This window comes from Mobula hypostoma, chromosome 8 (assembly GCF_963921235.1).
Source record: "Mobula hypostoma chromosome 8, sMobHyp1.1, whole genome shotgun sequence".
Classification (NCBI taxonomy): Eukaryota; Metazoa; Chordata; class Chondrichthyes; order Myliobatiformes; family Myliobatidae; genus Mobula; species Mobula hypostoma.
In genome coordinates this window covers 100,426,802-100,557,981 of record NC_086104.1, presented here as the reverse complement: position 1 = coordinate 100,557,981, position 131,180 = coordinate 100,426,802, and the positions used below count along the sequence as shown (strand labels likewise).

Below are 131,180 nucleotides of genomic sequence, written 5' to 3'. Positions count from 1 at the left end.
GGAAAAACTCACACCATGCCCCAGAAGATATTAGGATAGGTAGTGAAAGGCTTCACCAAGCAATGTGAGAGATAACGAGAGGTACAGGAGCCTGACAACACATGCCTCAAGGTTCAACTATAGCTTCTTTCCCCACTGCCATCAGGATTGAGAACAACCTGGTAAAACCTAGTCATTATTCAAGACTATTTTCACCCTCTCTCTCTCAATCTTTCACCAATGTCCACCACCTCATTTTGTTGGTTTTTTTGCCCATGTCATTTAGTATAACTTGCTGATTCAAGTTCACGGTAACTTACAGTATGTTGGTCCTCATCTTCACTCTACCCACCCTGGACATTCTCTCTTCTCACCGCTCCAACTTTGTGAAGTTACAAAAGCCTGGAAGCATGTACCACCACCCTCAGGGACGGTTTCTACCTCACTGTTGGATTACTGAATGGTCTCCTCGTACAGTAACACTCTTGAGCTCATTTTCCTCGGCCTTCACCCTGCCTTGTGCAGCTGGATCCTGGACTTCCTGTCAGATCACCGGCAGGTGGCAAAAGTGGGCTCCCTCACCTCTGCCCCTCAGGGCTGTGTCCTAAGCCCCCTCTTTTTACTCTCTATATATCTATGACTGTGTTGCCACCCACAGCTCCAATCTGCAAATTAAATTTGCTGATGATACTACACTGATTGGCCTAATCCCAAATAATAATGAGGCAGCCTACAGGGAATAAGTCATCACCCTGACAGTGGCATCAAGAGAACAACCTCTCCCTCAATGTCGCAAAAACAAAGGAGCTAGTTGTGGACTACAGGAGGAATGGAGACAGGTTAATGCCTGTTGACAGCAGATCTGGGGTTGAGAGGGTAAACAGCTTGAAGTTCCTCGGCATTCACATCACTGAGGACATCACGTGGTCTGTACATACCGGCTGTGTGGTGAAAAAGGCACCTCTTTCATCTCAGAAGGTTGAGGAAATTTGGTAGGGATCCCCAAATCCTTTCTACAGGGGCACAATTGAGAGCATCCTGACTGGCTGCATCACTGCCTGGTATGGGAACTGTACTTCCCTTAATTGCAGGACTCGGCAGAGAGTGGTGCAGACAGCCCAGAGCATCTGTAGTTGTGAACTTCCCATGATTCAGGACATTTACAAAGACAGGTTGTAAAAAGGGCCCAAAGGATCATTGGGGACCTGAGTCACTCCAATCACAAACTGTTCCAGCTGCTACCATCTGTGAAACAGTACCGCAGCATAAAAGGGAGGACCAACAGGCTCCGGGACAGCTTCTTCCACCAGGCCATCAGACTGATGAACCCATGTTGATACAACTGTATTTTTTTGCGATATTGACTGTGCTGTTCTACATGCTTATTTATTACAAATTACTATAAATTACACATTTAGACGGAGACGTAACGTAAAGATTTTTGCTCCTCATGTATGCGAAGGATGTAAGTAATAAAGTCAATTTAATTCAATTGCAGACCATAAAACATAGGAGCAGAAATGGGCCATTTTGGTTCATTGAGTCTGCTCTGCCATTACATCATAGCTGATTTACTATCCCGCTCAATCCCATTTTCCTGCCTTCTCCCTATAACCTTTGACTTAGGCAGTGAGCACTATATGATTGAGTTCAACTTGAAATTTGGTAGGGAGAAAGTTAAATCTTATGTAGCAGTATTTCAGTGGAGTAAAGGAAATTACCATGGTATGAGAGAGGAGTTGGCCAAAGTAAATCGGACGGAGATGCTGGCGGGGATGACCGCAGAGCTGCAATGGTGTGAGTTTCTGGGGAAAATGAGGACAGATGTATTCCAAAAACGAAGGAAGTCAAAGCTAATGTATAAGCAAAAGAGAGGGCACACAACAAAGCAAAAATTAGCGGGAAGATAGGATTGGAAAGCTTTTAAAAGCCTGCAGAGAGCAACTAAAAGAATCATAAGGAGGGAAAAGATGAAAAATAGCTAGCAAACAATATCAAAGTGGATAGTAAAAGCTTCTTTGAGTATGAAAAAATAAAAGGGAGATGAAAGTGGATATAGGACCACTAGAAAATGAGGCAGGAGAAATAATAATGTGGGGGGGGGGCAGGAAAATGGCTGATGAACTAAATGAGTATTTTGCATCAGTCTTCAATGTGGAAGACACTACCAGTATGCTAGATGTTGAAGGGTGCAAGGGAAGAAAAGTGAGCACAGTTAGTATTACAAGGGAGAAGGTGCTCAAAAAACTGAAAGACCTATGGGTGCTTAAGTCACCCAGACCAGATGAACTGCACCCTTGGGTTCTGAAAGAGGTAGTGATAGAAATTATGGAGGCATTAGTAATGATCTTTCAAAATTCATTGGACTCTGGCATCGTGCCAGAGAACTGGAGAATTGCAAATATCACTCCACTCCTTAAGAAAGGAAGAAGGCAGCAGAAAAGAAATTATAGACCAGTTAGCCCAACCTCAGTGGTTGGGAAGATGTTGGGAGTCAATTGTTAAGGATGAGGCTGTGGAGTACTTGGTGACACAGGACAAGATAGGACAAAGTCAGCATGATTTCCTTAAGGGAAAATCTTGGAATTCTTTGAGGAGATTACAAGTAGGATAGATAAAGGGGATGTAGTGGATGTTGTACATTTGGACTTTCAGAAGGCCTTTGACAAGGTGCCACACCTTACCAAGTTAAGAGCCCATGATATCACAGGAAAGTTACTTGCATGGTTAGATTGGTAGGAGGAATACCAACATGATTGGTAAGAGGAAGCGAGTGGGAATAAAAGGATCCTTTTCTGTTTGGCTGCCAGTGACTGGTGGTGTTCTGTAGGGATCAGTGTAGGGATCGCTTCTTTTTATGCTGTATATTAATGATTTAAATGATGGAATAGATGGCTTTGTTGCAAAGTTTGCAGATGAAATGAAGATTGGTTGTGGGACAGCTAGTATTGAGGACTTGCAGAAGGACTTAGACAGATTAGGAGAATGGGCAAATGAAATACAATGTTTGAAAATGCATGGTCATGCACTGTTAGAAGAACTAAATGAACAGAACAAATCCAAGAATCTGAGTTGCAAAGAGACTTGGGAGTCCTTGTGCAGAAGAGCTGAATGGATAACTTGCATGTAGCCAGTGGTGAGGAAAGCAAATACAATGTTAGCACTCAGTAGGTCTTGAACACAAGAGCAGGGATGTGATGCTGAGGCTTTATAAGGCACTGATGAGGTCTCACCTTGAGTATTGTGAACAGTGCTGGGCTCCTCATCAAGAAATGATGTGCTGGCATTAGAGAGGGTTCAGAGGAGGTTCAGAAGGATGATTCCAGGAATGAGAGGGTTGTCATATGAGGAACATTTGATAGCTCTGGGGCTCTACTCACTGGAATTTAGAAGGGTGGGGTCAGGGGTAATTTCATTGAAACCTTTTGAATGTTGAAAGGCCAAAACAGAGTAGATGTGGAGAGGATGTTTCCCATGGTGGGGGAGTCTAGGACAAGAGGGCACAGCCTCAGGATAGAGGGGTGTCCATGTAAAACCAAGATGTGGAGAAATTTCTTTAGCCAGATCGTGGCAAGTTTGTGGAATTTATGACCACTGGCAGCTGTGGAAGCCAGGTTGTTGGGTGTATTTAAGGCAGAGCTTGATAGATTCTTGATTGGTCATGGCATCAAAGGTTATGGGGAGAAGGCCAGAGAGTGAGGCTGAGGAGGGTAAAAAGGGATCAGCCATGATTGAATGATGGAGCAGACCTGACGGGCCAAATGGCATAATTCTGCTCCTATGTCTTATGGATATCCTTATTTCCTGTTCTTGCACCTTATTGTCTACTTGTACGACACTTTCTCTGTAACTGTTGTGTTTTATTCTGCATCGTTTTACCCTGTACTTCCTCAATGTATTGTGTAATGAATCAAGCTGTGTGAACAGTATCACACACAAAATGCTGGACGAACTCAGCAAGTCAGACATCATCCATGAAAAGGAATAAACAGTCCACATTTCGGGCCAAGACTCTTCTGCAGAGTAAAAAGGTGTGGAAAGGGAGAGAGGATAAATGGAAGGTGACAGGTGAAGCCAGGTGGGTCGGAAAGGTCAAGTGCTGGAAAAGAAGGAATCTGATAGGAGAGGAGATTGGACCAGGGAAAGAGGAGGGGACCCAGGAGGAAGTGAGAAGAGGTAAAAGGCCAGAGTGCGGAACAGTGGTTGGGGAGGGGGGTAATTTTTTTTTACCGGAAGGAGAAATTATCGATATTCCATGCCATTAGGTTGGAGGCTACCCAATGGGAACATAAGGTATTGCTGCTCCACCCTGAGAGTGACCTCATCTTGACACAAGAGGAGACCATGGACTGACACACATCGGAACGGGAATCAGAATTAAAATGTCTGGCCAGTGGGAAGTTTCATTTGTGGCTGTTGGGCAGAGGTGCTCGACAAAGCGGTCCCCCAATTGATGAAGGGTGTCCCAGAGCAGAGGAGTAACAAACACAATAGACGACCCCAACCCATTTGTGTTGCCTCGCCTGGAGTGACTGTTTGAGGCTCCTGAATGCGGATGAGGGAGGAGGTGAATGGTCAACCTAGTCCACTTGAAGGGATAAGTACCAGGAGGGAGATTTGTGGGGAGGAGCGAATGAACAGGGGAATCACGGAGGGAGGGAGCGACATATCCCTGTGTAAAGCAAGACCAGAGTTCCAGCAGCACAGATATTTTAAAGAGTTAGAAGGTTGGATGACATTCCAGGGAGGAAAGGAGGTATCTGAAAACCACGATACAACTGTCAACTTAAAGCGTTGACCGAGATGTTGACAGTGTAAAGGATGGTCTTTGGGTACGCACTGTATTGATTACTGCTAAAATGGGTGGAGAAAATGGCAGATGGAATTTAATCCCGATAAATATGAGATGATGTGGATCTGTACTGTTGGAGTCTCGAAGAACGAGGGACGTTTTGATTGAAACATATGCAAAGGGGACCAGGCATGGGAGATATCGAGATGTTTCCATTAGTGGTATAGACTCAAGCAAAGGGATATTGTTTCAAGTTAAGGTGACAGTCATTCCGAACTGATGTGCCAAGAAATTTTCACTCAGAGGCTGAAGATTATCAGGAATTCTCTACCCCAAAGGTATAGGAGCAGAATCAAGCCATTTAGCCACCAAGTTTCCTCTGCCCTTCTATCAGGCCAGATTTATTTTTCCTCTCAATCCCATGCTCCTGTCTTCTCCCTGTAACCTGCTATTTTGGAGGAACAAAAACATGGCATATGGGGCAAGCACAGGAGTAGAGGCCAAGTGCCAATCTGGCCCCAAGTGCACAGAATGTTGGGGCTGGCTTGAGGGGTTGGGTGGCTTGTTCCTGCTATGATTGCACATCCTATGAAGAGGTAGTCAAAACTGAAGCACATGGATCGTGAGAAACTTTCTGCAGCTCAAGCAGATAGAGAACGTGCACTTAAGAAGGGATAGTTGATTTTAAACTATTTATAAAGTTTAAAGACACTTGTGTTTTAGCCTGCACTCTTAACCCCTTGAGTGCCAATCATTTGCGGGGCTGGGAAGAAAAGTACAAGATAGCTTTTTGTATTTGTAATCTCTCTGGAGTACAAAAAAACCTAGGCCCAATAAACAATTGTAATTCTAAATAATTCACGCATAATCCTACATGAATGTGATGTCCAAAACTCACGGCAAACCCATGGTTTAAAAACAGTGAGGTGAAACAAAATGGATTATATGGCACAAAATACTTTCTGCGACACATGGGAACTAAGAGGAACACCTTAATTGTCATCTGAGATTAAAAGTTCATGCATTTAACTATATCTAGCAATTAGCATGCAATACAGCTTCAGAAAGTGTTCTTCAGAGATCAAAGTTGGGTCAGTTTTAACTGGATGCTGGAAGATGCAGCATGAAATCTGATGGAAGGTGAGAAACCAGAACAGGTCAGAAGCCAACAGCTATTCTGCTAATGAAACTTGAATGTGGCATGAACAGCCATCGCTCTTTTCCCTGGAAACTCCAAACAACATGGCAATTTGCTCTAAATGCTTATCATTGGGAAACAATGCTCAACAAAATGTGGAAGCTGTGTAACCAACCAGTTTAAAAATAAGCTAAACTGTTCCATCCCACTTTCAAAGTTGTATTTATATTTACATATACATTTAAATAAGTGCTTTGATGCAGTAATTAATTGGTACAAAACAAGGTATTGCAAGGCATCACCTCATCATGGAAAGGAAGATTCTCCTATATTTTATTTATTTGCAGATATATTCTCTTCAACTATACATAACTCTTGAAATGCAACTAACTTTTTGACCTCACCCAACTAACTCTGATTACTCAACACTTCTCCAAACTCACTTCTAACTTGCCCACCTTAGGGAGGGTTTAAACTAATTTGGCAGGGGGATGGGAACCGGAATCATAGAGCAGAGGAAGGGGAAAACAGAAATAAATCTAAGATAGTGAGCAGTAAAGATGTCAGGAAAGACAGGCAGGTGATGGGGTAAATTTGTAGCCATTGGGATGAGTTGCAGTGCAATTAAAGCAAAAAGTACCAAATTCTCATCTTAAGGTGTTATACTTAAATGCACAGAGCATAAGGAATAAGGCGGATGATCTTGTTGTACAGCTACAGATTGGCAGGTATGATATTGTGGCCATCACTGAGACCTGGCTAAAGGATGCATGTCTCTGGGAGCTGAACGTCCAAGGATACACGGTGAATCGGAAGGATAGGAAGGTAGGCAGAGGGGGAGGCGTGGCTTTATTGGTAAGAAATGCTATTAAATCATTAGAAAGAGGTGACATAGGATCGGAAGGTGCAGAATCTTTATGGGTTGAGCTAAGAAATCGCAGGGGTAAAAGGACCCTGATGGCAGTTATATACAGGCCTCCAAACAGCTGCAGTGATATGGACTACAAATTACAACAGGAAATAGAAAAGGCTTGTCAGAAGGGCAGTATTATGATAATTGTGGGGGATTTTAACATGCAAGTGGATTGGGAAAATCAGGTCGGCACTGGACCTCAAGAGAGAGAATTTGTAGAATGTCTGCGAGATGGCTTTTTAGAACAGCTTGTTGTTGAACCCACTAAGGGATCGGCTGTACCGGATTGGGTATTGTGTAATGAACCAGAGGTGATTAGGGAGATTGAGGTGAAGGAACCCTTAGGAGACAGTGATCATAACATGATTGAGCTCATTGTGAAATTTGAAAAAGAGAAGCTGAAATCCGATGTGTCGGTATTTCAGTGGAGTAAGGGAAATTATAGTGGCATGAGAGAGGAACTGGCCAAAGTTGACTGGAAATAGACACTGGCAGGAAGGACGGCAGAGCAGCAGTGGCTGGAGTTTATGCGAGAAGTGAGGAAGGTGCAAGACAGGTATATTCCAAAAAAGAAGAAATTTTCAAATGGAAGAAGGATGCAACCGTGACTGACAAGAGAAGTCAATGCCAAAGTTAAAGCAAAGGAGAGGGCACACAAGGAAGCAAAAATTAGCGGGAAGACAGAGGACTGGGAAGTTTTTAAAAGCTTACAAAAGGAAACTAAGGTGGTCATTAAGAGGGAAAAGATAAACTACGAAAGGAAGCTAGCAAATAATATCAAAGAGGATACTAAAAGCTTTTTCAAGTATACAAAGAGGAAAAGACAGGTGAGAGTAGATATAGGACCAATAGAAAATGATGATGGAGAAATTGGAATGGGAGATAAGGAGATGGCGGAGGAACTGAACGAGTATTTTGCATCAGTCTTCACTGAGGAAGACATCAGCAGTATACCGGACACTTAAGGGTGGCAGGGAAGAGAAGTGTGTGCAGTCACAATTACGACAGAGAAAGTACTCAGGAAGCTGAATAGTCTAAAGATAGATAAATCTCCTGGACCAGATGGAATGCACCCTCGTGTTCTGAAGGAAGTAGCTGTGGAGATTGCGGAAGCATTAGCGATGATCTTTCAAAAGTCGATAGATTCTGGCATGGTTCCGGAGGACTGGAAGATTGCAAATGTCACTTCGCTATTTAAGAAGGGGGCAAGGAAGCAAAAAAGAAATTATAGATCTGTTAGCTGGACATCAGTGGTTGGGAAGTTGCTGGAGTCGATTGTCATGGATGAGGTTACGGAGTACCTGGAGGGATATGACAAGATAGGCAGAACTCGGCATGGTTTCCTTAAAGGAAAATCCTGCTTGACAAACCTATTACAATTTTTTGAGGAAATTACAAGTAGACTAGACAAGGGAGATGCAGTGGATGTTGTATATTTGGATTTTCAGAAGGCCTTTGACAGGGTGCCACACATGAGGCTACTTAACAAGATAAGAACCCATGGAATTACGGGAAAGTTACAAACGTGGATAGGGCGTTGGCTGATTGGCAGGAAACAAGAGTTTCAAAGGATCAAAGTTTCAAAGAAACAAAGGGATCCTATTCTGGTTGGTGTTCCACAGGGGTCTGTGTTGGAGCCGCTTCTTTTTACGTTGTACATCAACAATTTTGATTATGGAATAGATGGCTTTGTGGCTAAGTTTGTTGATGATATGAAGATAGGTGGAGGGGCCGGTAGTGCTGAGGAAACAGAGAGTCTGTAGAGAGACTCAGATAGATTGGAAGAATGGGCAAAGAAGTGGCAAATGAAATAAAATGTTGGAAAGTGTATGGTTATGCACTTGGCAGAAGAAATAAACGGGCAGACTATTATTTAAATGGGGAGAGAATTCAAAGTTCTGAGATGCAATGAGACTTGGGAGTCCTCGTACGGGATACCCTTAACGTTAACCTCCAGGTTGAGTCAGTAGTGAAGAAGGCGAATGCAATGTTGGCATTCATTTCTAGACGAATAGAGTATAGGAGCAGAGATGTGATGTTGAGGCTCTATAAGGCACTGGTGAGACCTCACTTGGAGTACTGTGGGCAGTTTTAGTCTCCTTATTTAAGAAAGGATGTGCTGATGTTGGAGAGGGTACAGAGAAGATTCACTAGAATGATTCTGGGAATGAGAGGGTTAACATATGAGGAACGTTTGTCTGCTCTTGGACTGTATTCCTTGGAGCTTAGAAGAATGAGGGGAGACCTCATAGAAACATTTCGAATGTTAAAGACATGGACAGAGTGGATGTGGCAAGGTTATTTCCCATGATGGGGGAGTCCAGTACAAGAGGGCATGACTTAAGGATTGAAGGGCGCCCATTCAGAACAGAAATGCGAAGTAATTTTTTTAGCCAGAGGGTGGTGAATCTATGGAATTTGTTGCCATGGGCAGCAGTGGAGGCCAAGTCATTGGGTGTATTTAAGGCAGAGATTGATAGGTATCTGAGTAGCCAGGGCATCAAAGGTTATGGTGAGAAGGCGGGGGAGTGGGACTAAATGGGAGAATAGATCAGCTCATGATAAAATGGCAGAGCAGACTTGATGGGCCGAATGGCCGACTTCTGCTCCTTTGTCTTATGGTCTTAATTTTTGATAAAGATAAAAAAAAGTTAAAATTCATGCCTGATTTTTCTTTGGAAATGAGATACAGAGAGATTGAAAGCGAAACTTGAAGATAGTATAAATGTAGAATGTGTAATAAACTAAAAGTCTTAGTTGTCAATTAATACCCAGCACTGACCATCAAAAACCCATACCCCACTCCATTACATTAATGTGAAGGTGATGCAAATGTGTGTCATAGTAGGGAAGCAGATACATTCAGTGGATTCTTTATTCTGATAGTTTATGTACCTAATGTGGCCACTGAGTGTATGTTCATGGTCTTCTGCTGCTGTTGCCTATCCATTTCAAGGTCCATTGCGCTGTGCGTTCAGAGATGCTCTTCCACACACCACTGTTATGTGGTTACTTGGGTTACTGTCACCTTCCTGTCAGCTTGAACCAGTTTGGCTGTTCTCTATCTCCCTCATTAAAGTGTTTTCACTGCAGCTCACTGGATGTTCTTTGTTAATTTTTTGTACCATTCCCTGTAAACTGTTAAGAAAATCCCAGGAGATCAGCAGTTGGAGATACTCAAACCACCCTGTTAAGCATCAATCATTCCACAAAGTCAATTGGATCACATTTCTTTCCCATTCTGATGTTTTATCTGAACAACTAAACCTCTTGACCAATACCTGCATGTTTTTCTGCAGTGAGATACTGTCACATGATTGGCTGATGAGATATTTATACTGATGAGCAAACGTACAAGTGTATCTAATGAAGTGGTCACTGAGTGCACAGTGGCCCACAGATCACTTACAATCATTGTTCTGTCCTGCGAAACATTATGCAATTAAAACTGAAAAAGTGACATTAATGTTCTAATGTCCCGGAATCCGCTGCTTGGATTTGCCGCACCTTTGAATTGCTCGATATGAAGATATTAGGAAGCGTACATTTCCCAACACTAGCATCCAAATCAGCTCAAAAAGAACTCAATAGATCAGCGTCCCAAGGTCCAAACCAATGTTACAATGTTTGAAGGAACTAAAACTGATCCCAACTTTTATTATTTTCCTCTTATAAAGGAAGGGACTTTAAGGAAAAGATTCACAGCGCATTCCACATCATCAGTCTCTGTGTGTTTTCCATTGATTCCATTGTATTTCCTTATTCTACTGTGAATGCCTGCAAGGAAACAAATGTCAAGGTGGTCCACTGTGACATACAGTACTGTGCAGAAGTCTTGGGCTAATGTAACTAAATTCTGTAACAGGAAGATGCTATCAAAAATAATGAAAAGTTACTAAAAAAAAACTAAAGTGCAGTAAACAGTAAAAATCTATTATTTGGTAGGACCACCCTTTGCCATTCTCTGAGTACACTGATGGCTGGTAGGTTGCTCCAAGCATCTTTGAGAACTTGCCCCAGTTCTTCCGCAAACTTCGGCTGTCTCACTTTCTTTTGCCTCTTCAGGTAATCCCAGACAGCCTTGATGGTGTTGAAATCAGGGCTTTGTGGAGGCCATACAATATGTTACAGAAACCTTGATCTTTTTGCTGAAGTTAGTTCTTTATAAACCTTGGGCACGTGTTTAGGGTAATTGTCCTGCTGCAGAATGAAGTTGGGACCAATCAGACACCTCCCTGATGGTGGATTTTGCACAATGGATGAGAATCCACTTTAATTTCCCAACATTGAAGATTCCGTTAATTCTGACCAGATCACCAATTCCATTTGTAGAATTGTAGCCCCAAACCCGCAGGGAACCTCTGCTGCACTTTACTATTGACTGCAGACACTCATCCATGTAGCACACTCTAACGGACAAACTGCATCCTGTTTGAGCCAAAATTTCATATTTTGACTCATCAGTGCACAGCACTTGCTGCCATCACTCAGCTCCCTAGTCTTTGTGCTTTGGTGAGAAGTTGAGTCTCTTGGCTTTGTTTCACTTTGGAGCAATAGCATTTTGGCAACAACTCTTCCATGAAGACCACATTTGACAAGACTTCTCCAGGCAGTAGAGGGATGTACATGGGTTCCAGTGATTTCTGTGAGTTCAGAGCTCACAGCAGAGCTGGACTTCTGATTTAGAAGGGCATCAATTTGACATATCTTCCATCTACTGCACTCCAATTCAGTGGCTGACCACTGTGTTTCTGGTCCTCAACCATGCTTATTTCTTTGTTTTTCTTCAGAAGACCTTGGACAGCACATCTTGAAACTCCTGTAGGCCACAAAATTTTTGCTTCGGACAGACCGTGCTGATTCAGGATGACCCCTTTGTGTCTTGTTGCAATGCTCATTCTTGACATGGTGTAAGAATTGACAATTTGAAGATTAAACTGTTATATCTTCTAGTTTGATTACCTTTTCCCAGTTTGATTCCTTCTGCACCCATTCTAGTTAATCAATTTAGTTCATTCAACTCAGGATGTAAGTGATCATTAGCATTCCGTTTGTTATCTTTGTTTAATCATGCACAGGGTTATATAACTACAAAGTAATCAAGTTTTTATTTGAAAAGTGGTCTATTACTTAATGTTGCTTTCTTTAATGAAATACAAAAAAATTCGCTCTTTTCTACCAACACCAATGCAGAAGAAAAAACATCTAAAACAAAATTTATATAAAAATCTAGAGTGCCTAATACTTTTGCACAGTACAGTGTATACTTAGATAATAATTTTACTTCCAATATTCAGAAATAGATAATACTTAAACAGTGCAAAGGTTCACTTACAATAATTTGAGAATGAAAAAAGATATGCACAATGTCAACCGATCTTTTCCACGGATGTTGCCCGACCTGCTGAGTTCCTCCAGCGTGTTGTGAGTGCTGCACATGTATTCTCTCTTCACACTTTAGTGCACCTATATCTTATGCTAATAAAGCTAATAGAACAAAATACCCCAATTTTTGTGGGGTAGATTGACTTATGATGATTTAACTTAACTCACTTCTCACCCTGTCTCTTGCAAAAATGCCATCCCCTTCTCGCAATTCCTCCGTCTCCGCCACATCTGCTCTCAGGATGAGGCTTTTCATTCCAGGACGAGAGAGATGTCCTCCTTTTTTTTAAAGAAAGGGGCTTTCCTTCCTCCACCATCAACTCTGCTCTCAAACGCACCTCCCCCATTTCACGCACATCTGCTCTCACTCCATCCTCCCGCCACCCCACTAGGAATAGGGTTCCCCTGGTCCTCACCTACCACCCCACCAGCCTCCGGGTCCAACATTATTATTCTCCGAAACTTCCGCCACCTCCAACAGGATCCCACCACTAAGCACATCTTTCCCTCCCCCCCCCCCCCGCTTTCCGCAGGGATCGCTCCCTACGCGACTCGCTTGTCCATTCGTCCCCCCCATCCCTCCCCACTGATCTCCCTCCTGGCACTTATCCGTGTAAGCGGAACAAATGCTACACATGCCCTGACACTTCCTCCCCTATCACCATTCATGGCCCTCAGACAGTCCTTCCAGGTGAGGCAACACTTCACCTGTGAGTCGTCTGGGGTGATATACTGCGTCCGGTGCTCCCAATGTGGCCTCCTATATATTGGCGGGACCCGACGCAGACTGGGAGACCGCTTTGCTGAACACCTACGCTCTGTCCGCCAGAGAAAGCAGGATCTCCCAGTGGCCACACATTTTAATTCCACATCCCAGTCCCATTCTGACATGTCTATCCACAGCCTCCTCTACTGTAAAGATGAAGCCACACTCAGGTTGGAGGAACAACACCTTATATTCCGTCTGGGTAGCCTCCAACCTGATGGCATGAACATTGACTTCCGCTAATGCCCCAGCTCCCCCTCCTATCCCATCCGTTATTTATTCATATACACACATTCTTTCTCTCACTCTCCTTTTTCTCCCTCTGACTACACCCCTTGCCCATCCTCCTGGTTTCCTTCCTGCCCGTCTTTCTCCCTGGACCTTCTGTCCCATGATCCTCTCATATCCCTTTTGCCAATCACCCGTCCAGCTCTTAGCTCCATCCCTCCCCCTCCTGTCTTCTCCTATCATTTTGGATCTCCCCCTCCCCCTTTCAAATCTCTTACTCTCTTTTCCTTCAGTTAGTCCTGACGAAGGGTCTTGGCCTGAAACGTCGACTATACCTCTTCGTAGAAATGTTGCCTGGCCTGCTGCGTTCACCAGCAACTTTGATGTGTGTTGCTTGAATTTCCAGCATCTGCAGAATTCCTGTTGTTTGCGCTAATAATCCACAGGTTCAATTTCAATTTAATTCACAGCATTAGGAACTTAAATTTAACCAATTAAGTCTTAGAATTTAAAGGCATAATGATACTGCTAAAGTGGTTCAGTAATGTCTTTTAGTGAAGTAAATCTGTTGGTCTTACCTGAAATATGGTTAATCTTGTCTCCGTACTAGATCCACAAAATGGTTGACTCTCGCCGGCCTCTGGATTTTGGAATGGGCAGCCTATCTCATTCACTTCTTGTGAATGAATCAAAGTAGCAATAAAATGAAAATTTATAAAAATAGCTGTTCCTCTCTGTGCCTTGGGCAGCAACCTTGATGTTTCTTTAGCATTCATCTATTTTGTTTTTAAAAACGAGGCCGAGTTACTAGCTCAATGCTCAACCCAGCACAGTGCACAAGGAGTCGGCCTGATTCAAACCCAGGACCACTCACCTTGAAGTCCGATGCAGGTGCCACTACACCTCCGGTTGGCGGTAAATGAATAACTTGAAATTTAATCTGGTAAGATGGTGGCACGTTCAGACGCAGCAGACTCTCAGTGGTCAACCAAAGGTGCCTTTTGTTATCTTTAAACGTCAGCTTTACAATCACAGGACAATACTGAACATTAAGAAATTCAAGTACTACACGTCTACCCCATCAGCAAGCTGCTCGTTGGCAGAGCTCCAGGAGCTGGACTTGGTGTGGACCATGTTCTTGCCTGCTACAGGAAGGCATTGGAGTTAATGCATGAAGGCAGCATGCAGTCTAACAGTCAGTGATTTGTCTTGGATGCTTCTCTTGTGATCTCAAGACCACAGCGTACATAGGTAATGTAAAATGCTGCAAGTCCTTTTCCCTTGTTTATTGGTGAGAAGATGGCAGGGGAGCTGTGTGGCCTCAATTGTGGTGAGGACTAAGCCTCAAGCCATGGGCTTGCCTGTTGCAGCATTCCAGGATGGGAGACACCGAGGCAGTGCAGCACACATTCATGCTGGGTTGAGGGTTGGTCCCTCCCAGTGTTCAACTGGTGGAATGACAAGCTGGATTGTGTGTTCATACATTTGTCTATGGACTGCTGATAACATTGATGCACCATCAGTTTATAGGACATGTCACTCAGGGACTTGGGCTACATGTTGTCTATGTTTACTCACTTTGTTAAATGTGCCTTGAGCTGTGTATGACTGTCGGCACTGTGTTGTGCACCTCGGCCCTGGAAGCACACTTTCATTTGGCTATATTCATGTATGGTTGAATGATAATTAAACTGCAAGTTGTTTAAAACAAAATGCACAAGATACTTGCTGCTGTGTTGGATTGCTCCACATATATAATTACTCAATTCTGCAGTTAAAATCTCATTAATCAGCCAACTACTTTGCAAAATGCATTGAATAGGGTTTACAGCCTGATCAATTTCTTGTTCCTCAAAGGAAAACCCTCCACCATGCTGAAAGGGGTACTGAAATATACTTTTTTTTAAAAAAGGTACCTTTTTCTAAACAGCCATAAAATTATTGTACCCTTTGGTCCTCAGTGCATTCAGAAACTAATCAAGTTAAATTTCTATAGTATAACACAAGTTACTGAATTTAAAAAAAGCAAGTTTATATTACAAACATGAAAGTACATCTCTGCTGCAAAGTAGTATAACATGGATTTTAAAACAATTTATAAGGTTCAAAGACACTTAGTGTTTCCGTCTGGACTCTTAACCCTTTGAGCACCAATTATTTGGAGAAAAGTAAAGGACAAGACAACCTTTTATATTTGCAGTCTCCCTGGGTGCCTAATAGCAGGCTCAATAAACTATTAAAAGTCCAAATAATTCATGCATAATCCAACATCAATGTGATTTCCAAAATCACTGCAAACCCATTATTTTAAATTCTGTGAGATGAAACAAACATTACACACCACAAAATTCTTATTGCCACAGACAGGAAGGGATAACACTACCTCAATAGGTATATGAAAAATACAAGTTTAGCAAAGAGAAAAGGTTTCTTGCCTATTTATGGAACCAAAAGAAATGGGGGAGATCTTAAATGTGTTTTTTGCGTCTGTATTTACTAAGGAAACTGGCATGGAGTCAATGGAAATAAGGCAAAAAAGTAATGAGGTCATGGAACCTATAAAGATTGAGGAGGAGGAGGTGCTTGCTATCTTGAAGCAAATCAGAGTAGATAAACCTCCAGGACCTGACAGGGTATTCCCTCAGACCTTGAAAGAGACTAGTGTTGAAATTGCAGGGGCCCTGGCAGATATATTTAAAATGTCGGTATCTACGGGTGAGGTTCTGGAGGATTGAAGGATAGCTCATGTTGTTCTGTTGTTTAAAAAAGGCTCTAAAAGTAATCCTGGAAATTATAGGCCGGGAAGTTTGACATCAGTAGTAGGTAACTTATTGGAAGGAGTACTGAGAGATAGGATCTACAAATATTTGGATGGACAGGGACTTATTAAGGAGAGTCAACATGGCTTTGTGCATGGTTGGTCATGTTTAACCAATCTATTAAGAGTTTTTCGAAGAGGTTACCAGGAGAGTGGATGAAGGGAAGGCAGTGAAGGGATGTTGTCTACATGGAAGGAGTAGTTCTTTCAAGCCAATTTCGCCACCCGAGGTGTTACCGGCAGGACCAACGGAGAGGTGTGGCTCACCGTGATGCAGAACCCGGAAGACACCACGGCTACATAGCAACCAAACTCATAGTAACCTTGGCGGCAGGAACCAAGTTTTTGCCTTAAGAGAGTCATAGTTACTCTACCTACCAGCCTTCTCCTTCCAACCCTCCCCCACCTTCTTTATAGGGCCTCTGCCCCTTCTCTTTTCAGTCCTGATGAAGGGTTCCGGCCCGAAACGTCGACCGATCTTTTCCACGGATGCTGCTTGATCTGCTGAGTTCCTCCAGCATGTTGTGAGTGCTGGGTCCATTGTTATTTGTCATCTATATCAATGATCTGGATGATAATGTAGTAAATTGGATCAGCAAATTTGGTGATGATACAAAGATTGGAGGTGTAGTGGACAGTGAGGAAGGTTTTCAAAGCTTGCAGAGGGATTTGGACCAGCTGGAAAAATGGGCTGAAAGATGGCAGATGGAGTTTAATACAGACAAGTGTGAGGTATTGCACTTTGGAAGGATAAACAAAGGTAGAACATACAAGGTAAATAGTGGGGCACTGAAGAGTGAAGAAAACAGAGGCATCTGGGAATACAGAAATAAAATTCCCTAAAAGTGGCGCCACAGGTAGATAGGGTCGTAAAGAGAGCTTTTGTTACATTGGCCTTTATAAATCAGAGTATTGAGTATAAGAGTTGGAATGTTATGGTGAGGTTGTATAAGGCATTGGTGAAGCCAAATTTGGAGTATTGTGTACAGTTTTGGTCACCAAATTACAGGAAGGATATTAATAAGGTTGAAAGAGTGCAGAGAAGGTTTACAAGGATGTTGCCGGGACTTGAGAAACTGAGTTACAGAGAAAGGTTGAATAGGTTAGGACTTTATTCCCTGGAGCATAGAAGAATGAGGGGAGATTTGATAGAGCTATATAAAATTATGATGGGTATAGATAAGAGTGAATGCAAGCAGGATTTTTCTACTGATGCTAGGGGAGAGAAAAAAAAAAGAGGACATGGGTTAAGGGGGAAAGTTTAAAGGGAACATGGGAGGGGGGATTCTTCACAGAGAGTGGTGGGAGTATGGAATGAGCTGCCAGATGAAGTGGTAAATGCGAGCTCACTTTTAACATTTAAGGAAAACTTGGACAGGTACATGGATGAGAGGTGTATGGAAGGATATGGTCCAGGTGCAGGTCAGTGGGACTAGGCAGAAAAATGGTTCAGCACAGCCAAGGGCCAAAAGGCCTGTTTCCATGCTGTAATGTTCTATGGTTTTCTGTTTCAAAGATAAATGGAGGTGAAATCAATGCAACTTATCAAGTGTTGGTGATGAGGGGGGCAAGGGAAAGGAAGTTGGTTGCATAGCATGAGAACTGGCACTTTAACTCTGTGTCTATACTATCATGTACCCACTTTTACAAAAGTACTGAGGAACATACAAGCTTCATTTGTGCATATGTAGGTTAAATTATCCAGTATGGCTCCAAATGGGGCATGAGTCTTACTAGCATAATTTCCAATAGGAATCTGAATGGAATTAAGATTTTTGTACAATTCAGCTCTACCTGTTCTTAAACAAGCTAAGTTGTAACTTTATACAATATGCTTAATCAACAAAAGTAGTAAAAGACAGACCACATGGTGATGGGGAAAAACAACTTCACGGCTATGAAACAGAGCCTCAAGCTGTATCCAAACTTAAGTGTCACTTGCTGATCAAGCACAAGATGATTAGCACAACCTATACCCATACAGCAGGTGATTCAGGTGTCCACATCCATGAAGAGGAAGGGCATGCAATTTATGATTGCCAGGTTCCACAAATGGAAGAGTGGTTTTTACATTCAGTGATCGTCTAGAAACTGGTTTGCTTCAACCCCACTCAATGGAATGATTCATTTAGTGTAGTCAACATCCCTGTGTAATACTAAGTTTTCAATGATTGGCTTTGACATATTAGCAAGCTGTTAATTGCCCTATTAGTTATCTGACTCAAACAGGGAACAGAGTTTAAATGTAAAAATCTATTTTCTCAAGGTTTGTTAACTGAAATCACATCTTCGGTGTTTGGACATCAAAGCTTTTGAACTGATTCCCCAAGAGCTCCACAGATGACAAAAGGATTTTTATCTTTTCTCCACCCCACCCCCTCACGTATGTCTATGCATGAACTGTGACAATTAGTGCAGATTCAAACCAAAACATGGACGGTTTTTCCAAGTTTTTAGTATTACAGCATGATTGAGCTTTCTACTATTCAACCATTTATTTACAAGAACTACATGACAGGAGCAATCGAGAAAAACATTCATGAATGAACTCAAAAGAGATAGCTTGCTGCACAATTCAGAAGGGTGAATAACAAAGGAATAGTCACACACTGCTTTTTTGGTACAATATATTTGCTTCAGTGAATGCTGCATTAAATGCAGTTTGGGCTTGGAACAATGTCACAATACAGTGGTTTGCCATTCTCCAAAAATTAGAGATCCAAATTATGCCCAGGCTCTCCTGACCCAGCCCAATATTTTTTTTTCTTTATAACAATTACCAATCTCAGTTCCCTTTATCTCAAAATTCCATTGTCTAAATGCAGAAAAGGTTGAAAAACATTTCACACTTATACCAAAACTATAACTAAAATGACAAAATGCAAGACAATCAGAAATGGTTACTGGCAAATTGGTTTTTGCAAGTGGAATTGACCCTTCATGATACTTGCAAACCAAAACAACCAATTGTGCTTATTATTAGCTCACTGTACACTATTTGGCTCAAAATATAAGACACAAAATACAAATCACCTCAACTTCCTTTGGCCAACAGACCTTACAGAAATACATGGCTAACAAATGTTTAATAAATGTGCCATGACAAAAGAACCATCAGAACTAGTACACAACCTCAGCCACACAACCCAAAGTAATACGTAATATGGAGTACATATCGGTATCAATGCTCAACTTTACAGACTTTACAGCTTTGAGGGAAAGGGGAGAAAGAGATTGGGAATATTGGGAAGGAAGGCTTCAATAAAGCGTTCAGTTTAAACAAAGGCAGCCCCGGTGTATCAGCTGAATCTTCTCAAGACTTGTAACTGACAATGAATTTTTCATTTCTGGATCAGGCATTCTAGACATTTTAAAGCAAAAATAGTACAACACCTGATTTTATGTTTGATGCAGAACAATTCATCCAAACTCGACTAACCACTCAAGTACACTAAACTGGTGAAGTAAAAAGATTAGATCATTTGCTGGTTTAATGGCCATCACATTCCCCACCTTCATGTGCACAAAAGCTATGCCATTTAACAAGTTCAACACTGAAAAATAGTGGGAACTTTCATAGACATGGCCTCTTAAATGCATTTGTAAGAACACTGTCGTTTAAAATCACCGAGCATTCTGGATCTTGAAAAACAAATTTGCAAAGATTATACAACAGAAGAAACATGCACATTATTGGCATATATAAAGCGATACAATGTATTGAAAAAGTTCACAATAACATAGCAAGTGATTCTTCACTTGGTGCAGACCTCGCACAGTCTCCTTCACAGTCTCCACATTCAGATTAAACAGCCTCTTTCCCCTCCCCCCACCATCCCAATCCCTACTTCCAGCCCACCTTTACCTCAGTACAGAGAAAAGCGCCTTTCCAATGTGGCGGCGCTCTGCAAGTCTTACTGCTAAATAAAATACGATAGTCACAGGGTGAAGCACAGATGGGACATAATACTGACAACAGAACTTTTCAGTAGTGGGATGTTCACCATCACCACACTACAACATGCAATTGAGCCTGTGGCTTCCTGTGATATCCCCTTCGTCCATTGAAGACCGGTGATGAAGTAGTTGTACCACACAATGAATCTGTAGCTATGAAGAGACTGTGACATCGGATAGGGAACCATTCCGATTATAGAAGAATTTGCTGAAGGCATCTTCGAGCAAGGTGGTTAACCGACTCTGATCAATCTATTCAAAAGATGGGAAGAAACAATCATGATCAACACAAAAATGCCATAAAATTAAAACAAAATTTTTGTATCTTATTTATTCAGAAATTTAGCACAGTAATAGCCAAACAAGCCTGTTCCACCAATTTTATCCATATGACCAATTAACTGATCAACTTGTTTGGATTTGGATGCAGTCACAGGGAGATTGTACATACTCCATAGAGACAGCAGTGGAACTGAACCCAGGTCGCTGGTGTTGCTAACTGCTACACTACCATGCTAACCCAGTATCTTAACTTACTTTCCTTTTTTAATTGCCTATTTAATGACTTGCATTAGAAAACAGCAATCCCAGTATAATTTCTGCCATATAATCTTGACTATCCCAGGATTTAAACACAGAGTGCACTATCCCGAAGTGGCAGAGAATAGACTTCAATCCCAATCTTGGTGCTGTCTGACTGGAGTTCACACATTTCCTCTTGTTTTCCTTGTGAGTGTGTGGGTTTCGTCTGTTTGCTCCAGTTCCCTCCCACATCCTAAAAGTGTGCAGATTAATCATTCACTTGAAAATGCCCCCATGTGCAGGCAAGTGGTAGAATGTGGGGGGGGGGGAGGAAGAGGAGCAGAAAAATGGGATCAGTGTTGGAGGATCCACTTCTCCTACTGTATCTCTCCAGTGCCATCTAGTTTCCCCTAAAAACTAAAAATTGCAACACAACTAAAATACTGAAATATTTATGCACATGCCCAAAAGTATGAACGATAATGGATTCAGGTTCGAAAAATGATTAGTATCAAACTTCAAAAAACTGTCAATTAACCATCTCAATGAAATTCAATAGTTAATATAAAGAACTTTCAAGAGAGGACAACAGAAAGATAATGCTGTGTAGACATTTCAAAATTTGAAAAACAAAATTAAGTCGCCTACCTCACTGATAAATCCCAATTGAACAAGTTCTGCTGCCAGTTCCTGGCAGCTCTCATCTATAAAGAAACATTAGCATCAGTATTACTGACCATACTTGGACATCCAGTATTCACATGTTTAGTAATTATAGCTAGCCTGCTCTTTTTGGAGCAACACACACAAAATGTTGGAGGAACTCAGCAGGCCAGGTAGCATCCATGGAAGAGTACAGTCGACGTTACGGGCCAAGACCCCCAGCATTTTGAGTGTGCTGCTTGAATTTTCAGTATCTGCAGATTTTCTCCTGTCTGCTCTTTTTGAATTCTGTTATTAAAGATTGTATTTCTAAACATAACTAATAGGTTTTATTTTCTTCATTCATGAAATATTTATAATTTGTTAAAAATAATCTTGACAGTTTTAAGTCCTTCAGGCAATTTACAGTGTTTCATCTTACAAGTTTTGAAATCCAGTTCTGACTACTTGAGCTCAGAGGCTGCACATTGTTTTTATTAGAATTGCCAGTCAGTTTTCATTGATGTCACTGATAATCTTGACTATTCCAGGATTTAAACGCGGAGTGCACTATCCCAGAACACAATGGTTTCCATAACTCTAAAGGGGAATAAACTACAAATCAATATTTGCCCTCACCACTAAATAAATTTCTTGAACTGGTTATTTAAATTTTGTAACATCAAATAGATCTTGGGCATCTTTGCAAAGAACCAAAATCTTCATTTGCACAAAGCAATGATCAGAATAATACATACTAGGCAACAAATCACAGCTGAGGTGTCGGTTTAGCTTGTCTTCCAGTTTCAAGAGTAGCGTTAACTGAAGGAAAAAACAATCACATCAGTGTAAATACCTCCTCTGATCCTTTTCCCTCCAAACTTATTTTCCTAACAATGCAGCTTCAAAAATTCATCACTTTTTCCATTGATACAAGTAGTTTTGATCCTGTGGTATTTTGAACTGATCAGTTTATTTGCAATTTTAAAACTATTAAATGCAACAAATTAAAATAAGGGATTACGGGCAAAAATCAGCAATAGTGACGCTCAATTTATGTTAACTGATATAACTTAGAACATTAAAAAAAATAGAATCTAATGGCAGGACCATCAGAATTGCCAGATAAGTCCTATGCACATCTGGATTGACATGGGTAGAATGGGGGTAGATTAGTGAAAGATTCTTGTCAGTCTATTAGAAAGCACAGAGAAATATTTGGCAAGGGCAAGTAAAGGGTCACCTCCAACAGATGTGCTAAGCACAAATGCTCTTGGGATATTCTTAATGGCCACATTTTTATTTCAAAAATAAATTTTGCTTCCCTGATACTTTGACACTACAGTTACTTTTACATGAAATACTTTTATGAGTTTAAATAATTTTAGAGTTGATAACTTCTAACTTTTAGATCAATCATTGTGGAAGATGGGGGCAGTTTTTCTAGGCAAAGGATTCTGATAGATATGAATCAGTATATTAGTATTATTCTATTAGAATTTTGAGGCTAGTGTGGATTAAGATAATCAGTAAATTGTGTATCAGTGGCTATATTCTGACAATGTGAACAGTGTCATACGTAGAAGACACTCAATTAATCATCACATAAAGTGAATATACAGAAAATAAATATTTGTTATGATAGATGCTTCTGTACTTATTTGACGCAACATGCTTATTAACACTTAAAAAAGCTTACATGATGTTTGGCTCCTTCATCAACTGGCTCAATATTGCATTGCATCTGAACAACCTGAAATCAAGTTTAAAAAAAAACAAGCTCAGAATCAGGTTTATCACTGACATATGTTGTGAAATTTGTTTCATGGCAGCTGTATATAAAGATTACTTTAAAATCACACAAGAAATAGCAAAGAGGACGAATTACAAGGTAGTGTCATGTACTATCCAGAAATCTGATGACAGAGCAGAAGAAGCTATACTTAAAACATTGAGTGTGGGTCTTTAGGCTTAATTAAACAAATAATTCTATTTATTATTTGAAACCATCATTGAAAAGCTCTCTCCTTCCCAATTCTGACAAAGGCACTCAAGAAGAAAGAAGCAGGAATAGGCCACCTGACCTACCATTTTGATAGACCAATGCAGGCTTCACATTCTCTATCACAGATCCTCTGTCCCAATGCCTTGAATTTTCAAATATTCAAAAGTTTTGAATATCTCTCATGATTTGGCCTTCACAACTTCCATGCGTGAAGAAATTCTACAATACCTCGACTATTGCCTTATCTTGAAACTATGCCACCCTGCTCCTCCATTTGAAATTCTCTGATAAAAACATCATCTAGCCTGGCAAGCCCCCTCAGGATTTTCTATGAGGACCCTGAAACTTTTTTCAACAGATCTGTCTGCCCTGCTAAGTTTCCAGCATTTTCTGATGTGAATATTAATGAATAGGAGTTGTTTGCCCATCTCTCTCAAAATTCAAATCCACCTTCCTTACTTTTTACAAACATGGCAACAAATGCACCCATTTTAATTCCACTTCCCATTTCGATATGTCTATCCATGGCCTCCTCCACTGTCATGATGAGGCTACACTCCGGTTGGAGGAACAACATCTTGTGTTCCATCTGGGTGGCCTTCAATCTGATGGCATGAACATTGATTTCTCGAGCTTCTGGTAATGCCCCCCACCTCCCCTCTCCATTTCCCATTCCCTTTTTTCTCTTTCTCTCTCATACCTTATCTCCTTGCCTGCCCATCGTCTCCCTCTGGTGCTCCTCTCTCCTTTTCTTTCTTCCATGGTTTTCTGTCTTTCACCAATCAGCTTCCCAGTTCTTTACTTCATCCCTCCCCCTTCAGGTTTCACCTATCACCTTGTGTTTCTCTCTCTCCCCCCCCCAACCAACCTTTTAAATATACTCATCAGCTTTTTCTCTCCAGTCCTGCAGAAGGGTCTCAGCCCAAAACGTTGACTGTACTCTTTTCCACAGATGCTGCCTTGCGTGCTGAGTGCCTCCAGCATTGTGTGTGTTGCTTTGATTGCCAGCATCTGCATATTTTCTATGGCTATGCACATGAATACAATTCTCAAAAGTTACCTCGAAGTGTACTGCATAGTGATAAGACTTGGTAAAAAATCTTCAGCAATTAGAAATAGACTAACTAGATTTATAGTGCTGCTTTGTCAGCGTTGCTTCAATATTTTGTTGATAACAATCTGTCACCATGGGGAAACAACTAAAAAATTCAAGTGGGTACATTGGGAATGAATAACAAATCTGACTTTATCAACATAGGAATCACATCCAAAATGAGCATAAGCAAAGTTTCTAAGGCTGCAATCTCAGATGGAAGGCAATTTGGTCAAAGACTGGAACCTTTAAGGGTGCATGTAATTTCTTACCTTCCTGGTCTCCAGTTCTGCAGGTTCAGGTGTAGGTGTTTTCACAGACGGTGGGATGATGGGTGACGTTACAGCCTCCTGCTGTGGCTGCTGAGGCATGGGCATCCCAAATGCAGTCAAAGGATAAATACCATTCCTTCAGGTTGAAGTTAAAGATCAAAGATCACTGATATAACACAGTATAGAAAACAAACTCCTTTCAGGTCATTCAACCTCATTTCTAAAATGAATAAACCTGAAATTTAATTTAAACTAAACTACAATAATTAAAATCAACCCTACTGGGAAATGCTTACCTCACATCCTCTAAAAATTTATCTAACTCCAGTGCAGGAAACTGGGAGAATCTGTGGGTGAGAAAAAAAAAAGGTGGTCCTAAGAAAACATGCAAAACATTGTTTAATTTGAAATAAATTCAAATGAAAAGTTTGAATTTCATGAATATATTAGGTGTCTAAAATATATTTTTAAAAATGGCTTGTTAACTCATGTTTATATTCATGAATGCTGCCTGACCTGCTGAGTTCCTCCAGCATTTTGTTGTGTATATATATCTTCATATACTACCTTGACATTAATTTTCAGTAATGTATCAGGAAATTAATAAACAATGAATCCCATCAATGAACTTGCATTTCATTGAGATGACTGCAGCCTGTCTGCAAATAAAGTGAAGGAATGGTACGACCAAAACTGAAGATAAAAACTTAATTGTAAAATGAAATCAAATACATCTATAAAGCATCAGTAATGATTGAAGATAAACCTGGATTGTACCCAGCATGTGTAGATATTACAACAGAACCTCACCCAGTTGAGACTGTACACATGGAGTCGGGGTACCAATGTAGATTGAGAGTTGGTCAATAGACAGAATACAGCAGGAACAAACTGGTGTGTGTTTGATTGGCAGGAAGTAACTGGAGGTACAGGTATATCAGATCAGTGCTGGTTCAACACAGACTCAAGATCAATAAGGAATGTTCCAATTTTGTGTGGCTGAATTCACAACAGAAATTATTGACAATCCATATCAATGATTTAGCTTCTGAATTGTGAACATGCTATGTTGGCGCTTGAATGTGTGACAACACTTGTAGGCTGCCCCCAGCTCATTCGTGGATGCATTCCACTGTACGTTGATAACATGTGATCATTTGAGATAATAGTATGGATAAAAAATTGGCTGACTGGCAGAAAGGAAAGAATGGAAACAAAGGGAACCTTTACTGCTTGACTGTTTGTAACTAGTAGCGCTCCAAACACATTCCAAAGACCTATAAATTAGTTGATCACTATGGGTGTCATTGGGCAGAGCAGGCTTGTTGAGTCTGAAGGGTCTGCAACCACACTGTCCCTAAATAAATTTATGCGTGGGAGGAAAGGAATTGTCAACATTCGAGGTTGAAACTCTGCACTGGAGCTTGCTGCTTGACCCAAAGTTCTCCTGCTGATTGTTAGCAGCAATATCAAAATAGCCTAGCTCTTTTCAGTAGGGATAAAAAATGTTGGTTGTACCTGCCTATTTGATCTGTACTCCTTTTGCATCATGGCGGAAAATCTCTGCTAGAACTGCATACCTGATCTATAAACCTTCTGCATCACAGTGGAAAAATCCTGTTAGAATTACAAACTTGATCTGTACTCCTTCTGCATCACAGTGGAAAATCTCTACTAGTACTACAAAACTGATCTATAATCCTTCTGCATCATGGCGGAAAACCTCTGCATCACAGTGGAAAATTCCTGTTAGAATTACAAACTTGATCTGTACTCCTTCTGCATCACAGTGGAAAATCTCTACTAGTACTACAAAACTGATCTATAATCCTTCTGCATCATGGCGGAAAACCTCTGCATCACAGTGGAAAATCTCTCTTAGAATTACAAACTTGATCTGTACTCCTGCATCACAATGGAAAATTTCTGCTCAAACTACATACCTGATCTGTACCCTTCTGCATCGCCGTGCAAAATCACTGTTAGAACTACATACCTGATCTGTACTCCTGCATCAGTGGAAAATTTCTGCTCAAACTACATACCCGATCTGTACCCTTCTGCATCGCAGTGGAAAAATCACTGTTCGAACTATATACAGGTCCACAATCCCTTATCCAAAATTCTGAAACCAAAAAGCTCCGAAAAATGAAGTTTCTTTTTGCCAACAGCTGACATCACTCAGGTGTGATGTGACAGCACTGGCAGAGGCCACTAGACATCAGTTGTGGCTCAGCACTCGTACTGGTTACACGTGCATTTACTGTTCGCTGATATTTTGTGTTCACTGTTGGCTTTGTGTTTAATTTCACTGTTAAAATTGTCAAAAAGAGCTGCAGATAACCCTATGGGTAACAATCAGAAAAAGAAAAGGAAGCGTCTATCATTATCAATAACGCAGAAAGTGGAGTTACTGCAGAAGCTTGATCGTGGTGTGTCTGTGCGGCATTTTACTGAAGAATATGGTATCGGAACTACCATTGTATATGATTTAAAGAAACAAAGACAAGTTACTGAAGTTTTAAAGTGACAGTGATGACCATAAACTAATGAAAAAAAGGAAAACAATGCAGAGGGCAAAAAATGAAGATCCTGACTGTGTTTTGATTGAGTGGATTAGACAACGAAGAAGTGAACGCATGCCACTGAATGGCATGTTGATCATGAAACAAACTGGAATATACCATGAAGAACTGAACATTGAAGGTGAGTGTCAATATTCAGAGGGTTGGCTGCAGAAATTTAAGAAGCGTCATGGAGTAAAATATCTGAAAATCTGTGGTGAAAAAGCTTCTGCTGATCATGAAGCAGCTGAAAATTACATTGACGAATTTGCCAAGATAATATCGATGAAAACCTTATCCCTGAAAAAATTTACAATGCTGATCAAGCAGCTTTGTACTAGCACTACGTTCCTAGAAAAACATTAACAACGGCTGATGAGAGAGCACCAACAGGTTTTAAAGATGCTAAGGACAGGTTAACTATTCTTGGGTGTGCCAATGCAGCAGGCACACACAAGGTGAAGTTGGCAGTGATTGGAAAAAGCCAACATCTGAGATGCCTGAAAGGTGTACGCAATTTACCTGTGCATTATTATGCAAACAAGAAAGCATGGGTAACCCGAGAAATGTTTCCTGACTGGTTCAATGACCACTTTGTACCAGTGGCACGAGCTCATTGCAGGCAAGCTGGACTGGAAGAAAACTGTAAAATTTTATTGTTCCTGGACAACTGCTCCGCACATCCCCCTGTCGAACATTAACAAATGTTTGGCACAGACTTTGGCCTGCAACGATGATTGATGTAAATGAACCTACAGATCAAGACTTTGAAGGAATTTGTGTCACTGAGAAGTGATGATATCAAACCTCGTAACTTACGCTAAAATGTTATCGAATGAAAGTGTAAATAAGTTAGAGGAAGCTGACATCAAAGAAATGCTGAACATTGACAATGATGCACCTGTTGTGCATTCCTTGAGTGATGGGGAAATTGCTGAAATGGTGTTTAATACAGATAAGTATGAAGATAGTAGTGATGATGATGATGACATAGTGAACACAGGTGAAAAATCCCTATAGATGATATGGTGAAAATGTGTGATCAGTTAATTGCTGGCCTTGAACAACGTGCATCTATCAGTGAGCAAGAGATTATGGCAGTTTACTCAGTTAAAGGGAGATTGCTCAGACATAAAACTATGTTAATGAGACATATGACACTTGAAGAAGTCTTTAAAAACACCGTCTGTTGTAGTGCTGCTTCGTAAGTTGAGAATCCTGTTCCTGGCCCATTGGGTACCTGTAGAGTACTTAGCTTTGTTTGCCACAAATGCAACTTAACTAGCTTAGTTTGAGCCTGTAAGTGTTCTAGAGTATTTACGTCATTAACCATGTGTTTGATTCAGTTCGTTTGAAACTATATATTTTTACGTTTTATTGAATGTTTAATAAAACTGTAATAGTATTTGTAGTCTTTATTTATCCCACTTAACTATATGTTTTGTGTTCACAGTTGACTTTGTGTTTAACTTCACTGCGAAAATGTCAAAAAGAGCGCGGTTCAGGAAAACCTGGAAGTTCTCTCTCCAGCACTCGTTGTTTGAGCATGCAGACTTTTTTTCTTGTCATTATTCCCTAAACAATACAGTATAACAACTATTTACATGGCATTTACATTGTGTCAGGTATTATAAGTAATCTAGAGATGATTTAAAGTATACTGGAGGATGTGTGTAGGTCCGGAGCGCTCCTGGGTCCTAAAGTCCACCCTCACCGAGACAGGTTAATTATCAATATAATTATCAATTTTCTAAAATCTGAAAAATTCTGAATTCCAAAATGCAATTGGCCCCAAGGATTTCGGATAAGGGATTGTGGACCTGTACCCGACCTGTACTCCTGTATCAAAGTGGAAAATTTCTGCTCGAACTACATACCCGATTTGTACCCTTCTGCATCATGGTGGAAAATCTCTGTTAGAACTACATACCTGATCTGTACCCCTTCTGCATCACGGTGGAAAATCTCAGCTAGGACTGCATTCATGTCCATGTTTTTTGTCATTTCTTCCAAAGCATTTTCAGGAATCATATCTACGAATGAGAAAACTGTATTAAAATCATATTCAGCCAAAGGACTGATATCCATTTCACTATAGCAAAGAAACTGTTCCAACTGTAAATTTAATTAAACAAAAGCAAACAGCTTTTCTTTATTTTAAAAAAGTCACAAGATATAAAGACAGTGTCATTCAAGTATAACTCCTTTCAGAAAGGTGACAAAATCAAGGAATACTTGAGGAATTGTGTGGCTCATGGGGCACCAGGACCCACACAGGGCAAAGTGGAAGCAGTACAGTTGGGGTAATCTACGTCTGAATATTTCTAGGATCAATGACACAGCTAGCTTCAAAACCAGGAAACTAAGCAAATGGGCCAAGGGACCAAGGTTGTGAAGGGAGTAGTGAAGAGTAGGATCAAAGACCAGCTGATTAATAGTTTACCACAGACTAGATGGTCTGAAGGGCCTGTTTCTGTGCTGCAATGTTCTATGATTCCAAATGTTAACTTAGGAAATAATAACCAGACTGAAAGGAAAGGAGAATGTAAGAACAATTAAATCGCTGATAAGGCTAGAGGCTACAGAAATGTGAAAAAAGGCAGTGTAACCACACACACACAAATAAAAGTGTGACCTGACAGCCATTACACAGATCAAGACATGAATATTGGTTGGGGGGGGGGCAGGGTAAGGTAAGGAAAAGGAAGCGAGAATGATGAAGGAATGCCTCAATTACTGATGGTCTAAGAACAAGAAGATTGTCTATGGTTAGGACACCAAGCTGAGGGAGTGGTTCAGATGACAATGAGAAACAAAAGCAATGAAGTCACTTATGGGACTAATAGCCTCCAACTATGCCCACAGGGAAGGGCAGAAGAGAAAATAAAGAAGGGTCAGGAAAATACGGTGTTGATCATGGGGATTTTAATCTACATATTGACCAGAAATAACAAATGAGCAAAAGTAGCCCAAGATATATCATATGTAAAAGAACTATTTTGGATAATATCAAACCAAAAATCTACTACCTAATTTGAGAACATCTGAGTCAATGCTTAAAAAGCGACCAAATCTAATAATCCCTTGAAGATCTGAGATTAACTGAGGTACCATAGAACAGTGTCTTCAGAATTTGAACCCATAAACTAATTGGGATCTGGCCATCAAATTGTTTACTTGACTCAGACGAACTTTTCTGTGAGCCACTGAACACTTCAATAATAACTCAAAACTCTAGAAAGACTCGTATGAAAAAACATCTGTTGAAAAAGAAAAATAATGTTTGTTTTAGCAACTTTTCACTTACGGTCATCACCTCAAATATTTTCCATTCAAACAGATGTTACTTAACTTTGAGTATTTCCGCTAGTTTTGTTTTCCAATCCAGATTTCACTATGAAGTCTTTGCAAACTCTTAAATATGTTTAGAAGAAACAAAAGCAGCAAGCTTATTTTACATTCATGACTTTCATGGATGTATAACGCAGAGATGAAAGTAAATGCACAAAAGGATGTACTGTGACTGTCTACTTCAGTATACAAAACAATCTCATATCCCCTATCAGCCACCAGTTCCCACTCTACACTTTCTCTTCACCTTTAATTTTAAACACTATCTATCTCCCCCCTCTCCTTCCAGTCCAGATTAAGGGTTACAACCCAAAACGTTAACAGTTCACTTCCCTCCACAGATGCTGTCTAACATGCTGAGTTATAAAAAAGTTAATTCAAGCAGAGAAGGAGTGGGTTTTGAAATCCCAGCAAATGCAAAGAGAATTAGCCAAATGAAGTTTGTAAATGTGGATATTGAGCAAGTAACAACTATCTCAATTCTTCTTTTTCAAGATATGACACACAAACCAAGCTCAATGAAAACAAAGAGGTTTACAGGCCCTAAGTTGTAAAGAAGTATTTTGAATTCTACTACAAATTAATGTTTCACAACAAAGTCAAGTCACATTTGATATATCAACTCAAAACATTTATCATTTTCTTCATCACTTGATCCAACTTATTTTTAGCAACTTCTGTCTTTACTTCAGTTTCCAGATTTTAGAATTCAGTGCAGAATAAAAGTGTTACATGAATCAAAGATGATCATTTAAGTTTACATAAATACTTACGAGGATGACTGACAATACAATGTGCTGCTAACAACTTTAATGAAGGTACTTCAAATAGAGCTGGGTGAAAAAGTAGTTCTCGGGCAGTGGGACGTTTAACAGGATCAACCTCCAAACATTTTTGAATAAATTCCTGTCATGAAAGGAGTCAAGAGAAAGTGCATTTAAACCACTGATATTCAGTGGCCTATTATACTAGCTTCTTACCACTAGGAGCATATTGTGAATAAGTGCTCTAATTCAGTAAGTACACCCTCAACTTTGGATATACATCTGGCATAAAGTAACAATTTCCATTGTTCAGTCTTTTTATCTTAAACAATTCTACTTCAATGATTAAATTCTACCTTGTGTTTCAGAATAACATTTCAAACAGTTCAAGTAGCAATGAGATTGGATTTTTATTTTTTGTACGTGTAATGATTGATCATCTATACTTTGGTTACCTCCAGTGTAACCAGTCAAAGTTTATGCACACAGCAGCCACTCCACTGACTCATTATCATACCTAACAATTTTTAAAAAATAATACAGTATCAAGTATTGTCTTAAAGAATCCAAATGCTTCTACATCAGCTATAGTGTCTATAAAAAGTTTTTATGTTTTATAGTTTTGCAACATTGAATCACAGTGGATTTAATTTGGCTTTTTGACACTGATCAAAAGAAAAAAAAGACTTGTGTCAAAGTGAGAACAGATCTCTCCACAGTGGTCTAAATTAATTACAAATATAGAACACAAAATATTTGATTGTGTAAGTATTCACCCGCCCTTCAAGTCAATATTTAGTAGATGAACCTTTAGCAACAATTACAGCCTCGAGTCTGTGTAGACAGGTCTCTATCAGCTTTGTACATCTGGACTCTGCAATTTTTCCCCATTCTTCTTTACAAAACTATTCAAACTCTGTCAGATTGCATGGGGATCATGAGTGAACAGCCCTTTTCAAGTCCAGCCACAAATTCTCAATTGAAGTCTGGACTCCGACTTCGTCAATCCAGGACATTAACATTGTTTATAAGCCATTCCTGTGTAGTTTTGCCTTTATACTGGGGTCATTGTGTTGCTGGAAAACAAATCTCCCAAGTCATAATTCTCTTGCAGACTGCATCAGGTTTTGCACCAGAATTTTTTGCTGCGTTCATTTTACCCTCTACCAGGGCCTGGCTGCAGTGAAGCATCCCTACAGAATGATGCAGCCACCACCATGCTTCAGGGTAGGGATGGTGTGTTTTTGATGATGCGTGGCTTACGCCAAACATAGTGTTTAGTCTGATGGCCAGAAAGCTCAATTTTGGTTTCATCAAACCATAGAACTCTCTTCCAACTGATCTGAGGGTCTCCCATATGCCTTCTGGCAAACTCTAGTTGAGATTTCATGAGAGTTTTTTTTTCCCTAACAGTGGCTTTCTCTGCCACTCTCCCATAAAGCTGCGACTCATGAAGCACCAGGGTAACAGTTGTATGTGCAGTCTCTCCCATCTCAGCCACTGAAAATTGTAGCTCCTCCAAAGCTGACATAGGTCACTTGGTGGCCTCCCTCACTGGTCCCCTCCTTGCACGGACACTCAGGTTTTGAAGACTGCCTGCCATCTTCTTTACATTTCTTGATGATTGCCTTAACTGTACTCCAAGGGATATTCAGCAACTTGGAAATTTTCTTGTATCCTTCTCCTGACTTGTGTTTTTCAATAACCTTTTCATGGAGTTGCTTGGAGTGTTATTTTGTCTTTTGCCAAGATACCAACTCACCAGAAGTTGGACCTTCCAGGTGTAATTTTACTAGTCAATTGAAACAACTTGTCTGCACACAGGTCTCCAAAACCATTTATCTAATTTTGACTTCCAAAACCAATTGGCTGCACCATGATGATTTGGTGTGTCATACTAAATGGGGGTGAATACCAATGCAATCAATTCTGTTTTACAGTTGTAATTAATTTAGATCAGTTTGTAGAGATCTGTTTTCACTTTTTCTGTTGCAGTGTCAAAAAAGCCAAATTAAATCCACTCTGTAATTCAATGTTGTAAAACAATAAAACACAATTTCTGGGGGGGGGGGGCGGGGGAGAGAGCGAATACTTTTTATAGGCACTGTATCTTTAATGGAAAAGTCATACACACCAAATAAAAAAGCTTCACCAAACAACACTGCTCAATCACTCAAAAAAAAGTTTTGGTGCACTTGTAAAGCACATGAAAAGTTCCTACCTATAGTCTTTAACCAAATCCTTATGAATGAACACTTGAAAATACCCCACCCTCAAAAACAGTATATCTCAATAGTAGTTTTAAATTAGGTTATGGTAAATATCCAATTGTTTCCATAAATCTGCAACATAAATCACTGATCTAACCTATTTCAAACTTACTAAACAGATTTCTGCCAAGTGCATGCTATAAAATGAGTTAGATAATATCAACCATGTCCTCAACCAATGGCTGAAAAGTTATAGCCAATGAAGTCCCAGTACCTTGGAAACAGTCATGGCCAAGAAGAAATTAAATGAAAAATCTGTACTTAAAGCAGCTTAATAGAAGTACTTAATTAACGGTTCTCAAAGTGGGGTGGTGGGCTGATCAATAATGAAAAGCAATGAACATAATACGGGAAATCTACAAATTTTAAACACATCATATCATAATTTTGTTCTTTTGAATCAAGTAATCCAAATGAAATTTTGGGTGGAAGAATGTCACTGCCATCTCACAGCTTTAAAGACCCAGGTTTGATCCTGACCTTGGGTGCTATCACATTCCCTCATGACTTTCTCCTGGGTACTCTGGTTTCCTCATGGTGCCAAAACCATGCTGGTTGATTAACTAAGTGTAGGGTGTGGCAGAAGAATCCAGGTGAGAAAAGAGTTGATGGGCATCTACCATGCCAACTCTATTCAGAAGATGTTAATGACTGGCTCAGGGCTTCAGTGTGATATTAAATTCACAAACAACGGCACCATGCCTTAGAAATGTATGTCTCCATACTAAGTAAGAACTTGCTGAAGAATGTTTTACATCCTTCCACACATTTTAACCAACATAATGTGAGTGCACACACTTACAAAGTTAATTTAAATGAAGTGGAAATCTAAAATCTGAAACCACCTGATTCCATCACCGACATCTAGTCGCATTAGCAAAAGCAAAGTTCAGTACCATCACAAATGCCCCCATGCAGATGAGTTTTCATGTGGCCTAATTAAAACATGGTCCAATGAAACTACAAACTAAATCCATAGCTCACAACTGAGTGAATGAATATTGTGCTTAAATTCAGTAAAATACTGCAATACATACTCTTTGTAGAGTGTCTTCAAGTAACTGAATTGCATTATTGATTGCTTCTTGTGACACATAGGACGAGTCTCCATTACCCTGGATCTCCAATACTGCCATCTAGAAGAGCAAGGAGTGACTGATGAATTCAGCCAAATTGGACAAAGTCTACTTCAACTAGTTGAGACTAAAGTACTAATGCAAAAACTGTATTTACGACCTTTTGTTTATCTCCCTAATTTCCTTCAAATTAAAACCAATAAATCACAAGTATACTCCCATAAAAGGCACATCTCCCAATAAAAAGCAATATCATAACCTGATCACATTCCAAGATCACAACAGCTTAAGTTTTCCAATTTCTTTCAGCAGTAGCTAGTATAAAAGATATAGACCAAAAGTTAAATTGTGAGTCTTATTGTAGCAGTTCTAAAAAACGTTAATGTCGAAACATCTAGCAAGTGGTTTTGTACAAGAGCATCACTCCATAAAACTGAGTGCTAACAGAATGCTCACTCATCATCCATTCATGTGTGCCCACTGGGCTTTGATGTTTCCACTGGCCAAGGTCAAATCAGACATGGCTTAGAAGCAAACTAGAAAGTGGTTTGGAACTTCACAGAATCAATACATTTTTAAAGGGAGAGTTTCCTGTGTACAAAAGTGCCACCTGAGATAAATGTTGTTTTCTTCAAAAGTTTAGCTGCCCCCAAACAGAATTTCCCATTCCTCACCAATTGAGGTATGTATGGCCCTCATGATTTTATATAAGGTAGATTGTTTTAAAATTACTTCAGCCAGAGGGTGGCAAGTCTGTGGAATTCATTGCCACAGACAGCAGTGGGTATATTTAAAGCAAAGTTGATGCGTTCTTGATTAATCAGGGCATCAAAGATTACAGGGAGAAGGCAGTAGAATGAGGTTGAAAGGGGTAACAATAAGCCATGAGGGTAACAGTCTATCCCCAGAGTAGGGGAGTCTAAAGCTAGAGGACACAAGCTTGTGAGATGAGGAAAAAAAACTTTTAAAGTACCTGAAGCACAACTCTTCCCTGCACCCCCCCCCCGGAGAGTGTGGTGGGTAACTAACTATCTGGTATGAAGGGAATCACTACACAAGATCTGGAAATGCTGCAGAAAATTGTAAACTCTGCCAGCTCCATCATGGGCACTAGCCTCCCCAGCATCCAGGACACCTTCAAAAGGTAGCTCCAATCATTAAGGATCCCCCTCACACAAGCCACACCCTCTTCTCATTGTTACCATCAAGGTGGTGGTATAGGAGCCTGAAGACAAGAGATTTCTGATTGGCCACTGAACCCATGAACACGAATTCAGTATTTTTCCGTATTTTTGCACTATTTGTTTATTTTAATTTTTCATACTTATCATAATTTATAGTTTATTATAATTGTACTGCCGCCACAAAATAACATATGCCAGTGATATGAAACCTAGTTCTAATATGTGGAACACGCCGCCAAAGGAAGCTGCAGAGACAGATATAATTGCAACATTTTAAAGACATTTGGGCAGGTTAACAAACAGGAACATTTAGAGGGATATCAGCCAAATGCATGAAAATCAGACTAGCACAGATGGACAGCAGGGTCAGCCTGGAAAAATTGGGCTGGGGGGCAAGCTTCTATGACTATGATTTGAGCGACTGGATGTCATCAAGCTACCAAAAGGAAATTGCTCTGTCTTGAAAAAGCTGTTTAGTTTATAATGGACTGAAATCTACGTTATTCAGGCTGAGACAGTTATTAGACAGTGACAAGCGAATATTGTAAATGAATTTTTTTTTAGCATGTTGCACCAGACAGTCAGCCATTCTCGTCTGGCGCGTGGTGTCAGGATTGGTCTCCTTTCGGATTAACCGGGTCACGATATGAACGTTCCTGACTCGACCCCCCCCTTTTTTTTTTAACGAGGCTGAGTGGCTAGCTCGACGCTCAACCTGGCATGGATGGAAAGTGTGCTCAGGGGGTGGCCCGACTTGGATTTGAACTCAGAGCTTTCGCTCCAGAGTCCAGTGCTGATGTCATTGAGCCACCAGCCGGCCTATAAATGAATGATGGCAGCTAAAGAGAAAATATATTGCTGTATTTTATATTAAAATATATTGCATCAGCACAGATATAAATTCCCTATATAAAATAGGAACCATTTCTGATGAGATTCCATATGGAAGGATCAAGGGAACAGGAAACAATTTTCTGGGGGTTTTTTTTTGCAAAAAAAACTTAAAGCATCACACATTTCCATTTAATTTCTCCCTTCCCTCAAATGTAATTTTCAAACATAATTACAACATACCTCTAATGCACACATTCCAAATGAATAAATATCAACAGCCGTCGTCACATTTGTTACAGCTATAAAAGACATAACCAGCATTAGAATATAAATTCCATACACTTCAAAGACTAATATTCAAGATTGCTTAGTTATTTCCTGTACACAGGTGTAAAGGAGGATAAAGTAATTGTTACTCCAGATTCAACATAGCACTAAAAGACAACACAGTAATAATTTTAAAATAATAAATATAAATAAGATCCTATATACATAGATTGACAGGAAATAAATAAGTAGTGGTGGAGTTACTGAGTGGGGGTGTTGATCACTTGGGGAAAAGTTACTGTTTTTGAGTCTGATGGTCCTGGCGCGGATATTACATCCACTCAAGTCGGGATTGTGCCGGGGCAACCCGCAAGTGTTGCCAAGCTTTCAGTGACAGCATAGCTTGTCCACAACCTACACATCTTTGGAATGTGGGAGAAAACTGGAGCACCCAAAGGAAACAAATTCACCCGAATAAATTTGAGAACATTCAAACTTCTTACAGACAGCAGCACAAATTGAACCCCTATCATAATTGCTGCCACTACAAAGCTTTACATTAGCTGCTATGACACCTACATTTTTAGTCTGCTTCTTCATGTGCCTTGCGATTTACACGCTTGGGGGATCAAAGCTTTCCACATCGAACGATCCCACACAGCGTCAATGATATCTTGTACACTTAGATCTGTTAGTTCTTTCACAGTGTCCATATATTTTCTTCTTTGCCTTCTTCTTCCGCATTTCCCAGGCATACGGCCTTGTAATGTAAGACATTCTATTTCTCCCTTTCTGATGACATGGCCCAGGAATTTAAGTTTCCTCTCATTTAATGTTCTCATTAAAGATATTTTTGTATGGGCACGTTGGAGTACCGTCTCATTAGTTACCCTATCTCTATATGATATTTTCAGCATTCTTTTAAGAAACCACATTTCTATTGCTTCTAAGTTTCTTTGGAGTTCTGGTGTTATAGTCCATGTTTCGGAAGCATACAGCAAGATTGACCAGATGTAACATTTTAGTAGCCTAAGCCTTGTTGTCATAGAAATGTGTCTGTTGGTAAAAATGGGTTTCATTTTTTGGAAGTTGGTTTTGGCAATGGCAATTCTTCTTTTTATTTCTACTTTACTTCTAGCATTTTCAGTATGCAACATTAAAATCCAAACTGAAATCAAAAATCCTCTAAGATTAGTTTAATTTCCTTTTTACAAGAACTAATGTGCAAGATGCTTTAAGGACTTGTTAGGGATGAGAATCAATCCAACTTAAACAATATTAGATAGGCTTGTGGGCAGCATAGCAGCAATGTACACTGTAGCACTAAACACTGGTAGAGGTGCTACCTCATAGCTCCAGCAAACCAAGTTCAACCCTGATGGCTGGAGCTGTCTTCAATGCATTTGCGTATTCTTCCCATGGCCATGTGGGTCTCCTCTCAAATCCCAAAAATGTCATTGGCTGAGAGATTAACCAACCAGCTTAAGTTGCTCTTTTGTAATGAAGTGTAGTAGAATATTGGAGGGGCAGGGATTCATGAGAATGTGGGGAAAATAAAATGGAGATGATCAGGGACATTGTATAGCTAGACTATACAAGTTAAAATTGTAATTGCAGGATGTTCTACTGTAGCTATCCACATTGTGTAGCACTAGACAGAAAGACAAAATTGGATGTGTCCTTTATGGTGTGTCTGAATTTTTATTTCATCTAATACAAGGTTTCTCAGTTGAAAAGGCGGCCAAAATAATGTTCCTTGCCCGTAAAGTTTGAAGTAAAACTGCTGGAATCATTCACTGTTTTGGTCTACTTCAGCAAATAGATAAAACTTCGTTAAGCAAAACTGGCTAGTGGGAAAAGGCAGAAGTCTGAATTCTCTGGCTTTGCCAGAGTAAACCCAAACACTATTCAACAAATATTTCCTCCTTTGTAAAACATGATCAATTAGGAAGTGTCCTTTTAAAAAGGGCATGTCAAAATACAGTTTGTAGATGTGCAATAAGAAAGTTCTATTTATGGAATGAACTTGTACAGTAATAAGTTTGATAAGGAAAGAAAAGCTTTTTTAAAACATGTAAAGAAGGAAAACAATTTGCATTTTCTCTTTGAATGCCACCCCCCCCCCCCCAATTTTTAACTAATGAGCTGTGATAAGAATGGGAAGGATACCATACGCTTGACTCCGGTACTAGTGAAAAATTGCAAAAGCAGCTGGCAAGATTTTAAATTGACTACATCCCACATGCAGCCAAAATAAAAACCTACTTATTCGGATACTGCTTTCTACAAGGTATGAGAAAGAATTAAGAAAAACTGGAAAATGGCATGCAAAAATGAAATAAACTATGCTTTCTCAAGCACTAGATCTTTTTTTAAACTCTATCCTGTTTGCAAGCAATAGTGAAGTTGCCCTATTTAAAAATCAATAACCAATCTGACTTGTGGATTAAATCACATTGTAATCTGCTCCTTACCTCCATATTCTGGGGCAAAAAAGTGCAGATTCTTCTGTTCCTCTCTACAGGTCTTCACATGGTTATTAATTGTATCAGGCGCAACTGCAAAGTAATATTCAGAGGTTAGATAAAGAAGAAAATATTCATACAATGTTGCAGTCATTATGCAATCTAAGAGACAGATTAAAACATTATACAAACTACTTTGCTCCCCCTCTCTTTGCTGTACAATCCAAGGAATACAAGGAATTCCATGAAGAGCATCAATCATTCTTTACTCAGTCAGGTCAACGAGTTGCAGAATGATTGCAGGCAAACCACAATCAAGGTCCAGATACCCATTGAAACCCAACCAACATTACTTCAATTGACATGATTTGATATGCTGCAGCTCATTGCTGCAGATGAATGGCCTGCTGGAAAAACATTTGACTCTAAATCATGCATTGCACAGGCAGATGGCAAGGTCTGAGGAGGTGAGAGACTTGGAAGCAGCAAGTTCGAGGTCAGATTCTACAGAAATGAATGAATGTCAGAGATCTGGCCCATCATGATGGAGGCATGATATTGCAGAATTTGCTATTTGTCTCTATTTGCTGGAAAAATATCAAATTTAAACAGAATACAGACAGTCCATGTTACTCCAGGGTTTTGTTCCTGAGAACTAAATTGACAGATTTCTTTGAAAATCAAACTACTGTTTTTTGATTGCCACCATATCATATCACACTGGACACACTTGCTATAATTCTATTTCATTGAGTATTCACTCTAACAGTACCCATAACTAAACTAGGATCAGAGCTATACAGCACAGAAACAGGGCCTTCAGCCCAACTCGTCAATACTGACCAAGGTGCCATTCTTGAGCATGTCCTATTTACCTGCATTTAGCCCATATCTGTCTAAAACTTACCATTTATTTATCTGTCCAAATGTCCTTTGAACACTGTAATCGCTTCTGCATCTACTGCTTCCGGTGGCAGATTGCTCCACATTGCACCAGCCATACAATTGCCCTTCAGGCAATTTTCCCCCTCTTATTAAACAATGCCCACTAGTTATAAACTCTCCTACCCTAAGAAAAAGACCACGACCATCCAACTTATCTTGGCCACTCAATTTTATAAACGTCCATGGTTGCCTCTCAGTTTCATTCACTCAAGCATGAAAATACCCTGGTCTACCCAAACTCTCCCTGATATGAATCAAGCCCTCCAGTCCCAGCAAAATCCTTATGAGTCCTTTCTGCACTCTCTCTAACTTAATCACACCCTTCCTATAGTGCAACCACCAGAACTGCAGACTATATTCTAGGTCTGGTCTCATCAATATCTTGTGGAGCTGTGACAGGATGTCCCATTTCTTGTGCTCTATGTCCTGCTTGATGATGGTAACATACCAGACACATCCTTCACTGCCGATCTACCTGTGTTGCTACTTACATGGAATGGTGTACACCTTGGTCTCTCTGTTCCACAACACTCTCCCAGGACCATTACTCACTGTATCCCTATGTCCTGGCTTAACTTCACAAAATGCACCTATGCATATATGCCCAAGTTATGCTCCAATCTAATAATAGTATAGTGCATAGTATCCATTCAGTAATGAATATCATAAAACAATTATAATCCTGAAAAATTCCTCAAAAATGCATAGTACAATTTATGTAAAGTTGCATTTTTACAGGGCAGGTCATCTGAACCCATGAAGCCCCTGTACAACTTCAACAGAAATTGAAGGCATTTACTGTACAGAAAATATTGTGTTCACGCTACTTTTCATCTGAATTCGCACTAAGGGGATATTTTCACCACAAAATAAATTCAATAAATCTGTACAGAATAACTTCCTACCAAAAACCATTGTCCACATGAAACCATGTCACCCAGCTCTGCTGACTACAATGTCCAACAAAATTTTTCACCCAATTTTAAGTTAACTGATTTACAAGTAGCTCTGCTTTTTCTTCAGTGTGAATAAATTCAACTCATTCACATATATGGTGCCAATAAAAAAAATTCACCACCTTGGAAATTTTGATGTTTTATTGTTTTACAACATTGAATCATAGTAGATTTAACTTGGCTTTTTTGACACTGATCAATAGTAAAAGACTAATGTGTCGAAGTGAAAACACATCTCTACAGAATGATCTAAATATAAAACAGAAATTAGTTGATTGCTTAAGTATTCACCCCCTTTTCAAATGACACACCAAAACATCACTGGTTTTAAAAGTCACATCATTAGTTAAATGAAGATCACCGTGTGCAGTCAAGGTGTTTCAGCTGATTGTAGTAAAAATACACCTGTATCTGGAAGGTCCAACTGCTGGTGAGTCAGTATCCTGGCAAAAATTACACCACAAAGACAAAAGAGCACTCCAAGAAACTCTGAGAAAAGGTTATTGATAAGCACAAGTCAGGAAATGGATACAAACAAATTTCCAAGTCACTGTAAATCCCTTGAAGTACAGTTAAGTTAATCAAAAAATGGAAAGAATATGGCACAGCTGTAAATCTCCCTAGAGTAGGCCATCCTCAAAAACTAAGTGACCATGCAAGAAGGGGACTAGTGAAGGAGACCACCAAGAGACCTATGGCAACTCTGGAGGAGTTGCAAGCTTCAGTGGCTGAGATGGGAGAGACAGTGCGTACAACAACTGTTACCCGGGTGCTTCACCAGTCGCAGCTTTATGGGAGTGTGGCAAAGAAAGCCACTGTTGAAAAATAAACTCACATGAAATTGTGGGTAGTTTGCTGGAAGATGGTTCTATGGTCTGATGAAACCAAAATTGAGCATTTAGTCTGATGGCCAAAAAGCTACGTTTGGTGTAAACCAAACACTGCACATTATCAAAAACACACCATCCCTACTGCGAAGCATGGTGGTGGCTGCATCATGCTGTGGGGATGTTTCACTGCAGCAAGTCCTGGAAGGCTTGTGAAAGTAGAGTGTAAAATGAATGCAACAAAATACAGGCAAATCCTGGAAGAAAACCTGATGCAGTCTGCAAGAGAACTACAATTTGGGACCAAGACAATGACCCCAAGCACAAAGCCAAAGCTACACAGGAATGGCTTAAAAACAGAAAGTTAATGTCCTGGAGTGGCCAAGTCAGAGTCCAGACCTCAACCCTAATTGAGAAATGTGTGGCTGGACTTGAAAAGGGCTGTTTCCTCATGATCCTTGTGCAATCTGACAGAGCTTGAACAGTTTTATGAAGAATGAGGGAAAATTGCAGTGCCCAGATGTACGAAGCTGGTTGAGACCTATCCACACAGATTCGAGGCTGTAATTGCAGCCAAGGGTGCATTGACTAAATACTGACGTGAAGGGGGTAAATACGTCAACAATCAATTATTTTGTGTTTTATATTTATAATTAATTCAGATCACTTTGTAGAGATCTGTTTTCACTTTGACACAAGAAGTCTTTTTGTTGATCAGTGTCAAAAAATCCAAATTAAATTCACTAAGATTCAATGTTGTAAAACAATAAAACACGAAAACTTCCAAGGGGGGTAAATATTTTTTATGGCCACTGTACACTTTATTTTAGTCCCATCAGTTCAATTTATTCCAGAATGTTAATACATATCTAAAGTAAAATGTACTGACATTTACTAACCATTTACTTGTAAGCAGACTGTGCACCTATTAACTCAAATTAAACTGCACTGTAGAACATTTTAAATCCACTTTTTATAATGCAGTTTACATGGTAAATATATGCTGGTATTGTAGTTATGCACATTTTATTCCATATCTGTAATTCTAAGTATATTTACATAATTCTTTATTTTGTATAATTGTTGAAAGTTCTTTTTCCCTTCATGTCGTGCCAATACCATAGCAATTTCCAAAATGAGTTTAAATGTATATGGTGAATAAAGTTGATTCTTGATTAAAAATCTGTAGTCAGATTAAAAAAAAACAATTTCATTAAATTTTGGAATTAATACATTTCTAAGCAGGAAATGTGTTTCTGTGCAGTTACTAAATAAACTAAATACATTAGCATCATTAGATAGCTCACACTGGTATTCTGTCATATACACATTACCTGGAAAGTAAACGGGAAATGCAAAACAAAGTATTTTCAAATACTGAAAGCTTGATTTTGTACCAATAAATGAATACAAAGCTCTAAAATTTACCTGAAGTAGAAAAGATACCCAGACAGTTAACTAGGCAGAAATAGGATTCCCCTTAGACCTTGGCCAGAAATTCAACCATGACTCACCTTCCACTCTTTAGAACCCCTCTCCTATCTAAAGAACACGACAGAAGAATGCCCTTATTTGTCTGGATGGACAAAGATCTAAAACCATGGAGGAGAATGCATGACAAACACTCCATCCACCGGCTTCGGGAATGCAGCCGGTAGTATCTGCAGGATGCATGGCAGCAACCCACTGACAGTTTACCTCAAACCATACACAGATAAGGGCTGATAATGATAAGAGGACTTTTTTTTTAGGCAGAAGATGGTGAATCTGTGGAACACATTGCCACAGATGGCTGAGGACAAGTCACAGGGTGCATTTAAAGTGGACATTTCTTGATTAGTAATGGCATCATGAGGAAAACGCAGGACAACAGGAGTATAGATAGCACACTTTTTCTGCTGAGGTTGGATGAGACTAGAACTGGAGCTCAGAGGTTAAGGGTGAGCAGCATTCAGAGCCCAATGAGAGTGTGGAATGAGCTGCCAGTGGAAGTGGTAGATGCAAGTTCAATTGCAACATTTAAGGGAAATTAGGACAAGTACATGGATGGAAGAGGTATGGAGGGCCATGGTCCAGGTGCGGATCGAAAGAACTGGGCAAAATAACAGTTATAAATGGACTAGATAGACCAAACTACCAATTTCTGTGCTGTAGTACTCTGAATGGGGTTGAGGGGAATAATAAATCAGTTACACTCGAATGGCAGAGCAGATCAATGGGCTGAATAGCCTAATTCTGCTCCTATATCTTATGTTCTTATGATAGGTTGGCCACAATTCCCATAGCCTACCTTGGGCATATTTGGGCTCCCTTCATAATCAATGGGATAAAATCCTGAACCACTGACCTGACTAATTCAAAGCAGCAGCCCAGCCCCTGCTCAAGAACAAATGAAGATCAATGACAGCCTATGTGCACACTGAGAATAACTTTAAATTCAACCCAGTTAACAAAGGGGAAAGGGGAAAGATATTGGAGTAAGGGAATATGACATCACTGATACATTTTTGGCCACCACCTGTTATTAGCCTTCCTTTTATCATTATTCCAGTTATTTTGTGATGTTATAGAGATCCACACAGGGAATTCACATTAGTCTTATTTTAATGGAAGCATGATTGTATCTAATACCATTTCAGATTCAATGAGAGGCCAAGAATTGTGAAGTGCTGTAAAATAAGCACAAGTGACCATGAAATATTTTGCAATTGCTCATTGATTTTAATAAAATCTTTTGAGTTATGGCATTAAACTAGAGTCTGATAGAATATGTTCAATTAACTTCTAAATTACTGGATTTCTCAGACACTCAGATCATTAAAGTTAAATCGGGGGGGGGGGGGGGGAACGGACCCTGGATTTCATTTCTCACTAGTCACACTAGTCAGTGCTGAAGTGCCAGATTAGTCATTCTTAAATGGTTAAGGAGGAGAGGTTTGTATACAGGGGTTGGAAACAGAACAGAAGCAAAATAAACTAACAGCAAGATGGAAGGTCAACATAAGCTAGATAAACAAAAATGATCCCTTATCAAGAGAAATCTTCTGGCTTAAATTATGGTTCACAGTTTTTTACTAAAACATGATCAAAACAATTTTTCCAGTAGCAATCAATTTTTCAACATTCACTTCACATTCAAGGGAACAGCACTGAACATAAAAGCCATAATCAGACAAATCCCATGAAAGATTTCTGGCTCCAACACTGCATATTTACTCAAAGCACTCCAATCTTCTAAAATAAGCACAGCGAAGTGCAAGGTATAATTTTAAAAAATTCGCAGTGCATTACTGTAGAGCTAATATAGCTATGCATCAAGGTCACAAAATCTAATTGTTCTCAATAAGTACAAACCAAATCAATTGGACACCAGTTGCCCAAGATGTTTACTCTTGCATTGTCAGAGCAGGGGTTCCCAACTTGGGGTCCATGGAACGAACAAGATTGGGAAGTATTTTGTAACAGGAACACAACGGGAGGTACATGTACAAATTTAAAGTAATCTATTTCATCATATCAAACTGAAATAAATACGGAAATCAACCTACACAAGCCAATCTAGAAATTTCAGAAATGTTGGTACATAGACAAAAGGAGTTGATAATACAAGGGTTACACACAAAATTCAACACATTAATTTCATCTTCAAAAGCAATGAAGCTCAAGTTAAGAAACAATTATTCCATTACAAAGAAAAGTCAATGCAGAAAAAGGTCATTTTCCAGTCAAAATATATAAGTATTTATCCTCTAGTCAGCCTTAATCACATTCACCTGACTTGTTCCTCTGGTCACATTTGTTTTTAACAATGTAACCACTGTAAAAATGTAGATAAACCAACTGTTCAGAATTCTTGATCGCAAGACATTTAGTTCATTGTTAATCCAGAATGTGAACCAGGGCTCGAGTGCAAGTAGGGTGTGCAACCAGAGGCAGACAGAACCTGAAGTGCAGCTGGGGTGCAGCCCAAACTGGAATAGGAGCCTTGAACTCCAGAGGTCAGCAACTTGGGTAGGTTTGTGGCAGGATCAGAGATGCATCATTCTTGCAAAATTCTCATTTCTTTAAACTGGCTGGGTTTACTGGAATATTTATTGTACTGCTGCATAGTGTGTATGTGGGGGAGTTAAAAGAACTTTAGGATACTAAAGGGTCCTAAATCTCTTGGTGGTACCAAAATCCCAAGGGTATCAGATTAATAGTTCCATTACATCTACTTTCAAAATACTAAATTATTGCCTGAAACACGAAACCTGGAAGTGAACAAAACCCTAACATAAAGAGGCTTATTTATTCTCCATTCTCAGTCCCCTCTATTTCAATCTGGATAGCTATCTGCTTTTCCCTCAGATCAAATACTAGAGGGAGTTTGCTTTTTATCTTTGCTGTCACAAACTCCGTTAATTTGAACTACTGGCTAGATTTCAGGCAGTTTTGTTCCAATTAAAAAGCAGCACTTATTTTTTCGTGCTCTTTAACAAAAAGGTGGCAAATAAGGTTTTTTTTCCCCTTTAGATTACCCAGCATAATAGAAAACAATGAGATAATATAAATAAGGAATAAGGAATAAATATCAGATAAGGAATACCCAAGCAACTGAACACCAGGTTGAAAAAACAAGGAAAATTAAACAAGATTATATATATATTAACAGCTAATGATTGAGGCACAGCCTCAGAATTGGACACCCCTTTAGACCACAGGCAAGGAGAAATTTCTTTCGCCATAGAGTGGTAAGCCGGTGGAATTCACTTCCACAGGTGGGTGTGGAGACCAAATTATTGGATACATTTAAAGCAAAGGTTAAACAAGAGAGATTAGGAAGATTTGAGGTCGACTTCATTACTTTTGAGAACCAAGAACTTTCCAATTGGAATCTAAAGCTAGACAGCATTGAAGTCAGCCAGATAACATTTTGTTGGAGTATCTATTATAAATGTTCATGCATCCCTATAGTAAAATATTCATTAGGGATGAGTCAACAGGATCCTGTTCCTAAACCTTCAGGTCAAAGAAATTTTCCACTGTAACATAGCAATATACCTGGTGTGACAATCCACAGCTAGAACGCAGCACATTTAAATTAGAAACATAAGAAATTCTACAAAAGCTGGAAATCCAAAGCAACACACAATATGCTTGAGAAACTCAAGTTCTGAAGGGTCTCGGCTCAAAACATCAACTGTTCATTTCCATGGATGCTGCCTGATCCACGGAGTTCTTCCAGCACTGTATGTTACATTTAAATTCTGTTGTCTCAAAGGCTATGGCAAATTCTGAATAGAATAATTGTATAATGGACAGCACACCCATCTCAAATACATCCTCATCCATTAAGTCTTGATGATTACTTAAAACAAATCCAGAAGCTGATGGCTAGTAACTCTCAGCAGATCAGAGTCGTACAGCATGAAAACAGGCCCTTTAACTCAAATTGTCTCCAGTTACCGAAGTGCCATCCTGAACAAGTCCCATTTGCCTGTAATCTTCTAAAGTGTTTCTAATCACACAGCTATCCAAATGCTGTAATTTTATCCACCTCAACTTCTCACTCCGGCAGCTCATTCCAGATACCCACCACCTTGCACTGGGAATATTTGTGCTGCTCTGCAGGAAGGATGCAATTAAGGTAGCGAAGGTATAGAAAAGATTTGCAAGGACATTGCCAGGACTGGAGGACAAGTTCTAATGAGAGACCGGATAAGTGGGGCTGCTTTCCCTGGGACAAAGGAAATTGAGAGGTAACCCTATGGAGGTTTATAAAATTATGAGTAGATAATTAGTCATAGGCTTTTTCCTCAGGGTAGTGGAATCTATTGCCACAATAGGTCAACAGCAGATTCAATCTCAATGGCTCTTCACATGGCCTTAAACCACCTGGACAATACAAACACTACGTCCCCATTCCAACCTCACTCCTTCGGAACGCTCTGCTCTCCGCTCCCTCCGCACTAATCCTAACATTATTATTAAACCCGCTGATAAGGGGGGTGCTGTTGTAGTCTGGCGTACTGACCTCTACCTTGCCGAGGCACAGCGACAACTCGCGGATACCTCCTCTTATTTACCCCTCGATCGTGACCCCACTAAGGAGCACCAGGCCATTGTCTCCCACACTATCAACGACTTTATCCGCTCAGGAAATCTCCCATCCACTGCTACCAACCTTATAGTTCCCACACCCCGCACTTCCCGTTTCTACCTCCTACCCAAGATCCACAAACCTGCCTGTCCTGGCCGACCTATTGTCTCAGCTTGCTCCTGCCCCACCGAACTCGTTTCTGCATACCTCGACACTGTTTTATCACCCCTTGTTCAATCCCTTCCGACCTATGTTCGTGACACTTCTCACGCTCTTAAACTTTTCGATGATTTTAAGTTCCCTGGCCCCCACCGCTTTATTTTCACCTTGGATGTCCAGTCCCTATATACTTCCATCCCCCATCAGGAAGGTCTCAAAGCTCTACGCTTCTTTTTGGATTCCAGACCTAATCAGTTCCCCTCTACCACCACTCTGCTCCGTCTAGCAGAATTAGTCCTTACTCTTAATAATTTCTCCTTTTGCTCCTCCCATTTCCTCCAAACTAAAGGTGTAGCTATGGGCACCCGTATGGGTCCTAGCTATGCCTGCCTTTTTGTTGGGTTTGTGGAACAATCTATGTTCCGTGCCTATTCTGGTATCTGTCCCCCACTTTTCCTTCGCTACATCGACGACTGCATTGGCGCTGCTTCCTGCACGCATGCAGAACTCGTTAACTTTATTAACTTTGCCTCCAACTTTCACCCTGCCCTCAAGTTTACCTGGTCCATTTCTGACACCTCCCTCCCCTTTCTAGATCTTTCTGTCTCTGTCTCTGGAGACAGCTTATCCACTGATGTCCACTGATGTCTACTATAAGCCTACTGACTCTCACAACTATCTGGACTATTCCTCTTCTCACCCTGTCTCTTGCAAAAACGCCATCCCCTTCTCGCAATTCCTCCGTCTCCGCCGCATCTGCTCTCAGGATGAGGCTTTTCATTCGAGGACGAGGGAGATGTCTTCATTTTTTAAAGAAAGGGGCTTCCCTTCCTCCACTATCAACTCTGCTCTTAAATGCATCTCCCCCATTTCACGTACATCTGCTCTCACTCCATCCTCCCACCACCCCACAAGGAATAGGGTTCCCCTGGTCCTCACCTACCACCCCACCAGCCTCCGGGTCCAACATATTATTCTCCGTAACTTCCGCCACCTCCAACGGGATCCCACCACTAAGCATATCTTTCCCTCCCCGCCTCTCTCTGCATTCCGCAGGGATCGCTCCCTACACAACTCCCTTGTCCATTCGTCCCCCTCATCCCTCCCCACTGATTTCCCTCCTGGCACTTATCCGTGTAAGCGGAACAAGTGCTACACATGCCCTTACACTTCCTCCCTTACCACCATTCAGGGCCCCAAACAGTCCTTCCAGGTGAGGCATCACTTCACCTGTGAGTCGACTGGGGTGATATACTGCGTCCGGTGCTCCCGATGTGGCCTTTTATATATTGGTGAGACCCGACGCAGACTGGGAGACCGCTTTGCTGAACATCTACGCTCTGTCCGCCAGAGAAAGCAGGATCTCCCAGTGGCCACACATTTTAATTCCACATCCCATTCCCATTCTGACATGTCTATCCACGGCCTCCTCTACTGTAAAGATGAAGCCACACTCAGGTTGGAGGAACAACACCTTATATTCCGTCTGGGTAGCCTCCAACCTGATGGCATGAACATTGACTTCTCTAACTTCCGCTAGGCCCCACCTCCCCCTCGTACCCCATCTGTTACTCTTTTTAATGCACACATTCTTTCTCTCACTCTCCTTTTTCTCCCTCTGTCCCTCTGAATATACCTCTTGCCCATCCTCTGGGTCACCCCCCCCCGTCTTTCTTCCCAGACCTCCTGTCCCATGATCCTCTCGTATCCCCTTCTGCCTATCACCTGTCCAGCTCTCGGCTCCATCCCTCCCCCTCCTGTCTTCTCCTATCATTTTGCATCTCCCCCTCCCCCTCCAGCTTTCAAATCCCTTACTCACTCTTCCTTCAGTTAGTCCTGACGAAGGGTCTCGGCCTGAAACGTCGACTGCGCCTCTTCCTATAGATGCTGCTTGGCCTGCTGCGTTCACCAGCAACTTTGATGTATGTTGCTTGAATTTCCAGCATCTGCAGAATTCCTGTTGTTGACTACGTCAGGATGCTGTTTATCGACTGTAGCTCAGCATTTAATACCATCATTCCCACAATCCTGATTGATAAGTTACAGAACCTGAGCCTCTGCACCTCCCTCTGCAATTGGATCCTTGACTTCCTACCGCAAGACCACAGTCTGTTAGGATAGGTGATAATATCTCCTCCTCGCTGACAATCAACACTGGTGCACCTCAGGGGTGTGTGCTTAGCCCACTGCTCTACTCTTTCTATACCCATGACTGTGTGGCTTGGCATAGCTCAAATACCATCGATAAATTTGCTGATGATACAACCATTGTTGGCAGAATCTCAGATGGAGACAAGAGGACGTACAGGAGTGAGATATGCCAACTAGTGGTGTGGTGTCGCAACAACAACCTTGCACTCAATGTCAGTAAGACCCAAGAGCTGATTGTGAACTTCAGAAAGGGCAAGTCGAAGGAACACACAGAGGGATCAGAAGTGGAGAGAGTGAACAGTTTCAAGTTTCTGGGTGTCAAGATCTCTGAGGACCTAACCTGATCCCAACATATTGATGCAGTTATAAAGGTGGTAAGACAGCGTCTATACTTCATTAGGAGTTTGAAGAGATTTGGTATGTCAACAATAACACTCAAAAACCTCTATAGATGTACCATGGAGAGCATTCTGACAGGCTGCATCATTGTCTGGTATGGGGGGGGGGTGGGCACGCTACTGCACAGGACCGAAAGAAGCTGCAGAGGGTTGTAAATCTAGTCAGCACCATCTTGGGTACTAGCCTACAGAACACCTAGGACACCTTCAAGGAGTGGTGTCTCAGAAAGGTAGCATCCATTATTAAGGCTGCCCAGCACTCAGGTCATGCCCTTTTCTCACTGTTACCATCAGGTAGGGGTTACAGAAGCCTGAAGGGACACACTCAGCGATTCAGGAACAGATCCTTTCCCTCTGCCATCCAATTCTCAAATGGACATTGAACAGTACCTCACTTTTTTAAATACATATTATTTCTGGGTTTTTTTGCATGATTTTTAATCTACTCAATATATGTGTACTGTAATTGATTTACTTATTTATTATTTTTCTTCTATTATATATTGCAATTAACAAATTTCACACAATACCCAGTGACAATAAACCTGATTCCAATTTAAAACTAGACGTCATTGAATAAAGGTGAGAGAGGAAAGATATCTTGTACAGCTGTACCAAGACATCCCAACTGTTGTACTCAATGCCCTGTTAAAAAAGCAAAGCATCTGGTTCATCTTGTGGGCCTGACTCAACACTTTCAGGGGAACTTTGTACTTGTACCCCGAGAGCAGGGGTTCCCAACCTGGGGTCCACAGACCTGGCAGTTAATGGTAAGAGTCTAAGGCACAAAAAAAGTTTGGGAATCCCTGCCCCAGAGCAAGTGAAATCTGTGGGAAGATAAGCACAGTTAACCTTTTCAGGTCAAACTTTCAACCCAAAATGTTAACTTTTCCACTTTTCACAGCTATGATCCAACTTCTGATTGTTTGCAGCATTTTGCTTCAGATTTCCAGCATCTGCAGGTTTTATTCACCTCACAATTAGAATCTATTTTGATGTCAGTTAACACAGAAACAAAAATCACAACTAAAACAATGAAACAGATCCTGTTACAAGTCCTATTGATAAAATCCATGCTGATAACAGCTGGCAGAAAATAAACTATGTTTGACAACCATTAAGAAAAAATCAACTAGAAAAGCTACGACAGGATAATTTCAAATGAAGTAATTCCCATTCAATATTTCAGACTTCTAGGAATTAACAATATTATAGTTCTGAATTTTTCAAAATATGTTATCAAAAGGTTTCTAGCACCTTCATGTTGCTTAAAGAGAACAAGAAATTGAAAAATGGAAATTATCAATTGTATCACTTCAACAGTTTCAAATGAAAAATAAGATTTTTGGAAGATTTATCATAACCAAATAATGTAAAACTCCATAACCTTTGTTTCAAAACTTCTGTAATGATCATTTAATAATTTCTCACAACATTTATGACCTTACAAAATTTTGCAACATTTCATTACAGCAGTAACATTTGAGAAATGCTGAGGCTGATAAAAGTGCTCACAAATTCATTGATTTATGGAAGTAATGTATTCCTGGAAAACAGCTGCCCAAAGTACATTATGGGCATTTGGGACATTGCAATCCTGTGTACCAAGAGTGGCAAGCATTTTTTTTAAATATGAAAAATAGCTTTGGAAATCAAACAAATATATCAAAAGGTCAAGAGACACCACCAAAAACCAGATTGAACACAAATAAATTAAGGACCGTGTACTTTGTTCCATTACTTTTACAGGTCCTCCATCAGAAGTACAAAAAGAATCCAGTTCCAATGTCAACTCTGGCATAACATGGTTTTTTTTTTACAAGTGGCAGAACAGACTGGGATAAGGAATTTCAGCTGCAAGGTTACACAGCAGAAAATGTGGTATTCTCCTTTAAGCAAACAAAATCAAGGGCATCTTGAATCAAATTTGTACAAAAAAATCATGGACAGAGAAAAGCTGTTCCGTTAGTGGATGGTCAAGGATCAATGCCACAGACGGAGATTTTCAATAAAATTTACTTTAAGCGTACAAGGGAATGGAAGGAGGAAGTTGGTTTGATAATTACCTGCAACTTGGTGTTCGGAAGGGTGGTGCAAATTCATTCGAATCAATGCTTATTGAAGGGAACTGTATGGGTATGGCATAGAATATAATCTGCTGGGTTTTTGGGAAGCAGCAGGGGAAAGAGAGTATATGAACAGTTCAGAGTTTCAGATGTGGTAGGCTGAATGCGTCCCTACCGCTCCCAAAAGACTTAGCTATTCCATGAAATCAGTACCTCAAACCAATTCAATGATTTTCAAACCAGATTACTTTGTTTGCTGCTCACTCAGTAGAAAACAATAACAAAATTTCAGTTCTTGGTTTCTGCTTTATTCTGCATCAAAATATGATTTATCCTTCAGTCTTTAATCTATATTCACTGGATAATTTTAAATTCTCAAAAATCATTTTTACATCTTAATTAAACCAAAATAGGACCTACATAGAACATGCAGCACATAGCGCAGTACAGCCCGCAACATTTTGCCAACCCATATACACATAATTCACCATCAATCTAAACCTTCTCTCCCTCCTACACAAACCATAACCATCTGTTTTCTCTTACATACATATGCCAATCTATCAGATCTCCACCTACTACCACCAACAGTTCCAGGCACATACCAATCTGTATAAATCACCTACCTCTGACATCTCCGCTAAACTTTACTCTGCTTATTTTAAACAGGCCTCCTCTTGTATTAGCCACTGCCTCCCTGGGATAAATTCAGCTTGTGAGCCAGATGTCGAACTATTGGGTTTGACTTAAAGGCAAAGTCCAGAATGCAACATGACCAATTCCTCCTCTGGAAACCAACTCCAGTCCACCCTTGCCCCCAGTCATTCTGATTCTGTATGCAATTGCTGGGAAAAACATGCAATCACAACTTCATGGTTTCAAGCTGCATTCAAGGTACACTAGACACAGAATTCAGGAATGATAATTCAGTACACTATAGACATGTTCCACCATCCACTGTGTTAACTTTCCTTTTCTTTGAGTGTGTGCCTGCGAGTCTGTGCATGCGTCGATGCTGATGTCTTTTTCATGGCTTTTTACAAGGTGCCGAGCGAGAGAGGGACTCTGTGGCACGCCACTCCTCACACAGACACTTTCGCAGTATTTTTCTCTTTATGTTACGAGGTCGGGTTGCAATCTTGACACTCAACCCGACATGGATGGAAAGCGTACTCGGAAGCGGACCCAACTGGTTTCGAACCCAGGAACCTCTGCTCCCGGGTCTGGTGCCAATGTTATTGCGGTACCAGCTGGCCCGTGTTACCTTTCCTTTATGAAAGAACCAAGTTTGTATTTGTTCTTGAACAAAAATGGATTCCAGGGAACTAATTCAAAGAAGAACAGGGCACTTGTCCCATTTCTTTGGGTTTAGAGTGTAACACCACAAGATAGAAGCAAAATTGATCATTTGACCTATTGAGTCTGCTCTGCCATTCCATCATGGCTGATCCATTTCCCTTCTCAGCCCCAATCTCCTGCCTTCTTCCCATACCCTTCCGTGCCCCGACCAATCATGAATTTATCAACCTCTGCCTCTGCTTACTAATCTGTCAACTAAAATAGATCATACTACTACTTACAGATGCGTGCAACATAGGTCCTATAAATCCCAGATCTACAACTTTGGTTCCACTTCACTAATACTGGACTGGTTGCAATATGCTCTGAAACATTAATGCTCAAAAACACTCAATGACTGCAAATTTCTCTTGTGGAAGAAAATTCTGAAAAAGGGTCAAAATATCTGAGTAGTTAACACCTTGCACCTTCCATATAACTACTGTTAGCCTTAGTGCATAACACAGCTGCGCAAACAAGATGAAAACAGTGAACATCATAAACTATAGGGGGAAACCTTGTGGGCTGTCAGGTTTCTGACAATCCTGGTTTTTCCTTCACCTGTCAGGTACTAACACACAAGACAAATTAATGACTGACTGGAGGTAAGGATTTAATGAACGTTCTATATATCATAAATATCATAACATTTATCATAAATAAATGTTCACATTTGGCCTGGGTTCTCAGCATGCTTGCAATAATTTATCGTAGTTTCAAAGATGCTTAGCAACCTATTTCTGTTGTGGGCAGACAAGAGATGGTCTCTGGCATTTTGTTGTGGGAATTGATAAGACACACCCGATTGACTTTTTAAAAAAAAACTTTGGTATAATTGACTTTATGCGTGCATGTATAAAAAAAAGACTATGATGTGTTCTTTGGAAGACTTGATGATCACATCATTTGCGAGTCATTCTTCTCTTATTCATGAATAAAGATATTCTCTATCAATTTGAATTCAGTGTCCAATTTATTTGTGATCAACTTTAATTGAATTTCCTTAGCAAATTAATTTCCCTAACAATTTGGCACCAAACATAGAGGCCGTTTTATACGGGGTCCAAAGAACCATTATACTGTGAGCTACTGAAAGTTTGAGATAAGTGAACAAGACCAGTAGATAAGGAGATCATTGGGAATGTTTGACCGTGAGCCACTGAGAGTCTCTGGGGGAGACAAGACCAGTGCAGAGGAGGGGCTTAACTGGCTGGTGACTATCCCTGAGCTCCTGGAGAGGGGCAGGATGGTGGATGGTAGACAGGGTCCAAGATCCACTGAATATTCAAATTAAAGGACAACAGGGACTTCAAAGACTGAGATAAATTCTGGCCAGAAAAGGGCAAAGGAATTGTACTGTGATTGAAAACTAACTAAATTTGATTACAGACTGACCTAAAGCTAACAGATTAGAAACGAGTAGTAATGAAAGCAAGTGCTCAAAGGCCACTGGTGCTATACCAAAGAGCTACAATCTTGAGGCCTGACCATCCACCGACAAAGGCTCTGATGAATAAACATACTATGAAGAGGGTAAAGTAGTACAAGACGATGAAGCGACTTCTGGGTAAGCCCCCTGTGCCTCTGGGCTCCCCAGCAGTCAAGGTAGAGCTGGAACATGGAGACAGCAGGTCTGTGATTACTTTTTCTAGTGGTTTATATGGATGGAGCTAGGGAGACTGCACCAATGCAGGCTCTTTTGATTTAAAGAAAATTTGTTGCTGGAAAGGTGAAACCAAAGGAGGTGACAGGGGACCAAATTGGGATTTAGAATACATGATGTGGTGTTTTAATAAATGGGAGGAAGTGGCCAAAAAGCACCAGCCACCAAAACCTAAACCCAAGATGGAGGAGGCAAAAATACAAATAATGGCAGTAGATCCTCCTCGCCATCTTTTCTCCCCCTGCAGGGTTCTATCTTAAAATTCCAGATGACGAGCTACCAGAAAACCCTATTATGGAAATAGTAGTTTTCCATGGCCACTGCAAAACAGAGCCCAGCAGCTGCAACAACAAGTACAATCGTCAGTCCTATTCTGGGAACCAACTTCCCTCATATGAACAGATTTCCCCATCTGGTGCCTCGAGCACAGGGGTTCTTCTGCTCCCGTGGAATGGGAACAGACACCACCTGTAAATGTTCCACAGGGTGTAGGGATGCAAACGTGGTTACAAGCCAAGACAGTACAGTCTGTTGCAGGAGCTAGCGAAAGCCATAGGGAAAGTGTGCTATCTGATGGTACAACCCACGCGCAGGTACCCCAAATAATAGGAGGAGATATACCGATCCTCAAGCCCTGGACCCCTGCAGAGATTAGGAATATGACCAGTGATGCCCCTAACTCTATTAGAAAACCTATCACGTTCCACAATTGGTTAGTACAAACTTGTAAAATTTTTAACCCTTTTCCAGAGATGTGTAGCGACTTCTGCAGGTCAAAGAGATCATCCTAGCAGAGGCCAGACAGCAGTGATTTTGGGGGCGGTCACAAGATGCCAACAGAAAATGGGTGAGCCCGTTAAGATTTCATTTCTTGGTTTAAAGGTGTATGAGAAAATAGTGCAGGAACACAATTGGAACAAAATGGACCTTTAGCTGTGCAAACTTTTCAAAATTGTTTGTGACCCGAAAAGCAAACTCATTCAAATTGGCTCACCTGGAGTGGCAGAATAAGACATAGGAAGAAGTGACAACTTTCCTTATTAATATGGAATGTAATGGACTGTTTAAAAGTACAGGACAGCGAAAGGACAGCATGTGCAGCAGGAAAGAGGGCGTTATGAAGGAAGAGGTCGCAGGACTGGAATGAGAGGGGAAGAGAAAGAAAAAGCAAATTCAGAGCATCTTTCCAATCGGCATAATCTATTTTGGTCCCGATACGGGAATGATAGTCACAAATCCTCTGAAGACTCATCCTTTTAGGATCCCTTGTACCTTTAGATGGGAAAGCCCACTCCTTTTCGTCAGAATGACCCGCCACTTCGACTGAAAGAAGTGGACCCGCCTTTATGGGCAGTGCATGAGAACCATGTGGGTCCAGTTGGCTCCGTGGCACCCCACCAAGTCACACTTTAAAAAAATGTGAGACTCTCTTCCATTCGCCTATACTGTTTTACCTCCTGAGGCCATTAACGGTATTAAACCGGCTATTGAGACTTTTTTTAAACAGCAAGGAGTGCTACACATGATACAAAGCCCTTGTATTAACCCCACACTGCCAATCCCAAAACCAGGCAGGGCAGGTTTTGGGATTTGTGGCGGTTTGTGCAAGATTTGCAGGCTGCCAACCAGATAGTACAGTCTTTTTTCCCTGTTGTACCAGACATAAATGTTATTTGGCCTCTCTGCTCAGCCTTCTTCTCGGTCCCTCTGCACAAGGACAGTCAATACCTGCTCATCTTTATGTTTAACGGACAACAATATACCTAGACGAGGTTACCTCAGGGCTAAACGAAGAGTCCAGGAGTATACGCAGCTGCTGTACGAGGTGATTTGAATACACTACTGTTGCCAGGCACTGGTGTCATTTTACAATATGCTGATGATCTGCTGCTCAGCTCCAAGACACTGACGGGTTGCGAGAAAGACTCGGTAACACCGTTAAACCACCTGACAGCCCATGAACACTGAGCCTCATTATCTAAGTTACAGTTCTGCTAAACAGCTCTTACCAATTTGGGCCAAGTTCTGCAGCAAGGCACTAGGAGATTTGGTTCTGAATGAGTGTCTCAAATCGCACAGTCTCCGAGACTAGAAAATAAACAGATGCTTGAATTCCTTGGAATGTCAAATTACTGTTGACACTGGGTTCCTGAATATAGAACCAATGATACTATGCTATGGACAGCTATACTACAGGACACACCGTCTCAAACCCAATGGAGCCCTGAAATGGAACAGGCCATAAGGCTCTGAAGAAGGAACTGCTCCACGTACCAGCCTTGGATATTCCAGAAGCCTTCCAGTTATATACTAAAGAAAAGGAGGAATTTGCAAGCACCGTGTTGACTCAGGAACACAATGGCTTTAAAAGACTGGTGGCATAGTACTTCACTCAATTACCACCCATGGTGTGTGGCCTGCCTATGAGCTGTAGCGGCGACATCAGTGATGATCGAAAAGGCAATGCGTATAATATTAGAGCACTCCAACACAGTACTGACTCCTCAATTCAGTGGCTGCACAATATTTTACAGCAGCAAAGTGAGCAGGGCATCTGATTTTTAAAAGAGCTCCTGCCTTAATCCGGCCACCCTCGTCCCACTCACAGTGACGCCAAGCGGCATGATTCTGTGTTAACAGTAGAAGTCACTACCTCTCCTCATCCTTATTTGAGTTCTTCTCCTTTAAAATAACCAAGATCTGATTCTTCTACTGATGGTTCACTGGGTAAACTTAATGATTTTGAGACACTGGCTGGGCAGGCTAAAGTGACTCCTCATGAGGTATTGCAAGTAGGTTCCCTCCCTTCAGGAACATCAGCACAAGTCACTGAGCTACTTGCACTCACCAGAACTCGCATCTCAGCTAAGGGTAAAACTGTCAATATCTATACCGATTCACGATATGCTTTGGGGTAGTACATGATTTTAGTACCCTCTGGAAGCATAGAACACTTACCACCTCCTTCGGTAAAGCTATACAGCACACTCAACTTACGAAGAATTTGCTACAGGCTATTTTATTGCCCCAGCAGATTGCTGTAATGAAATGTGAAGCCCAAACATATAACTCCAACCTTCTGGCACAAGGTAATGCTGCAGGAGATGCAGCTGCTAAATCTGCTGTCCTTTCTGTGGACGCCATAACCATTTCTATGAACTTACAACAGTCTACACTTGGACACACTACCATAGGTTCCTTACTGGCTGCGCAGCAGGCAGCCAGAGCAGAGGAACAGAAATTTTTGAAAAATAAACACTACACCCGTGATGCTGACACATTATGGTCACACCCTGATGGCTGCCCCATTTGTCCCCATGGTCTCCTCCTTGCCTTTGTTAGACTGGCACATGGCCAAGGACATGTAGGAAAAGGACGAGGAGGAGTGATACACCAAATAAGACAGCAGTGGTTTGTGCCAGGACTAACAGTAGCAGCAGAACAACCAGTTAAAACACGTGAGATTTGCCAAAGTAGTAAAGGCATTCATTAGTCTTGCGAGACCATGGATCTGCACCTGGAAAGTCTTCACTCTCCAGGGTGCAGGCCTGGGCAAGGTTTTATGGAAGACCAGCCTATGCTGCAAGTCTCCCCTCTCCATGACACCAATGTTGTCCAAGGGAAGGGCATTAGGACCCATACAGCTTGGCACCAGTGTTGTCATTGGGGGAAATCCCTTGCTAAATTTGATCATCTGACAACCCCAGGGGGACCATTTATGAATCTGCAGATAGACTTGTACAAATGCCAGCAACTGAGGGATATAAATATCTGTTAGTAATAATGGACGTCTTTTCTAAATGGATAGAGGCCTTTCCCACACAACAAGATGACACTAAGATAGTTAAATTACTGATGGAGATTATTCCCCAATTTGGGATTCCTTGTAAGTTTAATAGTGACAGAGGAATGCACTTTATGGAGAAATTAACTAAAGCATTGGATAAGCTCTGGGATTCTCCTGGGAGTGACATGTGCCCTACCAACCACAATCATTGGGAATAGTGGAAAGGATGAATGAAGTACTGAAAGACCTAACCACAGTATGTCAAAAGGTGGGATTGAAATGGCCTGAGGCACTGCCATTTGCTCTGTATATCTTGAGAAATCATGTCAACAGACCACCAAATTGACCCCTTTTGAAGTATTGATGGGAAGACCTATGCCCATGGGTTGTAAATCCCCTTTGACAAGTTCCCAAACAGTGCAGATACGGACAGATGAGAAAACCCAAGAAATAGTAAAAGCTCAGGTGAAGCTATTAGAATGAATCAAGAAAAAAGTGACTGCAGCCATGCCCAAACCTGGGGAGGGATATACACATCCATTTAAACCATGTGATTATGTATATATTAAAATCACTGGAAAAAGATTCTCTCTCTCTCCTCTGTGGAAGGTACCCTATCAAGTGCTGGTAACCACCACTATGGTGGTCAAGGCACGAGACAAGGACGACAAAGCTGACTGGGTACATGGAACCAAGTGCGAGCTGTATCATCCCCCTCTTCTGAAGTCCAATAGCATACTGGAAAAGACGGAAAACTAAAGGAAAATGAAGTGGCTAACGATATATGGACTTATTTGCTTTATTACTTTAGCGTCTAGATTTGCCTGCGCTTAAATACTTACTTAGGCTTAGCTCTGAGTATGCTACTTGGACCAAGTTGCTGAGTGTGTACAGGGGTTCCTGCACAAGCAGGCGGAGTATATGCCTCTATGGCCTATACCCTTCAATCAAAAGGAACAGGAATGCTTCCAGGATATAACCAAAACCTTAGCTGCATACTACTGGTCAGGTGAAAGGAAATAAGGAAAAAAACAAGCAGACAAAGTACAAGTTAACAAATCTAAATGGCTATTCAATTTCTGAGAGAAATTGCTTCAAGGAATGGTACATGCTGAACCATAATTTAACAAACCCTTGTGTTGAGATTGGATGTAGCTACCCAGAAAGCCGAAAAGTGCTGGTGTCAGACAGACAAGATGGGTTGATTCATGGAAGTGAATCAGTGTGGAGAGAAATCTAGTATCTGGTGGGGTGACTACTGCACTTCTGAAAGATCTCTTCTGTTACTTAATGGTACATACTGGATAGGTGGGGATTGATTTTACCCCTGGCTACCTTTTAACTGGACCGGATGCTGTTACCCTGGATTTGTGGTGCCAATGGAATGTTAGTCTCATGACCTAAGCCCCTTACCTTAAGAGTGATTACGAACACAGAAAGGTTCTGGGTGAGAGCTTTCCCTTATTATGGGACAGGAAAAGCAACATGGAAACTGATTAATATGGCCTCAACCCTTCAAAACTTAGCTAATGACACTGTCTCATCCTTAAAAGGATACACAAAGGCAGATTAAAGGCTTAACTGCTGAGGTAATAGCCATTCGAACTATGGCCCTGCAAAACAGGATGGCCTTAGATTTTACTTTAGCTGAGAAAGGAGAAATGTGCGCCTTTTTTAGGCAAGAATATTGTACCTATATTCTTGATGAATCTGAAAACATAACCCATATCCAGAAAAGTGTAAAACATACACAAGATCAGAGAAGAATTCCTGGGGGCTGGGGTCCTTTGGTAACATCTTTGGTGGTTGATGGGAACACTGGTACATTATGGAATTATCACTGTCTTCTGGCTACCCAATTCATAAGTGCAATCCTACCCTGTTCAACAAGTCAACCCTTTTCTATGTACCTGAGTTAACACCAACATGTATGACCCAGAATACGATGAAGAATGCTTAAGGATACAACCACTACCCTCAGGGTATGAGGCACCTTTTGGAGACACCAATCTATGGAATTGATCTTACCATCAAAAAGAAGGGAATTGTGGAAGAAAATTCTGAATAAAGTGTCAAAATATCTGAGTTGTTAACACCCAGCACGTTCCTTTAAATAGCAAAATGCCTTATGCTGGCCTTAATGCATAACACTGCTGCGCAAACAAGGTGAAGACAGTGAAGGTCAAAAACTGTAGGGAGGGCCGACCTTGTGGGCTGTCAGGTTTCTGACAATTAAAAAAGTGTCCTGGTTTTTCCTTCACCTGTCAGGTATAACACACAAGACAAATTATACTTTTGTATGTTAATGACTTACCGGACCCAAGGATTTAATAATCCTTCTATATATCATAAATAAAGGTTCACTATTCAGCCTCTCAGCATGCTTATAATTTTGTAGTTTCAAGGATGTTTAATAGCCTCTCTCTCTGTTATGGGCAAACAAGAGAATGTCTCTTGCATTCTTGCGTGGGAATAATGAGACACACGGGATTGATATTTTTCAAACTTTGATGTAATTAACTTTCTGCGTGCATGTATAAAAAAAAGGTTGTGACTATTATTCATTGGAAGACTTGATGATCGCACTGTTAGCAAGTCATTCTTCCCTTATTCGTGAATAAAGATATTCTCTAGGCACTTCAAAGTCAGTGTCCAATTTATCTGTGACCAACTTTAATTGAATTTCATGAGCAAATTAATTTCCCCAATACTCAACCAGTTTTGAGGAGACTTTCCAATAAAATAATATAGTTGTAGCAAAGGCTAATTGTAAATACTTTAAAACTAAAATGAAACCCATACACCGGTAATTCCAGCAGCATTTTTGTCAAAGGGGAGAGTTTTCTGCCTGCCCATTGGAATTAGAAATGAATAACAAAAACCAGAGTGTGAACTGAAAGACAACAATGATATAGCAGAGAACCATAAGTTTCCACAATTGAAATTGCATTTGACACAACAAATCTTAGTTCATGAGAGCAATATATTCAATTACGAATTGAAAACCATTTTAGCATTTAGTCTGAATTAAAGACAACATTTGAAATTATTTCATATCAATAAAAAGGTGAACCTGCATTTATAAACACTTTCAAATTCCTGACAAATCGCAAAATACTTCACAGCCAACAAGCCACTTTTGAAATGAGAAACTATGATTTTCAACCAACAGAAGGTAATGTGTATCACAAAAATAACGATAATGAAATAATAATTGCTTTCAGCAGATGACTGAGCAAATCAACATTAGAACCTTACACGTCTTCCTTTAAAGGTAGACAGTTATTTCCTCATGGACTTCAATTTCATGCCTAATGTTCAGTTTAACCTGCCCTCTTTGGCATGTTGAGTAGATATCAGTGTTTAGGTAAAGTTATTTAGTTTGGGGAATGTGCATCTTTGCAAAAGACCTCATTACTAAGAACTCCTCCACTCTGTCTGCTAACAATGTGTTGTAAAGAAATGGATAACAAACTAATTAGGAATTTAATTGCTACTATGCATTCCTGATATTTATACATTAGGTTAGGTATAATAGATTACCACATCTCACAAAACGTGCACGTGGTTTGAAGTCGGAATGCTTCCTTCCTCCAAATTTCTGGCTCAATTCTTTATCACACATCAGCAATAATCTGCTTAAGAGATTAGATAGCTGAATATAGTGAAAGAAAAGATATTAAACACCAAATGGTTAGCAACTTTTCCATGAGAAAAATCACTGACAGTTGGAGGAACTGCTCTTTCAAAATTTGGTGTGTATCAATTGCAATGGCTTAGAAAAGAACACCTTGAAATTCTGTCACACAGTATTCAGTGCTGATAGAAACAGAAGTTTTTGATTTGACTTTTCATCAGAATTGGTCTATTTCTCTCTCCAGATGTTCTGATATCCTTTCAGAATTATTTTGATTTCAGACTTCCAATATCATCAGTACTTTGGCTTCAAAGTACAACAAACTAATCATTGTGTGCCTGATTAAAGGCAAAAGGAAACAACTTGAGAACACACTTTGTTGGACATTGTTAACTGTGTGTAATAGAACATTGCTGCCAGATGCCACAGAAGCGTCCGTATTTATCGAAACGAGCTTAAGTTGTCACTTTACAGAACTCAATTTATTTTAAGACTCTCTACAAAAAGCTCCATATAAAGCTAACAAAGCTTTGTAGTGTAAATACATGCACTCATGCAAGAGCTAAGACCGCTAAGCATTCCCAACATAAATTGCTTACATTGGCACATTTAAAAGCTAAAGACAAACAAAACAATACACAGTCACATCACAGGAGCTGAGAAGTTTCTCACCATTAGCAAATATCCTATGAAAGACTGTTCGCAACAGAGCGGCCGTAAGCGGGAAATAAAACAAGAAATTGATGAGTGATGGAACAGCGAGCATTCACAAATACAAACCAAAAGCTTCAAACAAGACTCTTCTGTAGCTAGATGAAGGTGGGGAGGAGGAAAAGGCAAAAAGGGAGAGAGGGAGAGGGAAGGCAAAGGGAAAGATAGGAAAAGGACAAGGAGTCTCTAGAGTTCATGAAATATTAGTGCAACACTCTTAATCTAGCTCACTTCCCCTTAAATTTAAGGTACTGCTCATGATTTTCAGCCCTAGTTTACAAGAGGAAATCACTTACCACAATATTCTGGATCAAAAGGAGATTGATTGCATCGTCAAACTTTTTTATTGCATTCAAAATTTGCTATTGTTAATTACAAGACAAAGGGCAAAAATTGGGCCTGGAGGGAGAAGCGGTGGAGACTGTTCTTGTCTAGAGAATGCATTGAGTTGAGAAATTTCATTGCTGGTGTTTCACAGTTTCAAAGGTGTCGGGAAATCTGCAGATTTTCCATGTAAAATATGGATTGAGATTTCAGCCATTAACAAATGGAACCCAAGTAATGTTGGACTGAACCAATTGGTACCAGTGATTTAAAAGCAGTAATGAATACTAAAGTTTTCAAAAAAGGCTTTTCCCATGCCTAAATCAAGAACATTCTAGTCGGATAACTGGAAGGAAACTAACGGTCCAGAAATTGTCACAAGTTGTATCGTGAACATATGGAAGCTTGAAATGGTCCTAATTTTGATCGGACAAGGAGAACAACAAAACAAAACCTGATTCTTTTGCAATCTGAGATGATGAATGATCAAGAATCACAGCAAATCTGCCTTTTGAAATAGGCGAAACTTCAGTGTTCCACATCAATAATTTTTTGGTGATTGAATAGGGCAATTACTTAAGAGCATATTTTAAACAATGCTAAATGAAACAGGCTAGGATGAAAGGAAATGCAGAATTGGAATGCAGTGGAAATGAATGGAAGTATTCATAGCGGTGCAGTAACGTATTGTTCCAACAATCGGGGCTCCATCCCAAGCTCAGGAATTTCCACACGCTCCACGCCAAATAAATCCTGAGTGTTTTATGTTCACCTCACACATTTCAAAGATGAGCAGTTGATAGGCTAATTAGCTCCTGTGAACTATCCCTTAGTATGGCTGCATGTTGTATCGTCAGGATGGAGTTGATAAGGTGTATGAGAGGCAATAGGATGCATGGAAATAAGTGGAAGAATGGAATTGATGAGACTGCTTTGAGCCAGCATAAACAATAGGCTGAACAGCCTCCTTCAGAGAATGCGAAATTGCTGTTGAGAATTGCTGGCTTGGATAACGTACAAGATGGAGATAAGAAACAGATTTCAGTGGGTCTTGGGCATACAGGTAAAGAATTGGTATTACTGACTCACGACAATATTTTAAAGAGTACCAATTTTAAAACATCTGCAAGTTTACTGCTGAACTAATAGGAAGACTTTGCCCTTTAGGTTTCTCATTTCAGCTTGGATACCAATACAAAATCAGTTATGTTTAAAAGGATTGAAAGGTATTCCCAGATGCAAAATGACTAAACTAGTTTCTAAGCAGAGTTAAAAGAAAGTTAACTCAATACCAATCAAGCAAACAATACATTACAATAGACTAAGGGAGAACATCAATAACTGATTCCAGCTTCCACTTACATATCATGCAAAAAATTTGAATTAGCTCAGTCTAATCCTCAGAACAATGGAATTGTGAACATGGAATAACAAACAAGAAATTAAGACATTTAAATATGCACATGGAAATCCAACACAAACACTTAGATGATCAAAATGCCAATTACACAAACAGGCTTATAACAAAGCTCTTCAATTAATAGAATCATTCAAAAATGACTTCTCTGCAAAAAAAAATCAAAAATAGTAAGTAATTGTACTCATGAAATAGTCAAGAAAGAAACCTGTCATCATCATCCAGATCTAACCCTGGTAAAACATTAAACTTAACACCTTTCAAAACATCCAGACCTAACCCTGGTAAAACATTAAACTTAACACCTTTCAAAACAGTTCTTGATTCTCGAAGTTGCTTCTCCACAACCAATCAAGCACATCTAAAGTAATGATGTAATGTAGGAAACACAGCTAAGTTGCACAAAACAAGCTCCCCACAAACAAAGTGATAACATTCAGGTTTCTGTTGACGGAGACCAGAAGCAGATAAAATCCCTTCACAACTCCTAAGATTTTACGCTCACCTGGGAGAGCGAGAAAGAAGACATTAAAGCACAGAGGCATGATTTAATACACTGTGGGTTCATGGCTTAGGATCCAATATATGCTGCCATTTCAAATGTTCAAACAAAACATTCAGGTGGTTGAAGCTAACAAGTCAAAACAAAAGTAGATGGCCACATGGCTCAGACCAAGACAAAGCATTTTAAAAGTTCAAAGTAAATTAATCAAAGTACATACATGTCACCATATACAACCCTGAGATTCATTTTCTTGCAGGCATGGTCAGTATATCCAAAATAGAATGATAACCATAATGGAATCAATGAACGACTGCACTAATTTGGGTGTTCAACCACTGTACAAAAGACACAAATTGTGCAAATACTTAAAGAAATAAATAATAATAAATAAGTAAATAAGCAACAAATATCTTGAACATGAAACGAAAGAAAGTCTGTAAGATGTGGGAACAGTTCAGTGATGGGACAAGCGAAGTTAAGTTATCCTGTCTGGTTCAGCAGCCTGACGGTTGAGGAGCAATAACTGTTCCTGAAGCTGGTGGTGTGGGTCCTGAGGTTCCTGTACTTTCTTCCTGATGGTAGCAGCAAGAAGAGAGCATGTCCTGGGTCATGGGTGTCCATGATGATGGATGCTGCACTCTTTGTAGATGTGCTCAATGGTGAGGAGGGTTCTACCTGTGATGGTCTGTGCCATATCCACTACTTTTTTTTTAAAAAAGATTTTCCATTCAAAGCATTGGTGTTTCCAAACCAGGCAGCTTTGCAGTCAATCAATATACTCTTCATCACACATCTACAGATGTTTTAGATACCATGCTGAATCTTCACCAATTCCTAAGGAAGTAGAGGTACTGCCATGCTTTAGTGCTGGGCCCTAGACAGGTCCTCCGAAATAATAACAGAGGAATTTTAAATTGCTGACCATCTCCATTCTGATCCTCCGATGAGGACTGGCTAATGAACCTCTGGTTTCCTTCTCCTTAAGTCAATAACCACTCCTTGCTCTTGCTAACATTGTTTTGTTGTCATGGCACCATTTAGCCAGATTCTCAATCTCTCTCCTATATGCAGATTAATCACCACCCTCGATTTGGCCAACAACAGTGGTGTCATCAGCAAACTTGAATATGACATTGCAGCTGTGCTTAGCCTTAGTCATGAGTATAAAATAAGTAGAGCAGGAGGCTGAGCATACAGCCCTGTCGGTACACCTGTGTTGTTGGCGACAGTAGAGGAGACGCTGTGCGAATCTGAACTGACTGGGGTCTGCAAGTGAGGAAATCAAGCATCCAATCGCACAAGGAGGAATTGAGGCCAAGGACTTGAAGCTTATTGATTAGTTTTGAGGACATGTCAAAGAATTAAGTAGCCTAGTTAACGCTACAAAGCCCTCATGACAAACTCAAGGGATCTGGTTCTGAATTGGAAGGGCTCAGACAAGCAACAACTTGACAGTCATACAACTCTCACTCATAACATTTTAGTTGGGACACAGGATTTTTTCAAAATGATCCCTCTATTTATGTTCTGAGCCACTGGAATAATGAATGTATTAAAAATACAATCATTAAGGAATGCCCTGGGAAGTTCCAACCCATACTCCCCGAAATCTCTCTACATGTTAAACATAAAAACACGTCAATTGCCTCCCATTCCCCTCACTCAGCTAATGAATGAGTATTCAATGTTAAATGACATTTGAAATCAGTGCTGAAGATAGCAAAGAGAGCATAGGTACTTCAGGATACAGAAGTGGAATGACATGAACCACAGTCAGCGTTTCTTGTCTTTTGCACATGGGTTGACTGTCCAAGTTGGTGGGTCTTTCATTGATTCTACTATAGTTATTATTCTATTATGGATTTATTGAGCGTGCCCGCAAGAAAATACATCTCAGGGTTGCATATGGTAATATTTATGTGCTTTGATTATAAATTTACTTTGAAACTTTGAGTCTAAAAGATCAGCACTGCCACAAAAGTTGTGCGGCATATAAAGACCTGACACAAGGGACATATCAACTTACCCTCTATCCTTTCAGGATGACCACTGCATAGACCTTGAAGAATTGTCTTCATCTCAAGGACATCAGCACTATTGCATGGCATTGATAATGGACTAGATGATGGAGAAATCTGCCAGCCTTGATGCGGAGGCAGTGACAAGGTGCTGAGCTACCAACAGCATCACAAAATACTGTTGGTTGGTATGCTAACCACAATCAGGAATATTCAATAGCACTACCATGGCTGCAGTGTTCATTCACCATTTGCAAGATGGGAGTGCAGTGAATGATAAGGCTTCAACAGTTCCTTCTTGTCTAAAGAAACAAACAAAGAATCCAATTTCCGTTGTATACCTGCAAGATGCTACAACACATGCCAACAAATTACCCTGGGTAATTTCTCAGGTAAGAACGTTCGGTACAGCTTTGTGGGCCAAAGGGCCTGTATTGTGGTGTAAGTTTCTCTATGTTACTAACTTAACTTGAAAATATAATCAGCATTCCTTTTCGTCACTGGGCCAAATCTCAGGAGCTTTCCACATGAATCCACTTTGGGAGTACATTCACATGATCTACAGAAATCTTAGGAATCAGTACAGCAATGCACAAATGTAGCTAAAGCATGAAGTTCTATTATTTCCCCAGTTCTTTTTCATCCCTGGGTTGAGAGAAGCTTGTAACTAATATGCATAAAAAGCCAGTGGGGGGGAAAGGGAAAACCAAGCACGATGGATAGCTGCCATCCAGTAAAAATCATGAGCAAGCCTTGCTTCTGACATCCGATGACAATGCCAGATCAAGCCATCAATGAAATTTGTGAAAGCTTTATTTTTAAAACTGTACAAGCATGATACTGAATGAGCTCTAAGTAACAAATTATCAACAGAATAAGGATAACCTGTTTTTTTTAATGCAATGCTGAATGACCTGTCAAGAACCTCTGGGAAATGGAGTCCATTCCTAAGTGGGACTTTTATTTGGAACAAGCACAATGAAACATGATCAAAATAAAACAGTACTAACAATAAAATCTGCATAAATAGCAGAATGAATATACTACACAGCAACATAAATGGACTGTGTCACAGTTTAAGAATAATTTCACCATGATATTTGTTTGCATCTTTTGGACTGAAGGGATGGAAATTGTACTTATTTTATCAGGATTAAAACAGCATGCCTCCGTAAAGGCCAAGCCAGCTATTCAGAAAAAAAATTTAGAAGGACCTCTCTGTATTGCAGTATTTAATTGTAATGAATGCATGTAACTTCCCAATGATATTCCAAGCTGATTATAATCAGAATCTTGAGTGTCACACATGAAAATTTGTCTGTGTTCCTAGAATCTTAACTCTCAACCAGGAATGGCACCACTCTGACTTAAATTCACTTGCTAAAGATAAACACAACAAATTCAACATATGAAGTCTGCAGAGATTTCGCAACAAATTCAGAAGCAATTCAGAAACCAGCGGTGCAAAGCAACTTAGGTCCTTACAGGTTGAATTGCAGGTTGAGTTAGTGGTTAGGAAAGCAAATAAATGCAAGTAAGGTAAAATGGCTACATATTTTTGGAGAGCTGGAGAGGAAGGGAGTTTGGAGGCAGTCTGATTTGACATAAGTTAGTAGCTGCTTTGACTGAGGGGAACGAAAAGTGGGGGAAAAAACTTGGAAATTAGTTAACAATGAAAATTTGAATGGTCAGCAGTTTTAGGGGAAGAATTAAACAGGAGGTGGAATAAACCGGCGAGGTAAATTTAGAGAAGAAATAACAGGAAAAAAATCTAAAAAGATATGCAATTCCTTGTTTGATAGTATAGCTTCACCCAATAAGCCAAAATGGCTCTATTATCTTTGCATAAAAGTTTTCCTTCTATAACTATGAAAGACTTGTCAAGAAAAACTGTAGCAACTCAAGGAAACAGCTAATTTCTCAGGACAAAAACAACAAACTTTTTTTGTGCCTTCCAAAACATAGAACTCTATTGAAGTATTCAGGGAGGGGGAAGATAAGAGGGAATTGGGGCAATGTTACACGCATCTATAAATGGTGTCCCTTTACCTTTTCCTTCACCATCCAATGAGCTAAACCAGCCCTAAGTGAGGCAGAGGTTCACGTGCACCGCTTCCAATATTATTTAGTGCAGTCCGTGTGGCTGACTTTGGAGAATCCAACTGTAGACTAAATGACCATTTTGACCAACCCCTACTCTCCATCCACAGTGACCATCTTCTGTTAAAAGTTGCATGCAATTTTAACTTTCTTTCCCACTCCCACAAATATTTGTCTGCCCTCAGGCTTCTTCATTGCTACAGAAGTTAAATGGAAATTGGAAGAACATATTCCATATTCTGTAGAGGTACATTCCGACCCAATGTTTATAAATACTGAATTTCACAATTTCAGGTAACCCACATCTCTGTGTTTTCACACACACCTCTCACACTATTGTGACGAGAATACACATAAAATTAAGATGTTTGCTGGCCTGGGTTATCATCAGTGACATCAGCAAGTGGTCTGCCACCTGCCCTCAGGGGAAGGAGAGATAAGGAACAATGGAGCAGCGTCTGGAGATGTGTAATGAAGGAACAGGGGAGAGAGAGCTGTCTGGAGCGGCTCCCCCTTTGAACCCTGAACTGTTTGAAGTGGTGGACAGGCGATGCCCCAGCAGGGGGATAAAAAGGGACAGATTCGCTAAGGCAGGACACACACGCCACCCGAGGTAACGAGACCCTGGAAGCGGTACGCTTCTCACGAGTCGGTGGGAAGTACCAGACAACGGCCAGAGTGGAAAGGTACGATCAGCGGGAACCCGGTGTGTGTCCGCCCTTGCCTGGGTGCCAGGTTCACTGCAGAGGATCGACCGCATCTGGAGGAGGGGTCACAGTCGGTGACCTCAGGTGACATCACCAAGGACCCGCCCAAAAGTTGCTTGTGAGCCACCTCGCCGGTCTGTGAGTGAAGCCGTGTCTGAATGATCAGTTGTTCCTGTTCTCTCTCTCTCTCCCCCCACGTTGTCCATCGCCATGGCAACGATTACTGCGAACTGAACTACTAAACTGGACTGAACTTTGAGTCACTTTGAAATTTGGTCATTTACCCCTAGACAACGATAGAGCTTGATTGATGCTGTTATCTTAATTCTGTGCACATGTGTGTTTATCACCGCTGAACTGTTGCATTTATTATCCTTTCGATTACTGTGTTGCTTGTTTCTTTAATAAAACTTTCTTAGTTCTAGTACTCCAGACTCCAACTGAGTGATCCATTTCTGCTGGTTTGGCAACCCAGTTACGGGGTACGTAACACTATTTACTATTTTTTTAAATCTCCTCTCCTACCTGGCTCCATCTGCTTATTGCCCCCTACCCATCTTGTTCACAGCCTCTGTCCCACCTCTCCCTTCTACTGCCCTTTCCCTGCTCAGGCACGATGTAGAGTCTCAACACGAAAAACCACACACATTTTGCCTCTACAGGTGCTGCCCGACTGCAAAGTTCTTCTCAGGTTCAGTATCCAGAGTGCGTTTTATGTTCTCGTTGATGATCTGAGCATTAAAGGGCCTTTATAGAAAGTGTGCTCGATACAATAGATTTGAGTTCCTCCAGCATTTTGTGTGTTGCATAAAAATGGAAGTGATTTGGATCAATTTATAACTAGAATCTTCAAGTCTGATAGAGATGCAGTAAAGATTTTAGGTACAAGTTATGAATGGCAGGTTGGCGAATTACATTAAAAGATAGTAAACAAGCATGGTTAACATTTAAATAATACACTTTACAATATACATCTTTAAAATAAAAGAGGACAAATGCTCCAGACACAGTTATTAAAGTTACTTTTGTTTCAAGATAGACTGGCAGACAATATTAGGAAAGTTAAGGCAACGACAGTTATTGCAATAAAGTGCTGCTAAGGTAAAAGATCATCCATCTTCTCTAAAAGTGAAGTTACCAACTAGTCCACTCTTACTTCCTAATTTTATATTCAACCCTCTTTCCACCACCCCCATTCTCTCAAGTATCTTCAAAACAGTGAATTACTTTCAGGTTCTATCATCTAAGACAACCCACGGCCATGTAACATCCGCTGTTGCTGTGTTATCATGCTGTGCTATAGTTCAATCTTAGTAACACCAAAACTACAAAGTAAGGCTTCATTTTTGCACAATGTGCTTTAGAGTTATAAGATCAGTAAAAGCAAATATTTGGACTGAAAAATCCAGTAAGTGTATGTACATGCACAGCTGTTGTTAAAATGCTCCAATGCTCTATAAAAACCAAACCAGCTGTGTTTTTGTTGTGAAGTAATACAAGTTTTGACTACACTAAAACAATGAAGGTGATGTGCAAGGCAAAGACTCTACATTACTTCAGTAGTTGAACTTCATAACCTAAAATGATAGGCAACATTTCTGTATCACTTTGTCTGTTCTTTTTCTTCTTTGATAAGCATTTTGGGACACAAGTTCTACACAAAACCAATCCTTCCTCACCACAACTTCAACAATATTCCACATGCCAAACCCAAACCCTTGGACTTATTACTAAAAGTCACAGCTTCAACTATTCACCAACTGTGCTATCAGAGATGCTGAACTTCATTAGAAATGGATGATCCATTGACAAGGGCAGAGTCCACAGACTTATAGAAACAATCATTCAACAGTTAAACTAAATTAATCATTTAAATGGCTAATTAAGCTAGTGTTACACTGAATAGGATACTTTGCCTTGGGTGGTGAGGAGAAATAGGAAATAATGAGGTAGAATATAAAGGGACAGGCCCTCTGTTACCTATATTGGTGGGAACAGGACTTCCCACATCATTTTCTGGAGAATTCTGCATGGGAGTTTAATCACAGTGACGGGCTATAATATTAGCTAAATGCCAGATGTACTTCAAGCAAGACAGTCAGATACTGTCTGTAGTTAAGGATAAAACACCAAGCAGCTGCCAAAGATTGAGTTTCGGAAAAAAAAAATCAGCCATTGAGAGAATTATTCACAGCATTGCTCACTTTGAAGTTGAAATGGCCAATATTATGTCTTTCCCTCAAAGCCCAAAGCAATCTGAACCATGCACAAATGCATAATTTAGCCATGCATAAAATGCAATACACTATTTTCACTCACTCCCATTATAATCGTGTCCTGATTGAACTGTACATACAAAATACAGCAAATTAAAAATAGTCAATAGTTGTCCACAAACAGATCATTGTGACATTAACCCAATTAAACCACAAGTTTTGTTGCATTGCTCACTGTCACAAACATTTTTCCTTAACTGTTCCATTGAAAGGGCTTATCACTAGCAACATGCAAATTAAAATTTAATGAACAATTTAATAAGGATAATATTAATTCCAGTTGGTGTTCAATCAGCATTGCATTAGTTATATCTCAACTGCAACCACAAAAGTTATTCTTGTTCAGATTCGGAACGGGACAGCAAAAGGAAAGTACGTTTGTACAAATACCAAGTTTATAAAATTGAGTTTAATGAAAGCAACTTGGTTCATCAGTTTTGAAATATAGGTTTAGGCACAAAACATGTGCTCTGAACAGGTGGAGGTTGGGAAGAGATAAAATAGGAGAAAACAAGGTGTAGGGGGTAAAACAAGAAAAAAGAGATAAGTCTGAGAGGCTGTTTAAAAACAATGAGAAAATAGAGCTGACTACGTACAGCACATTGAAAACAAGTCGTAGTTTGATCAAAACCCAGCGCTTCCACTTCACTGGCAGAGAAGAGTCTACTGACATTGATTTGACCCACACAAGCTGGCCAATGTTCACAGAATGGCTTTCAAGTACACTACTCTGGTGACGGGGTGCTTTTCTCAAAAATAACAGCAATCAAGCATTGTCACTGATCTGATTTTTAGTTGGCATAAAATAGTGCTAAAATGTGCCAACTAGAAAGAAAGCGAGTAATACTTTCGTGTTTGCATTGCTAAGCTAGTAAAATAGAAATATTAATCCATAAATTGTAAAAGACTGGTTGGATGGTCAAAGCAAAATTTCACTTTCTTTAATAACCTTTCATACTACTAAATGAATTCAAGTTATTACATGTTATAATTTCTGATACTTACCAGACCCAATTTTTATAAGTCCATTATGCTGAATGAATATTGTATCACAAGTCAGATTGCCATGGATGATGGGAGGATCACAAGAGTGCAGGTAGCTGGTTAAAAGAAAAACAACAATTTTAGTTACTTGAACATGCACAGAATTTCAATAAAGACATTATTTTTTATATCAGCACAATGGCACCATACAAAATGATTTGTGGCTTACAATGAAACAATTTAGGGAAATTAAATAACTAGTTTTTTTTTCTTTTAAAAAAATTAAATACCTTTAACATTTTATTTAGTTATGTCTATTGAGCAGTCCTCTTGTACAATAAAGTGGATTCTTGACATCACCATTTACCTTATGGCTTTGCAACTTATTGTCTGCCTGCATTTTCTCTGCAACTCTAACACTTCATTCTGCGTTGCCAATGCTTTTCTACTCTACGACCTCAACATACTGATGTAATGAAATCTGCATGGGTGGCATGCAAAATGAAGCTTTTTCACTGTATCTTAGTACACGCAATAGTAATAAACCTTTAAGTCGAAGACTAATTCAATAACCATTCCCAATAGTCTGCGGCCAGAGGATCATTGTAGCTTTAAAAAAATGGGAAGTTTATTATTTCATTAGTGCTCATCAATATGTGACTATTTAGTCAGATATTGAAGATCTCTGGATGACATTGCTACCTTTCATTCAGGCATGTTCTGAGACTATACAATCATACAGCAGGTAAGGAAATTGGTTATTTGTTACTGGACTAACATGCATGAGGAACAATGGATTTCAAAGAGCAAGTTGAAGACTAAAATGTACCAACTTTTGAATCTGAATTCAGGTTACCTTCAAATTATAAAACACATTAAAATATTGTGCAGTTCTACACTGCAGATTAAACCTGGAGAGGAAAAGAAAGGCCACTGAAGAAATATGACAACAAAAAGAAGTGCTGAAAGCACACAAGGGACAACAGTAATCATGTGATCTCATCAATCCACAACCACACAGCTTACTCAGTTACTGACTTGGATGAGGAACTGATGGGGGGGGAGGGTGCCTAATAAGTTAGCAGATGACAAAGGTTGATGGAGTTGTGGATAATGTGGAGGGTTATTGTAGGTTAAAACAGGACATTGACTGGATGTAGAGCCGGGCTGAGAACTGGCAAATGATGTTCAACCCTGAAAAGTATGAAGTGATTCATTTTGGAAGGTCAAATACGGGTTAATGGCAGGATTCTTAGCAGTGTGAAGGTACACAGGGACTTTGGAGTCCACATCCATAGGTCTCTTGAAGTTGCTGTGCAAGTTGATAGGGTTGTTAAGAAAGTGCATAGTATGTTGGATATCATTAGTCAGGGGATTGAGTTCAAGAGCCATGAGGTAACATTGCAGGAGGCTGCATGGACGAGAAAGCATATCTTATGAAGACAGGTTGAGCGAACTAGGGCTTTTCCCTTTGGAAGAGGATGTTGAATGGTGACCTGACAGAGGGATATGTGATGATAAGAGGCATGGATAGATTGGATAGCCAGAGACTTTTTCCTAGGGTGGATATAACTAATATAAGGAGCATAGTTTTTAGTTTCAGGGATATGCCATTGCCAGAATAAAACCTTTTTTTGTGTTCTCTGCTTTTTAGTTAGTCAAGGGAAATTTTACCCACAACAACGTTCTTCAGTTTGAACAAGGTAGTTGCATTAAGTAGCCATCTGTTGGATTTTGGTGTGGTAAATTGGGAGAAAAGACAAGCTTAAAATGACTAGTGATCAAAGACTGAAATTAATTAGTCATTCAGTAATAAAGCAGTTTTGAGATTACAAACAACTGCCTTTAATAAAGCACCCATGAATTACACATTGGCTTTGATCTGTTTAAAAATGCACAGCTAAATTCACCACTACCCTACCAGCCAAGTATGAATCTGTTTTTTTTTGTGGGGGAGGGGTGGGAGAATTAACTTTGGCAAAAATAAAAATTACTAGGTACTCCACTCCCAGCCACAGAAAGACACTGGTGCTTTCCAACACTGCTCATGTTCACAAACCAGGTTGATTTATCTTAAGGACTACTGGCACTTGAGAAACATAGTTAATCAACAGTCAAGTTATAATAAGGACAAGCAAGGAAAAATATGTCCATCGCAAGAACTGAAATAAATTCCAGATCTAACTTCTTACCTCAATGCAGACAAAATCTGGGTGCACCATCTCTTCCAGGCCTATACAGAAATTAGCAAAGTTACAGTGGAATAGGACTATAAAAAATCCATTAAATAAAGTTTGCTTATATGAAAAACAACAACGTTCCCAGGAGAGAAACATCTAATACAAGGGAGCATAATTTTAAGATGTTTGGATGGAAGTATAGGAGGGGTGTCAAAGGCAAGTTATTTACACAGTAGTGCACGAATTTCCTGCTGGGGTGGTGATAGAGATAGATACATTAGGGGCATTTAAGAAAAACTTAGTCACATGGACGACAGAAAAATGGAATGTTATGGAGGAGAGACGGATTAGATTGATCTCAGCATGCAGCAGCATTATCTCAGTTCTTGAACTCAATTCCCTGTCTAATGAAGGCCAACATACCATATGCTTTTAAACTATAAACTTGAGTGGCAACTTTGAGGGGGGTCTATGGATGTAGACTCCAAGGTCCCTCTGTTTCTCCATACTGCCAAGAATCCTGCTATTAACCCTATATTCTACACAAGTGTTTTATAGTTAAAGCACAAAACAATCCTACAACCACAGCTAACTTTACCACATTTAAATCACAGTCTGATGGCATTATTTGCAGAAGAAACACTTGGATTTATCATCCTACTCTGGTGTTTGGCTGTCTTCAGGATGTCAGGAACTGGCAGTGAAGTATCTTCTTGAATTGCCTTGTTTTCTGCAGCTAAAGTATCTCAGACATTTCAGGATTTAACGAATGGTGAAGCAATATATTCAGCACCAGATGGTACACAAGGTGGATTCCTATGTACATTTGGCCCTTCCTTATAAATAGCTGAATTGCAGAAACTTCTTTACTACCTGTATTATATTTCAACAACTGTATTGCATGTAATGCAGTCATAGTGTCCCACTCTTATTCAGGGGAAAGACGTGCATCACACAAGCAAACTTTAGTTAAACTTAGCACTAACTTTGAAGTTCCAAACCAGTCGTAGAAATCAGGAATGCACAGCTAGAGGCAGATATCACAATATTCAAGTAATTAGTTGACCACTTGAAGGACAATGGTATAGAAACTAGAGGTGAAGTGTGGAAAATGAAAATTAACAAGAAATGCATAGTTAATATAAAATTTGTGTCATTGGTAAAGCTGCAAGGATGAAGTCAAGTAACTTTGCTACTCATTCTTCAGTCTGTCACAAGCAAAGTCTAGCGGCAGGATTCTTCAAAACTTGACTTGTTCAAAGTTCAAATAAATTCATTACCAAAGTATATATGTCAACGTATACTACCCTGAAATGCATTTTCTTGCAGGCATTCAGAGTAAATACCAAGAAACACAATAGATTCAATGAAAGACCACACACAACAGGACGGACAAACAACCAATGTGTAAAAGACAAACTGTAAATACAAAAAAAGCAATAATATGACATGAAGAGTCATTGAAAGCAAGTCCATAGATGGTGAGAACAATTGGAAGGGAGCGAGTAAAATTGAATGAAGTTATCCCCTCTGGTTCAACAGCCTGATGGTTGATGTCATGAACCATCCTTAGCACTGATACTGATGTTCCTAACCAGCACAAATACACCATTCACTGCTTCTTCAGGACAGCATTTAAAGGTGAAAACCATCAATCCGTCAGTAAAGGTTGGGCTGTAGACAGAAGTTTACATGTTGGACCCCTGCATGGTTATCATCAATACATTTTATTGACCACCCTTAATTGCCCTAAAACGATAACAGCAAGCCATTTCTAACTGCTGAAGGTACTTTCAGGCTTGCGGATAAAAAGTTCAAGAATTTAAGTCTGATAATGGGAATATACTTCTGAGCTGATTGGAAAGGGAATTTGTGGCTGGTGGTGTTTCTATTTGTATGGTGTCTTTCCTTCCAAGTAGCTTAAGTGGGCCTGCGAGATCGTACATATTGCAAGTAACACAATAAAAACAGACGGCCAATCAGGTGCACCATTTATGTTCCAGGCAAAGCCTTTAGTGTGTTATCGAACCTACATTCATCTAGGTAGAGTGCACCTTACCACATTTTTGACTTTTCCAGTGAGAAGGGCTTCAGATTCAAGCAGGTGGGTACTTGCCACAGGATACCCAGGTTGTACCTTCCTCTTTTATGGCTTGACTAGTAATTTCTGGTCAACGATGACTTCCAAAATGCTGATACAGGATTGGACAAGGGTAACTGCACTGAACATCAATGACAGGTGGTTGTGCTGAATGGAGATGGCCATTCTTTAGCATGTATAGAAAAGGTTATCACCCTGTGCCTCAGCCTCAAGGTTTTGGAAATAACAATCTATAACATACCTTTTCATTCATTGTTTTGTGGTTTTTCTTTGTTTTCTTCAAAAATTGTTTTAAGCTTCCTGACGACATGTACTCTGTTATGAATATTACCTGGAGGAACAAACAATATTTTCCCAAGTGTCAAATGTATTCAACATGGATACAAAATGAATGCATAAGAAACAGGAGCACGCTGAGTCTGCTCTGTCATTTTATCACGGCTGAATTATTATCCCTCTCAATTCCATTCTCCAGCCTTCTCTCCATGACTAAGCAACCTCAGCTTTAAATATACTCAATAACTAGGCTTGCACAGCTATTTGTGACAATTAATTCCAGATTCGCTATCCTTCAGCTCATTCCTCTTGTTCTCTGTTCTGAATGCATGCCTCTCTATTCTGAGGCTGTGACCTCTGGTCTTTGGCTCACCTACTAAAGAAAACATTCTCTCTACATCCATGCAACCTGGGCCCTTCAATATTCAATAGGTTTCAATGAGATCCCACCCCCATTCTTCTAAACTCCAGTGAGTACAGACCCAGAGCCATCAATCAGTCCTCATATGTTAACCCCATTAACCCAGAATCACTTTCGTGAACCTCCACTGGACTCTCCAGATCAGCACAACTTTTCTGAGATAAGGGACCAAAACTGCTCACATTACCCGGATATATTCTGAACGATGCCTTAAGACTCAGCATTATATCCTTGTTCTTGTATTCTCATCCTCTTAAAATAACTGCTAACACTGCGTTAGGTGTGTCGTCTGCAGCTCGATGACCTTCATCTGGTCAGGGACAGTAAGGAGGTGATAGAGAGGAGCTATAGGCAAGTAGTCACACCAGTGCTTCAAGAGACAGATAACTGGGTAACAGTCAAGTGAGGGAACGGCAAGGGTCAGATACTAGAGTGTACCCCTGTGGCTGTCCTCCTTAACAATAAGTACCCCTGCTTGAGTTCTGTTGGGGTGGGGGGGGGGCCTACCTGGGGGAAGCAACAGAGGTCACGCCTCTGGCACAGAGTCTGGTCCTGCGGCTCAGAAGGGTAGGGAAAGGAAGAAGACAATAGTAATAGGGGACTCCATAGTTAGGGGGTCAGACAGGCGATTCTGTGGACGCAGGAAAGAAACACGGATGGTAGTTTGTTTCCAAGGTACCAGGGTCCAGGATGTTTCTGACTGCATCCATGATATCCTGAAGTGGGAAGAGTAACAGCCAGAGGTCATGGTACATATTGGTACCAATGACATAGGTAGGAAAAAGGGAGCAGGTCCTGAAAACAGACTACAAGGAAGGAAGTTGAGAAGCAGGACCTCAAAGGTAGTAATCTCGGGATTACCGCCTGTGCCACACGACAGTGAGCATAGGAATAGAGTAGGTGGAGGATAAATGCGTGGCTGAGGACTTGGAACGGGGGCAGGGATTCAGATTTCTGGATCATTAGGACTTCTTTTGGGGCAGGCATGACCTGTACAAAAAGGGCAGGTTGCACTTGAATTCAAGGGGGATCAATACCCTGGCAGGGAGATTTGCTAAGGGTATTGGGGAGAGTTTCAACTAGAATTGCTGGGAGGTGGGAACCGAACTGAAGAGATGGAGGAAGGGGCTGTTGGCTCACAGACAGAGAAAGCTTGGAGACAGTGCAAGGAGGCGGATAGGCAGGTGATAGAGAAGGAATGCACTTAGACCAATGGTTTGAGATGTGTCTATTTTAATGCAAGAAGCATTATGAACAAAGCAGATGAGCTTAGAGCGTGGATCAGTACTTGGAGCTATGATGTTGTAGCCATTACAGAGACTTGGATGGTTCAGGGGCAGGAATAGTTACTTACAGTGCCAGGCTTCAGATGTTTCAGAAAGGACAGGGAGGGAGGCAGGCAAAAGAGGTGGGGGTGTGGCACCAGAGATAGTGTCACAGCTGCAGAAAGGGAGTAAGTCATGGAGGGATTGTCTACTGAGTCTCTGTGGGTGAAAGTTAGAAACAGCATGGCGTCAATAACTGTACTGGGTGTTTTTTTAAAATATATATATATTTATTTAATTTATTACACACATATATATGTGTGTGTGTGTATGTGTGTGTATATATATATGTATATATATATATATATATACATACATACATACATACATACACACACACACACACGTATATATACACCACCCAATAGTAACAGGGACTTCAAGAAGCAGATAGGGAGACAGATTCTATAAAGGTGAAAAATAACAGGGCTGTCGTGGTGGGAGATTTTAATTTCCCAAATATTGATTGGCCTCTCCCAACAGCAAGGGGTTCAGATGGGGTGGAGTTTGTTAGGAAAGTTTCCTGACACAATATGTAGATAAACCTACAAGAGGAGAGGCTGTACTTGATCTGGCATTGGGAAATGAACATGGACAGGTGTCAAGTCTCTCAATGAGAGGGCGTTTTGGAGATAGTGATCACAATTCTATCTCCTTTACCATATCATTGGAGAGGGATGAGAACTGACAAGTTAAGAAAGCGTTTAATTGGAATAAAGGGAAATATGAAGCTATCAGGCAGGAATTTAGAAGCATAAATCGAGAAGAGATGTTCTCAGGGAAATGTACAGCAGATATGTGGCATTTGCGTGTAGTTCTGCATAGGTGCATTCCAATGAAACAGGGAAAGGATGGTAGGGTACAGGAACTGCAGTGTACAAAGGCTGTTGAAAATCTAGTCAAGAAGAAAAGCTTACAAAAGGTTAAAAAAAAACAGCTAGGTAATGATAGAGATCTAGAAGATTATAAGACTAGCAGGAAGGAGCCAAAGAATGAAATTAGGAAAGCCAGAAAGGGTCATGAGAAGGCCTTGGTGAGGTTAAGGAAAACCCCAAGGCATTCTACAAGTATGTGAAGAGCAAGAGGATAAGACGAAAGAAAATAGGACCAATCAAGTGTGACAAAGGAAAAGCGTGTATGGAACCAGAGGAGATAGCTGAGGTACTTAATGAATATGTTGCTTCAGTATTCACTATGGAAAAGGATCTTGGCGATTGTAGGGATGACTTACAGTGGATTGAAGAGCTTGAGCATAAGCAAAAGGATGTGCTAGAGCTTTTGGAAAGCATCAAGTTGGATAAGTTGTTCCCCAGGCTACTGTGGGAGGTGAGGGAGGAGATTGCTGAGCCTCTGGCAATGATCTTTGCAACATCAATGGGGTCAGGAAGTTCCGGAGGATTGGAAGGTTGCAGATGTTGTTCCCTTATTCAAGAAAGGGAGAGGAGATAGCCTAAGAAATTATAGACCAATGAATCTTACTTCAGTGGTTGGTAAATTGATGGAGAAGATCCTGAGAGGCAGGATTTATGAACATTTGGAGAGGCATAATATGATTAGGAATAGTCAGCATGGCTTTGTCAAAGGCAGGTCGTGCCTTACAAGCCTGATTGAATTTTTTGAGGATGTGACTAAACACATTGATCAAGGTAGTGCAGTAGATTTAGTGTATCGGGATTTCAGCAAGGCAGTTGATAAGGTACCCCATGCAAGGCTTATTGAGAAAGTAAGGAGGCATGGGATCCAAGGGGACCTTGCTTTGTGGATCCAGAATTGGCTTGCCCACAAAAAGCAAAGAGTGGTGTAGATGGGTCATATTCTGCATGGAGGTCAGTGACCAGTTGTGTGCCTCAGGGATCTGTTCTGGGACCCCTTCTCTTTGTGATTTTTATAAATGACCCGGATAAGGAAGTGAAGAAATGAGTTAGTAGATTTGCTGATGACACAAAGGTTGGGGGTGCTGTGGACAGTGTGGAGGGTTACAGCGGGACATCGACAGAATGCAAAACTGGGCTGAGAAGTGGCAAATGGAATTCAACCCAGATAAGTGTGAGGTGGTTCATTCTGGTAGGCCAAATATGATGGCAGAATATAGTATTAATGGGAAGACTCTTGGCAGTGTGGAGGATCAGAGGGATCTTGGGGTCCAAGTCCATAGGACACACACAGCTGCTGCGCAGGTTGACTCTGTGGTTAAGAAGGTATACGGTGCATTGGCCTTCAACCATGGGATTTAACTTAAGAGCCGAGAGGTAAGGTTACAGTTATCTCGGACCCTGATCAGACTCCACTTGGAGTACTACACTCAGTTCTGGTCACCTCACTACAGGAAGGATATGGAAACCATAGAAAGGGTGCAGAGGAGATTTACAAGGATGTTGCCTGGATTGGGGAGTATACCTTATGAGAATAGGTTGAGTGAACTTAGTTTTTTCTCCCTGGAGCAGCGGAGGATGAGAGGTGACCTGACAGAGGTGTACAAGACGATGAGAAGCATTGATCATGTGTACAGTCAGAGGCTTTTTCCCAGGGCTGAAATGGCTAACATGAGATCACACAGTTTTAAGGTGCTTGGAAGTAGGTACAGAGGAGGTGTCAGGGGTAAATTGTTGTTTTTTTAATGACGCAGAGAGTGGTGAGTGCGTGGAATGGGCTGCCGGCAGCGCTGGTGGCGGCAGATACGATAGGGTCTTTTAAGAGACGACTGTGCAGGTACATGGAGCCTTAGAAAAATAAAGGGTTATGGGTAACCCAGGGGTATTTCAAAAATACATGTACGGCACAGCTTAGTGGGCCGAAAGGCCTGTATTGTGCTGTAGGTTTTCTATGTTTCTATTGCATTTGTCTTCCTTGCGCCCCCCCCCCCCCACTCAACCTGCAAGTTAACCTTTAGGGAAACATGGACGAGGACTCCGAAGTCCCTTTGCACCTCTGATTTTCAAAAAATATTAATCCCCGTTTAGAAAATGGACCATACCTTTATTTATTTTATCGAAGTGCATGACCGTACACCTCCCTACACAATATTCCATCTGCAAGTACTTTGCCCATTCTGCTGATCAGTTCAAGTCCTTCTGCAGATACTCTGCTTCCTCAACGTTACCTGCCCAACTATCTTTGCATCCTCCACAAACTTGGCCAGAAAGCCATTAATTCATTGACATGTAACATGAAAAGAAGCAGTCCCGACACCAACCCCTGTGGAACACTACTAGTCACCAGTAGCCAAACAAAAAGGGCCCCTTTATTCCCACTTTGCTTCCTACTCGTCAGCCAATCTTCTGTTCATACCAGTATCTTCCCTGTAATACCATGTGAAGTTATCTTGTTAAGCAGCCTCATATGCGGTACCATGTCAAAGGCCTTCTGAAAATCCAGTTAAACGACATCCACTGACTCTTTGTCTATCCTGCTTATTTCCTCAAAGAATTCCAACAGATTTGTCAGGCAAGATTTCCCCTCAAGTAAACTAAGCTGACTCTGGTCTATTTTATCATGTGCCTCCAAGTACTTCGAAACCTCATCCTTAATTGACTTCCAACATCTTTCCAACCACTTAAGTCAGGCTAATTGACCTATATTTTCCCCTCCCTTCTTAACGAGTGGGGTGATATTTACAATTTTCCAGTCCTCCAGAACTTTTCTAGAATTTTGAGATTCTCAAAAGATCACTGCTAATGCCTCCAAAACTTCTTCTGTTACATCTTTTAGAACCCTAGGGAGTAGTCCTTTTGGTGACTTATCTACCTTTAGACCTGTCAACTTCTCAAGCACCTTCTGCTTAGTAATAGCAACCACACTCACTTCTGCCCCAACACTTGAAATTCTGGCATACTGCTCGTTTCACACTGAAGTGAAGGCTGACGTAAAATATTCAAAGTTTGCCTGCCATTTCTTTGTTCCACATTATACCTCTCCAGCATTATATTCCAGCTGTCTGATATCCACTCTTGCCTCTTTTTTTTTTACACTTTATATATCAGTAAAAAACATATTGTATCCACATTTATATCATTGGCTAGCTTACCTTCATATTTCATCTTTTATCTCCTTATGGGTTTTAGTTGCCTTCTGTTGGTTTTTGAAATCTTCCCAATCCTCTAACGTCCCACTAACTTCTGGTATATTGTATACCCTCTCTTTAGCTTTTATGCTGTCTTTGACTTCCCTTGTCAGTGGTGGTTGTGTCATCCTCCCTCTAGAATACTTCAGGTTTGGAATTCTGTGCCTTCCAAATTGCTCCCAGAAAATCCAGCCATTGCTGCTCTGCCATTCCTCTCTCATGCCTCCAGAACCTTTCTGGAATTCCCATTACTCCACTGTAATACCAATACATCTGACTTTAGCTTCTTCCTCTCAAATTGCAGGGTGAAATCTAACATATTATGATCACTATCTCCTAAGGGTTCTATTACCTTAAGCTCCCAAATCAAATCCAGTTCATTACACACCACCCAATCTAGAATAACCTTTCTTCTTGGGAGCTCAACCACAAGCTGCTCAAAAAAGCCATTCATAGGCATTCTACAAATTCTCTCTTGGGATCCAGCACCAACCTGATTTTCCCAATCTGCTTGCATATTGAAATTCCCCATGACTTTTTCACATGCCTTTTCTAGCTCATGATACAATTTGTAACCCACAATCTGGACTGTTTAGAGGTCTGTATATAACTCCAATCAGGGTATTTTTACCCTTGCAATTTCTTAACTCTACTCACAAACATGCAACATCTTCTGATCCTGTCACCCCTTTTTAAGGATTTTTTGCCCCATTTTATTTTAAAAAGCAACAGAGTCACCCCACTCCCTCTGCCTATCAGCCTGATATCTCCATACAATGTTTATTTGTGGATGTTATGATTTTCTTTCAGCCACGAATTGAAAATGCCCAAAACCTGCAAAACACTAATTGTGCTGCAAGATCATCGACCTTACTGTGTATAATATATACATTCAATACAGCACCTTCAGTCCCGTATTCATCACCCTATTCGATTTTGCCCTCGTGTTACCCTTCAACTCATCCCACTGACTGCAATCCTGCTCTATCATCTGTCTGTCCTTCCTCTCAGTCTCACTATACAGTGTATCTACTTGAATACCAACTGCCCCATCCTCAGGTCTACCACTGGTTCCCATCACCCTGCCAAATTAGTTTAAACCCTCCTGAACAGCTCAAGTAAACCTGCCCGCAAGGATATTGTTTCCCCTTGGATTCAGGTATAACCCATCTTTTTTGTACAGGTCATATCTTCCCCAGAATAGATGCCAATGATCCAGAAATCTAAAATCTTCCCCCAATTCCTCAGCCATGCATTCATGTGCTAAATCATCTTATTCTCAACTTCACAGTTAACAATCCAGAGATTACTACCCTGGAGGTCCAGCTTTTCAGCTTTCTGCCTAACTTCCTATATTGTCCCTTCAGGATCTCTGCCTTATTCTATCCATGTTATTGGTACCAGTGTGGACGAAGACTTATGGCTACTCACCCTCTTTAGAATGCTGTGGACCCGATCCAAGATGTCCCTGACACTGACACCTGGGAGGCAACATACCATCCGCGTGTCTTCATCATGTCCACAGAATCTTGTGTCAACTCCTCAAACTATGGAATCCCCTATCATTACTGCAGTCCTCTTTTTCCTCCTTCCCTTCTGAGCCACAGCGCCAGAGACCCAGTCACTACGACTTCCCCTGATAAGTCAACCCCCTCAACAGTAACCAGAACAACATACTTGAGGGAAACAACCAGAGAGATACTCTGCACTGGCTGCCCATTCCCTTTCCCTCTCCTGACAGTCACCCAGGTGCTGGCTCCTGCAACTTAAGGGCGATAACATCTCTCTATCTCCTATCACCTCGTCATTCCCCCGTATGAGCCAAAGGTCATCCAGCTGCAGCTCCTGTTCCTTAACAACGTCTCTAAGGAGCTGCAGCATGGTGCACGTCATGTAGATAGAAACACAGAAACCCTACAGCACAAAACAGGCCCTTCAGCCCACAAAGCTGTGCTGAACATGTCCTTACCTTAGAACTACCTCAGCTTACCCATGGCCCTTAATTTCTAAGCTCCACGTACCTATCCAGGAATCTCTTAAAAGACCCTACTCGTTTCCGCCTCCACCACCGCCACTGGCCTACTTCCAAGCACCTTAAAACTATGCCCTCTTGTGCTAGCCATTTCAGCCCTGGGAAAAATCCTATGACTATCCACATGATCAATGCCTCTCATTATCTTGCAGACCTCTATCAGGTCACCTCACATCCTCCGTCACTCCAAGGAGAAAAGGCAGAGTTCACTCAACCAAATATCATAAGGCATGCTCCCCAATTCAGGCAACATCTTTGTAAATCTCCTCTGCACCCTTTCTATGGTTTCCACGTGCTTCCTCTAGTGAGGCAACCAGAATTGAGCACAGTACTCCAAGTTGGGTCTGACCAGGGTCCTATATAGCTGCAACATTACCTCTCGGCTCTTAAACTCAATCTCACAATTGATGAAGGCCAATGCACCGAATGCCTTCTTAACCACAGAGTCAACCTGTGTAGCAGCTTTGAGTGTCCTATGGGCTCTGACTCTAAGATCCCTCTGATCCTGTAGCTATCAGGGAGACTAACTCTCCTAGAGTTCCCACATCTCACACAAAGAACGTGCCACTAACCCTCGATCCATCTTCACGGCACCAGCTATGTCCTAATATACAAATACAGAGAAAAATAAACTTACTAGAAATTTAATTAGAGCCTCTGCCTGTCCCCAGCGGCCTGACCACTCTAACACTAGCCCGCTCCCACAATAGCCACTCTGCCTACACCTCACTTCTTTTTTACTGGTTCAAATAAAACTCCAATGACATTTGTCCTTTTCAAATGGCTCCCTCCCTGCAAAGATGCTGCTCTCACTTGCTAATTCAAAGAATGTACACTCCACAATGCCACCATCTCCTCAATTAACAATACTGAACCCTGAAGAATGAACACAAGCTGATTTTTCTTCAAGTACTTTAATAGTTAACAGATAACTTGCTTTTTTAATATTAACAAATGAAACTTAATGTTTTAAATGCAAACCACAAGGATTTAAAAAGGTTTGATGAAAATCTTCAGCAATTAATTTAGTTAATAATATTCTACTTTTAACTGCAATATTATTAACAACTATCTAGTAAAGCTAGTAGCACTAATAAGCAACTTACTCTTGCTTTATTTTCTTTCACATCTGCCCAGTACTTGTGGAATTTCACTATGTTCAGGTGCTCCAACTGAATGAGATTGTCAAAGACAGCTTTCACCTTATCCTGAAAAGAAAGGATACTCTTAACAGAATTGATCAACATAAATTTGATTTCTTGAAATTACACTGAAATAAAACAGTAAAACCTGATTGGTCAAATTAATTCTATAAAAATAAATATTTTACCTAAATTTATATATCTTTTTCAGGCATTACTTGTTTTTATCCCTAAATCTTTTTTTGATTCTCTTGATGCTATTATATCATCCTATATATAGAAAAATAAGTGTTCTAGACTAAACAAAATTCATCTTCGGAAAGCTAAAAAGAATGGAGGGCTAGCTTTACCAAACTTCAGGTTTTATTATTGGGCAGTTAATAGACATAATCTTACATTTTGGTTACATTACATTAATCGTGAGGATTGTCCGATGTGGGTTTCGCTTGAAGCTAACTCTGTTAATAAAATTACTATTATTTCTATTCTTGGATCCTCACTTCCTTTATCCCTGAGTAAGTTAACTGACAATCTGGTAGTCAAACATACTGTGAAAATTTGGGTACAATTCTGAAAATACTTTGGCTTATTGAGATTTTCTCTTTCAAGTCCCATTTTTTCTAATTTTTAAGAAAATCTTCTATGATAGATGTGGCTTTTAAAGAATAGGATAGATTAGGTATTAAATGTTTCCAGGACTTGTTTGTGGAGGGAAGTCTCCTTTCGTTTGAGCAACTGTTAGCTAAATATAGCTTACCCAAAACTCACTTTTTTCGATACCTACAAATAAGAGACTTTATACAGTCTCAAATATGTACATTACCTAAAAATCCTTATAAGAATCGACTAGATGTAATTTTTAATTTAAAACCTTTTTATAATGCATCTATATCTAATATTTATAATATATTGCTGGGAATGAGAAGTGTTCCTTCAGATAAAACTAAAAATCTTTGGGAACAAGACTTACAGACTTCAATTTCTGAGGAAACTTGGAATGAAAGTTTTTAATTGGTTAACACTTCATAGTTATGCGCTCACCACTCGCTCCAACAATCTAAAGTGGTCCATAGGGCCCACATGACCAAGGATAAGTTGTCTTGCTTTTATTTGGATAGATCTCCTTATTGTGATAAATGTAATAATGGAGAAGCTTCACTCATTCATATGTTTTGGACGTGCCCGAGTCTTGAAAAATACTGGAAAGAAGTATTTCAAACCTTCTCGGTACTTTTTAAAGTAAATTTTAAGCCTAATCTTTTGACCGCTTTATTTGGTATTATTGGAGGAAAGGATATTATTTTGGAGAAACACACATCAAAGTTGCCGGTGAACGCAGCAGGCCAGGCAGCATCTCTAGGAAGAGGTACAGTCAACGTTTCAGGCCAAGACCTGATTTGCACATTTTGGCTTTTATTTCTCTTATGGCTAGGAGGGCGCTCTTGCTTAAATGGAAAGATGTGGTCCCGCCCACTCACACAATGGCTGTGTGATGTGATGTCATGTTTAAATTTAGAGAAGATTCGGTGCTCAATTTCTGAAGCTAATCAAGACTTTCAAACATTGTGGGGACCTTTTTTGAACTATTTTCAAAACCTTTGATTTGCCATTAAAGCACAGATAATGGCTAATAATCTTTTTTCTTCTTTACTAATTAGCTTCTGTCTTGGTAGTGGGTTAATTTTTTTCCATAATAAATTTACTATATTTCAATATTATGAATTAATCAATTTGTATGAATATACAGTAAGAAGTTTGTATGTGTGATTCAGTATAATGCATTTGATATATTTCTTTTTTCTTGAACTCTGTATTCCTCTAGGTAGAAAATTAATAAAAATATTGAAAAAGAAAAATAACATGACCAAATTCTTAAAGGGTACAGTCAAGAAACAACTAAAACATAAAACTTGTTATAAAGAAATATTTATAATCATCACATCAACTACCATGCTTTTATAATAACCAAAGCAAAGTTAAACAAATGTTGTTTTTAACTGATTGCAACAAAATAATATAAAACTTTATTTTCACCTCTTGTAATTTGAAGTTTTTTCGTTCTGAGAACTGGACTTCATTCCACACAACTTCCACTCCCTCTTCAGTGTCCATTGCCAAATATGCACTGTCAATTCCAGGAACATTCCTCTGGTTCACCTACAATAGTTTCAGAATGATTTCAGTCAATCAACATTTAATACAAGGAACTTAAAAGTACTAGCTTGGCTTAGTTATCAAAATGTTGCCCTTAAAGTCCAATTCTGGACTGCAGAACTCTTGTGCCTCATCTAGGCTAGTCACTGATGTGGGTCCATGTTTGAAAGAACTGGTTTTGAAGGTAAGACTTTGAACCAAATAAATACTTGCGGGAGTTGATTAATTTGACTACAAAAGTTTAGTGCAACTTTCCACAAACTGAAAATTGAGACATTCAGATATATGGCAAACCTTTCAAATATATTTCAGCAATCTGATGCTTGATATCTTCCTTCCCCACTTCTGCCAAGTAAAACAACAAAACAGAAAGCAATGTTGTAATGAATTGATCTGTGTGAACAGTATACAAGACAAGTTTTTCGCTGTACCACAGTACATCTGTGAAAAAATAGATCAACTTGCCATTTGGATGCATCATAAATGGTGCAAAATCATTGACATACCTATCAATTGACAAGGTGTCTGTATATTTGACCATTATGGTACCAGTTAACCATTGAATGGTTATGGACCATTTATCTTGCTTATGTATGAAAGGCAAATGTATGACAAATCTGAATCCAAAGAAGAGATGCTGCAAATATACAACCATTGTATATTTGATTAACACATGGTTAGCTATGTTCCTTTATACAATCAGACCAACTGAGAAAGGATAGTTCCAAAGCGAACTAACATATTAAAAGTAGCATGAGATACCAACGGATTTATTATGTGTAATGAATTAATTTTTTTTTAATAAAGAAAAAAGTTTTCAATGTTTGTATGCATGCTGTATTATCTGTGCCTGTACACTTTGATATTATGCCTGATTTGGTTGTACTTTGCCCTCTCTTTTCAATAATTGTCTTTGCCTTTGACTGAAAGTACACCCAGGAACAAATAAGAACACTTTCAACTTTTTGAGTTCATGTAATTTAAAATCACTAACTGGACAAATTTATACCAGGGTTAATTGGAAACACAGATCAAATTGTTTTGCTGGGAACACCCTTCCATAAAGTGATGTTATTTTCCCCAACGAACATGCTACTGCATGAAAATCTAGTTGTCAACATGTAGAATGCCTTTATGTGCATATAAAATTGATTTTCCAGACCATCTTCCCTTTTTACCCCACCTTCTGTCCATTTACTAACCTGCATCTGCATTTTGGCATATCTTTAAAGGCACTCCACTGTCAATCTAATGACTTCTAATTTCCAAAAATCAGTTCTCTTTTTTCTAATTTTGGACTATGCTTCAAATTGTAGATAAAAAACTGGTTGCTTTAAACTTCCATTGATTGATCACCTTCTTATTACTGTCATCAAGGGGAACCATAAAATATCAGAACAGAATTAAGCCATTTGTCCCACTGAGTGTGCGCCACCATTGGATCATGCCTGATTTATTATCCCTCGCAGCCCATTGTCCTGCCTTTTCTCCATAACCTTTGATCCCTAAGAACCTATCCACCTCCATTTTAAATATACCAAATGACTTGGCCTCCACAGCCGCCTGTGGCAATGGATTCCAGAGATTCACTACTCTCTAGCTGAAGAAATTCCCCCTCGTCTCTGTTCGAAAGAGACATCCTTCTATTGAGGCCAAGTTCTCTGGTCCTAGACTCTCACACTATTGAAGCATTCTCTCCATGCCCACTCTATCCAGGCCTTTCAATATTTGATTGGTTTCAATGAGATACCCTAAATTCTTCTAAATTCCGGTGAGGATACTTTAGAGATACAGTGTGGAACAGGCCTGGAGGAGCCATGTATCCATTTTCTGTCTATTTGTATTTTGTGTTGCACGTTTATTATGGGTAATTTGTCAGGCGGCTTGGGGTGCAGTAGAAGTGAAGAGGATAGCTACGAATTCATGATTTGTTTTTCGACGGTTTTTAGTCTGGTTAGAGCAGGAAGTTGGGGGAATAATTTTTTTTGTTGACATTTCAGAACACTTAGTTTCATTTAACGCTAATGTTTAAATACGCTAAGATCACTAATGCTCAAGTATGTTTGAATACACTTAAGACTGTTTATTTTCTCATATCACTAGTTTTAGTTTCATTATTTTTTTTGTTGCTACAACAGCTCATTTTTGCTGGTTTCTTAACAAAGGGTTGAATGCACTTTCTTCGACTTAGAACTTCATTATTTGTGGAGCATGTCATACCGTGTCAACACCTGGGGGGGGGGTGGTGGTGTCACTGTGCTTAATCTGAGTAGTTTTAGTTTGTTTTAAAGTGTCCACAACAAGACTGCACTACCCAGCAACCCATCTATTTAAAATGAGCCTAATCACAGGACAATTTACAATGACCAATGAACCTATTCATATCTTTGATTTGTTGCAGGAAATCGGAGCACCTGGAGAAAACCCACACAATCACAGGAAGAATGCACAAACTACTTACAGACGACACTGGAACTGAACTCTGAACGCTCCGAGCTGTAATAGCATTGGGCTAACTGCTAAACCATGGCACCCCAAGAGTTAGCAAATGCTCCTTAACCCTTTCATTCCTGGGATAGTTCTCGTTAATCTCCTCTGGACCATCTTCGCTGCCAGCACATCCTTTCAGCCCAACACTGCTCACAATACGCCAAATGTGGTCTGACCAACTTTAAGCTTCAGCATTAAATTAATGCTATTGTACTCCAATCCTCCGGAAATGAATGTCAACATTGAAGTTGCCTTTCTTACCTCCAACTCAACCCACAAGTTAACCTTCTGGAAATCCTGCACGAGTCCCTTTGCACTTTTGATTTCTGAATTTACTCCGTTTAGAAAACAGTCTATATCTTTATTCATTCTGTAATACACGATATCCCATCTGCCACATCTTTGCCCATTCCCCCAATCTGTTCAAGTCCTTCGACAGACTCCCTGCTTCTGCAACACTACCTGCCCTTCCATCTAACTTCGTATCCTCAGTAAACTTGGCCATAAAACCATCAATTCCATCAAATCAACTGACAAATAACATGAAAAGCAGCCCAACACTGATCCCTGTGGAACACCACTAGTCACTGGCAGCCAACCAGAAAAGGCCCCTCTTTATTCCCACTCTTTGCCCCTGCCAGTCAATCATCTGTCCATGCTAATATCTTTACCATAATGCCATGGGCTCTCATCTTGTTAAGCAGCCTCATATGCAGCATCTTGTCAAAGGCCTTCTGAAATGCAAGTAAACAACATCCACTGGCAATGGTACAAGACCCTGAAGATAAACACTCAACATTTCAGTAACAGTTTCTTCTACTCCTCCATCAGATTTCTGAGTGAATCATGAACACTACACTCACTATTTTTCCTCTTTATTTTCAAAACTTTTATATTCTTCATTGAAACTTATAGCAATTTTTATATATTGCACTGCAGTGGCAAAACAAGAAATTTCACAACATAGATCAGTGACAATAACCTGATTCTGATGCCGCTGCTGGTATTCAAATTTTGGTTTCTGAATACCTGCCATGTGGAGGAGTTGAGCAGTTACACTTCATTATTAGTCACTTGCAAAAGGAAATGCCAAACACATGATGGACTGACCTCCCAGCAATAGCAGCTGGATGCTCCATTCTACACTTACTAAACACACAGTTGTGCAATTGCTTGTAACATTCTGTGGATATATCATTCTAACCATTTATTACAAACACGCTCAACTAATCTATTAAATAGGGAGGGAACGTCGACTCAGACCATGAGAGGCCTGCGTCGGGCATTTTCATGCCCTACAAGGCGCAGATTGGAAGTCTGTGTGAGGCGCCACTCCTCACACAGACTAGAGCAACGTGTGATTAAGTGCCTTGCTCAAGGGCACAAACACGCTGCCGCAGCTGAGGCTCGAACTAGCGACCTTGAGGTAACTAGACGAACACCTTAACCACTTGGCCACGTGCCCAACACTATTATCAATTAAATAAAACTTGCAAAAATAACCAAAGTTTAAAAAATACTCATCAGTTCCTCAGCTAAATAGTTTAACTAGAATTTTGTAAAACTTTCTTTAAAATTGCAAGCCTGTCCCCATCATTCACCTGACAGCTGCGTTCTCCTCTGTTTAATAACTTTAAGCTTTTTGCAATCAAGAATATTTATATATTGGCCTTCAATACATTTAATAATTTGGCTTTCACAGCTCTCTAGAGCAGGGAATTCAGAAGAGCAGCAACTTTCAAAATTGAGCAACTGATCTACATCTTAAAACCCATCTTAGTTCTTGATTTCATCTCAACTAAATCCTTCAAGAATCAAAAGGGGAATGTCTCTTTCTACCATCAGCCAACAGTGTATTTTTTGTCTCCCCAAAAGTATGCAAAACAAGTTTGCCTCAATGCATAGAAGGAACAATGTAGCAGCTCACTATAGTACCTAGTGTTGTGTAGGATAGCACCTTATTCATGAGTCCACGAACCATTGCCCCACAGAGTAAAGGTATACACTCGGTAGTCACTTTATTGGATACCTCCTGGTGATGTTTGTGGTCTTCTGCTGTAGCCCATTCACTTCAAGGTTCAATTTGTTGTACATTCAGAGATACTCTTCTGCACATCACTGTTTTAACATGTTATTTGAATTACTGTTGTTGTCCTGTCAGCTTGAACCAGTGTGGCCATTCTCCTCTGACCTCTTTCATCAACAAAAAGTTTTTGCCCACAGGACTGTCGCTCACTGGATGTTTTCCATTTCTTACACCATTCTCTGTAAACTGGACAATGTTGTGCATGAAAATCCGAGGAGATCAGCAGTTTCTGAGATATTCAAACAACCCTTTTTGGCACCAACAATCATTCCACAGTCAAAGTCACTTAGATCACATTTCTTCCCCATTCTGATATTTGGTCTGAACAACAATCTCTTCACCACATGCCTGCATGCCTTTATGCATTAAGCTGCTGCCACATGATTGGCTGATTAGATATTTGCATTAATGAGCAGGTATATCTAATATTTTAGTGTTTTAGGACATTAGGCAACATCAGAAAAAGTGCTCCTTGTTAGATTCAGAGGACAATCATTTGTTTTAGCAATTATACAGGTATATGCACCAACAGATGGAACAAATGAAGATATAGATAAATTCTATGAAGAGCTTGAACAAGCAAAGAATGGATGCAAATCTCAAGATATTGTTATTGTCATGGGAGATCTAAATGCTAAAGTAGGACAAGGTGCTGATGGAAATACCATAGGAAAATTTGGACTAGGGAAAAGAAATGAAAGAGTTGAGAAATGGATAGAATGGTGCAAGATGAATAATCAAGTCATTATGAATACCTACTTAAAAACCATCCAAGACACTTGTGAACCTGGAAAAGTCCAGGTGATAACACTGGAAATCAAATTGACTTTATTACTATAAACCAAAGATTTAGAAACTCAGTGACTCAATGCAAAACATATCCAGCTGCAGACTGTAATAGTGACCATAACACAGCAGTATGTCATGTAAAAGTAAAACTTAAAAAACTGAAGAAGCAAAAACCTGAATAATCACTTGACTACTTGCAATTAATTAAAGAAGAAAATTTGAGACAAAAATTTACAATTGAAGTAAGGAATACATTTCAAAGTCTAGAAAGACAATCTGTTGAAGATGATAGCAATCATGTAGAAATGAAATTTAACTCTCTAAAGGATGCCTTAGTAGAATCAGCAAAGTCAGCGATTCCTAAAAAAGAAAAAAAGCACAAAGAATAAATGGATGACACATGAAATCAAAAATCTAATGGAAGAAAGGAGAGAGACGAAAGAAAGCAAATCTTATTGAATACAAGTCCTTAGACAAAAAAGTTAGAAGCTTATGTCAAAAAGCCAAAGAAGAATGTGAGCAAATAGAAAGAATCCCCATTACTGATCCAAAAAGGTTACATCAACAAATCTAGAATATCACTGGTAAAAAGCTCCTCTGTTCTTCAGGTGGATGCTTGAAAGCAAAGGACGGTACCATTATCATGGAAAAAGATGAGATTATGAACAGATGGACTAAGTATATTCAGGAATTGTTTGAAGACGATCCAGGCGAAAAACCAGAAATTAAGAAAAACATTAAAAGTCCAAGTATTTTAAAATCTTAAGTTCGTAATGCAATAAATAAGATGAAGAAAGGAAAGGCAGCAGGTCCTGATGAATTTGTAATAGAACAAGTTATTGCCCTTGAAGATTATGGAATTGAAAAAATTACTGATTTAATCAATGACATTTATGAGACTGGAATAATACCAGAAGAGATGAAAAAAAAATCAGTATTTATCACTCTTCCGAAGAAACCTGGAACAACAGAATGTGAATTATATAGGACCATAAGTTTAATGAGTCATATCACTGAGATACTTCTAAGAGTTTTGATGACAAGAGCTAAAAGTAAGATACAAGCTGAAATCGGCAAAGAACAATGTGGTTTTGTGAAAGACAAAGGTACAAGAAACGCAATATTGATGTTAAGGCTACTATCAGAACAAGCTATTCAAGTGCAAAAAGATTTGTTTGTTTGTTTTATCGACTACACAAAAGTATTGATAAAGTGAAGCACAATAAGCTATTTGAAATATTACAGAAAACTCTAGATCTAGATTTGAAAGACCTCCGCCTAATCATAAATCTGCACTGGGAACAAACTGCCACTGTAAGAATAGATGGAGAAGTGAGTCAGTTTACGAAAATCAAGAGAGGCATTAGACAAGGGTGTGTTTTCTCCCCTGATTTATTTAATATGTACGGTGAAACAATATTACAAAAAAATAAAGAGACATCTTGGGAATCAAAGTTGGCGGTGAAAACATCAATTATTTCAGATATGCAGATGACACTGTGTTAATTGCAAGTATGGAAGAAGAACTACAAAACTTAATTGATATATTTGTCGAAGAAAGTGAGAAAATAGGTCTATCTATCAATTGCAAAAAGCAACATTGTCCTCTCTTCAAAATAACATTCATAACCTGAGATGCCTGGACTTCAACAGAGAGGCACCCCCGCCCCATAAAAGACCCAAATTGTGCTGAACAACTGTAGCCCAGGAAGTCAGATGCTTTATGTAACTGCCATTGGTAATAAGACTGACATGAGATAGACAGCTCGAAGAATAGGGAAAAGCAGAATGATATTTCTTACTCTCATAAATGGACATGACCTGCTCTGCAATGAATACCTCATGAACTACATCTCAGGTGTTATGTACCCCATAACTGGGTTGTCAAACCAGCAGGAATGGAACACTCGTTGGAGTCTGTGATTACTAGAAACTAATAAAGTTTTATTAACAAAAATAAGTAATACAGTACACTAACCGCAAGGATATAAATGTAACAAGTTAGCAATGATAGTATACACATATACACAGAAATAGGATAATAGGAATCAACCAAGCTCTATCGCAGTCTCGGGGTAAAATGATCAGTCTTAAGGTAAAGCAGAGTTCAGTTCAGTCTAGTGTAATTCGAAGTATTTGCTGTTGTTGTACCGTTGGTGGGGGGGGGGAGGGGGAGGGGATACAGATACAGTTGAGGTTTCAGGCAAACCTTTCGATGCCTTCTGATCCTGCCGTGGTCACCGACTGTGACCCCTCCATTCCGGATGCGATCGTTCTTCTGTGGCGAACCCGGCACCCAGGCAAGGGCAGACACACAACAGGTCCCCTTCAGTCGTACCTTTACACCCTGTGAGCCTCTGACTGATTCCCACAAATCGGTCCTCCAAACTCCCACCAACTTGTGGGGCACAATGCTCTTTCCAGGGTCTTGTGGCGTGTGTCTTGTGCCTTAGTAAACCTGCTATTTTTATCCCCCTGATGGGGTATCAAACTTCACACTTCCTATTGTCTCAGCAGGATTGTTAATGAACAGTTCAGGTTAAAAGCAAACTGTCTGTGGCAGACACCAACATACTGAGGGTACATCCGCACTATGCCGGATAATTTTGAAACCGAAGCTTTTTCTCTTCGTTTTGCCCTCCCGTCCACACTGAGCCGACGTTTTCAGCCCCCGAAAATGGAGATTTTCGAAAACACTCTCCAGAGTGAATAAATCTGAAAACGCTTAATATCCGGCGCAGTGTGTATGGGGTAAATGGAGAGATTCAAAAACGTTGTCATGACAACACCACAACAACAATGCTTTTTCCTAAGTGAGCTTTTTTGACTATTTAAAAACGCTGTCATGATGTGCCGGAACAGATGTTCGTTGTTTTCTTGAACGCCACCACCTAACAATTTCAGAACAGACGGACGAGACTGAAGCCAGAAGGGTTAGAAATATACTCACCAAATACTTTGACCCAAACAACAGGAATTCTGCAGATGCTGGAAATTCAAGCAACACACATCAAAGAAGAACCTGTCCTGATGAAGGGTCTCGGCCTGAAAGTCAACTGTACCTCTTCCTAGAGATGCTGCCTGGCCTGCTGTGTTCACCAGCAACTTTGATGTGAAATACTTTGACCCATAGCTTACTGAATAAATAAGTATACTCACTTCGCCCTGCTTTCTGTCCTTGCTTGTATGAAGGTGGTTTACCTATTTATGCAAGTACTTCTCTGACAATAGATGTGTAACAGCCTAATGTAACATTGTATGGAAATACAAGATAACGCTGATGCAGACATTTTATACATTTAACAAGGTGCTTTAATAATGCAACAGAGTTAGTCAGTTTTTCAATATTCGTCATCAGCTGAGTCATACTGTCCGTGAACTCCCTGTCGGTTGCCTCCATACTCTCCCGTATTTGCTTTTTTTTAAGTTTTAAGTCCTCCTGCGCGAGAACCAAGAGCAATTCCTTTAAAGTTTTTCTACTCTGCAACTGGACAAACGCGCACTAAGTATACCATTTCCTCTTCGCTTGTTTTCTGTGTGTCCTGCGCATGCCCAGTAGGAGGAGATTCGCCCAAATATCTGCCTAATGTGGACGGAGATATTTTGAAAAACGCTTCGTGTGGACGCCTGTCGTTTTTACTTGAGACCAGCGCTTTCAAGATTATCCGGCATAGTGTGGACATAGCCTCAATTATGTGTGTCTCTCTCTCGTTATCTCTCTCTTATTAGCATTTTGAATGGCTCTCCGTTGTCTCTCGTTTATCTCTCTCATTAACATCATTCGTTCTGCAGCTCTGCTTGGCTTCACACATGACACAGGCTACCAGTGCAAATTACCTAGATTCTGGTGAGACCAAGGAGGACACCAACTATAATCTTACAAATAAACCGAGTTCACATAATGATGGAAATTAATCCTCCAAGACTCCAACCATAGAATAGAAATAAAAATAGTCATGAATGGGGAAAAATTATTTTGATAAAATAGACATTATAGCCACAATATTTCATCAGAGATACACAAAGCTGTATGATAGGCAGCTAGAATAGGGCACTGCCCAAGCAAGAGATCACAACATGACCATATCGTCCATGGCATGGAACAGAAATACATCATCTACTCAGCCTGGCTCCGAAACAATAACAAAAACAAACATTGCAAGGTATATAAACCTGTCTAAATCGTGTAGATTACTCCAGAGGTTATTCTTATCCAGCACTATTTTACAGCCTTGATAGTTATGGAGCTTTGTGTTGAATCCGATTTGCCAACTGTAAGGTTGAATATTTAGAGCAACTGGAAACGGTAAGAATACAAAAGTTCAGCATCACACATGGGACACCTTTCCTCAAAAATGGGCAGGTGATAAAACAAGCCTGTTTTAAGACAAGGGGATGAAGTGGAGAAAGTTAGTTATTTTTATGGAACATGGAACAGCACAGGAACAGAACAGCCTTTAACGCACAATGTTCATTTCAACCAAGCCAATTTTAATTAACCCATCCACCTGCATATTGCCTATAACCTCCATTCCCTGCCTGTTCATGAGTCTATCTGAGCTTCCACATCCCTCCTGTAATGTGGCAAATAGAATTGCCAGAAATATTCCAAATGCATTTAACAGTTTTATAGAGCTGCAATATAGCTTCCCGACAATTATACTCAACACCCCAAATGATGAAAAGCAAACATTCACATAGCTTCTTCACTACCCCCATGGAAGCAGTGGACTTGCACCCCAAGATCCCTCAATGCTCCCAAAAGTCTAGCCATTTACTGTATATTTTCCTTTTACATGTGATATCCCAAATATCAACACCTCACACTTGCGGGGATTAAACTCTATCTGCATTTCCCTGCCCATATTTCCAACTGGTTTCTGTCATGCTGAATCCTTTGACAGCTTTCCTCACTATCCACAACTCTGCTAATTTTCATGTTGTTTGTAAACTTAATACACCTAAACTTCATTTCTATCATAGGATATCAAAATAATATTACTTTATATAAAAAATTAAAGAATTGGTACAGCTACTCAAATACACATAGCTAAAGGACACAAAAGACAGCCAACTCATCTTATGAATTGTAAAAATAAAATGCAATCCCCTTCCAAACTGAATAATAAACATCAGATACCAATTCTATTATGTACTAATAAAACAAAATAAACATCACCAAATAGAAAACAAGTTCTTTTATTTGTAGGGTTCTCAGTAATATTAGTTGGACTGTTAACTGTTAATTGCTTATTACAAAATGGCTTCTTGTACCGTTAACTGCTGAGTAAGGAGTTCTCTGTGGTAGTATGTTTGGGTTATAATTAGCGATAATGGAAACTGTGTTCATTTGCTAGCCAATGGAAGTCATGTTATGCTATCTTGTATGTGTGTGCTGAGCTGAGGACTGCGGGCTTTTTTGGGAGGCAAGCGGAGAGGACGAGCATGTGGGGAACAGACATCGGTTCCAGGGCTGCAGATACCGGGCCTCGGGGGTTCGGATGGTGGCTGGAGTCTCAAAAGGACGTTGTGGATGGAATCAGGGGCATGAGCTCCAACGTATTAAAATATTATGTGCACAAGACTGATAAGTTATTTATGTAGCGCCTTTTCTTTTAGTTGTTGCTACTAATCCATCACCAAAAATTATTATAAAGTATAATTCTTTACTCATACTTGGTATATTGCTTGATATTCATGTCGCGGCTGACTATTGGGTATCTCACACCGTATCCGCACCAAAGCATTTGCACTGTTTGGTAGCGTCAACGGCTATTCACCCTAGGCAATGGGAGTCAGTTGGGGTCAAAGGCGTTACATATTCATTGAGATACCATGCCCTTCCAGCCCTTCGAACTGCGTTGCTCAGCAACCCCCGATTTATCCCAAGCTTAATCATGGGGCAATTTACCACGACCAATTAACCTACCAACTGGTACATCCTTGGACTACCAGAGGAAACTGGGGCACCCAAAGGAAACCTGCATGGTCACTAGAACATACAGACCCCTTACAGACAGCTGCAAGAATTGAACCCAAGTCACTGGTACTGTAAAGGTTGTGCTAACCACTCGGCTAAGTTTGCTTATTTCATCTCATTTTGTAAAGTGAATCAAGATAGATCTTTGACTGGACAAAGCCAAATCAAAGGTACGTTTAGGCATCTGAATCACAAGTGCTATACAACCAGACCAGGCAATCAAATTCCAAAAAAGGAATGCAAGCCCTTGGACCAGAATGCACAGGACTTAATTTTGAAATTATTTTTAACATTGCCAGGAAAGAACACAAAGTAAAATTACATATTGAACATGGTCCTATTCATCAAAATCAGAATCAAGAACAAGTCACTCAGCTACTCCAGCCTACATATTTGGTGTCTGCAGTCAAGAACTCAAGAGGCATTTTGATGTTAGATCACTTGACTACAGATTATAGCCTCTATATTAAGTCTGCTTATTGAACCAAGGCCATCAAATCTAAAAGATAAATATTTCTAAACAGTGACCATACAAAAAATTACAATGTAACATTAAATACAAAATGTAAATTCCACTGATTGCATGAACATCAAGAATGCATAAACTTGTGTGCTTAATCAATACACTATTAAGAACAAATTGAATTTATCTGAAGATACATTCTGAAACTAAAATGATGTGCATTACAGCAAATCAAATTTTTGCAATACTCCAAACATGCAACCCACTGAGATAGCTCAGTTATCCTGAGACGACATCATTCAATCTTTTTAAAGCTATTCACCATAACTTTTACTGTGCCCATGGTCTGTTCTTTATCAAATTACGGTACTGCTTTGCACTGTTGTAACTATATGTTATAATTATGTGGTTTTTGTCAGTTTTTTCAGTCTTGGTTTGTCTTGTGTTTCTGTGATATCATACTGGAGGAACATCGTATCATTTCTTAATGCATGCATTACTAAACGACAATAAAAGAGGACTGCATTTCCTCATAATCTAATCACCGTGCTCATTAGCTCTGAATGTCAACTACAAGTTTGAGGCAAAGCAACACAAATCCAACAAAATATGATAAACCAATTTGATTAAACTTCCCCTCTAAAGGATCAAGAGATTCATAAAAATTTAAGTCCAGTCAAAATATTTGGTGTTGCAATCAAAAAAAATCAATTAATAGGCACATCACACCAGTGCAGATTAGACGAGAGAAACTGAAACATTATCTTCATACTTCTTGCTTATAACTTTAACATTAAACACTGAAAGCACGAATGACAAACAGATTTAGTGTCATTCCTAGTTGCAAGAGAAACTATAAATGAAATTCACTGAGCAATAATTACTAGTCTATAAATGTCCTTGCACATGATGGAAAAAGTCCTCAAACCGAACTGATATCAAATGACACTTGCTGGAATTAGAAGAGATGCCAATTTTGGCTAAGTGAAGGGTCAGCTTGACTGCGAAGGGTGTGCATGAACTCGCCCAACTACATTCAATATCCAGATTCAAGCCTGATGAATGACTATGCAGCCCACATTGGAATATCACTATCTATTATTAGTCAAACTGACAAATTTGACTGGAAAACATCAGAACAGAAAAAAATTATAGAATGACAGTATTCAATGAACTGAGCTCAAGACCTATTCTAAGATCAGATCCAATCTGTTTCAATTTATTTAGTACGTTTATTTTTTTATAATAAGCTACCATTTATATAAATTAAAAAATGGAAGATACACGTTTCCCCTGCCATCCGAAGGTAGAGCATTCCTCTGAAACAGTTCGTAAACCAGAATGTCATAAAGCGAAGCAATTACCAATTATTTATATGGGAAAAATTTGTGAGCGTATGCAGACCCAAAAAATAACCTACCAAATCATGCCAAATAACACATAAAACTTAAAATAACAGTAACATATAGTAAAAGCAGGAATGACATGATAAATACACAGCCTATATAAAGTACAAATACTTTTCTACAATTATTGCCGCACTATTCTCCTTAGTGAAAATCTCACGTAACCGCTCTCGGCAGAAACTCTCTCTCCAGTAACCTTTAAGCTATGAAGCTGCCAATCATACCAAATAATGCATAAAAATACACAACCTATATAAAGTAGAAATAATGTATGTACAGTGTAGTATCACTTACCAGAATTGGGAAGACAGCACCCAGCACATTGATGATGGTGTGTTAGGCTGAGTCGTTGGGGGTTGGGGTGGTGCAGTGGTCCCCAACCGCCAGACAGCGAACTGATACCAATCTGCGGAGAATGCAGTGATACAGTGGTAGTCGGGACATACCCAGCTCACCTTTCAGAAAAAAGCCGAAATAAACAAGCTAATTAATTAGGTGCCACCCGGCACCTAATTAATTAGCTTGCTTATTTCGACTTTTTTCTTAAAGATGTGCTGGGTGCATCCCGGCTACCGCTGCATTCTCTGCGGCCTGGGCTTTGGGGTGGTGGGACACTGAGGTGTCATCTCATCGTCCTCTGTTTCCATCAGGGCAGGCAGGTCATCTTCTTAGTCATAGTCATACTTTATTGATCCCAGGGGAAATTGGTTTTTGTTACAGTTGCACCATAAATAATAAACAGTAATAGAAACATAAATAGTTAAATAGTAATATGTAAATTATGCCAGTAAATTATGAAATAAGTCCAGGACCAGCCTATCGGTTCAGGGTGTCTGACCCTCCAAGGGAGGAGTTGTAAAGTTTGATGGCCACAGGCAGGAATGACTTCCTATGACGCTCTGTGCTGCATCTTGGAGGAATGAGTCTCTGGCTGAATGTACTCCTGTGCCCACCCAGTACATTATGTAGTGGATGGGAGACACTGATCAAGATGGCATGCAACTTAGACAGCATCCTCTTTTCGGACACCACCGTCAGAGAGTCCAGTTCCATCCCCACAACATCACTGGCCTTACGAATGAGTTTGTTGATTCTGTTGGTGTCTGCTACCCTCAGCGTGCTGCCCCAGCACACAACAGCAAACATGATAGTACTGACCACCACAGACTAGTAGAACATCCTCAGCATCAGCCGGCAGATGTTAAAGGACCTCAGTCTCCTCAGGAAATAGAGATGGCTCTGACCCTTCTTGTAGACAGCCTCAGTGTTCTTAGACCAGTCCAGTTTATTGTCAATTCGTATCCCCAGGTATTTGTAATCCTCCACCATGTCCACACTGACCCCTGGATGGAAACAGGGGTCACCGGTACCTTAGCTCTCCTCAGGTCTACCAACAGCTCCTTAGTCTTTTTCACATTAAGCTGCAAGATAATTCTGCTCACACCATGTGGCAAAGTTTCCTACTGTAGCCCTGTACTCTGCCTCATCTCCCTTGCTGATGCATCCAACTATGGCAGAGTCATCAGAAAACTTCTGAAGATGACAAGACTTTGTGCAGTAGTTGAAGTCCGAGGTGTAAATGGTGAAGAGAAAGGGAGACAAGACAGTCCTCTGTGGAGCTCCAGTGTTGCTGATCACTCTGTCGGACACACAGTGTTGCAAGCACACGTACTGTGGTCTGCCAGTCAGGTAATCAAGAATCCATGATACCGGGGAAGCATCCACCTGCATCACTGTCAGCTTCTCCCCCAACAGAGCAGGGCGGATGGTGTTGAACGCACTGGAGAAGTCAAAAAACATGACCCTCACAGTGCTCGCTGGCTTGTCCAGGTGGGCGTAGACACACTTCAGCAGGTAGACGATGGCATCCTCAACTCCTAGTCGGAGCTGGTAGGCGAACTGGAGGGGATCAAAGTGTGGCCTGACCATAGGCCGGAGCAGCTCCAGAACAAGTCTCTCCAGGGTCTTCATGATGTGGAAGGTCAATGCCACCGGTCTGTAGTCATTGAGGCCGCTGGGGCGCGGCGTCTTCGGCACAGGGACGAGGCAGGACGTCTTCCACAGTACAGGAACCCTCCGGAGCCTCAGGCTCATGTTGAATACATGGCAAAGTACTCCACATAGCTGAGGGGCACAGGTTTTGAGCACCCTGGTACTGACACCATCCGGTCCTGCAGCCTTGCTTGGGTTGAGACGTGGTGGGCTTCTTCTATGTCTGCCTGCCTCGATACCGAAGGTCGAGGTTCGTAGTCTGCTGTGGCTGATGTGGAAGGCTTGAAAAACGACAGTATGTTTGACTACTTAGCCTCGCGCATTTTCTATCATCTCATGCAGTTGTTTCACGCTCAGTTCCTGGACGACTTCATTTTCGGTCCGTTCGATACTGCATTTGGTTTTGATTGTTATCCTTTCCTCTTCCAATTGCATCAGTTCTTGGTCATGGGATGCCAAAACCTCTTCAACATGATCTTCGTCAACTTCCACAAGCCAAACTCACTTTGTCCTTACTTCGTTCGCCACGATCGAAACACTTAATTATGTCTAGTTTTACGCTAAGTGTAACACCCTTACGAGCTCTTTTAGGCTTTTCCGATACCTTAGAACTCATCTTGCAAATGGATGCTCAAAATAAATCGACATAAAGCACAGATGCTCACAGGCACATGTTTAAGCAACGCCGGCTTGAATGCAGTTCCGGGGGAGGAGCTTGGCTGCGCGGGGCGCATGCTGCTTTTTCCACGCGCTGCCTTTTTTCGTAACAGTGAAAACAGCTTCTCGTTAGCGAAAACAGGTAACTAATGTAGATCTTTTGTAACAGCGAGGTTTCGTAAAGCGAACGTTCAAAAAGCGGGGGACACCTGTACACATTTAACCCAGTGCCCATACCTCCATTTCCACAAAAATCAATCTAGTTATTCCATATACCAAGCTATTTCCAAAGATGTAAATATTCCCTTTCCAAAGATGTAAATATTCCCTTTCCAAGTGCTCATCTCATCCTGCTTTGCTCAAAGTTCTAAGCAGCAAGGTAGTATAGTGGTTAGCTCAAAGCTTTACAGTACAGATTACCCAGATTCAATTCCTGCTGCTGCATGTACGGAGTATGTACATTCTCCCTGTAACCACATGGGTTTCCTCCAGGTTATCCGGTTTCCTCCCACACTTCAAAGGCGTACTGGTTGGTAGGTTAATTGGTCATTGTAAATTGTCCTGACTAGGCTCAGGTGAAATCAAGTGACTGCTGGGCTGCATGACTTGAAGGGCCAGAGGGCCCTATTCCATGCTGTATCTCAATAAGTTTATTATCAAAGTATGTATATGTTACCATGTACTACCTTGATATTCATTTTCTTGCAAGCATAACAGGAAAATAAAGAAATACAACAGAATTTAATTAAATGAAAACTGTTAATAGGGAGAAGGAAGCAGAGTAATTTTCAATGTTTGTCACACAGCCTGTGTGTTGGAAGAAGCAAAAGGCTTAAGTTGAACTCTGTTCATTCCAAAACCATCTTTTGAGATCCACCATGGCAGCAGGGTACAGAATCAAAGACTGAAGCATGTCAGGCACCTTCTAACACTATTGCTTATTAAAAGAAGGTGATATGTAACTTGATCAGACCTTAAGACATGGAGTAGAAATAGGCCATTTGGCCCATCAGGTCAGCTCTGCCATTCAATCATGGTTGATCCTTTTTCCCCCTCCTCATCCTCACTCCCCGTAACCTTTAATGCCGTATCCAATCAAGAACCTATCAAGCACTGCCTTAAATACCCCTGACCTCACCTCCGCAGCTGCCTGTGGTAATAAGTGCCACAAATTTACCACCCTCTAGCTAAAGAAATTTCTCCGCATCTGTTTTAAATGGACGCCCATCTAGCCTGAGGATGTGCCCTCGTCCTAGACTCTCTCATCATGGGAAACATCCTTTCCACATCTACTGTCCAGGCCTTTCAACATTCAAAAGGTTTCAATGAGATTCCCCCCTCCCCCATCCTTCTAAATTCCAGCAAGTACAGACCCAGAGCTGTCAAGCGTTCCTTGTATGATAACCCTTTCATTCCCGGAATCATCCTTGCAAACCTCCTCTGAAACCTCCAACTAAAACTGTTCATAACACTGAAGGTGAGGCCTCACCAGTGCCTTATAAAGCTGCAGCATCACATCCCTGCTTGTGCATTCTAGACCTCTTAAAATGAATGCTTTAACATTGCATTTGCCTTCCTCACCACCTGCAAGTTAACCTTTAAGGTGTTCTGCACAAGGACTCCCAAGTCCACTTGTATATTAGATTTTTGGAAAATAGTCCACACATTTACTTCTACTAGCAAGGTGTGCGACCATGCAATTTCCAACATTGTATTTCATTTGCCACTCTTGCCCATTCTCCTAATCTGTCTAAATCCTTCCGCAGCATTCCTTTTTCTTCAACACTAGCTGCCCCTCCACTATTCTTCATATCATCTGCAAATTTGGCAACAAAACCATCTATTCAATCATCTAAATCATTGATATACAGCATAAAAAGAAACGGTCCGAACACCAATACCTGCAGATCACCACTAGTCACTGGCAGTTAACCAGGATAAAGAATCCTTTTTTTCCCAGTCGCTGCTTCCTACCAACTAGCCAATACGCTAACCATGTTAGTAACTTTCCTTTAATACCATGGGCTCTTAACCTGCCAAGCAGCCTCATGTGTGGCACCTTGTCAAAGGCCTTCTGAAATTCTAAATATACATCTACCTCAAAATTATCTATCTTCAAAGTAATCACCTCAAAGAATTCCAACAGGTTCATTAGGCAAGATTTTCCCTCAAGGAAACCATGCTGACTTTGTCCTATCTTGTCATGTGTCACCAAGTACTCCATAACCTCACCCTTAACAATTGACTCCAACATCTTCCCAACCACTCAAATCAGGCTAACTGGTCTATAACTTCATTTCTGCTGCCTTCCTCCTTTAAGAGTAGAGTGACATTTGAAATTTCCCAGTCCTCTGGCACCATGCCAGAGTCCAATGATTTTTGAAATTTCATTACCAATGCCTCCACAATCTCTACCGCAACCTCTTTCAGACCCGAAGGTGCAGTTCATCTGGTCCAGGTGACTAAAGTACCCTAAGGTCTTTCAGATCTTTGAGTACCTTCTCTCTTGTAATAATAACTGCGCTCACTTCTCTTCCCTCACTCCCTTCAACAGCTGGCATACTGCTGGTGTCTTCCACATTGAAGCCTGATGCAAAATGCTCATTTAGTTCATCTGCCATTGGTCCCCAGTATTATTTCTCTGGCCTCATTTCTAGCGATCCTATATCCACTTTAATCCCTTTTTTTTTTACATATTTGAAAAACCTTTTACTGTCCATTTTGATATTGTTTGTTAGCATACTTTCATATTTCATCTTTTCCCTCATAATGATTCTTTTAGTTGATCTCTGTAGAGTTTTAAAAGCTTTCCAATCCTGTTTTCCCATTAATGTTTGCTTTGTTGAATGCCCTCTTTTTTTGCTTTTACATTAGATTTGACATCTCATCAGCCACAGTTGTACTTGCCATTTGAGTATTTATTCATTTTTAGAATACATCTATCCTGCACCTTCCTCATTTTTCCCAGAAACTCACGCCATTACTGCTCTGCTGTCACCCTGCCAGCATCTCCTTCTAATTTATTTTGGCTTACTCCTCTCTCATACCACTGTAATTTCCTTTACTCCACTGAAATACTGCTACATAAGACTTTATTCTCTCCCTATCAAATTTAAAGTTGAAATCAATCATATTGTGATCACTGCCTCCTATGGATTCTTTTACCTTAAGCTCCCCAATCACCTCTGGTTTATTACATAACACAGTCCAGCACAACTAATCCCCTACTAGGCTCAATGACAAACTGCTCCAAAAAGCCAGCTTGTAAGCATTCAACAAACTTGCTGTCTTGGAATGTCCCTCCTTGCTTACATTGATTGCTTAGGGGCATGACAGGGGCAAAGAGTACAAGAGTCAGGAAGTCATGATGCAGTTGTACAAGTTTGGTTAAATCACATGTAGGAGTTATGCATCTGTTTTCTACCTGCATTATATTCTGTGTTGCGCATTTATGATGGTCACTAGACATGTGGTTGGGGTGTAGTAAAAGCGAAGGGTTTAGTTATGTATTTGTGCTTTGTTCTCCGCTGTTTAAAACTGGGGATCAATGGGTATCATATCTTTTGTTGACCACTTAACTTCACTTAAGTCTGCTTAAGTTCACTTAATATCACTAATTTTAGTTTCATAAATTTCATCACTTCAAGATCATGTTTTACATGGTGCTAATAAAGGACCGTATTTCTTCAACTGTTTGGAAATTGGATTGATCAGAGGGTACGTCATACAAGATAATGACCGGTCTGGTTGGCAGCAGCAGCAACACTGGGTTGTTTGAGTTGCTGCTACACTGCGCTTTGCAGTATTGCATGAAGTTCCGTCACCCCATTGTAGGAAAATTTGGAGGCTTTGGAGAAGGTGCAGAAGATGCTGTCCAGATTTGAAGGTATCAGATATGAGAGGTTGTACAAACTTCAATGGTTTTCTTGAGTATAAAAGGTGGAGGGAAGACCTGATAGGAATTGAGAGGCTGAGATAGCATCAATACCCAGAACATTTCCCAAAGCAGAAATGCCAAATACTCCTACACAATTGGAAATATCGCTATTTCTGACCATGTAGTAGTATACTTAAATATTAAGCCCAAAGATAATTCAGCACGATCTAGACAGTGGAGGCTGAATCCTTTTATTCTAAAAGATAATAAATTTATAGATTACTTCTGAATTCAAAACTCTCCTATCTATTAATTCCAAATCAGCTAGTAGTCCATTGATGCTCTGGGAAACCACTAAGGCCTATGCAAAGGGATTAGTTATCTTCTACTCTGCTAGTAAGAAGCGACAAGCTGCGGAACAGTAGTGCCTAGTGGAAGCAAGGCTTGCGGCAGCTGAAAAGGATTATATTAATAAGCCTTCTGCAGCCAAGTTACAGAATATCACAGCCCTACGCTGTACACTAAACTCTTTATTTACACAATCAGCCAAAAGAAAATTGACATTTGCTAAATAACGATTGTTTGAACATGGTGAAAAACCAGGTAGGTATTTGGCTTATTTAGCTAGAAAGAAAAATGCCTCTCAGACTATTGCTTCAATTAGGGATGGGACAGGAGCCCTCACTAGTAATTCTAAAATGATTAATATTGTGTTTAAGAATTTTTATTCTAAATTGTATCAATCTGAGCAATGAAATGATGGACAATCTAGGATGGAGTTCTTTTTCAGGAATTTAGATTTCCTAGGCATTTCTTCTGAACAAGAGTCTCTCCTCAATGCTCAATTATCTATACATGAGATACAGGAAGCTGTGAGACAGCTCCAAAGTGGGAAGGTCCCTGGTCCTGATGGACCCACTAGAGAATCCTATAAAGAGTTCACAGGGTTATTATCAGAGCCTATGCTAAATATGTTCAATCGTACATTTAATTGTGGTCTCCTCCCACCATCATTGACAGAAGCTAATATCTCCCTAATTCCTAAAAAAGGAAAGAGCCCTTACAGGCCTATTTCATTGTTAAATGTTGACTTTAAAATCTTATCTAAAACCTTAACGTTGCAATTAGAAACTGTGTTACCCTTTATCATAAAAGAGGATCAAACGGGTTTTGTAAAAGGCCGTAGATCATCTAACAAAATCAGAAGATTACTTAATGTGATTCAGGCATGTCAGCAACAGGCAGTGGACAGCTTGGTGGTTTCCTTGGATGCAGAAAAGGCCTTTGATCATGTCGAATGGCCATACCTTTTTTTCCACTTTAGAACGATTTGGTGTGGGCAATAATTTTATTAAGTGGGTGAAGGCTCTTTATAATGACCCTTTGGCTGCAATTCTCACTATATTAGTCAGATAATTCTAGTATTTTGAGGGACAGCTGGCAGGGCTGCTCTTTATCACCACTACTTTTCACATGAGTGATCGAGCCATTGGCTGAGACTATTCGGCGAGACCCCAAATTATTTGCTCCAGGCATAGGACTAGTCACTTAAAATTACACTGTATGCGGATGATGTTTTAATTTTCTTATCAAACCCTGCTGTATCAGTGCACACCTTATACAATGCATCAATTCATTTAGCACCTTTTCAGGTTATAAAATTAATTTTACTAAATCAGAGGCTATGCCTCTGGGGAATCTGCAGCAGGTACCTGACACTCAGGGTGTTTTCCCCTTTAAATGGTCACAGACAGGTTTTGTTTACCTAGGCATATTTATCACACCTACGTTTAATCAATTGTTCAAAGCTAACTTTACACAGTTATCTGACAAAATCAAACAGGATCTTGAACGATGGTGCACTCTTCCCATTTCTTGGTTTGGCCAAATATCTTTGCTCAAAATGAACATTCTTCCTCATCTGCTCTACCCAATACGAATGATTCCAGTCATTTTTACCCAACAGATACTTTTTTTTAAAAAATGGCTGGTTAGTTTCTTTCATCTGGAACAAAAAAAGACCCTATATTAAAATGTCTAAGTTACAGCTTCCCAGTAGTCTAGGGGGTCTGGATTTTCCAGGCATTGGTTTGCAGGGACCTCTCCTCTATTTAGGTAGACACTGAAGCTTCACAAGCAAAATGCCCTCTTATTAATTTGCTTTTCCTCAATAAGATGAAACTAGTTAAGGAATATTGTCGCAATCCAATAACAATTAATACAGTCAGGGCTTGGAGGGCGGTGCGGCAAATTGAGGGCAACGCAGCGAAAATATCACTCTTCACTCCAATAACCAGCAGTCCAGATTTTCAGCTTGGCATAATGGATTCCGGATTTAAACTTTGGATTTCTAAGGGTATTTTCCATCTAGGAGATTTGTTTGATGAAGGAACGATGATGTCTTTTAGTCAAATAGCACAGAAATTTAACTTACCCAACAAGGATCTTTTTCATTTCTTTCAGATAAGAGATTATATACAGAAAAATACATCATTGTTAACTGGTTTCTATAGTTCTGACATAGAAAAGAGGGTGTTTTGTTCTAAGGGTGAAGTCTCCATCAGTACTTTTTACAGCATCCTGAGGGAATGTTCTTGTAGAGAGGCTGAGCAGCTGGGAAGGGTCTGGGAGGAAGAGCTGGGAGCAGAAATTACAGCTGAAACATGGGAAGACATCTGTGATAATGTAAAGAAAATTTCAGTTTGTAATAGAACTAAAGCATTGCAACTCAAAATTCCGCATAGAGCCCATCTGACTCCAGATCGTCTCTCGAAATTTAAGACGGGGGTTTCTCCAATGTGTTCTAAATGTAAAATACTGGAACTTTCACCCACGTTTTTGGACTTGTCCCAAACTTCAGGCATACTGGAGTGACATTTTGGGTGAAATGGAAAAGATTCTGAAGATGGAGATTGAACTGGACCCAATGCCTTTTCTCTTAGGCTTACCTAGCAGTCGTATTATTAATGCACATCAGAAAAAACTTTTTAACATCCTGACTTTTTGTGCGAGGAAGAACATTTTACTTTGTTGGATATCCGATAAGGCCCCTGGACTTTTTGGTTGGCGTAAATTAATCATGGAATACACTCCTTTGGACTTTTGGCATGTATGGTACACTCAAAAACAAATCGTTTTCATAAAACATGGCAACCTTTTCTGCAGTATGTAAATGTAAACCTGTCTGCTATACTAATAAGGGCTTTTGTATAGGATGTTGGGGTGATGTCTATATTTTGATGGAAGTGTTCTGACAGCTGATATCTGTGAGGGGAAGAAATGTAAATGTATCTGTAAATTAAAAGTTTCATTATGCTGAGCAAAAAAAAGAGATGCCAAATATGAGACGCTATAGATTTGCAGTGAGAGGGAGAAAGTTTAAAGGGAACATGCAGAGCAAATGTTTTTGGAATATGTAGGGATGTATTGATATAAATTGTGTAGGTAGAAAGGATTATTTTAATTTGGCAGCACAGATATCATTGGCCAAAAAGTCTGTTCAACGTCATGTTTAGAAAATCCGTAAACCTTGTAAACTGACAAGAAATTCCCTGCCAATCACACCTCCAGGTGCAAAGTTTTGATGCAGACTTTTGATATAATCAGTCCAAAACCACATTCAGAATGGGTGATTTGAGCAACAATCACATCTGGTAAGCCTGTATATAAAAAAAGATTTAAAATGCAAACAAGCCAGTACAATATTCTCTTCCTTAAAAGGAAAATATACCCTGGATATGAAAAAACATTAATTCACCTTCTACTTTAACAAAGATCTGAATGGGAGGCTGGTCAAGAAGTTTCGTCCAAGCGGAAGTAGTAAATTGGCTTTGTAGGAGAAACTAGAGAGAGGATATAGATGGCTGTCTCTCTTATTGAAGGCCTGTGACTAGTGATGTGCCACAGGGATCAGTTGTTTGACAGATATCAATGATCTGGGTGATAATGTGGTGAACAGGATCAGAAAATTTGCAGATGACACCAAGATTTGGGGTGTAGTGGACAGCAAGGAAGGCATCAAAGCTTGCAGCAGGATCTGGACCAGCTGAAAAAAAGGGTTAAAAAATGGAATTTAATACAGACGTGTGCCCTTGCACTTTGGGAGAACAAACCAGGATAGGACTTACACAGTGAATGGTGGGCACTGCAGTAGAACAGATCCATAATTTCTTGAAAGTGGAATCAAAGGTAAATAGGGTAGTAAAGAAAGCTTTTGGCACATAAGCCTTCATAAATCAAAGAATCGAGTACATAGGATGTCATGGTGAAGTTGTACAAAACATTGGTGCGGCTTAATTTGGAGCTCTCTGTGCAGTTTTGATCATCTACCTTCAGGAAAGATGTAAATAAGGTTGAAAGAGAAAATTCACAAGTGAGTTGTCAGGACTTGAAGACCCGAATTATAGGGCAAGGTTGATTTGGTTAGAATTTTATTCCCTGGAACATAGGAGAATGAGAAGAGATTTGATAGAGGTATACAAAATTAGGGAACAGAAAGAAATAATGTAAGCAGGCTAATTCCACTGAGGTTAGGTGAAACTAAGGTGAAATGTTTATGGGGAACACAAAGGGGGAGCTTCTTCACTCAGAGGGGTGAGAGTGAGGAATGAGTTGCCAGAAGAACTGGCAGCTGCAGATTAGATCGCAAGATAATTACCCAATATTACTGGTATTCGAGTACTATTGCCAGTTACGTTGCTCACAAACTTTAAGCTCTCAAACCTTTCCTATCGCAAAGGAAAAAGAAGGAGAAACATCTTGCTTGGAGGTTTAAGTCCAAGATGTTTCTCATGTCTGGTCTAAGTTCTCTGGTTTCCATGCAAGAATCAACGAAGGTGGGCACATTTTGCAACCACAGCCAGATCCCAGTTTGAATGTGCCCTCATCCTTTGATGGATCAGTTCTTGTCAGACTTCTACAACTTGGTAGAAATAGCTGGAAAACATTGCTGTGCACAACAAATAAATCTTTACTCAGAGAAAAGAGTGGCAAGGAAAACAGAATTGCAACTGCTCCCTTGCTAATTCTAATCATGCTGTTTGTGCATTCATTTTACAGCAAGCATTAAATGTAAAACAAAGGACTTGAAGGAAGTGGAAAAACATTGTTGTATCCCAAGTTGGCAAACTTACTCATCAATTTCTCACCACATTGTTAACTCCTGGTTCTATTGCTAGAATTCCATCGCAAATCATCTCCTTTCCTGTCACTCATCCTCTCAACAATATCGTTTTCACTCACTCAAAAAAAAAATTAAACCTTAAACTCTTCTCGGGCTTCAAGCCAGGTACAGATATCGATTATTACCAACCTTTCGATGAACAACTCTGCCTACTTCTTCAGGGATGATGCCTGGGCATGTCCAGTCCGATGACATTTATACCCCTGTATTCCAATTTTCCTCTAAGTTGCTGGTGAACGCAGCAGGCCAGGCAGCATCTCTAAGAAAAGGTACTGTCAACGTTTCGGGCCGAGATCCTTCCACCCAAAACATCGACCGTACCTCTTCCTAGAAATGCTGCCTGGCCTGCTGCGTTCACCAGCAACTTTGATGTGTGTTGCTTGAACTTCCAGCATCTGCAGATTTCTTCGTGTTTGCGTTCCAATTTTCCTGATTGATTAGTCATCATCCAATCAGGTATCCACTCTCCCACCTAGTTTACAATTGAATTTCAGTTCTTATTTAGGGTGAGACCTATGGAAGAACTGAAATTCAATTGTAAACAAAGACCACCGGACTAGGCATGCCCAGGCATCATTTGTATCTGGCTTGAAGCCCTAGAAGTGTTTACTCATCATATACACCTGGAAAGCACGAGATCCTTTTTCAATTTGAACCCTGTCAACTTTACAACCTTCTAATGTTATTAAATTGTTACCACCTTTCCCACAACTCCGTGAAATTCCTGTGCTGGTTCCGTCCACCAACTTACAGGGATACTTCACAATTGGGGCAAGTCAAATGTTGCAGGTCAAGTCCCACCCCAGAAAACTGAGCTGAATACTGTCTTTTAGATAAGATGTGAAATCAAGCCGTCATCCACATAAACATGGCACACTGCACCATTTTAAAAAAGCTGGGAGTTAACCTAGCCAATTTATTCATCAAAAACCACTAAATAAATTGGATCTCATCAAGTATCTCATCATTTTACAGGTTTCTCCCGCTATCCAAAAGTAGAGCGTTCCTATGAAACCTTTCATAAGCCGAAATGGCGTAAAGCAAAGAAGCAATTACCATTAATTTATATGGGAAAAATTTTTGAGCATTCCCAGCCCCAGAAAGTAACCTACCAAATCATACCAAATAGCACATAAAACCTAAAATAACACTAACATAACAGGAATGATATGATAAATACACAGCCTATATAAAGTAGAAATAATGTACGTAGTGCAGTTTCACTTACCAGAATCGGGAAGATTTAGCCAAAACCGATTTATAGAGAAAAAATAATCAGCACATACACGCATGCGCACACACCTGCCCGTGCAAGGCTTCATGGTCGTGGTAGTCTTTCTTGGGGTAAACACAAGTTTAAAGCGGGCGCCTTTTTTCATAAAAGCAAAAATCCTCTTCGGATTTCTTTCGGTTAGTGAAAACAGGTACTAATGTAGGTCTTTTGTAAAAGTGCAGTGGCGTAAAGCGAACTTTCGTAAAGCAGGGAACACCTGTATTTATGCAAAATCACAAATGGCATCATTTGTTCTAAACCCATCTCAGGACTGCAAAGTCAAAGGCATTAACTTACTCCCTCCACTCCCTTTTAAACCTGTTAGTCTTTTTTACTCCTGTCCTGCTGAAGGGTCTCAGCCCAAAATGTCAACTACTCTTTTCATAGATGTTGCCTGGCCTGCTGAGTTCCTTCAGCATTTTGAGAGCGTGGCACCAACTTCAAAGTGACTTCAGAGTGCATGTCACTCAACCACAAACAAGATCATCTCCATCTGCCACATACCATAAAAGCTTCATAGATCACTTTCCTTATTCTTCACATTTGATGAAACATGAGGTAGTCAAGAAAGAGACATTCAAATTTTACCTCATACTCCTGGACTATGCCTTTGCTTGCACATCAGCATATTTATCACAATACGAGCAGGAAAAATATTCTGAGTAACTTCTCAGCCTCTGTATCAACTTTAACATTTTACAAACATGAATTCAGCTGTTAACATTATATATACTCCATCAAATACTGCGTACTTCAAGAAAAAAACTCCCCTGTGCTTTTTCCGGAGGAGCCTCTGCCAAACCTCCATGCCCTTATCAGCTCTTTGGTCATCTGCCACTGTAACCTTTGATTCCTATATACTGAGCTGCCCAAAGGAGTTTTCTGATTGCAAGAATTGATGTCAGCAACTTATAAAATTCTCTCCAACATACAAATTCATTTAGAGCCTGCTTCAAGCTCCCTTCAAACATCTCCCTTCTCACTCTTAACCTGTCAAAGCTTGTAAATCCTTCACTTTCTATGACACACATCTTTTAACTGCTTCTAGTTAAAGACCCTTACCACTTGATAATCCTACCTCATAATTTGGTCTTCATTTACTAATGCATAATCAGCAATAAGTGGTTAATTCTCTTATTTTATACCTTGCTTAATATTGCCCAGAACATTACCCAAATTGTCACGGACTAGATGGACTGAAGGGCCTGTTTCTGTACCGTCTAAACATTTATCGCTTTGCAACAGTTATTCAAGCTGTTTTTCAAAGCTTTTAGGCCATCTATTTTCAAAACCATGGCTTGGTTAGGAATAAATGGTCCTGAATGCAAATTCGCAGAGCACTAAACCTATGATTTAGAAATGAATGTTGTATTCCTCACTGTGCTCAGCAGGCACAGTGAGGAATAGAACAGCGAAAACAGCCAATTCTCCAGATACCACAAGACTTTTGACAACAGGCAAGTGATAAAGAGACCATGACTGTTACAAATCTAGATGGAGGCAGTCTTTGTAATAAAGAAATTATGGTTCAGAAACTAGGTTTGGGTATGATTACAAACACATAATTCAGCATGAGAAAGCACAAAGCCTCAGATACAGAAATCTGAAACAGCACTAAGCCCAATTTTCTAATTCCTCTACAGATGCAGCTGAATAGCTGTGTTTTCCCAGCATTTTCTGCTTTTAATTTTTAACTTAGCAACAAGTTGGTTGTGACAGTGTTGTCATCTGGTCATGTACAAAACGATCGTGAATCTCAGCCAATAAAATAAGCAGGATTTGGAGAGTTCCTTCTGCAGAAATTCCTGAAACCTTAAAACTAATGAAAGATTTAACAATTTCTTTTGTAAAAAGTAAAGACTGCTTTTTTCTTCGGACTAATTAACACTGTTACTGTTAACAAAATTCACACTGTTCCATGTTTGCCAACTTGAATTTGTAAGCAGTCAGTGGAACAACACAAGTGTTCTGCACCTGTCCCCTATATCCAGAGGTGTTTCCTGTCAACAAAACCAAGTCACAAATGGATCACAAACTCAAACAAATTTAGCTATAATATTCCAAACTTTCTGGATGGTATTTTTCTCTAATGAGAACACATGGCTTCAAAAAAAACAGTAGTATTGAGATAGGGATGACACCAGAACATAATCTCAAAAATAAAAGTAATACTTGAGGTTCCTTATTTTTGAAAAGGGGGGGGCGGAGCGAAGAAGAAAGCAGAAGCAACAACTCCATTCTGATAGCGAGCAACAGTGATCTGATCAAGTAGTTCCAGGGACATTTAACAGAACACATTTATATGAAATGCTGTTGTAAGACAGTAGCATCCAACATCACAGATCCCCACCACCCAGGTCATGCTCTGGGTTCAACAGTTACTCCCCCCACAAAAAAACCCATCAAGCTCTTGAACAAAAGGGTTCAACACTCTGGTTGATCTTTCATTGATCCTGCTATAATTATTATTCTATAGATTTGCTGAGTAAGCCCATGAGAAAATGAATCTCAGGGTTGTATATGGTGACATATATGTACTTTGATAAAATTTACTTTGATAGCAACTCGTTCATTTAGCAATGACATGCGGATGGTGGTCTTACACATCACTAACATATTGCAGACAAAACTCTGCTGGGACCTACAGCAACACAATATACAACGAGTCGAGCAGCCTCTGTGGAGGAGTTGTACACTCGTTAACGTGACAAACTTGAATGGATTATAGAAGGCTCCCTGGGGAAAGGAGAAGTAGTTTAAAGGGGAGCTCGCATTGCGCGATAGCGTGTGTGGGTTTCTACTTCCTTTACGAGCCTCACCTCCTCTCGTCGTTTCTGCCAGCGGCCGCACGGGCTCTCCTCCAGAATCTCACTCTCGTCTTCACTCTCCTCCTCCTCCTCGTCGTCCACTTCGGCCGTGGTGTTCATGGCCTCGGCTGCCTTGTCCGCAGCCGCAGCCGCCGCAGCCGCCGCCTTTTCCCCTTCCGACATCACCTCAGCGTCTGCCGAGCTCGCCGCCCCGACACCCGTCCGAATGGAGCCCGGCGGCGGCGGCCTTGCTTCTCTCGGACACCGGCACCGGGGGTGTGGTGATCGACTTGAAACAAAAAAAAACTCGCTGACTGCTATCTACCAGCTACCCTGGCGTATTAGCAAACCCCACCGACGGGATGGTTGACGGCGCTCCCAGTCTTCTTCAGACGCGGGGAGCCGTTCTCCTCAGCGAGCTAATGGCGACCGTAACATGGACTCCATTCGTTCAGACGTTCAAACGGCTAGACCCACTTCCCTCGGGCGTCTGACGTCACCTTGACTGACATTTGACCGGACCAATCAGTATCCGTTAGCGTCAGAATCAGAGTGAACGGTAAAGGGGTGGGGTTAAACGGTTGGGCCGGTGGACATGACGTCACAGACAGCGCGCTCTTCCCTCCCCAACGGTTATGTCACGCGCAAGGGCAGTGCGGGCCAATGACGCCAATAGGTGGAGGGACAACTAAACGTCCGTTTCTCTGCCCGCAGTAGCCAAATTGACGCGAGGCTATTCCGCATGACGTCATTTAAAAGGCATTTAAAACTCCAGAATGATTGATAGACACATTCCCCAATCACCATCGCTTCGTTTTTTTTTACTCAGCTCTGGACCAGTAACCTGGACCATCTGCCCCACCCCGGAAGTTATGCCAGATTTGTTAAGGGCCCCAAGTAAAAAACAAGAAATTGGGGGCCACAGGAGTTTCTTAATGGGTCGTGATAAGTTTACTGTTTTAATTAAATATTTCTAAAATATATAAATGAAAAAGAAATGAATATATGTAAACACAAGAAATTATGCAGATGCTGGAAATTCAAAGCAATACACACAAAATGTTGGAAGAAGTCAGCAGGTCAGGCAGCATCTATGGAAAGGAATAAGCAGTCAACGTTTAGGGCCAAGACCCTTCATCATGACTGGAAAGAAAGCGCCAGAATAAAGGTGGTGGGAGGGGAAGGAGGATATCTAGAATGTGATAGGTGAAGCCAGGTGAGTGGGAAATGTGCTAGATAATGCAAATAAGGCGGCAAAATAGCTGTGTGTGTGAGAGGTGCGGCACATAAGTTGTTATCAGGCAGGCATCCCACCTCTCCCAAAACTTCCAGGAGTCTCCCACATACTCATAAAGGTTCCCTGACGCCCACAAATTATATACAATATCCCTGAAATCGATTTTTCTGAGAGCGAGCGAGCGAGAGGGAGGGAGAGAGAGAAGGAGAAGGAGAGGGAGAGAGAGAGAGAAAAAAATCCTGATTGGTCTCTCTTTGTGCTAAGTAGACCCATCGGTTTTCTCTGTGGGTGGGCTTTACAGTCAATCTCTCTCTCTTTTTCATTGTCCATCAGTTCAGTTTAGTGTCCTGCAGCACCATGGCAGAGTGTTCCAAAAAAAAATATAAAATGTACTTCACGCCAGACTACACTAAAGTGTACCCCTGCCTAATGGGGGTCAAAAATAATGACAGTGTTGCTCGCTGCACTGTTTGCAACAGTGACTTTTCTATTGCCCATGGTGGGTTAAGACTGTAAAAGACATGTTGAGATGAGTTTAACAGGTGTCATTCATTTATTAGCATAGCTAATGTTATTTAAACTAGCTGGCCAGCTGCGAAGGAGCTACTCTATTGATGTCCTACATGATGAGGCCAAGCTCCCCGTAGACTTGCTTAAAGTTGTAACAGAGTAAAGAAATTACTCCATGATAATATAATATAATGAGTACATATTTTAATGTCACATTTTCTGTATAAGACAATATAATAAGGATACACCTTATGCTTTCTTCATTACATTCTTGGAGGTCGACCAGGGGGGTTGATATGGGGTTGCGGGGGTCGGGGGTGGTGGTGCTACCTCCCTGAAATGAGTTTTTGCAGGGTGGGATGTCTGATCAGGCCCTGCTTGACCACGCACTAATCACCATTCACACCCTGGAGGTGGCCTGCTGAGCCCCCCCCCCCCAATCACATACTGCAGACTGGGCGGGACTGGGTGGGGCTGCCTGCAGCCAGTATGCTGGCAAGAAGAGAGCATCTATGGGGGAAGAGAGAGTGAGAGAGAGAGAGAGAGAGAGAGAGGAGAATGTTAATGTTTCATCTGCATGATTTTTCACCTGAACAAGGGAAAATTAGAAACAAAACATGGGGAAAGAGAAAGAAAATACCCTGCAGTTTGTGGCAATTGCTCTGAATATTTACAGCATTTCCTGTTAAATATCAAACATGTTCCAACTTGCAAACGGCAAGGGAAGGGGAAGTGATAATAGTGGAGGGATTATTACTTTAATTTTGCATCATTTATTTATTCCATAATTTATGTTCTTGGACTGTACTGCAGCTGCAGGACACAGATTTAACGTCACATTAGATTGTGATAATAATCTTTATTCTGGAGCAACAGACAAAATGCTAGAGGAACTCACATGTCAGACAGCATCTCTGGAGAGGCAGAAACAGTCAAGATTTCTAAAATAGGGGTCCATTCCCCATTCTAGTTACCAAATTACCCCTTCTCTTCTCGGCCCCAACACTCATCATCTCCTTCCCTTTATTCTATGGTCCGCTGTCCTATTGGACTCAAGAGTTTCTTCTTTAGCCCTTTACCTCTTCCATCGATCACTTCCCAGATTCTCACATCATCTCCTCCCCCGCCCACCTATTTACCTCCACCTTCATATTCTAGCTTTCCCTCCCCTTCCCTTCCAGTCCAAATTTTGAGTTAATGCAAAATTATGTGTGTGCTCAAGATTTCCAGTATCTGCAGAATCTCTCCTGTCAATGATCCTCATTCTAGTTAGTCTCTCTCTCTCTCCTGCCCCCCTCTCTCCCTCTCTTTCCTCCCTCTCTCCCCTCTCTCTCTCCCCCCTCTCTCGCACCCCTTCTCTCTCCCCTCCCTCTCTCACCCCCTCTCTTCCCCCTTTCTTTCCCCCTCTCTCCCCTCCCTCTCTCACCCCCTCTTCCCCCTTTCTTTCCCCCCTCTCTCTCCCCTCCCTCTCTCACCCCCTCTCTTCCCCTTTCTCTCCCCCACTCTCTCCCCTCCCTCTCTCTCGCCCCCTCTCTCCCCTCTCTCTCTCTCCCCTCCCTCTCTCTCCCCTCCCTCTCTTTCTCGCCCCTTTCTCTCCCCTCTCTCTCCCCTCCCTCTCTCTCTCCCCCTCTCTCTCCCCTTCTCTCCCCCTCTCTCTCTCCTCTCTCCCTCTCCCTCCCCCCTCTCTCTCTCCTATCTTTCTCCCTCTCTCTCCCCCCTCACCTCCCTCTCTCCCTCCCTCCCCTCCCCCCCAAAGTTAGTCTGGCGATCAATTTCTACACTCTGGTAGCCAATTACACTGCATCACCTCCCATTTGGATCCCCAATCCAATCTGTTTTCCCATTTTCTCCAACTATGTCACATCCGTTCTCACAATCCACACTTTCCCTTTTTTTCCCCCTTAAGTGTACTTTCAGCACCATAGTTGAAAGGGCTCTCGGTCACATCTGTTCCATTTCCCAATCATTTCAGACCACCAAAGCAAAGATAGCATTGTCTCTGTGGTGACACAGGGAGAAGATGGTACTGTATCCCTCTGGCAGCCTTGTCCAAGAATATCGTCGCCCTGAATAAGTAAAGGCAAATACGTACTGTGAGTCAGGATGGATGAAGTTAGAAAAGAAGGCTGCACATGAATCCAACACGGTGTAAAATCTGAAGTCTCTCGGAATCACTGTCAAGACCATAGCAGGATTTTGGAACAATAGGATCAGTGCTACCACCAGTCGCTGACACCTCTCGAATCTTGCATGATCCTCCAAGTGTCCCTTCTCGGTTTCCTAACTGGTAGAATAGAGGCAACACACATAAAAGTTGCTGGTGAATGCAGCAGGCCAGGCAGCATCTCTAGGAAGAGGTGCAGTCGACGTTTCAGGCCGAGACCCTTCGTCAGGACTAACTGAAGGAAGAGCTAGTAATAGATTTGAGAGGGGGAGGGGGAGATCTAAAATGATAGGAGAAGACAGGAGGGGGAGGGATGGAGCCAAGAGCTGGACAGGTGATAGGCAAAAGGGATATGAGAGGATCATGGGACAGGAGGTCCGGGAAGAAAGACGAGGAGGGGGGCGGGGACCCAGAGGATGGGCAACGGGTATATTCAGAGGGACAGAGGGAGAAAAAGGAGAGTGAGAGAAAGAATGTGTGTATAAAAATAAGTAACAGATGGGGTACGAGGGGGAGGTGGGGCATTAGCGGAAGTTAGAGAAGTTGATGTTCATGCCATCAGGTTGGAGGCTACCCAGACGGAATATAAGGTGTTGTTCCTCCAACCTGAGTGTGGCTTCATCTTTACAGTAGAGGAGGCCATGGATAGACATGTCAGAATGGGAATGGGATGTGGAATTAAAATGTGTGGCCACTGGGAGATCCTGCTTTCTCTGGCGGACAGAGCGTAGGTGTTCAGTAAAGCGGTCTCCCAGTCTGCGTCGGGTCTCGCCAATATATAAAAGGCCACGTCGGGAGCACCGGACGCAGTATATCACCCCAGCTGACTCACAGGTGAAGTGTTGCCTCACCTGGAAGGACTGTTTGGGGCCCTGAATGGTGGCAAGGGAGGAAGTGTAAGGGCATGTGTAGCACTTGTTCCGCTTACACGGATAAGTGCCAGGAGGGAGATCAGTGGGGAGGGATGGGGGGGACGAATGGACAAGGGAGTCACGTAGGAGCGATCCCTGCAGAATGCGGGGGGGGGGAGGGAAAGATGTGCTTAGTGGTGGGATCCCGTTGGAGGTGGCGGAAGTTACGGAGAATAATATGTTGGACCCAGAGGCTGGTGGGGTGGTAGGTGAGGACCAGGGGAACCCTATTCCTAGTGGGGTGGCGGGAGGATGGAGTGAGAGCAGATGTACGTAAAATGGGGGAGATGCGTTTAAGAGCAGAGTTGATAGTGGAGGAAGGGAAGCCCCTTTCTTTAAAAAATGAAGACATCTCCCTCGTCCTAGAATGAAAAGCCTCATCCTGAGAGCAGATGCGGCGGAGACGGAGGAATTGCGAGAAGGGGATGGCGTTTTTGCAAGAGACAGAGTGAGAAGAGGAATAGTCCAGATAGCTGTGAGAGTCAGTAGGCTTATAGTAGACATCAGTGGATAAGCTGTCTCCAGAGACAGAGACAGAAAGATCTAGAAAGGGGAGGGAGGTGTCAGAAATGGACCAGGTAAACTTGAGGGCAGGGTGAAAGTTGGAGGCAAAGTTAATAAAGTCAATGAGCTCTGCACGCGTGCAGGAAGCAGCGCCAATGCAGTCATCGATGTAGCGAAGGAAAAGTGGGGGACAGATACCAGAATAGGCAAGGAACATAGATTGCTCCACAAAGCCAACAAAAAGGCAGGCATAGCTAGGACCCATATGGGTGCCCATAGCTACACCTTTAGTTTGGAGGAAGTGGGAGGAGCCAAAGGAGAAATTATTAAGAGTAAGGACTAATTCTGCTAGACGGAGCAGAGTGGTGGTAGAGGGGAACTGATTAGGTCTGGAATCCAAAAAGAAATGTAGAGCTTTGAGACCTTATCCGTGTAAGCGGAACAAGTGCTACACATGCCCTTACACTTCCTCCCTTGCCACCATTCAGGGCCCCAAACAGTCCTTCCAGGTGAGGCAACACTTCACCTGTGAGTCGGCTGGGATGATATACTGCGTCCGGTGCTCCCGATGTGGCCTTTTATATATTGGCAAGACCCGACGCAGACTGGGAGACCGCTTTACTGAACACCTACGCTCTGTCCGCCAGAGAAAGCAGGATCTCCCAGTGGCCACACATTTTAATTCCACATCCCATTCCCATTCTGACATGTCTATCCATGGCCTCCTCTACTGTAAAGATGAAGCCACACTCAGGTTGGAGGAACAACACCTTATATTCCGTCTGGGTAGCCTCCAACCTGATGGCATGAACATCGACTTCTCTAACTTCCGCTAATGCCCCACCTCCCCCTCGTACCCCATCTGTTACTTATTTTTATACACACATTCTTTCTCTCACTCTCCTTTTTCTCCCTTTGTCCCTCCCCTTGCCCATCCTCTGGATCCCTCCCCCCTTGTCTTTCTTCCCGGACCTCCTGTCCCATGATCCTCTCGTATCCTCTTTTGCCTATCACCTGTCCAGCTCTTGGCTCCATCCCTCCCCCTCCTGTCTTCTCCTATCATTTTGGATCTCCCCCTCCCCCTCCCACTTTCAAATCCCTTACTCACTCTTCCTTCAGTTACTCCTGACGAAGGGTCTCGGCCTGAAACGTTGACTGCACCTCTTCCTAGAGATGCTGCCTGGCCTGCTGCGTTCACCAGCAACTTTTATGTGTGTTGCTTGAATTTCCAGCATCTGCAGAATTCCTGTTGTTTGGTAGAATAGAGGTGTTGCAGGGCCTGGTAGTGGGTATAATAATCCCCTGTTGCAGAAGGGATTCAATGCTCCCTCAAATCCCTTCTTCAGCCTCCAGGTACTGTGCCCTGTGGGGCAGTGGAGTACTTGAGTTGATGGTCATTTTATGCAGTTCTTCTGTGACCATCTTAACCCTTCCATTTGGCTGGACAGCCCAAAGTTGTGGTGGGACTTTGGAGAGTAAAGGTTCCACATCAGCATTGAACAACAACTCTCCTACAACTTCCTGTTCAAAAGCTGCCTCTGCTCCCAGTGTACTAGGGAACAATAAAAGGAAGCCCTTACCTCCTTCCAATTGCCACAGGCTCCATCCAGTTGTTTCCAGGACCTTCTGTCATGGCATTCCTTCCAGACCCTTGAGTATTAGTCCGGCAACGTTTGCCGCCTTACCTCTGGAAGCTGGTGGGGTTTCCTGTTCTGATCTTGTATCATCCACCAAACTTCGTGGGGATATCACACTGCTGCCACAATCACCCACATATATTTCAGAAGTGGATAGAACGATTTCCTTACCGATATAAGGGTCTAAATTCTGATGCATGAAATGGCCATTTCCTGGTGTCATCATAAGCCATACTGTGAAAATAATAGTGCCATTTACCGAGTTGTAGGTCTAGACAAAATTTAGAGAAATCTCCAAAGGCTTTCGAGGCACTCTCGTAAAAATATTCCAAGCTCCATGATTAGTGGGTAGTGAGTTACCACCACTTACGAGGCATGGCTTTTTCCTTTACCTTCCTTCCCTTTATCCTCTAGATTTTGTAATACCCAGGTCAATTCTACCAGGGCTTTTTGTTCATAGCAGACCATTTTGATGGTTGATTTCAATTCTGGTCGAAGACCATTTACAATACTACTAAATCTAGGTCCCATAGCCTGCTCTTCCAGCAGCCCTCAATATTGTTCCATTTTCTGTACTATCATCTGTATATATTCCACTACAGACACACCTCTACCTTCTTGTGTCTCCATAATCTTAGACAAATTAGAGGCTCAGGAGAACGTGGTTTAAGACTTTTTAGGAAAGGCAATATGTAATGCACAGTAATGTAATGTAAAATCTTCATTGGGCATGGCTGCAGGTCCTAGCCTGGCACCATTAGGGTGTTCGTGTTGTTCCTTTCTACACTTTGTGGTGCATTGGGTGGCAACATTGCTGTTTCTTTAGCTAGCATTTGTCTGTTTTTTTTTATGAAGCCAAGTTGCTAGCTTGACGCTCAACCCAGCATGGATGGAATGCATGCAAGGAGCAGGCCAGATTTGAACTCGCCATTCGCTTTGAAGTCTGGAGTTGATGCCACTACACCACCGGCCAGCTACATTACGGTGTTCTTGAAAGCCCTCAAATTTAACCTCATAAAACTTGAATCATGCCCCCATTAAAGTTTCCAAATCCACAATGCTAGGTTCGTGACACAAAACTATAATTTTAAGGTTCTAGATAGCTTTTTCCAAATCTGTCTCCAGGTTGGACAGTTCCTTTACCTTGGTCTGTAATTCTCCTGGTGTCCGAGGCCGATATACACCCCTTGTTCCCCATGTGCTCCAGTGAGGAACACTCCAGGGGCTGATTCAGGTTGATCTGAGTATCCATCCTGATCCTGACTCTGACCAGTGGCTGATGCATGGTTTCTTAATTCTGTACCACGCTGAGACTTAGGGGGATGTGGTTAGGGACTTCAAGGGTACTGAGGGGCAGGTTTATCCAGGTGAACAGGTCAGACCTCACCTGGGATTAGGCCCAATGGGCCTGGGTCGAAAGCTTCGGTGGCACCATCACCTGCCTTTGAGGTGGCACATATGGAGGAGGGGCAAAATCCCAATCATCCTCCCCCTCAGGTGGGGCTGATGTCACGGTGGCCAACCTCTCCTTCTCCTGTTTTCTAAGCTGAGTAGCAATTGTACTACACTGCTTACTTTCCTCCTGACACTTTCCTCTTACTTCTCCCAATCTTCAAACATTGACTATCTGACATGTTTAATTCCTTTTCAAACAGTCCCTTTTCTCCAATCCATTTTCGATTGCTGAATCCTATCCTGATTGAAAGACCCGTCGGTGGGAAGGGTTTGTCAGTATCCCTTGTCCATTTATCCCATCTAGGCAATTCTTCCACCGATCCCTTCCCATAATTATTAAACATATACCCTTATTTGAGACAGGCAAGGACTCCTCTTGTCCCATTATTACCAATTTCCCATCTCTCTTCCTCGCCCAATTTAGCGTTTTTTCTTTCTTTTGTTCACTGCAGCGTCCAGTAGGGATTAAATTGATGAGGTCAGTTTCCACAAATCTCACTCTTTTTACTACTGCATTCTAGGTGCCCCCTGCACTTTTACCATTCAAAACTAAACATTGATACCCCTATGTTTCTAGCCGCCGTGTCTAAAGCGTCAGAATCGCGGAGAGAGAAACTGATTTACTCAATAGACAGTAACACAGATCGTAGTGTATAGAGTGGGAGCGGGGAAAAGCACGGTATTTGATACTCGCCTGGAAAGGCCAAACAGAGCAAAAAGCAAGTTTACCTTTTGGTGTTCACTCCTCTGTTGGAGTTTCGCTGGGAGCAGGCGTTCACCGGAATCCCCCTCGGTTCGCTCCCGCTCCTAAGCATGCGATAGCAGCGCAACTGTTAGCACACTGTGCTCACAAGTTCACATATGCAGGCAAGAGGAGATTGTAGAAATCAAACATGGTATGCCCCTGGATTATCACGATTTGTAAATCAAGTTTGTGAACAATGCATAAAATGTATTTTACAAAATCCAGGGAGATAGGTGAAGGTGGACCGTTTGGATTTTTACAGAATTTCCTTTGCGTTAAGGATATAGATATGCATCAGTCATTACTGATGTCTTTCACAATGGATTGAGACACTTCCTTGCAGAAACAATGATGAATTTACAGCAGCTAGATGTTTATCGAAGGAAATCATCCCGAGGTTCGGCGTCTTTGGAAGCTCTTTAGCGATAACAGTATCTACTTTATTGGGAAGGTAATAAAAGAAGTATGAAGTCCTTACAGACTGACCAACATTTTCATTGTAGCTGCCACCCTCAGTCAGCAGGCTGAGTAGAAAGGATGAATGGAACGATTAAAAACAAATTTCATAAAATGTGTGAGGAAACTAGATTGAGATGGAAACAACTACCTTTGGTCTTTATGACCATCAGAGCAGAGCCAGTACGACTAATGAATTCCCACCCCCTACCACCCCCCCCATGAAATCATACTGGGTCAGCCAGTGCACCACCAGGAGTTAAGCAAATTGGCAAAAATAATTTGGATGAAAGCATGTAGCCCATTGTGTATCCTTGACAAAAAAAGTATCACCAAGTGTCATTAACAGGTGAGGGAAGCACAACAACTGATGTCCAACACCAGGTGTCACGACATAGAGCCTGGAGATGACATAGACTCAAGAGGAAAGTTTGCAACCTCAGTTTGAAGGACCGTTCCAGGTACTGCTAATAACTGATATAGCTAAGAAAAAGGCTTTTGTGGATACACACCTTGCATGAGGCCCCTGAACACTCCACTGATGGCCCTGCTCAGAAGGGCGATTGTGGTAACTCCGATCTGTGACGGGCGGCCCCGTGACACATCTGAGTATGCAAACACGACTAGTGGGTCCAGTTGCTGGATCAGTATTGGAACTCCTCGCCATGCTGCAGAGGGAATGTGATTAATGCAACCTCCTTCAACAGAAAAGAAAGGGGTTGTTGGAGAAATATGTTTGACCTCTCGGGCTTTGGCATCCTATTTTGGGGAAAGCAGGGAAGGGGTAGTACGTTCCAGTGCACCTCACCCCATAACAATACAACCTTTAGGAACAGGGGCTTCACCCTTAAAGATCCTCAATGTTTTAAGGGCTGTTACTTCCCTCCCTACAACTTCCTTAATTCTAAGATCCTGACTCTGAGAACAACTCCTCAACCAGAAAGGAAGGGGAAAGAGTGTTGGTGTAGACAACATAATTAGCACAAGTCCAATCAGTTGGTGGGATATAGTTCAGTGTGAGACAAAACACTACCACGGAATGAATGCAACTACATCAAATGGTATTGCACAAGTGGGTTCTCCTTGGACTCCTAATGGTACCTACTGAATATGTGGCTCCAGGGCTTACCCTTGGCTCGGTACAGTTGCTGCTATCTAGGATATGTGGTGCCGTACATACACCATTTCAGTGCTTTGCATGGGCACTCTGCCTCTGTTGGCTGGAGTAATAAACGGACTATCATGGAAGCTGAAAGAGTTTAGATGATAGCCTTTCCCATGTATGGAACTGTGCGATTAATTAATATAGCATTGGCTTTGGAGAAAATAGTGAATGAGACCGCCTATGCCCTTGGTCAAATCCAACAAGCATTAATCAAGTTGTCAGCAGAACTGATTGCTGTTTGTACAGTAGAATTGAAGAACAGAATGGCTTTGAATTTTATTCTATCAGAAAAAGGAGACACTTGTGGCTTGATAGGGAAAGAACATTGTACTTACATTCCTGACAAATCAGAAAATATGACTAACTTGGCAACCCACATACGAGAAACTACTAAAGAGATTAAGAAAGTAGGGGATCACAATTATTACACCCCAGGAGATGGATGGTTGCCATTTGGGAGGCTGGGAGTATGGTGGGCAACTATTCTGTACTATGGTATAACTATTGGTATTATAATAATGGATATTATTCTTTTATGATTTTTGTGTGAAATAACAGAATGAAGGAGAGGGTATTAAGGAAAGGAATTGGTACTCATTGAAATAGATGAATGAAAAGCTAATTTTGGGTAGGGCTTTGAAACTGTATCATAGCTTTATATACATATATATGGGCATTTCTATCACTGTATTTAGTGAAATGTAGTGTTATCATGAAATAACAAAAAGGATGGAATATAGAAATGTACTTTAATAACAAAATAGTTTTTTTTTGTCTGTAGCAAAATGGAACTTGTATGGTGCCAGAGTGTTTTGCTCATAGCGTTCACTGAACATTATGCCAAACTGCACTCACAGATGTGTTACTGGAACAATGCCAAATACACTGATTAAGCAGAAGGACAGAATGTGCCCTCTCCTTGAACTGAGATGTGGGTGGTTGCACTTGTGTATAAAGTAGTGACTATGGAAACTATCTTCAATGCTTATGCAGTGATGGTCTCCCCTTGCTGCAAGTAAAATAAATGCGATCCACTCTGAGTTATTTGTTGTTTGTCATGGGACTTAGCTCAACAGGTTCCCTCTTCAAAGATTAGCTTTATATCTATCATGAAAGGCTGGGCAAACTTGGTTTGATTTCTTTGGAGCAGTGGAGGTGAGGGGAGATCTGATAGAGGTTTATAAAATTATGAGGGGCATAGATAGAGTGGACAGGGATTATCTTTATCTGAGGGTAGAAATGTCGAATACCAGAGGACATGCATTGAAGGCGAGAGAGGGTAGATTCAAAGATGATGAGAGGGTTAGGTTTTTTACTCAGGGAGTCGTGGATGCCTGGAAATGGCTGCTTGGTATGGTGGTAGTGTC

General features: G+C 40.8%; 1 protein-coding gene across 3 annotated transcripts; it reads right to left on the bottom strand.

Moving 5' to 3' along the window:
* Positions 1–18,001: 18,001 nt before the first annotated feature.
* On the bottom strand, positions 18,002–119,509 carry LOC134350787 (nuclear receptor-binding protein-like). Of its 3 annotated transcripts, none has more exons than XM_063056476.1 (18): positions 119,042–119,348; positions 89,908–90,030; positions 87,838–87,939; positions 78,859–78,948; positions 76,529–76,569; positions 74,358–74,452; positions 73,396–73,422; positions 39,295–39,378; positions 36,794–36,852; positions 34,497–34,595; positions 31,199–31,331; positions 29,005–29,107; positions 24,807–24,857; positions 24,511–24,646; positions 22,840–22,893; positions 21,899–21,962; positions 21,147–21,202; positions 18,002–20,228 (listed from the first exon to the last, which is right to left on the bottom strand). In XM_063056476.1, the coding sequence occupies exons 1-18, from the start codon at positions 119,210–119,212 to the stop codon at positions 20,130–20,132; spliced, it is 1,587 nt and encodes a 528-aa protein (XP_062912546.1). In that variant the 5' UTR covers positions 119,213–119,348; the 3' UTR covers positions 18,002–20,129. The 3 variants fall into 3 exon arrangements, with proteins under 3 accessions (XP_062912546.1, XP_062912544.1, XP_062912545.1); XM_063056474.1 differs by lacking the exon at positions 73,396–73,422 and adding an exon at positions 63,967–63,990 and having other exon boundaries at positions 18,005–20,228; positions 119,042–119,509; XM_063056475.1 differs by lacking the exon at positions 73,396–73,422 and having other exon boundaries at positions 18,008–20,228; positions 119,042–119,509.
* Positions 119,510–131,180: the final 11,671 nt, after the last annotated feature.

Bases quoted from the DNA above. Each gene is read 5' to 3' on its own strand.
- LOC134350787 (XM_063056476.1), bottom strand. From the start codon at position 119,212: ATGTCGGAAGGGGAAAAGGCGGCGGCTGCGGCGGCTGCGGCTGCGGAC. The intron at 39,379-73,395 runs GTGAGTGAAAAT...ATTACTTTGCAG, and splicing joins AGGACACGATTATAATGGGA to TTGCGCCTGATACAATTAAT. The intron at 21,203-21,898 runs GTATGTATTATT...GTTTCTTTATAG, and splicing joins CAGCTGTGATTTGTTGCCTA to ATGAGAGCTGCCAGGAACTG.